This window comes from Drosophila takahashii, chromosome 3R (assembly GCF_030179915.1).
Source record: "Drosophila takahashii strain IR98-3 E-12201 chromosome 3R, DtakHiC1v2, whole genome shotgun sequence".
NCBI classification, from domain to species: domain Eukaryota; kingdom Metazoa; phylum Arthropoda; class Insecta; order Diptera; family Drosophilidae; genus Drosophila; species Drosophila takahashii.
Window position 1 is genome coordinate 8,001,889 of NC_091681.1, and position 120,980 is coordinate 8,122,868.

The 120,980-nt window shown below is 37.4% G+C and overlaps 12 protein-coding genes and 1 long non-coding RNA gene across 21 annotated transcripts; 1 reads left to right on the top strand and 12 right to left on the bottom strand.

The window, feature by feature from the left end:
- Positions 1 to 35,430: 35,430 nt before the first annotated feature.
- Osi17 (DUF1676 domain-containing protein Osi17) lies at positions 35,431 to 53,023 on the bottom strand. 6 transcript variants are annotated; one of them, XM_070216814.1, is made up of 11 exons: positions 53,005 to 53,023; positions 47,465 to 49,095; positions 45,635 to 45,871; positions 45,248 to 45,504; positions 43,242 to 43,298; positions 42,515 to 42,699; positions 42,011 to 42,370; positions 40,923 to 41,106; positions 38,817 to 38,927; positions 38,562 to 38,740; positions 35,431 to 36,050 (listed from the first exon to the last, which is right to left on the bottom strand). In XM_070216814.1, exons 2-11 carry the CDS (start codon positions 48,135 to 48,137, stop codon positions 35,909 to 35,911), a joined length of 2,385 nt encoding a protein of 794 aa, XP_070072915.1. In that variant the 5' UTR covers positions 48,138 to 49,095; positions 53,005 to 53,023; the 3' UTR covers positions 35,431 to 35,908. The 6 variants fall into 6 exon arrangements, with proteins under 6 accessions (XP_070072915.1, XP_070072916.1, XP_070072917.1 ...); XM_070216815.1 differs by having other exon boundaries at positions 45,635 to 45,868; positions 53,005 to 53,022; XM_070216816.1 differs by lacking the exon at positions 42,011 to 42,370.
- A 730-nt stretch (positions 53,024 to 53,753) lies between these two features.
- LOC108056516 (uncharacterized) lies at positions 53,754 to 55,278 on the bottom strand. The gene is made up of 3 exons (XM_044394776.2): positions 55,260 to 55,278; positions 54,618 to 55,207; positions 53,754 to 54,041 (listed from the first exon to the last, which is right to left on the bottom strand). The coding sequence occupies exons 1-3, from the start codon at positions 55,276 to 55,278 to the stop codon at positions 53,850 to 53,852; spliced, it is 801 nt and encodes a 266-aa protein (XP_044250711.1). The 3' UTR covers positions 53,754 to 53,849.
- Positions 55,279 to 57,922: 2,644 nt separating this feature from the next.
- LOC123003157 (homeobox protein 2-like) lies at positions 57,923 to 60,851 on the bottom strand. The gene is made up of 3 exons (XM_070216556.1): positions 60,833 to 60,851; positions 60,676 to 60,743; positions 57,923 to 59,710 (listed from the first exon to the last, which is right to left on the bottom strand). The coding sequence occupies exons 1-3, from the start codon at positions 60,849 to 60,851 to the stop codon at positions 57,923 to 57,925; spliced, it is 1,875 nt and encodes a 624-aa protein (XP_070072657.1).
- Positions 60,852 to 74,336: 13,485 nt separating this feature from the next.
- Positions 74,337 to 75,548, bottom strand: LOC108056502 (uncharacterized). The gene is given in 2 exon segments (XM_017140309.2): positions 74,337 to 75,472; positions 75,530 to 75,548. Coding segments are annotated over 2 exon segments (1,155 nt in total).
- A 1,279-nt stretch (positions 75,549 to 76,827) lies between these two features.
- On the bottom strand, positions 76,828 to 78,335 carry Osi16 (DUF1676 domain-containing protein Osi16). The gene is made up of 2 exons (XM_017140318.3): positions 77,972 to 78,335; positions 76,828 to 77,632 (listed from the first exon to the last, which is right to left on the bottom strand). The coding sequence occupies exons 1-2, from the start codon at positions 78,285 to 78,287 to the stop codon at positions 77,109 to 77,111; spliced, it is 840 nt and encodes a 279-aa protein (XP_016995807.2). The 5' UTR covers positions 78,288 to 78,335; the 3' UTR covers positions 76,828 to 77,108.
- A 2,840-nt stretch (positions 78,336 to 81,175) lies between these two features.
- LOC123003140 (uncharacterized) lies at positions 81,176 to 81,969 on the bottom strand. The gene has a single exon (XM_044394734.2). It carries the CDS (start codon positions 81,627 to 81,629, stop codon positions 81,303 to 81,305), a length of 327 nt encoding a protein of 108 aa, XP_044250669.1. The 5' UTR covers positions 81,630 to 81,969; the 3' UTR covers positions 81,176 to 81,302.
- Positions 81,970 to 82,062: 93 nt separating this feature from the next.
- Osi15 (DUF1676 domain-containing protein Osi15) lies at positions 82,063 to 83,861 on the bottom strand. The gene is made up of 3 exons (XM_017140341.3): positions 83,424 to 83,861; positions 82,784 to 82,936; positions 82,063 to 82,725 (listed from the first exon to the last, which is right to left on the bottom strand). Exons 1-3 carry the CDS (start codon positions 83,740 to 83,742, stop codon positions 82,553 to 82,555), a joined length of 645 nt encoding a protein of 214 aa, XP_016995830.1. The 5' UTR covers positions 83,743 to 83,861; the 3' UTR covers positions 82,063 to 82,552.
- Positions 83,862 to 84,872: 1,011 nt separating this feature from the next.
- Osi14 (DUF1676 domain-containing protein Osi14) lies at positions 84,873 to 86,685 on the bottom strand. The gene is made up of 3 exons (XM_017140317.3): positions 86,331 to 86,685; positions 85,499 to 85,704; positions 84,873 to 85,437 (listed from the first exon to the last, which is right to left on the bottom strand). The coding sequence occupies exons 1-3, from the start codon at positions 86,570 to 86,572 to the stop codon at positions 85,082 to 85,084; spliced, it is 804 nt and encodes a 267-aa protein (XP_016995806.1). The 5' UTR covers positions 86,573 to 86,685; the 3' UTR covers positions 84,873 to 85,081.
- An 8,830-nt stretch (positions 86,686 to 95,515) lies between these two features.
- Positions 95,516 to 97,325, bottom strand: Osi13 (Protein). Its single transcript, XM_017140322.3, has 2 exons — positions 96,996 to 97,325; positions 95,516 to 96,550 (listed from the first exon to the last, which is right to left on the bottom strand). The coding sequence occupies exons 1-2, from the start codon at positions 97,261 to 97,263 to the stop codon at positions 96,177 to 96,179; spliced, it is 642 nt and encodes a 213-aa protein (XP_016995811.1). The 5' UTR covers positions 97,264 to 97,325; the 3' UTR covers positions 95,516 to 96,176.
- Positions 97,326 to 98,956: 1,631 nt separating this feature from the next.
- Positions 98,957 to 99,717, bottom strand: LOC108056513 (uncharacterized). Its single transcript, XR_001769858.3, has 3 exons — positions 99,353 to 99,717; positions 99,096 to 99,278; positions 98,957 to 99,040 (listed from the first exon to the last, which is right to left on the bottom strand). It is a non-coding gene; the product is annotated as an uncharacterized lncRNA (long non-coding RNA).
- Positions 99,718 to 100,788: 1,071 nt separating this feature from the next.
- On the bottom strand, positions 100,789 to 103,603 carry LOC108056505 (uncharacterized). Of its 4 annotated transcripts, none has more exons than XM_017140311.3 (3): positions 103,311 to 103,603; positions 102,012 to 102,922; positions 100,789 to 101,254 (listed from the first exon to the last, which is right to left on the bottom strand). In XM_017140311.3, the coding sequence occupies exons 2-3, from the start codon at positions 102,658 to 102,660 to the stop codon at positions 100,893 to 100,895; spliced, it is 1,011 nt and encodes a 336-aa protein (XP_016995800.1). In that variant the 5' UTR covers positions 102,661 to 102,922; positions 103,311 to 103,603; the 3' UTR covers positions 100,789 to 100,892. The 4 variants fall into 4 exon arrangements, with proteins under 4 accessions (XP_016995800.1, XP_016995804.1, XP_016995802.1 ...); XM_017140315.3 differs by having other exon boundaries at positions 103,547 to 103,599; XM_017140313.3 differs by having other exon boundaries at positions 103,555 to 103,586.
- A 1,963-nt stretch (positions 103,604 to 105,566) lies between these two features.
- Positions 105,567 to 106,696, top strand: LOC108056510 (uncharacterized). The gene is made up of 2 exons (XM_017140320.3): positions 105,567 to 105,897; positions 105,973 to 106,696. Exons 1-2 carry the CDS (start codon positions 105,631 to 105,633, stop codon positions 106,471 to 106,473), a joined length of 768 nt encoding a protein of 255 aa, XP_016995809.3. The 5' UTR covers positions 105,567 to 105,630; the 3' UTR covers positions 106,474 to 106,696.
- A 1,273-nt stretch (positions 106,697 to 107,969) lies between these two features.
- Osi12 (DUF1676 domain-containing protein Osi12) lies at positions 107,970 to 112,295 on the bottom strand. The gene is made up of 2 exons (XM_017140316.2): positions 111,686 to 112,295; positions 107,970 to 109,059 (listed from the first exon to the last, which is right to left on the bottom strand). The coding sequence occupies exons 1-2, from the start codon at positions 112,152 to 112,154 to the stop codon at positions 108,641 to 108,643; spliced, it is 888 nt and encodes a 295-aa protein (XP_016995805.1). The 5' UTR covers positions 112,155 to 112,295; the 3' UTR covers positions 107,970 to 108,640.
- Between the last annotated feature and the right edge of the window lie 8,685 nt (positions 112,296 to 120,980).

Here is a 120,980-nt window from a genome sequence, read left to right on the forward strand (position 1 = left end):
GCTCTGGAGTCCATGATCCTCAACGATGAAAGCCAGGAGCAATATCAGTGTGGACAGGCATTTGAAATGGATGAACTTAGCCCGTCTGCAGAAGACAACATGTTTCCCAATGACGATCTAATCTTCGATGAAATTGTAGAGCCCCCACTACAACCCCGGGATCAATTTCTGAGTGAACAGAATATAGGATTGGACGAACATCTCCCCACGGTAGAAGAAGAGCTGTTTCCAGACGATGATCAAATCTTTGATGAAATTGTAGAGCCGCCACCACAATCAACAAACCAGTTTTTGAGTTTGTTGGATGACGGGGATGATAACGCCTTACTGGATGTTTTATTTAGTCTGGAGTCCTAAGTTTTAAATTGTAACCATATATATTTTAATTAATAAAATTATATAAAATAAAAACAATTTTGAAATGGAGTTTCTATAAACGCTTTTTATTTATTCGATAATTTTCTTCAGCTTTACGAATACTTTTTATCTCTTCGTTATGCATCAATAGAATGTGCATATTATAGTTGTTTCGCAACCAAATTTTTCGTACTTCAGGACAGAAATAACAACAGTAATAGGAAGATTTCGATTTTTGATAGTTGAAGTTGTGTATTTTTAAGGTATGCGCTTTCAGCCCGTTTCGAGTAGTAAAGGATTTTGGTTCTGAACATAACTCACAATGAAACTTTTCCATTTCGATGTTGGAAAAAATAAACTGCATTTTCTATAAAAAGAGTGTCTTATATAGCGTCATAGCTACCTTGTTTTTACATAATTGACCCTTATTTTATATTTCTCTATTGACATATTTATATAAATATGAAAAGAGATAGATGATACTGCTCTCTCTTTCTTATCGCAATCTCAAGAATTACATGGATTGAATGACATTTTGTCTATGTACTTATATATATCTATAATTTAGGTATGTTCTTATCTCTTTAGCTCTACATGTATTGTAAGTAATATTTATAAGTTTGGACCAGTATAAAAGACCATGTAATTTTGAGTAAACGAATTAGTATACGACAGTTAGGTACTAAGGCATAACGAATCCAATCTCAAGCTGTTTAACAATGGTATGTTTATATACATAAATATATATATATATATATATATATAATATATCAACTAATTCAAGTGAATTTTGTAGGACTTCTTAGAGACCCTAAATGAATTGAAGCCTGTGATTGGCTATACAAAAATTGAAAATCTATGTACTGGATTTGAGTATAAGATCACTGGATGTAAGCTGAAAAAGACGCCCTATGGATCTAAAATAGCCCTGTATTTAACAGATAAGGACGACAAAGATGTTTGGATATTTCTACCTAAAAGTTATGTAAACAAATTTTCTTCAAAGACACCTTTTAGGAAATTAATTGAAAATGGTATTTCCCATATGGTATATAAAGGAACAGGTCTGAATAGATATAGCGGTGCGCAAATTGAATTTTTATCAGTACATAACTAAAGTAAATGAAATTCCCCAATATAAATGACTGAGTTCTAAGATTCAACAACAGTCTTAAATCAGTCTAAAAAAGGAAACCACAAAAAAATGTATGCTCTACAAATAGAAGTATTTTTAATGCAATTCGAAGGAGTGCTTTTCGAACAACACCAACAAAGAATGGAATATCTACAAGCTACTCTGGAGGACTTAGAGGAAAAAGAGTTGATCCATTCAAAGTTTGGATTCCACTACAAACTTTGCCCCTGGAGCGACGATGATGCTTCATCTGGACCAGACACATGCCAGTGTCATATGCTGCCGGTACTACAAAAAGAAGCCCTTAATCTTATGATAAAATATTATAGGTTAAACAAACGAATTGCTCCAAAAACCATAAATAAAATAAATTGATTTGACTTAATAAAGAGTTTTTTATTATTTAAAATGGTTCTTAAACATTTTTATTATTAATTTATCATTGTATGAAAAGTCGTTTTTCTTGAAGTTTTTTAAGAAACAATTTAGTGTTTTCTTTTTACTTTTAAAAAGCCCATACAGCATACAATAATGACCGCAAGTACTGGAAAAATATCCCTGCAGTTGTTGCTTATTAAAAAAATATTTATGAGAGTTAGATTTTAAAAATTTTACAAATTCCTTTTTCTGGGGATATTGTCCATATGAATCGAAAAATTCAGCTGACTTGCGACTATCAAAATAAAATGCAATCCAATGAGTTCCATTCTGATCAGAAGTATCGGTGTTAGCAATTATTAAAGCTGGATATTTTAATATAGATTTGGGTAACCGGTCCGAAGGATAAACTCCTTTAAAAATAGATCGTGTTTTTGAATGCTTAGAAAGCAAATGTTGAATTTGTAAAGTATTCATTTTAAAAAAGCGTCCTAATATTTCTATGCTTATCAATTTCAAGCATGGAATCGTATTCACAGTATACCAAACAAGTAACTGCTTCAGAAAGTGGTTCTGAAAATCTTCCTTCGATTCTTATAGTACCTTGCGAGATTAAATTTGAACAAACAGTTGAATTTGATTGATCAGCAGTTAAGTCAAAGGCTAGTATAAAACTGTTAGTATCAAACATTTCCTTTGTAATTTGTAGTCCACGATCATAATGTCTTATTCCACATGATCTAAATAGCATATTATATCCTCTGGAGCTTTGCACCTTTTCAGGGTTAGAGTAATCAAATTCCAGAGCCTGGGAGGGAACTTGAACTCCATTAACCAATAGATTAAATCGTTGAATTTTAAAATGTTCAAAGTTAAATGGGTCTAAGGTCCGGTTTCCTGAGTATGATCGGTTTTTAACCATACAAAAAGCCATAAAATTTGGTAGCTGACCAATAACGGCGTTATCTATCGATAGTGTATTGTTTCCCGGATAAATTGTAAAAGATTTGACTTCAACTTTGCTGTATGGGTATAGAGCATTTTTTGTTTGTAAAACATGATGATGTGCCAATAAAATGCTTGGGTTAATTGTTATGTGATTCATGAAAAGTTGTGCTTCTAGTATTTTTAAATTTGATTCAGTGCCGGTTTCCAATAAATAAAATGATGTTTTTTCAATATTGAAATTAATTCTTAAATCAACATTATTGACAAGCAGTTTGGTTTGATTAAATATATCACCATGAATTTTTCCGAATAATTCAACCTTATTACTATTTTGGAATACATTTTTAAGAGTTTCATTAGTGTCCGGATAAACATATTTCCCTGCTGTTATTCTTCCAAAATTTGGGAAGTAACCTTGGGAGGCTAAGTGACTTTCAGAGGCATCAACCCCATAGTTTAAAATTGTTTGTAAATACGCTCTATAATGATAATTATTATCACTCTGCGATACCAGTATATTATTTAAGTAAACTGATGAACTTCTAAAAATTGAATGTAAAATATTGTTTACAACACCTACAGTATTTCCTTCAATGACGTTGTTATCATTTTTTCTAAGTTGCACTACAAGTCGTAAGTAAACACTTGATAAATCTCGGTACGTTTCACCATTTCCTAAGCAGACAAATTCGATTGAGGAGGCGCCGTCCAAGGAAGCAATTGGATTATATGAGACTTCTTCAGTTCTTAGAATAGAACTTTGCGTAGGGTGTGGAGCAAACAAATCTAATTCACTTTTCATACATTCGATGTGGTTACTCATTTTGCTTTAGAAAAAATATCTCTAATATTTAATTTTCTTGTTGACTTCTTTTTTTTATGATGCGTCTGGGTATGTTTACGTTGTCGTTTAGATGTTAAATGAAGTCGTTTTTTTCTAGTACTCCGCTTTTTATTTCTTTTTCCACTTCCATTTTGAAATCGTGTCATTTTATCAATTGCTTTGTTTGAGAGATTTTGTAAAGCAATTTTACTCTGTTCTTGAATTATATTTCTTAAAGGCTTTCTCCCAAATTCATTAATTACAGCCTTACCAGTCTCAGCGGCCTGATTTTTTATAGCCGTTATGCCCGAAAGAAAAAGTGGTTTAATGTAATTAAAAAGACCACTAAAAAAATTTCCTATTCCTCGTCCTTGTTGCACTATTCGGGGTGATACATAAAGACTTCCGATGTTGCTTAGCCCGCCACCACACTGATTTACATAATATTCCTGATAAGATTTCACCATGATGACTATTTGTGTTCTAAGTAAATATTTGTTGTGTATGTTTTATTTATAGAGTTTTTGGATATGCTTTATTTATTTTCTTCTAAAGTGAAGAGTAACGAAAATAGGAACAGTGGAAGTTTCAAATGGAATCTTGTATCCATTTGAATCCGTGATTAGTATTGAAATTTCATTTGGGGACCATATATCCAAAGGATAATATTCAATATTTTTAAATTGAATATTTTTCTCCTTTCCGTTATAATGCATTACACGAAGACATCTAGGTTTTTTACTACCTACGGACCTTGGTTTTATTATGTCCGTGTAAATAAATATCAGTCCATTTTCAGGTATGTTTGTCTCAACGGATGCATTTTTATATCTAAATGTTTCAGCATTTACTAGACTAACAAATTCGGTTTCTTCAACGACACTTTTATCTTGATTAGGTGTATATTTAATGTAATTATTCAAATATATATCTGTAATACCGACTTCCCAATCATCGTTCATTTCTTCAGGAATATTTACAATGTTTGTAAATGCACACTTTACGTTATCAGGAAATACATTCATAGAATCATTACTAAGCAATGTGATAAAAATCTCTTTTAAATAACCCATCGTTGATCTCTTAATTTTAGTTATTGATACGAAATCCAATTAATTTTGTTTTTACCAGTTTGTACTGGATTTTTTGTTCGAACCGAACGCGTTAACTTTTCACGTCCTGTTATATATTTAAGATCTTGATATGGTGAGGTTTTCTCTTTCAATTTTTCTAGTTTGGCTTTTAATTTACGTTGTCGTTCATTTAGCCTCACTTTTGATACTACTTTTTCCAAACCTATTTTTTTTAAATCTTTTTTACTATCCAAAAAAGAAGTATCTCGTAACTTTCGTTTTTCTGGTAAAACATTTTGTTTTTCATTTAAATTTAAATCCTCGTCATCAGTTTCTGGTGGTAACGGGATGAACTGTAATTTTTCTAAAGGTGAATGTTCACCTTTTGATTTTAATGTGTTGGGGTTCATATCAATCCAATCGTTGGTTTGAGATTCATTTGTTCTGGTTGAAATAAGTGGCGGTTTTTGTTCATTCTGGAAATTCCATGATTTATTACGTTTTTTATTTTGATAGTAATTCAATTCTTGACGAATTTTGACCCACTTATTGAAATCACTTATTTTGTTATTATTTAAAATTGGTAAAAATTTTATATCTATTAACTCATTTCCTCTATCATTGTGTAACAATTTCTGATAGGAGTTAGGTTGCATTAAAATAACTTTGGTTAAATTGTGTTTATTTTTAATCATTTTTTAAAAGTTTTCCAAAAATTCCAGAAAGCAATGAACTTATCAGAATAGGTAAAAATCCTCCTTTTTGAACAAGAACTTTTCTCTTAGAGTTTAATGTACGCTTTGGACTGGAAAGATATCGCAAAGCAGTTTTATACTTTTTAAGAGCATTTAGATGTGGCTTAGTAACTTTATGGTTTCCTTGTAATGTGTTCAATACAATCTCCACTATTGTTTTTACGAGCTCACTATCACTATTGCTTATAATAGCCTTACGTAGTCTATTATCGGCTTTTTTGAGCACATACAATAAATGTTTGTTCGCTTTCAAGCGACTTAGACTCTTTTTGTAAACCATTTTCATCTGAATAACACACTGTATATTCCGAATTAAAAATGTCTGATCTAAATCTTAAGAGATCGTTAATTCCCTGAGTGAGATCAATAAGTAAATATCCGTGGGGTTGCTCCGTTACTTCCTTATATATTCTAAATAACTCAGTAGGGTTTTCAGGAAAAATTTGTCTTGCTAAACATTGAAATTGAAGCTTATCACGAGGATTTTTAAAAGCAACAATATATTTCGTATTGAGTGAAATATCTCTAGTGTGCGAAGATTTATGAAATATGTTCTGAGTTACCACCACTACTGATAAATTCCTATGGTGGGAACCTTTAGTAAATAGTTCACACACATTTTTGTTAAACGCTCCCATCATCAGGTCGTCCAATATTAAAAGAATAGGTTCATTTGTTTCATTTTCAATTGTTTCAGGAACTCCTTTAAAGTATTCAACATTATTAAAATTAGGCTTGGCGCTCTCCTCTCCATAACACCAAATAATTCGATCTATTGAAATATTAAAAAGATCGCTCTTCTTAGTAATTAGATTTTCCAAAAAGGTTGTTTTTCCCGATCCTGATGGTCCACAAATTAGCATTGTGAAAGGATGTATAAATTGCGTAAACATTTTTTATATATTATTTAAAGCTTTTATTTTATTCAACATAAATTTTAAAAGATTTGATTTATTTTCTTATATAATGTTTTATAAATTACACTAGTCTTTTTTATGTTTCTCCTGATCGCGTTTCTTGGCACAGTTCTTATCGAAATGAGTATCAGATCCGCAATAATTACAATAAATAAGTTGCTTATATCCCTTTTTACTAGGATCATTTCCAAAAAATTTCTTAAAGGATTCCATACTGTAAAAGAACCGGATTGGTTCACTAAATATGTTTTACTGAATTTTAAACATATGTTTCACCGTTACTGTATATTTCATAATTTGTGTTTTCTAAGAATACAAATAGCTTAAACAAATTATTTAGTGAACACCGTAGTGGACGTTTTTTCTTATGTATTCTACAATTAGTGAAAAAATTGGGTAGTTGGGTTAAACTTTTTCCAATATCAATATCGATAATGTTTGTCGATAAATACTTAGTTAAAAAATGTTTTTTAATTTCACCGCGAACAATTACTGTATGATACTTATTAAGTGGTGTTAGTATTTCTTCAAGACATGTATAAGGAATATCTCCAGCTGACCAATCCAATCCGTTTATATTCTGCTGATTTAGGTGTTGCTGCTTAAGGGCTCCATCATCCAATTCTTTTATGTTAAATGGAGGTTGGAAATGAAAAAAATTTGGTATTACAGTTCCCGCAGCCATGAATGCCAGCTCCTTAACAAAAACTTGTTTATTGTTTCCAAGTACATATTGAAAATCTACTATAATGCTCGAATTACGATCAACAATGTTCATGATTGGTTGAGATTTTTTAATCAACTGAGGGTGTGCTTGTGAGGGCTTTCTCCTTTATATACCGGTAAGAGTTGGACATACTTGCAGTTTAAATAAAGTACTCTTACCTAATGGACATGTGTGTGACAAAACGAAATAAAACTTCTCGAAAGAAACAAGACCATGAAGTTATTTTTGGATTTGAATATTATGTAGTCCATAACTTAAAGTTGAAATGTGGTCTGTCAACTACTCGAAAATTTTCGCCTATGATCTGGATGCAGCAAAGTAAAAATAATTTTATTGGATTTGACAAAGACGAATGGATGCAACTGCTTACATATAAGGAATTTATTCAGTTAAAGCTGGACCAGTATGACTTCTTGATGCCTGATACAATTATTGATCATCCATACATGCATTCCATCAAATGTAATTTTAGATTTAGAAAATCAGATAAGCAGTACGTTTTTGTAATTAATCAGTATGGTAACAAAATTGAGTTTGATTCTGAGTCCTGGAGATCATTACTACGATTAGCTATATTTTTTACTACATTTTTATGTTGGAATTCTATATTACGACAGCAAGTAATATTCCTCTACAATAATCATATTATTCCTAAGTGTGCATCTTTACAAAGATTTGATATTCAATTATCTGATCTAGAGGGATCCTATGACAAAGATGTAGAAATAGATTTAACGCGATTATGTTTTGAAATTTCAAAAAAGATGCGTACAGAAATAAAAAGAGATGTACTTGTATATAAGCAAACACTATTAGCTAAGCAATCATCGTCATCTAATAAAAAATAAAACACTAAATCATCATCCTAAAATGAGCAAACAACAAGTTGTTGATGAAATTCACAAACCAGCGCGAAAAAACTTTATTCGCCGAAAGTTCGTTCAGAAAGGGTTAAATGACACATGGCAAATTGATTTAGTTGAAATGATTCCGTTTAGGCAAGAAAATAAGGGTTTCAGATATTTACTGACCGTTATTGACACGTTCTCAAAGTATGCCTACGCTGAAGCAGTTAAGACAAAGTCTGCTCAGGATGTAGCAGAGGCAATGAAAACTGTTTTTAAAAAGAGTAAAATTAAACCCAAGAATATTCAGTCAGATCAAGGAAAAGAATTTTTTAATTCCACTTTTAAGGAATTAATTACCAAATTTCACATTAATCATTATCATACCTATACGCATCTTAAGGCTTCTATATGTGAGCGCTTCAATCGAACATTAAAAAATCGTATGTGGAAAATGTTTAGTATGCAGGGGAAATATAGGTGGATTAATAATATCAATTGCCTCGTAGAACAATACAACAATTCATATCACCGAACAATTAAAATGAAACCTATAGAGGTCAACTCTAAAAATGAAGAGTTTATTTTAAAATCAGTGTATAGTATTCCAAAAACATTTCCAAAACATAAATTTTCCGTAGGTGATTTCGTAAGAATAAGTAAATACAAGGGAATATTCATGAAGGGGTATGAACCAAATTGGACCACAGAAGTTTTTAAAATTTTGAAAGTTAAGTGTACCAACCCTGTTACATATGAAATAGAAGATTATATGAGTACCCCTATTAAAGGGTCATTTTATCAAGAGGAACTTCAAAAAGTAAAAGATAAAAATGCTTTCCTAGTAGAGAAAATACTTAAGAGAAAAAATAACCAGGTGCTAGTAAAGTGGAGCGGTTTTGATTCCAGTCACAACTCATGGATTTCTGTAAATGACCTGTTAAAGTAATAAAACGCAACACAAGTAAATTAAATTTTGCTTTTTTTATTATTGTTATTTTTTCTTATTTTTTTATTTACATTTATTTATATATTTATGTAATGTTATTATACAAATATTTCTTATTACTATGTTGGGTTACTGTTAAGATTTTCAATATTATAATGACCATGAGCTAATGTGTTACAATTATCTGATAAAATATATCTCTTATCATCCTTATAATTTAGACTAATTTTATTCATAATTTCTGTATAGAGGATGTGGGATCTACTACGAATTACTCGCTGATCTCCATAAAATGTTTTTTTATATTTTATACATTCGATATAATCTTCATGATTTAGTTTCTTAATAACTGATTTCTTAACACCTTTAATTTTTTTTATACAATCGCTTTCATTTCCTTCCTTATCAACTAAACAGGAATACGCCTTAGCTTTCAGTCCTGCAAAGGAAGTCATTACCCTACCGGCATGTTCATCCTTCATTTTTCCTGGCTCTCTATTATTAGCCTGAACTATATTAAATTGGTTTTCTATCTTATAATTCGAGGTATCGAAGCGTTCTGGATTATTTTTAATAGTTTCATAAAAATCTTCTTCTGAAGATAAAATGAATGAATCTGTATCCATATATATAATTTTAGAAGAAGGACTTTTAAGCAATAGAAAATTGTAATAAAATTCATACATTAGCCATTTTGATAATTCTAAAACAGCAACTCCTATGTATATTGGTTTATCATACAAAATTTGTGTTGGAGTTGACTCAATCGCTGCTAGATCAGACCCGAATAGCTCAACGCTATGGAAGTCATGTCTAGCTATGCGTTGTCTAAAACCTGGAGAATTTTGTTTTGATTTATAGTGTTTTATTAAAACTATGCTCCTACGCTTAGCGACATTTTCCATTGTTTTCCCATATATCGCATTATTCATTAACTTAAAAAAGTTTTTTTCGAAATCATTTTTAGCTAGTTTTCTTTGATTAGTATTCAAGTCAATATATGGCTTTAGCCAACATGATTGATTAAAGGATAAAATCCTGTGTATATTTTTTACAACTAATCCATGATCAATACATAGCTGAAGCTGCTTTAAATGAATAATGTATTCGCTTTTATTTGTCAAATCCGCTATCAATTTTTCCTGCTTCCCTCCGGGAGGAATTTTCTTTTCTGGACAGAATGGCAAGTAGTTATGTGAATCATGCCGGTCAGTAGGATATTCTAAGTCCACTTCTAATATGTATCCCACATTTCCATCATTAGAAATATTTTTATAATCGAACGTGTCTATTTGTTCCCTGTTCAGAAATTTAAACCCTGAAAGTGGTAAGGGTTGACTCATTGCCCATCCATATAAATTATTTGCATCAATATAACTAAGAAAGTTATTTGGTTTACTGTTGTCGAAGTTATTTAAATATTTGTTATTAGCAATAGAAATTCTTTGGGTGCATTGAGTTAACCCTCCTCGTGTTGCTCTTTTCAAAAAATTGAACATGTCTCCATCGCTAATCAGTTCTAAATTTACATTGGTATACTTGAGCATAGCATCCCAAGATATTGACGGTGCGGTTACATAGTTAATAGGGTCTAATTTATAAATTCTTCTACAAATTTCCCTAAAGTTTTCAAACACATCGGTTAAAATTAAAACGTCACTTTCTAAATAAAGTTTTAAATAATCTCTTATAGATTTACAATTAAAAGTTCTCCAAACCTTTTGGGCAAAATTGTAATCATCAGTACTACAGTTTTCTTCATTTAGAGAATTATAAAAACTATCAATGTCAGGAAGTTGGGTCTCATCAAATTTTTCAAAACTATCTAAATAGTCGTATGGGAAGACACCCTTCCTACGCATTTGCTTAAATTTTTCACCCTGAAACTTAGTACTAAGAACTTTAAAGTGTTTATCCTCTAAATAACTAGATAGTTTTTCTAAGCTTGAACTTAAAAACCTGATTGAATCTATATATCTTATTTTATATCTACTTTTTGAATTTATTTTAATTGTCTGCGTTAGTGATATGTAAAGTTCTTTATTACAAGGTATGGGACTTAAGTCTCCTTCTAATTCAGTGATAAATAAATGTATATCATATTTAGATAAGTTATGAAAAACTACAGGAAAGAAGGGATCAATTAATTTATATTTAGGCTTACAATTTTTATGAATGGGACCAATGTACTTTCCAGTAAATTGATCGTAGTGATTATCCAGGTCCTCAGCATTTATTCCTTTTTCACAGGCGCAGCAACAACCTTCCTGTTCATCTTCATTGATTGAGTCGGTACTCGGATTTTTCGGGGTTGACCAATATTTGTAATACAAACTCTCAGTTTTTTCTTTGAGTGATTTACAAAATTTTTTAATGCAGTCAGGGCCTATAATATTTAGAAAAAAATTTTATTAGTATTAAATATTTATATCTTTTTTTATTTTTTATACATACCTTCATAGGTACATAATTCGTTAAGAGCCGGATAATATTTATGTGCGATGTAAAATGACACTGCACATGCAGTATGCTTCTGCACTTTTGTTGTCGACGAAGTAGTTGATGAGTTTAGGCATGTACTGTAATTTTCAAGCACAGCCTCAATGTCGGCATATATCACCACCGGAGGAGATAATTTTTTGTGAATGGTGTTAAAGGATGTTGTGGTATTCGGTTCTGGATAGAAAGAGGCCACTTTTCCGCACTCGAGCTTGTTATGCGTGGCATCATAACCACGATCATAATGTCTTATTCCACATGATCTAAATAGCATATTATATCCTCTGGAGCTTTGCACCTTTTCAGGGTTAGAGTAATCAAATTCCAGAGCCTGGGAGGGAACTTGAACTCCATTAACCAATAGATTAAATCGTTGAATTTTAAAATGTTCAAAGTTAAATGGGTCTAAGGTCCGGTTTCCTGAGTATGATCGGTTTTTAACCATACAAAAAGCCATAAAATTTGGTAGCTGACCAATAACGGCGTTATCTATCGATAGTGTATTGTTTCCCGGATAAATTGTAAAAGATTTGACTTCAACTTTGCTGTATGGGTATAGAGCATTTTTTGTTTGTAAAACATGATGATGTGCCAATAAAATGCTTGGGTTAATTGTTATGTGATTCATGAAAAGTTGTGCTTCTAGTATTTTTAAATTTGATTCAGTGCCGGTTTCCAATAAATAAAATGATGTTTTTTCAATATTGAAATTAATTCTTAAATCAACATTATTGACAAGCAGTTTGGTTTGATTAAATATATCACCATGAATTTTTCCGAATAATTCAACCTTATTACTATTTTGGAATACATTTTTAAGAGTTTCATTAGTGTCCGGATAAACATATTTCCCTGCTGTTATTCTTCCAAAATTTGGGAAGTAACCTTGGGAGGCTAAGTGACTTTCAGAGGCATCAACCCCATAGTTTAAAATTGTTTGTAAATACGCTCTATAATGATAATTATTATCACTCTGCGATACCAGTATATTATTTAAGTAAACTGATGAACTTCTAAAAATTGAATGTAAAATATTGTTTACAACACCTACAGTATTTCCTTCAATGACGTTGTTATCATTTTTTCTAAGTTGCACTACAAGTCGTAAGTAAACACTTGATAAATCTCGGTACGTTTCACCATTTCCTAAGCAGACAAATTCGATTGAGGAGGCGCCGTCCAAGGAAGCAATTGGATTATATGAGACTTCTTCAGTTCTTAGAATAGAACTTTGCGTAGGGTGTGGAGCAAACAAATCTAATTCACTTTTCATACATTCGATGTGGTTACTCATTTTGCTTTAGAAAAAATATCTCTAATATTTAATTTTCTTGTTGACTTCTTTTTTTTATGATGCGTCTGGGTATGTTTACGTTGTCGTTTAGATGTTAAATGAAGTCGTTTTTTTCTAGTACTCCGCTTTTTATTTCTTTTTCCACTTCCATTTTGAAATCGTGTCATTTTATCAATTGCTTTGTTTGAGAGATTTTGTAAAGCAATTTTACTCTGTTCTTGAATTATATTTCTTAAAGGCTTTCTCCCAAATTCATTAATTACAGCCTTACCAGTCTCAGCGGCCTGATTTTTTATAGCCGTTATGCCCGAAAGAAAAAGTGGTTTAATGTAATTAAAAAGACCACTAAAAAAATTTCCTATTCCTCGTCCTTGTTGCACTATTCGGGGTGATACATAAAGACTTCCGATGTTGCTTAGCCCGCCACCACACTGATTTACATAATATTCCTGATAAGATTTCACCATGATGACTATTTGTGTTCTAAGTAAATATTTGTTGTGTATGTTTTATTTATAGAGTTTTTGGATATGCTTTATTTATTTTCTTCTAAAGTGAAGAGTAACGAAAATAGGAACAGTGGAAGTTTCAAATGGAATCTTGTATCCATTTGAATCCGTGATTAGTATTGAAATTTCATTTGGGGACCATATATCCAAAGGATAATATTCAATATTTTTAAATTGAATATTTTTCTCCTTTCCGTTATAATGCATTACACGAAGACATCTAGGTTTTTTACTACCTACGGACCTTGGTTTTATTATGTCCGTGTAAATAAATATCAGTCCATTTTCAGGTATGTTTGTCTCAACGGATGCATTTTTATATCTAAATGTTTCAGCATTTACTAGACTAACAAATTCGGTTTCTTCAACGACACTTTTATCTTGATTAGGTGTATATTTAATGTAATTATTCAAATATATATCTGTAATACCGACTTCCCAATCATCGTTCATTTCTTCAGGAATATTTACAATGTTTGTAAATGCACACTTTACGTTATCAGGAAATACATTCATAGAATCATTACTAAGCAATGTGATAAAAATCTCTTTTAAATAACCCATCGTTGATCTCTTAATTTTAGTTATTGATACGAAATCCAATTAATTTTGTTTTTACCAGTTTGTACTGGATTTTTTGTTCGAACCGAACGCGTTAACTTTTCACGTCCTGTTATATATTTAAGATCTTGATATGGTGAGGTTTTCTCTTTCAATTTTTCTAGTTTGGCTTTTAATTTACGTTGTCGTTCATTTAGCCTCACTTTTGATACTACTTTTTCCAAACCTATTTTTTTTAAATCTTTTTTACTATCCAAAAAAGAAGTATCTCGTAACTTTCGTTTTTCTGGTAAAACATTTTGTTTTTCATTTAAATTTAAATCCTCGTCATCAGTTTCTGGTGGTAACGGGATGAACTGTAATTTTTCTAAAGGTGAATGTTCACCTTTTGATTTTAATGTGTTGGGGTTCATATCAATCCAATCGTTGGTTTGAGATTCATTTGTTCTGGTTGAAATAAGTGGCGGTTTTTGTTCATTCTGGAAATTCCATGATTTATTACGTTTTTTATTTTGATAGTAATTCAATTCTTGACGAATTTTGACCCACTTATTGAAATCACTTATTTTGTTATTATTTAAAATTGGTAAAAATTTTATATCTATTAACTCATTTCCTCTATCATTGTGTAACAATTTCTGATAGGAGTTAGGTTGCATTAAAATAACTTTGGTTAAATTGTGTTTATTTTTAATCATTTTTTAAAAGTTTTCCAAAAATTCCAGAAAGCAATGAACTTATCAGAATAGGTAAAAATCCTCCTTTTTGAACAAGAACTTTTCTCTTAGAGTTTAATGTACGCTTTGGACTGGAAAGATATCGCAAAGCAGTTTTATACTTTTTAAGAGCATTTAGATGTGGCTTAGTAACTTTATGGTTTCCTTGTAATGTGTTCAATACAATCTCCACTATTGTTTTTACGAGCTCACTATCACTATTGCTTATAATAGCCTTACGTAGTCTATTATCGGCTTTTTTGAGCACATACAATAAATGTTTGTTCGCTTTCAAGCGACTTAGACTCTTTTTGTAAACCATTTTCATCTGAATAACACACTGTATATTCCGAATTAAAAATGTCTGATCTAAATCTTAAGAGATCGTTAATTCCCTGAGTGAGATCAATAAGTAAATATCCGTGGGGTTGCTCCGTTACTTCCTTATATATTCTAAATAACTCAGTAGGGTTTTCAGGAAAAATTTGTCTTGCTAAACATTGAAATTGAAGCTTATCACGAGGATTTTTAAAAGCAACAATATATTTCGTATTGAGTGAAATATCTCTAGTGTGCGAAGATTTATGAAATATGTTCTGAGTTACCACCACTACTGATAAATTCCTATGGTGGGAACCTTTAGTAAATAGTTCACACACATTTTTGTTAAACGCTCCCATCATCAGGTCGTCCAATATTAAAAGAATAGGTTCATTTGTTTCATTTTCAATTGTTTCAGGAACTCCTTTAAAGTATTCAACATTATTAAAATTAGGCTTGGCGCTCTCCTCTCCATAACACCAAATAATTCGATCTATTGAAATATTAAAAAGATCGCTCTTCTTAGTAATTAGATTTTCCAAAAAGGTTGTTTTTCCCGATCCTGATGGTCCACAAATTAGCATTGTGAAAGGATGTATAAATTGCGTAAACATTTTTTATATATTATTTAAAGCTTTTATTTTATTCAACATAAATTTTAAAAGATTTGATTTATTTTCTTATATAATGTTTTATAAATTACACTAGTCTTTTTTATGTTTCTCCTGATCGCGTTTCTTGGCACAGTTCTTATCGAAATGAGTATCAGATCCGCAATAATTACAATAAATAAGTTGCTTATATCCCTTTTTACTAGGATCATTTCCAAAAAATTTCTTAAAGGATTCCATACTGTAAAAGAACCGGATTGGTTCACTAAATATGTTTTACTGAATTTTAAACATATGTTTCACCGTTACTGTATATTTCATAATTTGTGTTTTCTAAGAATACAAATAGCTTAAACAAATTATTTAGTGAACACCGTAGTGGACGTTTTTTCTTATGTATTCTACAATTAGTGAAAAAATTGGGTAGTTGGGTTAAACTTTTTCCAATATCAATATCGATAATGTTTGTCGATAAATACTTAGTTAAAAAATGTTTTTTAATTTCACCGCGAACAATTACTGTATGATACTTATTAAGTGGTGTTAGTATTTCTTCAAGACATGTATAAGGAATATCTCCAGCTGACCAATCCAATCCGTTTATATTCTGCTGATTTAGGTGTTGCTGCTTAAGGGCTCCATCATCCAATTCTTTTATGTTAAATGGAGGTTGGAAATGAAAAAAATTTGGTATTACAGTTCCCGCAGCCATGAATGCCAGCTCCTTAACAAAAACTTGTTTATTGTTTCCAAGTACATATTGAAAATCTACTATAATGCTCGAATTACGATCAACAATGTTCATGATTGGTTGAGATTTTTTAATCAACTGAGGGTGTGCTTGTGAGGGCTTTCTCCTTTATATACCGGTAAGAGTTGGACATACTTGCAGTTTAAATAAAGTACTCTTACCTAATGGACATGTGTGTGACAAAACGAAATAAAACTTCTCGAAAGAAACAAGACCATGAAGTTATTTTTGGATTTGAATATTATGTAGTCCATAACTTAAAGTTGAAATGTGGTCTGTCAACTACTCGAAAATTTTCGCCTATGATCTGGATGCAGCAAAGTAAAAATAATTTTATTGGATTTGACAAAGACGAATGGATGCAACTGCTTACATATAAGGAATTTATTCAGTTAAAGCTGGACCAGTATGACTTCTTGATGCCTGATACAATTATTGATCATCCATACATGCATTCCATCAAATGTAATTTTAGATTTAGAAAATCAGATAAGCAGTACGTTTTTGTAATTAATCAGTATGGTAACAAAATTGAGTTTGATTCTGAGTCCTGGAGATCATTACTACGATTAGCTATATTTTTTACTACATTTTTATGTTGGAATTCTATATTACGACAGCAAGTAATATTCCTCTACAATAATCATATTATTCCTAAGTGTGCATCTTTACAAAGATTTGATATTCAATTATCTGATCTAGAGGGATCCTATGACAAAGATGTAGAAATAGATTTAACGCGATTATGTTTTGAAATTTCAAAAAAGATGCGTACAGAAATAAAAAGAGATGTACTTGTATATAAGCAAACACTATTAGCTAAGCAATCATCGTCATCTAATAAAAAATAAAACACTAAATCATCATCCTAAAATGAGCAAACAACAAGTTGTTGATGAAATTCACAAACCAGCGCGAAAAAACTTTATTCGCCGAAAGTTCGTTCAGAAAGGGTTAAATGACACATGGCAAATTGATTTAGTTGAAATGATTCCGTTTAGGCAAGAAAATAAGGGTTTCAGATATTTACTGACCGTTATTGACACGTTCTCAAAGTATGCCTACGCTGAAGCAGTTAAGACAAAGTCTGCTCAGGATGTAGCAGAGGCAATGAAAACTGTTTTTAAAAAGAGTAAAATTAAACCCAAGAATATTCAGTCAGATCAAGGAAAAGAATTTTTTAATTCCACTTTTAAGGAATTAATTACCAAATTTCACATTAATCATTATCATACCTATACGCATCTTAAGGCTTCTATATGTGAGCGCTTCAATCGAACATTAAAAAATCGTATGTGGAAAATGTTTAGTATGCAGGGGAAATATAGGTGGATTAATAATATCAATTGCCTCGTAGAACAATACAACAATTCATATCACCGAACAATTAAAATGAAACCTATAGAGGTCAACTCTAAAAATGAAGAGTTTATTTTAAAATCAGTGTATAGTATTCCAAAAACATTTCCAAAACATAAATTTTCCGTAGGTGATTTCGTAAGAATAAGTAAATACAAGGGAATATTCATGAAGGGGTATGAACCAAATTGGACCACAGAAGTTTTTAAAATTTTGAAAGTTAAGTGTACCAACCCTGTTACATATGAAATAGAAGATTATATGAGTACCCCTATTAAAGGGTCATTTTATCAAGAGGAACTTCAAAAAGTAAAAGATAAAAATGCTTTCCTAGTAGAGAAAATACTTAAGAGAAAAAATAACCAGGTGCTAGTAAAGTGGAGCGGTTTTGATTCCAGTCACAACTCATGGATTTCTGTAAATGACCTGTTAAAGTAATAAAACGCAACACAAGTAAATTAAATTTTGCTTTTTTTATTATTGTTATTTTTTCTTATTTTTTTATTTACATTTATTTATATATTTATGTAATGTTATTATACAAATATTTCTTATTACTATGTTGGGTTACTGTTAAGATTTTCAATATTATAATGACCATGAGCTAATGTGTTACAATTATCTGATAAAATATATCTCTTATCATCCTTATAATTTAGACTAATTTTATTCATAATTTCTGTATAGAGGATGTGGGATCTACTACGAATTACTCGCTGATCTCCATAAAATGTTTTTTTATATTTTATACATTCGATATAATCTTCATGATTTAGTTTCTTAATAACTGATTTCTTAACACCTTTAATTTTTTTTATACAATCGCTTTCATTTCCTTCCTTATCAACTAAACAGGAATACGCCTTAGCTTTCAGTCCTGCAAAGGAAGTCATTACCCTACCGGCATGTTCATCCTTCATTTTTCCTGGCTCTCTATTATTAGCCTGAACTATATTAAATTGGTTTTCTATCTTATAATTCGAGGTATCGAAGCGTTCTGGATTATTTTTAATAGTTTCATAAAAATCTTCTTCTGAAGATAAAATGAATGAATCTGTATCCATATATATAATTTTAGAAGAAGGACTTTTAAGCAATAGAAAATTGTAATAAAATTCATACATTAGCCATTTTGATAATTCTAAAACAGCAACTCCTATGTATATTGGTTTATCATACAAAATTTGTGTTGGAGTTGACTCAATCGCTGCTAGATCAGACCCGAATAGCTCAACGCTATGGAAGTCATGTCTAGCTATGCGTTGTCTAAAACCTGGAGAATTTTGTTTTGATTTATAGTGTTTTATTAAAACTATGCTCCTACGCTTAGCGACATTTTCCATTGTTTTCCCATATATCGCATTATTCATTAACTTAAAAAAGTTTTTTTCGAAATCATTTTTAGCTAGTTTTCTTTGATTAGTATTCAAGTCAATATATGGCTTTAGCCAACATGATTGATTAAAGGATAAAATCCTGTGTATATTTTTTACAACTAATCCATGATCAATACATAGCTGAAGCTGCTTTAAATGAATAATGTATTCGCTTTTATTTGTCAAATCCGCTATCAATTTTTCCTGCTTCCCTCCGGGAGGAATTTTCTTTTCTGGACAGAATGGCAAGTAGTTATGTGAATCATGCCGGTCAGTAGGATATTCTAAGTCCACTTCTAATATGTATCCCACATTTCCATCATTAGAAATATTTTTATAATCGAACGTGTCTATTTGTTCCCTGTTCAGAAATTTAAACCCTGAAAGTGGTAAGGGTTGACTCATTGCCCATCCATATAAATTATTTGCATCAATATAACTAAGAAAGTTATTTGGTTTACTGTTGTCGAAGTTATTTAAATATTTGTTATTAGCAATAGAAATTCTTTGGGTGCATTGAGTTAACCCTCCTCGTGTTGCTCTTTTCAAAAAATTGAACATGTCTCCATCGCTAATCAGTTCTAAATTTACATTGGTATACTTGAGCATAGCATCCCAAGATATTGACGGTGCGGTTACATAGTTAATAGGGTCTAATTTATAAATTCTTCTACAAATTTCCCTAAAGTTTTCAAACACATCGGTTAAAATTAAAACGTCACTTTCTAAATAAAGTTTTAAATAATCTCTTATAGATTTACAATTAAAAGTTCTCCAAACCTTTTGGGCAAAATTGTAATCATCAGTACTACAGTTTTCTTCATTTAGAGAATTATAAAAACTATCAATGTCAGGAAGTTGGGTCTCATCAAATTTTTCAAAACTATCTAAATAGTCGTATGGGAAGACACCCTTCCTACGCATTTGCTTAAATTTTTCACCCTGAAACTTAGTACTAAGAACTTTAAAGTGTTTATCCTCTAAATAACTAGATAGTTTTTCTAAGCTTGAACTTAAAAACCTGATTGAATCTATATATCTTATTTTATATCTACTTTTTGAATTTATTTTAATTGTCTGCGTTAGTGATATGTAAAGTTCTTTATTACAAGGTATGGGACTTAAGTCTCCTTCTAATTCAGTGATAAATAAATGTATATCATATTTAGATAAGTTATGAAAAACTACAGGAAAGAAGGGATCAATTAATTTATATTTAGGCTTACAATTTTTATGAATGGGACCAATGTACTTTCCAGTAAATTGATCGTAGTGATTATCCAGGTCCTCAGCATTTATTCCTTTTTCACAGGCGCAGCAACAACCTTCCTGTTCATCTTCATTGATTGAGTCGGTACTCGGATTTTTCGGGGTTGACCAATATTTGTAATACAAACTCTCAGTTTTTTCTTTGAGTGATTTACAAAATTTTTTAATGCAGTCAGGGCCTATAATATTTAGAAAAAAATTTTATTAGTATTAAATATTTATATCTTTTTTTATTTTTTATACATACCTTCATAGGTACATAATTCGTTAAGAGCCGGATAATATTTATGTGCGATGTAAAATGACACTGCACATGCAGTATGCTTCTGCACTTTTGTTGTCGACGAAGTAGTTGATGAGTTTAGGCATGTACTGTAATTTTCAAGCACAGCCTCAATGTCGGCATATATCACCACCGGAGGAGATAATTTTTTGTGAATGGTGTTAAAGGATGTTGTGGTATTCGGTTCTGGATAGAAAGAGGCCACTTTTCCGCACTCGAGCTTGTTATGCGTGGTATTCCTTACAGTGAAAAATTGTAAGCAGTTGTCACAAAAGTATCCTCCCGCCTTCGATTTTGAATGTTGCGAGTAGCATAAAGTCTTCACACTTGTTATGTAGGCGTAATGCATATTTTCCTCACTTTTATTGTCGATTCCCAAAATATTGACATGTTTAGAACAAACAGATTTTGTTCTAAAGGTTGGTCCGATAACTTTTTCACCATTATCATCAATTTCGTAAATGTTAATGCTGAAGTCTGCATTATTTTTTTGAAACTGATTTATTCCTTTATTTGTGATTGGAAACTCGATTCCCGAAAAATCCAATCTAATTCCGTCATATACAATTATATCATCATTGATATTTATTTGATAATACTTGGGGTCGGTCAATTTTTTTCTCTCATACTTTCTTTGTTCTTTTGTTGCAAAGGTAGTACTCTTATGACGTGTATTAGCTACATATGCTAGTATACACCACTTAAAACAAAATACATCTGTATTTAGTACATTTATAAGTGCATTTCGGTGTCTTATCGAATCCGGAGCCATGATGTAGCCGCTAGCAGGGATGTCTTCTAGCTTTATTATCATGATTTCGAAAAATGTGAAATTTTTAATTGCCCAACCAGAGTCTTTTTCTTCGAACTCACTGCTCAATGTTAATAGACTATCTATTGCCGTGTTTAACTCAAGAATAATGTTTTCAATTTGGTATATCGATCTATATGCAGTTGCGAAATTTTTTGTTGTTTCCACTGTGCCTCCTTCTTCTGTTTGCTTTATATAGGTACCATAAACTTTTAGGTTGAATTTAATTGCTGTATATTCTAACATGCAATGCTTTATAATATAAATTAAATTTTTCTGACAATTTTGGTAAAATTCTTTTAAATCAATAGTATTTTCCGCAGAACTATTAATTTGATAAGATTTTACTGGAAACGTAGTTTCTGATCTAAGTCGAATAATATTTTTATTATTCTGGACCTCTCGGCGCGATGCATTTTTATGGTTTTCGGTTAATATATGCCGACGTTCTCGTGAGGCCAGATATTTTTCACCGCAAGTAGAACATAAAAGTTCATCTTCTAATTCATTTTCGATCACAGTTTTTTTAATTTTTTTGGGACTATCAAGTATTTCCTCACCCTCCTCCACTCTCATTCGTTTGCGAGCATTAGCGGATGTCGTAGGAAGATCATCTAAATTTGGGATACTTAGATTCAATGCATTTTTATGCACATCGCTTAATATATGTTGATCTTCTCTGGAGGACAAATATTGTTCACCGCAAGTAAAACATAAAAGTTCATCTTGCAAATCATTTTCGGTAATATTGTGGTGATGTTCACTTGTGACCAAATATTTTTCACCGCAAGTAAAACATAAAAGTTCATCTTGCAAATCATTTTCGGTAATTTTGTGGTGATGTTCTTTTGAAGCCAAATATTTTTCACCGCAAGTAAAACATAAAAGTTCATCTTGCAAATCATTTTCGGTTATTTTGTGATGATGTTCTCTTGAGGCAAGATATTTTTCTCCACAAGTATAACATAAAAGTTCATCTTCTAATTCATTTATGATTTCGGTAATTTCAACTTCTTTATGTTGATCAACTGTCTCCTTACCCTTTTCCACTCTCATTCGTTTGAGAGCATTAGCGGATGTTGTAGGACAATCGTCTAAATTTGATATACTTTGATTCAATTGGGACTGGTGCTGTGGTTCTTGAGGTTGTTGCTCCTGGTGTTTGTGTTGTTGTTGTTGTTCCTGTTGTTGTTGTTGTTCCTGTTGTTGTTGTTGTTCCTGTTGTTGTAGTTGTTCCTGTTGTTGTTTTGATTGTCGTTTTCCACCATTCATTAATATTTTAAACGCATTTTTACGCCCTTCACAGTTTTGATAGTGCTTATCAAAGACATAATTGTTGATCAGGGTAGAGCATAAGTCACATCTTATTTTAGATTTTGCCATTAAAACCTGGAAAGCATTCCTACGCTTTAAGCACTTGGCATGATGAGCTTCAAACTCACTTATCTCAATATTTTTACTGCACAAATCACAAACAATTGAGAACACCATTTTTGGTTTTAGTTTTAGTTTCAGTTTTATTTATTTAGTTGATATAGGTATATTTATATATATATATATATATATATATATATATATATTATGTGTAAATAAGTGTAAATTTTTAATAAATTTAACCGAAATCAACGTAAACGATTAAACACAACTTGAATTGTTACGCGCAATAACATATACCGAAACGGATTGAATATTCAATTAGAATTCAGTACTGAGGCATTTGAAGAACTGATCCTGAGCAATTTGAGTGGTGTCATTTTTATAGTCTAGAATGCTCACTTAACAGGTTGTTATCTACAGGGAGTGCATACAGGCATGTTGTACTCCTAGGACCAATCCGATTGGTTCTCGAATATACGAAGCAGACCAAGACCCCAGTCGAATGGTTATTAGAGGGAAAAGGAATACAAGTTTACAAGGTTACGATGGTTTAGGAAAGGTAATCTCTGTGTAAGCAAGATACGATACATTTGCACAAGACGTTGCAATGCAACCAATTTCTCAAGCCTTAAGCTAAAAGTAGCTAGAATAAGCGGGAGCGGCGATTTTTTTTTATTAGTTTTGTATAAAATCGTAAATTAGTTTACAGACGCAAACATATACAATTCCCATAATCAGTGTGTTTGATATCCGAAGGAATCCTATCGTTTTATTGCATTTCAAAATATTGTGACCCCTCGTTATCTTCTAAGAACAACCCGGAGAAACTGCGCGTGCACCCACGAACTCGAGTATCACCCCCTACCCTCAAGTCCTTGTGTGTGAGTGTGTGTCTGCTTGTGCGTGGCTGCTTGTGCGAAAGGTGTGAAATTAAAATTTTTAAATTTTATATCAAAATGTACAATTTTAATTTTAGAATCATGAAAATTATACCAATGAAAAGGTCTTGAAAAATGCTTTCCAATGACACCAAACTTTTTTTTTTTTTTTTTTAGTGGTGGTCCAAATATATTTGGGTGATCGGAGAATGTCGTCATTTTTGCCTGTTTCAGGGTAGTAGTGGAGATATGGGTAAGCGGGGAAAACCTCCGTACCGTTTTATTTTTTGCAGTTTGAAAACCAATACTTTGTATACCACACTAAATTTTTTTCGTATACATAAACATTACTGGAATTCTGAATTCTATAAACATTCATGAAAAGAGTTCTCAAGAAGTCTTATACAACATAAACCTTTTTTCTAGACACACTCCTGAAATCGTATAACGACTGCTATTCATCCCAGCCACGAGCATTAACGTATAAGATTTATCGTATAAGAAAACCGAGGTAGGGCAGCGGTGCTCACGCGATCGCCGAACACGGGAGCGGAGAACCGCAGCGGGATTCTCCGCTTACCCATATCTCCACTACTACCCTGAAACAGGCAAAAATGACGACATTCTCCGATCACCCAAATATATTTGGACCACCACTAAAAAAAAAAAAAAAAAAGTTTGGTGTCATTGGAAAGCATTTTTCAAGACCTTTTCATTGGTATAATTTTCATGATTCTAAAATTAAAATTGTACATTTTGATATAAAATTTAAAAATTTTAATTTCACACCTTTCGCACAAGCAGCCACGCACAAGCAGACACACACTCACACACAAGGACTTGAGGGTAGGGGGTGATACTCGAGTTCGTGGGTGCACGCGCAGTTTCTCCGGGTTGTTCTTAGAAGATAACGAGGGGTCACAATATTTTGAAATGCAATAAAACGATAGGATTCCTTCGGATATCAAACACACTGATTATGGGAATTGTATATGTTTGCGTCTGTAAACTAATTTACGATTTTATACAAAACTAATAAAAAAAAATCGCCGCTCCCGCTTATTCTAGCTACTCACCTCTTATAAGATTTTGCATAAAAATAGTACCAAGCATTATTCTACGGTTTTCAAGTGTAGGTAAATTAAGCAATAGTAATCTACTCTGGTAGGAAGGTAGCCTTACGTTTTGATCATAGTTCAAACTACGAAGGGCAAAAAGAAGAAATTTTTTTTGCACCGACTCAATACGGTCGATGTGCACTTGATATTGTGGACTCCAAACTGAAGAACAATATTCCAAAATAGGACGGACAAGGGAGGTAAATAATAATCTGGTTGTATAAGGGTCATCAAATTCCTTTGACCAACGCTTTATAAACCCAAAAACACTCATAGCTTTATTGACAGTGGCCATTATGTGGCAATCAAATTTAAGTTTTGGGTCGAGAAGAACACCTAAATCGTTAATTGAATATATACGGTCGAGTGGTGTATTTTGAAGAGAATAACTAACAAACGTAGGAGTGCCCCTATAAAAAGTCATAACGTTGCATTTAAGGCAGTTCAGATTTAAAAGGTTGTACTCACACCATCCCTGAAAACAATCAATATCTGACTGTAAGTTGAAACCGGACCCTACATCTTTATATGATAAACAAAGCTTAACATCGTCAGCGTACATTAGTACACGAGAATGAGCTACGATAGAGGGAAGATCGTTAATAAACAAAGTAAACAGCAAAGGGCCTAAATGACTACCTTGAGGAACTCCAGATGTCACGTTGATCATTTTAGAAACAGCGCTCTTAAATATAACCCTCTGAGTCCTACCATTCAAGTAACTTGAAATCCAAGTTAATAGATTACATGGGAACCCAAGCTGATCTAATTTGAATAAAAGGAGAGAGTGGTTAACAGAGTCAAAGGCCTTACTAAAATCTGTATATATAACGTCAGTCTGCATGTTATTCTTATATCCATTTATTACAATAGATGATAGTTCAAGAAGGTTGGTGGTGGTCGATCTTCGCTTAACAAAACCATGCTGACACGGTGATATTAGCGAGGAACATAAATGCTGCAAATGAGAAGTAATAATACATTCAAATGCTTTAGGAATTGCCGACAATTTAGAAATGCCTCTATAATTCTGGGCATCCGCCTTCGCACCCTTTTTGTGGAGTGGAATAATGAAAGAGTCCTTCCAGATAGTTGGAAAAACTGATGATGAAATAGACAAATGAAAAAGTTTAAGAATCGGTTTACAAATGGTTGAAGCACAAAACTTAAGCACACTCCCAGGGAGTCCATCAGGACCGGGAGAATACATTGGCGTTGTTGTTGCTAAATCCTTTAAAAGAGAACTTTCGGTAATTACAGGGGTAAAAATACAATTAGCCCTATTTAAGTGGTTAGGGTAGGTAGGGTTTGACCAAGCAGCCGAACTATAAGTAGTTTGGAAAAACTCGGCAAATAAATCCGCAATTTCAGAATCCGACGATGCCTCTTTTGAGTTTAAACGTACCGATGAAGGCAATGCCGAAGACTTACGCTTGGCATTAACGAAGTTATAAAACTGCTTCGGATCATTTGAAAACTCGAATTTACATCGATTTAAATACATGGAATAGCAATGACTGTTGAGAACATTAAAATCTGAACGAGCCACAACATATTTCGCAAAATCAGATGGCTTTCCCGTTTTTTTATACTTTTTATAAGTGTTGGATTTAAGATTTTTAAGTCTTTGAAGCTCATTGTTAAACCAAGGAGGCCTGTTTAACTTCGGAGGAAGACTGTCAGGTACGCATTCGTCAAAAAAAGTGTTTAAAACGCTATAGAAAAGTTCAATTGCACTGTCAATATCCATGCAATTGTACAAATCAGTCCAATTATATTGCGAAATCATGTAATTTAGTTTATTAAAGTCACATTTTCGAAAGCATCTCGTTTTAGTTTGAGGAACTAAAGGAGAAAGGGTATCAGTACAGGGGAGGCCAATTGTCAATACCAATGTTGGATGATATTGGTCTTCAGGTACAACAAGTGCGTCAATTCTAGATACCGTAACTTCATGCGGATCTAAAACAAATACTAGATCTAATTGTCTATTTAAAGAATTTCGTATAAAGCTTACTTGCTGTAACGATAATTCCAAAAGGCCATCCACAAAATCATGGGCAGATAAAGGTGCAGCTACAGGTGAGTCAGTGGGAAGAGACCAAGAGATATTAGGGAGATTAAAGTCACCCAAAACAATCAAAAGGTCTCTGTTGGAAAGAAAGGATAGAACAGATTTTATAGCAGACAGATGGTGCTCATAAATTATTAAATCAGAGCCAGGAGGAATATAAGAGCAGGTTACAAAAATAGATAAGGATTGAATGGAAACTTTGACACTAACAAATTCAATATCGTTAGGGATATGAATGTTAAGCCTCTCCGATGTTAAACTAGAGGTAACGGCAATCAGAACACCACCCCCCCTACGCGGGGAGCGATCGGTCCTGTAGGTGTTAAAGTTCATTGACAAAACTTCAGAGTCAGATATCTCTGGTTTCAGCCAAGTCTCCGTAAAAGCCAAAATATCTTCAGTAAATACAGAGGAGTCAGCATAAAGCTTTGGTAGCTTCATATTTAGTCCTCTAACATTTTGATAAGCCAAAAATAAACCTGTTAGTTTTTTGGCACAGTGGAAGGCCTATTATTAGGCACAGTGGAAAGCCGATTATTAGGCACAGTAGGAGGCCTGTTATTTGTTCTCGGTTTATTGGGAACAAATTCTTTTATTACCAAATCATCATTAAGCCAAAAGCTTTCAGAAAGTAGTACATTAAACACATCAGGCGGAGCAAATATTTTAAAAGAAGATATCCTACGGGCGTACGAAAATCGAAATTGTTCAACTTCAATGTCCTCGGATGGGAATTTTTCACGTATGAATTCCATAACATCCTCAGATTTGGTATCCGGGGTAAATCTAGAAACAAACAATTGCTTCCTATGTGGAACAACTGAAAGTTTCTTACGCCCCCCAGCAGCAGTCTGAACCTCCCTCGGCTGGGACCCAGAAGCGGTTCCTACTGTATCTACGGTCAGCACCGACTTCTGTGGCTCAGGTTGGCATCCAGAAACAGGGTCACCTCCGGAACTGGCTGTTACCATAGGCACAGGTGGCTCGCTTACCCCTGTGCCGACCGGAACTGCTGCAGCTACCGAGTTCAATGTTTTGTTTTGTTTCACGGTCTTATTAACCGCCCCTGAGCTGGCTTTTTTCCGTTTAGGCGACTCGGTTAATAATAATTTCTTATTATTAAATTGGTCGCAAACTGAGTTGAACCCGTCATTGAGCTGTGTGAAAACTCGTGAAAGGTTTAATAGTCCGTCTCGAGTCTGCCTCATAAAGCTGCTCATTTCGACTGTCATTTCCTTGCAGGACTCACATGCCCACATGAGACCGGTACGCATTTCAATGAAGTCTTTAACTCTGCCAGTAAATCCTGCACATTTGACGTGCATGACCGAATCGCAGAGCCAGCAGATAATAAAAGAATCTTTGGTTGACATCGGAAGAGCACAACTTTTCTTTATACAGATAAGGGCCATTTTATAGGAAAAAAAGATTATTCAAAGAAATAGAAAATAAAATGTGGAAAATATACCTCGAGTAAATTTGGCACTGGGATCAAATTCCAAAACCGCAAAAAACACAAAACACAAAAGTATAAGAGCGCGAGATCGCGAATTAAGTCGAGAGCAAGAGAGCGCGAGAGAAAAAGTGTTCAATCGACTGAGCGTGGCTTGTGGGGCACCAACAACAAAACGAACGAACAGTTACAATGTAAAGCGAGAGAGAGAGACTATGAGAAAAGCACCCAAGAGTCTACAAGAAATTTGGCAGGTTCCGAGAGAGCGAAATTACAGTTATAATAGAGCGGAATAGAGAGAGAGAAAAAGAGAGAGAATACAAGAGCAAATTTAGAGAGTGCAAAATAACACCAACAAAGCCAAGATATTAAACAAATCTAATGGAAATTGTTAAAATAACTAAAACCACATACCCGTTAAACAGGGAGATCTATTTAAAACACTAACGCGATTGTTAGGCAAACTTTGTTAGTAAGATAAACACAAAACACTTGCGAAAAAAATCACAAAAATAAATCAAAAACTCAGAGCACAGGTAAACACAACCGTTCACAAGCGACGCTAAATCGGTTTTTTATAGCTTAATTATCTTGGCCCTCTGTGCAAAACAAATGCATTGGTTGTGTCTGGCCGTCTTGAAGGACTAAAACAAAAAAATTATATATTTTTACGACTTATGGATTCCGAGATATTGCAGGTGACGAAATTGCCTCTGTGACGAAATTCCCCCACTCTCCCCTATTATAGTTTTCAAGGCTCTATCTTTAAAACTAGAGTTTATGCCAAAAAAACGGACTTTTTCCCCATAGTTTATTGGTCATAGTCGCAGTATTGGTCGCGCTCATGGTCGAATATGTAAGCGAGAGCTCGATGAGCCAGATTGCAGTCAAACTGAGCAAAATGTCCCAAGTAGCGGTTAGGGATGGCAAAACAAAAATTTGACAACGCGAAATTTTTAAGGAATTATGGAAATGAGAAATCAAGGAAGAAAAATAGTAAACTTACAAAAATATGGGCCTCCTTGTCAAAGAGCTTTAGCCGCATTTTTAATAGCAAAGAAAGTTTAAAAAAAAACAACAACAAATTTACTCCATTTAAGATCAAAGGGTGTGTCCAAAGAGTCCAATAAAATTTTATGAAAATTTTTTTTTTTGCCTATACCGTTACCAGCGAAAAAATTCGATATTTCAAAACAAAAAACGGCTTCACCTTTTAAACAAAAACCGATTGTAACTAACAATATGGCACAAAAAAATTTTTTTTTTAGTTTGCCAAAAAACGTCAATTTTGAAAAAGTACCCTCCCATTGAAAATCTGTATCTCCGTTTGTAAAGGGTGATTTTTTTTAGAGGTATAGAACTTTAAGTTGGCATCACTGTTCAAGATGGCGACCGATTTAATAGCTGTCAAATGATTTATTCTCAGTTTGGTTTGGCAATTCATCATGAATAGACTCACGCCTGAACAACGCTTGCAAATAGTGCAATTTTATTTCGATTTATTGGGAAAAATCATCGAAAATTGGACGTCCAGATTGGACTACACCCGAGCCAGCCGTGGCGGTCATATGCCAGAAATCATATATAAAATGTAATGCCAATCGAATAATCCATCGTTGTTTTATTGCAACTTAAAATTCAATACCTCTAAAAAAACACCCGTTAGTAACCCGATTGACTTCGTGTCTTTTGCATTAATTCCTCTAAATCTCTCACTCTTATCGAATCCTTGTGGAATTCATGTTTCCTCATCGTTTACTTGTCCTTTAACAATTTTTAATGATTAAAAGTTAACTTTTAAGTGTTTTGACAATTTCTGAATGACAAAAAGTAAAAAGTCATTTTTTAATCTATTAAAAACTTACAATTATTTATTTAACATAATAAACAATAATTTTAAAATTTATTTATGTATTATTTTTTTGTTTTATGTAACTTATTAAATTTTTTTAATTTATTTATTTTAATAAATTTATTTAATAAAAATAAAAATTTATAAAATTTAATATAGGGGAGAGTGGGGGAATTTCGTCACAGGGGCAATTTCGTCACCTGCAATATCTCGGAATCCATAAGTCGTAAAAATATATAATTTTTTTGTTTTAGTCCTTCAAGACGGCCAGACACAACCAATGCATTTGTTTTGCACAGAAGGCCAAGATAATTAAGCTATAATATTAAATGTGTTTTAACAGTTCAAAAGCTACATTTAGTTCTCGACGAAATTTTTTCTGTATGCCACAATTCAAAAGGAATAAGATACACGATTTTTTATATAATACACAGTGCTATAATGTGCATTTCTGCGTCAGTGATTTTTAACTTCGCGCCTAATTTCGCAAGAAAAATAATTATTTCTAAAAAAGTACGGTCTGGGGAAATTTACGCTAAGGGTAAATTCGCACCTATTTTAAAAACATATTTTTATATTTGACGAGCTGGCTAACGAACAGACTACCAGCAGCAGCAACAAATATAGGACGTCAACAAAAATGGTACGCTTGATCAGTGTAGCATATTTTCAGGCGTTAAACTCCCTACATTTTTCAGGTGACGAAATTTCACCAGTTGTGTGGTGATTTTACCCCCCTGTGTGGTGAGATTGCCCCAGTATATTGGTTTTACATTTTATTTTTTTATAAATCACCAAGCTAATTAAAAAAATAGGGGAATGTCACATTTTAAAGCTTGGTGCTAACCGCATTTAACAATAAAAATAGAAATATGATAACGTGTCTCAAGATGGACAAAAAATAGCTTTGAAAAAATGCTGACGAAATTCCCCCACTCTCCCCTATATATAATTATACCCGTTACTAGTAGAGTAAAAGGGAACATTGTATTCGTGCAAAAGTATGTAACAGCTAGAAGGACCCTATAAAGTATATATATTCTTGATCAGGGTGACTAGCCGAGTCGATCTAGCCATGTCCGTCTGTCCGTCTCTCCGTCTGTTCATCTGTATGAACGCTGAGATCTCGGAAACTATAAAAGCTAGAGGATTGGTATTTGGCATGAAGATTCTTGAAGTTCCTACGCAGCGCAAGTTTGTTTCAAGAAGGTGCCACGCCCCCTCTAACGCCCACAATCGCTTATATACGATTTTAAAAATTTAAATATTTCGGAAAAGTAAAAATGCAGTTTTATTGTGTTTATCAATACCTATCGAAATGTAGAAGAAAATTTTCAAATCGGATCAAAGTTTTCTATCTCCATCTCCCTCGCACTCCCTTTACCTGAGTAACGGGTGTCTGATAGTCGGGGCACCCGACTATAACGTTCTCTCTTGTTTTTTATTCGGAAAGCGCGTGTATTCCGGCAACAAAATTAATGTTTTTTAAAACTTAAATTAAAACTTTTAAAACAGCTAAACTTCGTTTTCAAAAAGGTTCCCTGACGCAAGGATTCTTAGCATAAGGACCTCAATGTTTGAAAAATGCGGAGGTATTACTGCAAACGGATTAATGGTTTGTTTAGTATGGAAAACATTTCATGCACTTTGCAATTGAATATGGTTTTAAAGGCGAAATGCTTAAATATTTTACTAAAGCAGACCGAATGAGAATATTTCATAAAGTATATTTATTTAGTTGAATGTGCAAGCATTTTTCGTCTCAAATTTTTATATCAGAGCTACGAGTAACGGGCATAATTAGGAAAACTGCAATGGATGGAAATAATAGCGAAACAGTTAATATTAAACATTAAAAAATTAAAAACAATTATGCTCTGATGCCAAAACCAAAAACTTCAGCAATGGGTAAACAACTCTTTGAAGGAATTAGCTATTGGTATAAGTTAACTGTAAAAAAAGGACTAATATTTATCGCCCTAAGGGGCCTAAAATAAAGCCTGGCGTCCACATCCTTGAAGATTTTGTAAAAGTATAAGTGTCATTGGTGTGATTAATAATACCTATTAGAATGTGGAAGACAACTTAAAAATGGGACCATTCAACAAAAAGTTATGAGGAAACTAGCAATACCCAAAGCGACGTTGTCCGGTACTATTAGCAAAGCATTTTTTGCTGATTTTTTCATATATTCAAAATTCATATATTTCATATATTCAAATTTAAATTAATACCAGAGTAAAATCCCGCCTAACCTTAGCTAAACAGTAAACTCACCTAGAACGCACTAATATTTTATCCATATCCTTCTAACATACCTTACCTTAACACCGCATTAACCCTAATATTACCTCACCTGAACCCCACCTATTTTATTCTAACCCTTGTGAGTAAATAATGGAATGTAAGCAGTGCAATCAGTCGATTTGCTGCTTGCATATATTCATCTTTTTCACACTTACTTTAGTAACGGGAATCTATAGCGTTCTGCCTTGTTTTATAATGAAAATATTTAATTTAAAAATTATCGTAAATATACAGATTTTAAAACTAAATTTTAATATAAAATTATTTTTTTATTAAACGTATACAATATGTTATATCTTGGTCTAAATATTTACAAATTAAATCAAGCAATTGCGTAGAACAAAATACTTGTACGCAGGCAATATAAATCATTACATATATCTTTACCAATAAAATAGTTTAAGTACAATTTCCAATTCAAATGTTTCTCTCAAATGGCAAAACTTAACAGAATATTTATTAACAATATATATATTAATAATTTAATTTAATATATATTAATAATTTAAGAAATCCTTAGTGGCTGAAAATAATTATTTATAATTAAATAAATAGAATAGAATAGATTAGAAATATAAATAATAAAATAAATAAATAGCCATGTCAATAAAGATCCGCCTCAATAAAGTTTCGCCTTCCTTGTATTGAAAGGAGGTCAGTGATAGCCGGAATATTATCAAATCGATACTCATATCGTTGGAATTAATTAGCAGCGTTGGGAGTGTACAAGTTGATTTCATTAAAAATTGTTCAAATAGCGGAAATATTTTGGTGGCCAAAATTGAGCCAAGCCCTCGAAAAATTATAAGGGCAGAGAAGGAGACATCGTGTCGAAGTACTTGGGCTGCTTTGGCATTTAATGAGCTGCCAATTTGGCAATCGGTGTTTTGATGTCAGTGCAGTTGGCTAGGCCCACGAATCTTAATGTCTTACTTACGCTTCCGCTCTTTGTTGTATTTTTTGGTTTTTATTTTCCTTTGTTTTTTGTTTGGGAAATAAGGAATTTTTGTGCCAGAGGAAAAGTGAAAGCTTTGCCATTTGCGTGTTAATTACGCCTGGAATTTACATAAATATAAATTTCAGATGAGTTTGTGCTCGTCATGGAGACATCAAAGTCGCCCCTAACGCCAATACACTGCCTAATAAATATATTTATGCAAATAGGTTCCTTTCCATTTCGACTGTTTGCCAGCGACAATTAGACGCCATTCCTGCTGGGCCAAAAACGCCTTGATTTATGCAAAGAAAATATGTTATTATTGAACCTGCTGGTCTGAGTGAGTGATTTCCCAGAATGTGGGTTCCAAATGAAAAATGTATGCAGATTGCCTTGGATTAATAGCATTGATTCCGAAATCAAAGAAGTGTACATATGTTTAGTAAATTAGACAAAGCCACCAGGTCAATTTGACTTCGCTTTTAAGGGTTCTTACGTGTGTAAATAGAAATTTGAAACAATTTTGAATTAAATTAATCTGTATTATAAATTTTAAATCGCATCTATACTTTGAATTTTCCTAATGTTTCCTTTAAGAAATTCAACACAATGTTTTAAAAACAATTCTTTTGCTTTTTATCAAATGTCTAATAGATTACTTTATATTCAGTTTCGAGTAAGTAAATACATACATTCGTATATGGGCCGGTTTTTTACAAGCCAAACGGATTTCGCCAAATTTTTTTTTTCAATTTTAATTTGTTTTTTTTTTATATACTTTTCGGTAAAAATGATTTAACACTTGTATCAGGATATCGCCGAACGAAAACAATAGTTTAGTGTATGTCAAAAAACGTCAAATTTTGAAAACTTGCAATTAGTAGTAGTTAGTAATTTGATGGACTTCGTACCTTTTGTGTTAAATCCTCTAAAACTCCTTCTTTCAAAATAATTTTTTTAAATCTCTAATTTTAAAATTTTTTGAAAATAAAAACACAACAATTATGATACAGATGTTTACTTATTTGGAGAACAGTACATATGGGCGGTTATTTTTCAAAGCCAACACTTTTTCTTGGGTCACATTTTTGATTTGCCTGAAACTTTTTTGACGTGTACTATTCGGAAAATAATAAATAAATAATTTTTTTTAGTTTGCCAAAAAACGTAATTTTTTAAAAAGTACCCTCTCATTGAAAATCTGTATTTTCGGTTATAGTAATCCAATCTTTTGCATTAATTTCTCTTTCTCTTTTTAAAAGTAAAAACCAAATTAAGATTTAAAAAAATTTCAGATTTTCAATGAGAGGGTACTTTTTTCAAAATTAATGTTTTTTGGCAAACTAAAAAAAATTAAAAAAAAAAATTTGTTTCGGCCATATTCTGATACACGTGTTTACTTATTTTCCGAATAGTACAAGTACAACAAGAGAGAACGCTATAGTCGGGTGCCCCGACTATCAGGTACCCGTTACTCAGCTAAAGGGAGTGCGAAGGAGATGGAGATAAAAACTTTGATCCGCCGTAACTTTTTAACGAATGGTCCGATTTAAAAAATGTCCTCTACATTTCGATAGGTATTGATAAACACAATAAAACTGCATTTTTACTTTTCCAAAATATTGAAATTTTTAAAATCGTATATAAGCGATTGTGGGCGTTAGAGGGGTGTGGCACCCTTTTGAAACAAACTTGCGCTGCGTAGGAACTCCTAGAATCTGCATGCAAAATGTCAATCTTCTAGCTTTTATAGTTTCCGAGATCTCAGCGTTCATACGGACAGACGGACAGACAGACAGACAGACAGACAGACAGACAGACGGACAGACGGACAGACGGACATGGCTAGATCGACTCGGCTAGTGATCCTGATCAAGAATATATATACTTTATGGGGTCGGAAACGCTTCCTTCTACCTGTTACATACTTTTGCACGAATCTAATATACCCTTTTACTCTACGAGTAACGGGTATAAAAAGTTTCAGGCAAATCAAAAAAGTGATCCAAGAAAACAATTTTTCCTCCCTGAATTTTCGCGCAATTCTTAAAATTGTAAAAGAATTTTGACCTCGAGTAGACCTCGAGTTGTCTTCAATTTTCTTTTTGCTGCAACCTGTGACCCCAATGTTAAAATTATACACATTTAACACAATTTCAATTTATTTTCCATTTTAAGTGCTGACGACAATAACTCCTCTAATAACAATTTGCATATTGACTAATTGAATTTTCAGCCGCATCCGTCTGACCGGCAATTAATAAATATTCTGATTTCATTATTTCGTATTTTTAGTAAATTATCAGTGAATTATTTGTGTGCCATTCACGTGTGTGTGTGGGAAATTTAAAAAGTGTACTGACCGCAGCCGATTTAGATGAATAATTTGAAGGCAAACTTGAACAAAATCAGAATGAGTATTAATGCAGCGGTTGAGTCACAGACATAGGCATTAAATTGCATTAGGTAGGCGAACCATTAGACTACAATAAATAAATAAATAAATACGAGTTTAACAAATAAATTACGCTTAATCTAGATCAATTATCCTATTTACAGTTCGGTTTTTAACAAGGAAAAGTTGACTTCAAAGTTGCTCGTACTCGTTTATCGTCTCACTCTCTCGAAGACTTGGGACCTGCGACTCACTTGGCCGGCATGTTGCACTGTGGGTACAGGATTTGGCAGTCCTTTTGATCCTGGCCATCTCGGGCAGCCTGAATAAGTCGGTAAAAGCGACGCACTGCCTCATTCGCATGCGTTACGGGCTCCAGTTCGCTGGTATCGCTGAAACAGACACAAAATGGGGAACTTTAGCAAAAGAAAAATTTTCGCGTATTTAATTAAATGGTATTTATTATATGATGCTATAGCAGATGCTCTACTTCTTTGTTAGTTTTATACACTCGAAAGCAACGTTTTTGTATGTGGTTTAAACTTTTAAAATTAAATTTAAAACTTTTTAAGCTCGCATTTCTTTTTTAAATTATCTTTTTTCCAAACATACATTCTAATTAACTTTGAATTTAAGTACTCTAGAGGTTTTTTCCTTGATATTGTATACATTAGTTACAAATTAATAGTATAAATTTTATTCCAACAAAAATCTTTGTGATTTTGTAACAGATTTTCAGAAAATAGGGCCGATGTTTCTTTTGAGTGTTCTTAGTTAGTTAGTCCTAGCTGCAGGCCAAAGCCTATGAATGCCTTTTTGTTGGGTGCCAGGAAGTCGGCTAATTAACTTTGCCACTTCGTCCCATCGCAGTAAAGTTTTCATGAAAGCAGGTCGAATCGCTTCTGCGTACTTTTGGGCTTACCAACACGCGCCTTTTGTGTGCCAGACGTCCATGTTTCTCCCAAAAACACCTACATCCCATGCTCCATCCTTGTGCCCAGCTATTCAAGCTTAAACTGAAGGCGTCTGGGGCAATTGATTCAGTGGGCGGGGTGTTGCTAATGGATTTCATGTGACTAGTCAGTCGTGCTGGGAGGTGGTGGCCGGAAAATCGCACCCACATAAGACAAGGCCAAACTGATTTCCTATGCTCTTTGCCCGCCAAGGGTGTATGGAGAGACGTGACCTTATGCAAGGATATGTTGTCTGACTTTTAATGTTCACCAGTATTTTTTATCTTCCCCTTTTTTTCACGTAATTAAATTGCTAAATACAATAAATCTTGAATTTACTACAGTCAAACTTCTTTTGCTTGTTCTGACCCAAGTCAAGATCCTTGGGTAGCAAATAAATAAAAACTTTATGATCCAAGGATAAACTTAATTTTCAAACGGTAGTGTGATTCCTTAAAAACCCATTCTGATTTGATTAAATATATTTTCATTAATTATCTCCAAAAATAGTAAATCTTTTAATTTATTTGTTAGGGCCAGAATTTTCGATAACATTTTAAGAAATAAGGCCAATTAAAATTTTACATCCAATGCCATGGGCTGACAATTCAAAGTTGTATTTACAATTTTGATCCCTTCCGATAGAAATGAAAATTCCTGAAACACTTCAGCATGCTTTTTCATTAATTATGATTGTTTTCATTACAGATGCGCATGACTGCAGACCGTTGGCGCTTTAAACAAACGTTGCCTTTCATTAGGCCAATTTATTTTAATTAATTTTCAACTACGATGGCCGAAAACCTGAGCTCCAACCATTGTCAATGGCGTCCCGATAAAACAATTAAGCACACTTTGGGCCACTCAATTAATGACTTGTCATGGGCACGCCAACTCATAAATCATACGACATAAGGGACTAGGTCTAGATGACTTCTCCTGGGACACGAGCCTGTCACTCACAATTTTGTCAAGGCAGTTATCTCTGGTCTAACAATTTTGCACTCATTGTTGTCAGCGTGAAAAAGTCCGTAGGCATGGCCCAAAAGATAATGAGCCATAAGAAATATGATGAATACAAAATGCGAGTTTATCTGGTCTGCGACATGCTCGAGTGCCTCCCGAGTGACCGATGTGGGTGGAACCACCTCCACCTCCCCCTCCTTCGATTATGATGATGATGATGGCACGCGGCTTATGGCAGGGAGTTCCACTTGGCTGCCCATGTGCAGTGTGCAGTTCAATTAGAAGATGCAGCGCGACAGCCACGAACTTGTGACGACAAACTGCACTCCGACAGCCCCAAGTTCCACTTTCTTTTCACGCTCTTGCCTATTAATTGAAAGGCAATGATGGGGGACCAAACTGGAGGTGGGCCATTAAAGCCTTACCCGCAGCGAACACGCATCGGACTGAGCTGGCTGCGAGCTGAATTTTAGTTTTGACTGCCTGACATCACAATTTGCAATGCCCTGGGGAGCAATTAGAGCACAGAATGACACATTTTATGGCAAATGACACGTCTGAGTTCACGGCGCACAACCAAAAAGCCAGCCTGTCCATGCATTTATGGCCAAATAGATAAAATAGTACGATTGGAAAACTGAAGATATACCATAACTAACTCGCACTAAAATAAATTTGCATAATTTAAGCTTCACGAAGAAAACTTTCTTGTCTGTGAATGTAAAATTATTTAATTATCTATCTAAAAAAGTATTGTTCGTGCTGTCGAAGTTTTCACCTTTTGTAAAATAATTATTATACATATACTTGAAACGTTAAAGAATCGTACAAAATCCTTATTTTATGTTTGTCAATTTGGATGGTATGAAATTGAATGCTTTATAAAGAGCATAAAAAAATATTGGAAACGCATAATTAATAATCAATTTGGTTCCACCGATTCCCACTGAACTCCCATAATGTTAATGCCAAGTTCTAACTTACCGACTTAGCTCCGCGGAAATGAAATTGCTGTGCGGACTGTAGGTGGCCGGATCCTTGTACATGCTGCATACGATGCGCTCCTTGCACAGGTCGTTCTTCACGCCCAGCTGCTCGACGATTTTGTCGATTTTCAGCAGAATGGGACTGTAGAACGGATCGTAGTTGAGCGGATACAGCGGCTGAAAACGCACAAAAAGCGCACAAGTTATTCATCATGAAAGCAGATTTGAGCGGCGGATGTCAGCAATTGCAGACCTGTCCGTCCTGTACAAATGGCTGGTGCTCCAGTATCTTCTGCTGCTGCTGGATGAGGCGCTGCTCGGCCTGAATGCGGATGGCCTCCTTCAGCTGGGCGGCTAATTCGGGCTGGGTGAAATAGAAAATGTGGAGAGGATTCTGTCAGACATGCACTCGGAAAATCGATCTTGCACAGAGAAAAAAAATACCAAAAATAATCATCCATCGGGTATTTTTTCATATCAATTTCAGCCCATCTGTTTTCATATCAAAATGATATTTCCGAACATATGATTTTGTACCATATTGATATGAAATCATACCATTTTGTTATGGAAAAATTGATATGAAACAATATCAGTTCCATTTTCTCTGTGGGTTTACGATGTTCATAGTTCTTCGCTAAAGCCAAAAATATAATTAAGAAAGGGATATTAAAGATACCTCGAAATATTCACTTTAACAAATGGAATTCAATAGAAGAAGATAAATAAATCGAACATTATTAACTATTTTAAAGGTTTATTTTAAATTAACTGAAATGGGAGGATTTTAGCGAACTCAAGGTCATAGTTGGGTAAAAATACCACAACAATTTTTAGCATTTCAACACACGTGCACTCACTGGTGAACCTCGGAATTTCCTGGGTTTGCAATTTGCAAATTAAGAAAGTTATAAATAACAAAGTAAAAATTAAAACTGTTTGATTAAATTCAATCCTTTACAGAATCTAAAAACTCTGTACTCTTATGATATATTGTATATTCTTAATTTGTATTTATTACTCACTGTCAGTAAAATCTATACTGCAACTTAAATTATTTTTTCTTTGGAAATGATGTTCAAATTGGAAAATGAAAATGACACACAGATACGTGTCCAAGTACATAACGTCATATAAACAATATGCAGGAAGCTACTGCAAATACCACTTTGTGTGAAAAGGGTAGAGTTTGCGTGAGCTACTAACCTTCTGCCGTGGACAGCTCATCCAAGTCCAACTAAACTCGCTGGCACACTTTCTCGACAGGCCAGGAGTTCCCATCATATTCGGGCTTTGGCTTTGGCAAGGTGTGCTCATTTAATTAAGGTGAACAGCGGGGTATTTTGCAAGCCTACAAACGTTGCTGTCGGACGGGCAGTGCAATGGCAAAGTGCATTTTAATTATGGCTTAGTTGACAAGCCAAGAGCTTAAAGGCCCACATGCGGCCGGCGGCTCTGCCCACTTGAAAGTGAAAACTGTCATTGAGTGTCAGTCAGTCAGTTGGTTGGCTGGTCTGGCCAAACTGTTTGCAGAGCCATTCACCTTGCAGGGCCTACAGTTTGCACCACTCGAATGGTGTCGCTGGGCAAAAAGAGAAAAGAATTCACCTGCCATGCGGACAAGACAATTTGCACTTTTGTGGAAAGTGTCAATAAATGCAGTCATGTGCCAGACGATTGTTTGCCAGTGAAACTGCGGCAGCCTGATTGATTGTGTTGTTGTCCAGCTGTGCAAATGTGCAATCTGCAAATAGAAGCTTCTAATGACGGAAGGAGACCAGGAGGTGGTGCAGGAACTGCTCGGAAAAGTGCTGGCTGAAAAAGCCACAGTGCCTTTTCGCCCAGACGGCAATGGATATTAAATTCTTCCTTGAAAGTTTCCTGAGGACAATGCTATAATAAAATGATAACAAAATATAAATAATTATTTAGCTATAATTTAAAATGTTATGGCTACCTTTCCCATTATACATATATTTAGTTGGATCTTTTAAAATCCATTTTTCCAAGAAATCATTGTAAACGCTGTTATTTCTATAACTAATGGTCTGAATTCTCTAGTCTTTTTAGTGAATACGAATAGTTCAAAAGTGAAAAAAAATTTAACATCCCATTTTTTGATTTTAACAAATTTTCCCAAGTGTGTTTTTCCCTTGAAATCATCGCGAAGTCTGCTTCACACGGAAAATGGCGCAACTCTTGCTACCCATAACCACACGTGGGCTAACTGATTTCACAGACTCCCTATTTTTTTTTTTATGTACATTGCTGCGATTACAATAAATGCACATTTGCGTTTTCCGTTTGGCTGGTGGAAATGTATACAGCCATACGTAATGGGCTGTAATGTGATACGCACCGAAAGTTGTGGCTCCTGCACAGCCTGATTTTGCTGCTGCTGCTGCTGATTATTGCGCGCCGGATCATACTGCGCGGCAATTTGTGCTGCTGCCGTGAGTCCGGGCCCACTCTGCGGCGGATGGTTTCCCTGTCCCTGTCCCGGAACGAACACCGGATGGTGCTGCGTGTGTGCCGGCCTTGAGCTGTAAAAATCAGGGAAAATTAGGTGCCGATGGCAGGTGTGAGTGGGTGGGTGGGTCAACTTGGGTTGGCACAATAGTTTTATTGGAGCGGTGAATCAAATTTCCTTTTCGCTGCTCTTTTTAATTGGCAACAATTACCGCCCAACAGTGAGTGTTGTTTGGCTTTCATTAAAGAATTTTAATTACATTTGGATAAGCAGGAAGCATATGGAGTGGTGGGAAAACAAACAGATAGCGATTCCATTCGATTCGAATGTGTCGTTAATAATAAGCACAAGCCACCAGAGTGTAGAGCCATAGATGTGGAACAATATATCCTTAATAGGCTTAATAATATTTTTAAAAATTGTCTTAAATTAATTTAAAACTCTAAATACGGTTTTAATGTTACTAAAAGGTAACAAATGAAATATCATTAAATAGGTTCGATAACCCTTCTTTCAGTGCAGAGTCTGCACTGCAGACATTGAATGAAAAAAGCATTTAACAAGAGGAAACGCTAAAGTGTAATAGAGATGGAGACACGCATGCAGTAAAGCTACTGCTTGCACTGCTTGAATTTCATTATTTGCTCATAACTATTTAATGAATGGTCCGATTTAAAAAGCTTGCTCTACATTTCGATAGGTATTAATAAGAACATCCACATTGTATTTATACTTTTTCAAAAACTTTAAAGATGTAGGCGCCAGACGCACGACAAATTCTTTTCGAGTAACGGGTATAAAAATAAAGTCACCAGAAGGTATGAGGAGTGGCTTCGGGGCTAGTAGGAGTTAGTAGCTTATATAACGACCTAATTTATGAACGTGCGGCTGTGTTTTTCAGTGGCGGTGCAAGTGGGTTTTCATGTGCGTGGGTGTACTTGTTTGTTGGTTTTCGGGCGCCCTTGAGTGGCATGTACCTTTGTTTGTCCTGACTTTGAAATGGGTTTAAACTGTGACTAGAGGCTTGTAATTTCTGAGCACTTAATTGCTGTTGCAGCTGAAGCTTGAGCTGATGCTGCTGCTGCTGCTGGTGCGACTGCGATTGTTGTTTGGTCTGGGTGGGTGGCCTCGCCTGCTGGGTGACAGGCCAACGTTGATGTTGCTGCTGGCCCAGATGCTGCTGTTGTGTCTGATGTGCCTGTGTCTGATGTTGCTGTTGTGCCTGTGTGGTGCCCAGGCCCCAAGCATGCAGGACCCCGGCGTCATTCGCCGGGTGGGGCTTAAAGTAATGCGCATTCTCCTCTATTTGTGCAACGCGATTTATATCGCCTATGTATCTATGGTAGGGTGATTCAAGTCGGTTGTTGTGTGTGAGTGTGGCGTGTGAGTGTGGTTTAGAGACAAGACAGAGACACAGACAGTTACAGATGCGGATACGAATACGGAAAGCGTGGGGTGTTGTCTAGAAAAGCGGAACTTACTCAGATCCCAAGCCCGGCCCGCTGTTTTCCCAAGCGCCCTCGAAGTGCTCGTACCCGGGGCCGTAGCTCTCGTGCACCGGGGCTCCGTGGAGATAGGCGGACGGATGACCTTTCGGCGGGTGGGTGTAGATGATCTCAGGACCCGGACCAGAGTGGTGCTCTCCGCTGTGCCATGGAGGAACCACCTGTGAATCAAGGAGGTGACAATTTAATTAAAACTACACAGAGAGAATTCTGACGTTCTCATCTGAGTTGAAAATGTTCTTAAAAATAGAAAGGCCTTTTTCAAGTTCAAAATGTTCTAAATGTGCTTGAATTAAGTTGAATTGGTTCCTAAAATCTAGTTGAGCTTAAAATGTTCTTGAAATAAGAACGAATCGTTATTATTTTAGCACATGTTTCTTAAATAAAATCGATTTTGTTCTCAAAAACCACAATATCTCAAAATGTTCTTAGTTTGAGAACGAAAGGGACTAAAGAAAGAACCAAAATTAAGTTGCATTTCAACTTGAAATGATTTAAAACTCTATTCTCTAATATTTTTTGGATTTCCTAGAACGCGTTAGGATGTTTTCGTTTGACACCTAGAACGCACTGGACCATTTTACTTTGCTCCAATACGACTTTACCATTAGATTTGCCCTTTTCGTCTTATATATAATTCCCAAAAGGTTCTAGCCCATGATGAACCAAGCCTTCATCTCGAAATGAGAACATTTGTGCTTACCCGGTTTTTAAGAACGAATGTTTTTGATTTGAGTGCAATGTTCTTGGTTTTTTTTCTCTGTGTAGTACAAATAAAATGATAAAAGATGTCAGAATATATAGTTTACTCAAGAATCAATCAATTACAATTTTTCAAATTTTCAAAGAACTAACAACCAGTTTTAATAGTAATTTTAAAATTGAAAGGATGCAGACTGCACTACTCTTTATTAAAAGGGTTGCCATGGCAGGCAGTGAGCGCAAATGAAAAATGGTAAGGAAGCGTCGAGGATGTAAGGCTTCGGCTTGACATTTAATAAACTCGGCAGCAAAACTTTATACACTGCTCTGGAGGGCTTCTTTTTCGAGTGCTCTCATCGCGACATCTTGACGGCTATTTATAGCCAATGTTTGAACCTACCGAATAATACGCATTACACTGCTCGACTTTGTTTGGTGGCTGGGCTTGCCAGTTCAATGACTGCCAGAAAGCCGTAAATAACGAGTAAGATGCGGAGATATGGGACTGTGTCATTGCCTGGCAGTTCGACTCGGAGTTCAAGCCCTGCCTATTATTTGTGCTTTTTATTGTGCGGCAAATTCGAATCATATTTCATGCTGTGCGGCCCAAAAACTTTTCCTAGCAAAGAGGTGGCAAACGCTCACGAACAGATGACATGGTAAGTGGGTGTTTCTTGGTCCTCATGGCTGGAAAGTCTTTCACTCTGTCATTTCATTTAATTTACACTGAGTGCGAAAGCAGCCAGGGATGGCGAGGATGCGTTAATAGACTGCAAGTTGTCTAGGAAATATGCACATATCATTGGCCACCCGGGTGTAAAGTCACACATGGAATTCACACAAACTACTCCCCTATCGATATTCCATTTTTTAGTGCCGCCAATGCTTTCCTCTTTCAGCAGTTAAATTATTCAACTATTCCGTTGAAGAAAAAAGCTAAACGCAAGTGTTCCCCACGGGTTCCCGCTTTCTCCAGTCGACTGGAGTTGTTAGAGTTGGCCTAAACCCCAATAAACGACATGTTTAAAGGATTATAATTGCTAAAGTGGCCGTTTTATTAAATCAATTCTAGGGGAAATCCTACTTGAGCGAAGATTGTCGTATGCAAACATGGAAACCCGGATTATCCCAATGGCTCAGGCCCTGGTCTCAGTTCAATAGCATTCCCTGCGAGCATAAACATCTCATAAATACGAGTATCTACGCGTGTGCACTCTTTCGTGGGAAAATGGGGTGGTAACAGCCATAGTCAGGTCTAATCCCCACCAACGGGCCCAATTGAAAGACGGGATTTCATTTGACGATATGTCAAGCTGGGTGCTGTCTGCGTCAGCGTGAGCTTGTTTCGAGGGCACGTGCTATGCCAACTTGAAGCCGGGAATCTTCAATGGAAATACTTTTCAACTGCCGGCGGAGAACGCCTCTAGACTTTTCTAATTGAATTTCGGCAGCGCGAGCTCGCCCATGAACAAAAGAGACTTCCGACCGGCAGACTTATAGACAAACTGAATCACATCCAGATTGCTAATGAAATTTCTCCAAAAATACGCCAAAAGCATGAAATGTATAATCGGCCTAACCCAAACCAGTTAGAGACGTTTGCTGGTATCGAAGAAATTTCTTTCAGCCGAATGTCATATCTCAGTGTCGTCAAAACCTTTTTTTTTTGTTCGCTTCTAAAAACTAAACAAAACCATTGAACATTAAAATATATCTGACTTAAATATGGTTCTCATTCATATCTCTATTCAATTAATTTACTCCTAACCCAATTGCATGGTTTACTCTGAAACATTTATTTTGTTCAAATAATAACCACTGTAAATGTAAATAAATTCAAAACGGCCATGACACGAATTTAGCCAATCCATATGAGTGCGAAAAAATTAAACTTTGTAAATTTATCTACGATAAAATCACCTATTCTCTTTGATTGCATCGATAAACTTTCTAGAAATCACTACGGATAAGATGCAATTTGTGCAATATCATCCCATACGCTCTTACCGTGTGATGATGATCGATGAGGTGATGGTGGTGGTGGTATTTGGCGGGTGCGTGATAGGATTGCTGGTAGTGCGAACAGAGCTTGAAGAGATGCGACAGCGCCGGGAACAGGAAGAGCAGGAACTTGAGAAGTAGTTTCTTGGCAGCCCCGACTCCGATGACGATTGGCAGCAGCCAGAACAACTTGATCTTGATGATCTTTATGATCAGCAGCAGCGCCAGGAATGACAGCACCAGTTTGCTGCGTAGAAATTTTTCTGGACAAACGAAAGTAGCAATCGAATCAGACTTTTGGATGCAGTTGCTGGCGCAGATTGGCCAGAGAGTGAAAGCGGTTTCTGCATCTGCATCTGCGTGATGGGGAAACAAATTGCGAGTATTACTTACGTATCTTCTTCTGGATTATCGCCCCAGCCAGTCGGGCCTTGACTACCTGTTTGGGAATCAGCTCCAGCTTGGCGATGATTCCGTTGCCTTCGATGGCCCGCGGCGAGATGCGAAATGTGGCTCCGTTGAACATAACCTCGGGCAGATCCACCTCCAGATCGTGGGTCATCGCGAACTTAATACTCTTGCCATATAGAGCGCTGGTCACTTCCTCTATCGGGGTTTCCGCACTGGCTGCTTGGGAATTGCAGAAGTCGAGAGAGAGAAACACCCATGAGTGACGCTTTTGGGTTAATGAAAGTTGTGCGGAAAGCGAGTTAAAGCACTCAGAATAGGATGCTGCGTGTTCTTGCGCAACTGCGTGTAAATATACACATCCTAAAGTTCGCTCTGAGTTTATAAATAATTTCCCATTTATAAGCGAGAGGGGAAGTTGTGCCCTTCCTGTTTCTTCGTTGGTTTAAAGGACTGAATACATTTTCACAGCCTTTAAGGCCAGAGCAAGGAAGACGTTTGTTTTGTAATGTTATTAAGCAATTTTAATTTCACACAACCTTCCACATGCATCATAGGGCTCTAGCATTTATTGTAAATATTATGAATTAAAAATTAAATATTAATAATAGTAATTATTTTGCCATTCCTAAATTGATAAACATATTTATTTATTTTTTATACTCTTATCCCATAAATATAATTAGAAATCCCAATTTTATTTTGTCACTTCAAAAAATGCATTGCAGTATAGTAATCAGCTGGCCGATTTTTCGTTTCGTTGTTAAAACTCAATGGGGTTTTTTACTGTCAATACTTTCTTTTAAGGTTTACCATGATTGTCTTGCATTGTGCGCTCGCTTGAAATGTTACTTAAGGGGAAAATATTTAAGCATAACTTTTTCTAGCAAACACATCTAGCTAATTTCGCAAATTCTCAGCGATTGCCAGACGCTTACATAATTCTTGACCGAGTCGATGGCTGTTAATGGGCGATTGTTAAAGTGTTGACCATGCTGTCAGCCAAAGAAAATAACTGATGTCTGGTAAAAACCGCATAATTGAGCGCAGTCAAAGCGCCGTGACTCACATAAACGAGAGATCGCTGCCGCAGCAGATATTTTACTGCTCTCTGGCGTAGCTAAAATACGTTAAAAATCAAATCAAAACTCGGCAAGTGAAAGTTACTGGAAGTGGCAGCGGCATTTTTTTGTGAACGTGCTCGGGTATAGGTAAACAAAACGAAGAAAAGAATCGATGTGAAAACTGATCGCGCACAAAACATCGAGCTCACATAAGGGCTCTTACATAAGGCGATGTTAGCTAAACGCTTAATTGCGGAAAAAACAAATTTTGAAGTCAAGAATTGGTTGTTTGCTAACTTCGCTACAATTATAGCTGCCAATAACAAAAAATTGCCTAAAATTTAATTATTAATTTAATTTTATTTAATGAATTAATTTTAGATATATTAAAAAAGAATACATTTCAATTGACTGGCGTATAAGTTAAATTTAAATCTAATTATGGCGGCTTTCTTATTATTTTGATATTATTTTTTTAATCGTTCCTATGGCAGCTATAAAGTATAGTCGTCCAATTTGTTTTAAATGCCTCTGCGGGAAGTAACAATGTTTAGAGATACTTGTCATTCCACTCCCACAAAAGATTAAGTGGAATCATTCTTCAATAATCCTATAATTTTTTAACAAACAAAGAAAATCGAAATGTCTATGTGATTTTTTTGTATCTACTGACCTAGCAACATTTTATTAATAATGTTCTTGAAACACATCAAAAAACTTCTACAGAGATTATAGAAAATTTCCAACTCACCGCCACGTGCCTCCGAGTGTTCCTCCTTCTCCTTCTCCACTTGGTAGTTCACTTGGTTCTTAAAGAACTTGAGCCTGTTAGTCACATTGACATCCTGCACATCCAGAGCGCCATCCAGGTAGCTAAAGACGTTCTTCTGGAAGCAGGAGACGTCCGGCTGCAAATAGCAGTCCCGTACGAGGCCGTCCCAAAGCTCGTTTCCACTGGTGAATCGCCTGGCTAAGCGAAGGAGCAGGGAATCACCGGGGGCCGCTCCATTCATCTGCTTCCTGACCGGAATATCGGTGGCATTCACCACGGGCTGCCACTCTTCTTCCGGCGGCAGTTCCGTCGTCGACAACTCCGCTGGGGATTCCGTCTGCGACTCGGTGCCCGCCCCCTGCTCTTCGACAGCCTCTGTTTCCATTTCCAGGTGGCTCATCGGAGTGGTGGAGAGGTGGCGTCCAAGACGACCATTCCGAGCCGTTCCATCCGCCTTGGCGGCCGAGTTTATTAGGCAGATCAAGAGGAGGAAAATCAGGTGGCCACTCTTTGGCCTGGCCATGCTCACTGGGTGGCAGTCGCTGCGATTTGGAGTGCGACTGCAGGTGCGATTTCTACTCGAGGATGTCCACTGCCGCTGGCTCTCACCTGAGCCCCAATTATGGGGCAAATGACTGTGTGTGTTGGGCATTTTCTGCGTTTTTGTTTTCAGTTTCGTTTTCGGCTTCGGTTTCTCTCAGCTAGTTAGCACTGCTGACGGCCGATTCACACCTTGAACCTGCAATTGCAATGGCAATTGCACCTTGGCCCTGCAATTTAACTGTAGCCCAGCTGTTTATTTAGCTGATCTCGCCGGGACTACGTGTTCAGAAACGGGAACTCTGGCTTTTGGCGGACACAATGGCCGGCTCTATTGGCGAAATCGTTAGCCAATTGACAATTCAATTTATGAGGCACTTGGCTTAGCACGCAAACACAATTTCATTGATTGTCGGTCGATTTTTTGTGGCAGCTCGGTTCTTTTTGTTGGTTTTAATGTACTTTCTTCGTGGTGTTTGTTTTGGGCTCGTTTGTTTGGAATTTCGCTGCCGCATTTAGCGCGTTTTCTATTTGCTTTAGTCGGTTATCTAGCTACCTGCAATTACTTCATCGCGTCACACCTACGGCCTAACGGTTTCGTATCTGAAGGCGAGTAACTTGTAACTTGTATCTCGCGGACATGCAAATCACCTGCTGTCGCGTTTCGCGTGCGCATGCGTGCGCGTCTGGTTAACAACTGAGCGTGTTATGGCCCAAACAGTTGGCCAAGATCATGGCCAGGCCTAAAGCAGACCGGTCGCTCTCTCGCGTTTCCAGCGTTTCGTTAAGTTGTCGTTGACTTTTTGTACTGCAATACTAGTTGTATCTTGTATCTGGTATCGGGTATCTCCTGCATTTACACGTACCTTAACTGTAGTTTTCTGCCGCGGCTGAAAGTTGTTTGGTCTACGCTCGTTTCTCTATGTTTGTTTATACATTTTCCAGTTAGTTGAGATTGTTCCAGTGCAGTTTGTCTGCTGGCTTGACGTTAATTTTCCTTGTAGTTTTTGCGCCGCTCTTCCTTAGTCGGCGCTTTTCACGGCCATTTGGTGTCCAATGAACGGGTTTTCCTACAACGACAAAGTACATATATAAAGCGATTTTTATTATGTTTTGATGGCGCCAATATTGTTACTCAGTGCTTGCTTTTTCCGGCAACTCAAATTCGAGATAAATCAGAAATTGGGTCAAGAGTAGGTGGCTCTCTTGTAATGCGACAAAAAGATACAAATTTCTTTTTAACATAAATTAATAATATTCTGTGGTTCTCATAAGCTTCAAATGGGATTAAAACATTTGGCTATTATTTATATGACCTACGATAAAGAGCTAATAAATTAAGAAAATCTATGAACACTTTTTGATTTGTGATCTATATTTTTCAATCTGACATACAAATATGGTATAAATTTGTATACTTTATATATAAACATTTGTCTAAAACATTTAGAAGTAAAACCAAACATGGTTTTTGTAAAAAATCAAGTCGCTCGATAAGTTTATCCAAAAATGAGCACCTTTTGTATAACAGTTTATTTTAAATTAAAAATTTTAATTTTATTTTTAGGGATAAATGGGTTACCAATTGACCTATAATAACGAATTTTCTAAAAAATAATTCTCGTCGCCGTTTATCTTTTATTCACAACGATTGGATTGAGAACAAAATTGAAAAGCCGTTCCTGGGCACAAAAGAAAGCAATCTAGCTGTCAAATAAAATCGCCATTAACTGAACCACTTCCGATGAGCAACAAAAGATGTGTGGTGGCATACATATGACGTATGCTATTCATCTTTTGTTGTTCGGCGGCCATTGAAAGTGCTTCAGGTAATATTCCATCTTTGATCAAGATATTAATCTCGGTGCTTGCACTTTGACCCTATTATTGCTCCTTTATTCTGACTCTGAACTTAATTGGCACAAGTCTGAGACCTCTGTGGCATTCTAATTAGCTGAAAATTGTCGCTGATTCGGGCCTAGACAAGAGGCATTCCATTCCACAAACTGTTTTAGCCGTTTATAATCATGTTTCCAATGCAATCAATTAGGCCGCATTACGCGCACAGCTGCATACTGGAGTGTTACTTACGAGTATTTTTTTTAACGAGCTGCGACTTAGTTGCTCTCTGCAAACGTACGTATGCGTAATGTGCATAAACGACATATGTTTCATGTAAGCGTCGCGTTGTTATGGCTTTTCATATTAAAGGCATTCTATTAAAGTGCCATGGCGGCTTATGTCATGCCGAAAGAAATAGCCATAAAGCTGCGAGTACACAATTGCTATAAAAATAATGACCAGCTAAATCAAGTTTAGGGAGTCGCCAGCAGCAGAACTCGCTCCCCACCCAAAAAAGCAAATGATGTAAGTTCTTCGCGGGTTCAAGTCGAGTCGAAGACCCAGCTCCAACCGTTAGGTGGCTTTAAGGGTTAGTAGCTAAGAAACATGGAACTTAGACTTTAAACAGAGAACCGAATAAACGATGTTAAAAAAAACACTTTCAAAGTTTGATATTTTTTGCGGCTTTGGAACACTTCATTTAGAAAATTAACTGCTAGAGTTTAAAAAACAAATGAATTATTTAGTTTGAAGTTATATTTTGGCTGTTTTCCATTTCCCAAATTCTAGAAGTGTTTTGGAAATGTTTTTATGGTAATGCCTACACAGAAAAAAAATGGACTAAAGATCAGAATGATTTGTGCAGGTTAATTTAATATTTTTTAAATATCAAGTTAATCTTATCATTTTGAAATGAATAAAGATTATGTTTATCTTATTTAACAATATTTGTTCAAAAAATTCTATATTTGGTATTTTTATACCCTTGCAGAGGGTATTATAATTTCACTCAGATGTTTGCAACGCAGTGAAGGAGACGTTTCCGACCACATAAAGTATATATATTCTTGATCAGCACCAATAGCCGAGTCTATCTAGCCATGTCCGTCTGTCCGTTTCTATGCGAACTCGTCTCTCAGTTTTAAAGCTATCGCGAGGACACTTTACCGAAAGTCTTCTTTCTATTGCAGGTAGTACATATGTCGGAGCGAGCCGGATCGGACCACTATATCTTAAGGCTCCCATAGGAATATTCAAACAAATATAAGAAAATTCATTGTAACTTTGTAGAAAGTAGTCGTTTTGATTTTTGATAACTTAAAAACAAAATTTAAATGGGCACGCTGAATCTGGAATCCCTGGAACTGCACCGAGTGAGCATTAAACTATAGGTATTTACTTTATCTGCAAGGGTATATAAGCTTCGGCTGGCCGAAGCTAGCTTCCTTTCTTGTTAAAAAGTATTTTTATGACTTTTCTGACATGATAAAATATTAATTTTATATTTTTGAATCATAAATTTGACATTATTCATATGGCTTTTTATTAATATAAAATAAGGTAAAAATTACCCTATTTCTATAGGTTTTTTTACGCAAATTTGAAAACGCAAACTAAAAATATTTGTATAGTAGCTTACAGTGTCTCGTTAAATTAAAATAAGAATATAATTGGGCTGTGTTTCATACTTATAATAAGGTTATATTGAAACGCCTTTTAGAGACAATCTTCTTATAAAAGAATAACCAAATTTTGTTACTATCAGAAGTGAAATAACTTTGTTGTTTACTCTTGAGCTGTTGAAAGTTATTTTCAGACTTATGCAAGACTTGAGGTTCATTTGTTTTCGACAACTGTTCTGTTGTTGGCTTTCACTCGAGTGCTTTCTGCTCTTTTAATAATGATTCAATTACATCTATCTTAATGGCACTTGAAAATGGCCAGCTCTCGACTGGCAGGCAGATTACGTTTTCGGAAGGTAACAAGCTTTCCCTGCATGTTGTTTTTGCCGCTGTCAGTCGCAGCATTTCCGTGAGATTTTATTGCATTTTTATGTGACAATTTCTCGGGCAAGCACACGCATCCGAACATCGCAAATGCTTGACTCGACAAGCGGTTATGTAAAGCTTTAAGTATTTGCATTTCATTAAATTGTATCAATGCTCGGCCAGACTTTCGGTTTCAGTCGAACGCATAGTGAACGTATCTAATAGATTACTAATTTCACTTTATGCGTGCTTGTAACTTAGTTCGCCAAGTGTGGTGTGATTTGTGTTAGCGTGCAAATATTTTAAAGAGTTTTTTAACTCTTTCTATATTTCTTTGGTTGCGTTTTAGTGAAATCTATAGCCGAACGAAAAGCAAACTCACTTTCGTTGCGGTTAACCAACTTGACTCACTAATGGCTTATTAAGTCCAAATAGTTCGGATTCAACGTACTTTTTATGATCCATCTGCCGGGGAGCGCAGCAAATTGACTGTGATTATTGGCAGGGGGACAATAAAAAATCAAATAAAAATAACTCGAGCTCGGAATAAATTCATTCTGCCACCGCATTTCTCCGCTTATATTGCTGCGGTTTATCGCCTGCAAATTATGCTGAAAGGTTTCAGTTTCAATTAAATGTGATTATTTGGAGTGAACCACAATTCGAGCTCGGCCCAATACATTTGTTTACTTTCTTCTGGCATGCTCTTAATGTGTGTATCACTGTAAATACTCCATTATTTTTGGTTTATTTTCGTTTCGAGAATCTACAAGCGGTGAACACGCAATCCGAAAGCACTAATTGGGGTTCTAATGTGTACTAGAGCGCGTTAAGATTCCCATCTCGCATGCGCTAATAACTCAAGGTAGGCGGGGAAGGTCTTTAAGAACTTTTCGAAGGCAGCTGGCAAAGCCATAAAACCGCAGGAAATTTCACTTTTACCCACTGGGTTAAATGCACATGGACATGCATCGCATTTCCCCGGCAAACAGGTTTCCATTTTTTCGGTTGATAAGTGCAACCGGCTTGCCAGCTGTTGGCTTTTGTTTTGCTGGTCACTCAGGCTACTTAAACTGGGTCAAATATTTGCATTCCAGTTCCAGTTCGATCGGAGTGGGTATATTTGGCTTCCTGCTGTTACCTACTCACTTGGAAAAAGATGATCTACCAGCAATTAACACGCGAAATCACGTCGACCATTGACTCACAATTCTTGGGCACAATTTGTTGTTGCTTGCCTTGGCGTGACGCCTAATTAGCAAGATATTTTTTATTTGTCCGCTGGTCACTTTCGCTCTCGGTTTTCACAAGAAGAAATTTGTTAGATTTGATTTCCAGAATCCGCCGTGTCTTTCACTTTTTACAGTTTTTACAGTTGCCAACAAAAACAAGCAGAGAGGCGCGATAAGCGTGGAAGGCCGGCGACCGTGGAAGACAAACTGAACGGAGGTGCCGCCACACAAAAGATGCGGCCAACTTTGGGTGTTGGTAGGTGAGTTTAGTCGTACAGATACGGATACATAGAAGATATATACGGATACTGACAGCAACACACACGAACAGTAAGAGAGATGGAGAGAAAATAAGCATTTCTGACTGCCTGAAAGTATGCGACAACTTTGACGGCTGATTGCAAAATGCCTTGCTTGAGACTCACAGTAAAATCTGCCTAGTCCACAAGAAACCTTGCCTCATTTCGAATAAATTACATACCAATTTATATTAATTTGGCAATCATTAAATGTAAGTTGTAGTTGTAATTTCTCTTTAATTGTCGAATAATTCTTTCACCTTTTACTAACAATTTAAATATTATTTCAAATAAAATACCTATATAAAATATATTAGGAACATATAAATTAATTTGTATTTTCCGTAATTTGTTGCTCTTTTTCTCCTATAATTTTACTGAATTTGTAATTTATCTCTGAAAGTGGTATACCTGTAGTTATGGGTCTGAGTCTTTATTTTCCTCTGTTCCTTTAATTATTCAATTAGCTTGCTGCTTCTGTTGTCTCATTGTCGACAATGGTTTCGATGGATTTTACTTCACTGCCACTGTGGCTACTGCTGCTCAATAGTAATCTTGTTGGCTCAGTAGGATTTGTTACTGAAGCTTTAGTTGTCGAGGTAGTTGTATTTGTCGTTGTTTTACGCCATTTTCCCCACCACTTTTTATACCCGTTACTCGTAGAGTAAAAGGGTATATTAGATTCGTGCAAAAGTATGTAACAGGTAGAAGGAAGCGTTTCCGACCCTATAAACTATATATTCTTGATCGGGATCACTAGCCGAGTCGATCTAGCCATGTCCGTCTGTCCGTCTGTCCGTCTGTCTGTCCGTCTGTCTGTCTGTCTGTCTGTCTGTCTGTCTGTCTGTCTGTCTGTCTGTCTGTCTGTCTGTATGAACGCTGAGATCTCGGAAACTATAAAAGCTAGAAGATTGACATTTTGCATGCAGATTCTAGGAGTTCCTACGCAGCGCAAGTTTGTTTCAAAAGGGTGCCACGCCCCCTCTAACGCCCACAATCGCTTATATACGATTTTAAAAATTTCAATATTTTGGAAAAGTAAAAATGCAGTTTTATTGTGTTTATCAATACCTATCGAAATGTAGAAGAAATTTTTTAAATCGGACCATTCGTTAAAAAGTTACGGCGGATCAAAGTTTTTCTCCATCTCTTTCGCACTCCCTTTAGGTGAGTAACGGGTATCTGATAGTCGGGGCACCCGACTATAGCGTTCTCTCTTGTTTTGGCTATTTTGGTTGGCTGGCCTCAACCGATTCTTGATAGGGCTCTGCCATTCAGATTCGTTGTCTTGTTGGAAAGAGCTTCTAAGTAGATTTTCAGACATCATCTCATTAAAGCCCACTGCAATTTGGTCCTCCACTTTGTCCTTGGATGGTCCTCTCATCGGAAGCATCTGTGGGTTGAGCATGAAAGGAATGGGATATGGGATATAGACCGGAAGGGGATAGAAAACAGGTTGAGTAGCCATTGTATCCATTGGTCCATGGGCACTTATTGGGGAACTCTCCCACATTCCCGGCATCAGCAATAAGTCTTGCAATGGAAGCTTCTGTTTTTGTCCATGGCTAAAAGTTGATTTCTTCTTCTGAGGAGGTTGTGTTTTTTTAGTTAGCTTCTTACTGGTAGCTGTTGTATCAGGCATAAGTGTGGTCTCAATTTCATGTTCCGATTCAATTGACTCTCCAAATGTTGGCTTAGCTATGGGATTTGTAAGCACAATCAGTGGAGTTTTCGGATCATCTCCGCTGGCTTTCAGCACTGCTAAGGGCTGCTCACTTAGTCCAAAAGTTTGATTTGTTAGGCTTAACAGAAGGGCGACTACTGCTAAATATTATAAAATTATATACACTTTGTAAGACATTTTTTTACGTACCACTATAAAGTATCTTCATGGCGATGTTAAGTAAACTAAACATCTTTCGACAGTTTTCGCTTTTTATATGTCTGGCTTGAGTTGGAAAGTGGGTCTTTGCTAATCAATTTTTAATAAATTTGCTAATTGACAAAATGTGCTTTTTAGAATATTTATTTTTTATGATCAATGCTTTCTACAGATGTTTTAAAAACTGGTGTGTGACGAGTGTAGAAAAATTGTAATATGTTATGTTATATATTTTTACCTTTACACCACTCCTAGGGCCTTCCGGACGCAGCAATAGTAATAACAAATTAACTAGTCTTAAGGAACACAAAAGACCCAATCGAAATGTTAATATAATGACTGATAAGATTGAGCTGTAGCAGTACGCTAGTCAAACAATAAAATCTAAAAAAAACATTTGGAACGACAAAAAATTCTCTTCCTTTGCGAGTTAAGTTTTAAAGCGGACGTCTACATCAATTAACTCCCATAGGAAACTCTCTCGGGGTTTTTTATGAAATTTACGCACTGTAAATGGTATCGGCACAAACCTTTACGAATCTTAGTTTAAACGAACGCCTCACTTTATTCACTACATCCTATAACTCTCAGGAAAAAACTCACTGTTTCTTTTTATTTGTCCCATTTTAATTTGAATACTTTGTAAGTCAAGCATTCGTTCATTTGTTGTTCTAACTTACTGGTATACATACATAGTTAAACAAGTTAAACAAATTTCTTAAATAAGTTCAGATAGGAAAAAAGAAAAAATAATGTTCAATTAACAACTCGGTGTTTTTTCTAAAAGCTGCATTAGCTAAAGCTATATTCTCATCGATTTGGTCACAAACATTTACGTTTAATCAACTACTTAAATGCTTAGCGGCCAAGCGAAATGAAAAAAAATGTAAACTAAAGAGCTGGGGAAAAAATGGCGAAGATGGTTTCGTACTAACTGAACTCTCCCACATTCCCGGTAATGACAGAAATTGAGATGGTAAATAACTTTGAGGTCCATAATTAAAGTAAAGGTCATGTATATTAGGTGGCTGAGTGGGATCGGTTTGCATACACCCAGAAAAAAAAAGACCTAAAATGTCAAAAAATGGCCTAGAATTTAGGTAAAATTGGCCTAAAACTGGAGCTAAGTCCTTGAATGGCCTAAAATGTAGGATTGTATGACCTAAAATGTTAGGCCATTAATGGCCTAAAATGGGGTAATTTTTGGCCTAGATTTTAGGTAATTGGCTGCCTTAAAATATGAGAAAACCCCTATCCAAAATTTTAGGCTTTCTTTGGCCTAAAAATATGTACTGAAAAATGTTTCATATTATAAAGTAAATACAGAGAAATTTATAGCTAACTCGAGGTCAATGTCAGCTTAGCCTTCAAGAAGTCGTCATTATGCCAACACACAAAAACGAGCGAAGAGGCTTTACTGTTTAGCAGTGAAATCGCTGTCTTATTCAACGATCGAAGTGGGTTACCATGCAAGCCGCGCTATAACTGGTTGGGAAATATAGCGTCGCTAGAACGTTATCAGAGTTCCGTGCAAATTTATTTAGGTAAAATGCATTAATTTTAAGGCCCACGATGACCTAAAATATTAGGCTATACGGGACCTAAATAGTAGGGCAAATATACCAAAAATTTAAATTATTAGGCAGTACATGACTTAAAAAGGAACTTTTAGTCCATTTAAAATGTTTTAGGCTATGCATGACCTAAAATGTTGTCCATCATTTTTCTGGGTGTAGCTGTTTCATCCCCTTCACATGGCAGTGTTTTTTCGGTCGTTAGAAAGGTTTCTAAATCCTTAGCCTCCATATATGGATTGGATTATGGATTATGATACGATTGCCAAAAATAAATCTTAGACTGCGTACAAAATATAGCCCACATGACCCACATTTTAGGTAATGCATGGCCTTGGCGCCTTTTTCTGGCCATGTTTCCTAAAATTTTAGGTAATTAGGCCCCTTTTTAGTCCATTTTGTTTTCTGGGTGTAACCGGCTTAATTAAGATGTGTTTTGGCCAGATTAAATGTGTGGTTCGTACATCCTTTCTAGTATTCATAGCTGCTTGGACAAACGCCATTTTAAAAAGTCACATTAAGCCTGACATAATTGCTGTTTGGAATGATTAATGCTTACAATCAAACGATAAACCACAGCCCTCCCCAAAACTTACCATAATTCCAGAACTTCATGATAACGTGAAATCTATTACTCGTAGAGCCATAGGCTTAGCTTTTTATATTTATAAGTAAGATAGATTTAGAAAGTGGGTTGGCTTTAAAAGCAATTCTTAATTAATGCGCTAATTAATAACAGCGAAAGTTTATGATGTAGATTAGATATTTTTTTAATGATGTGTGTCGTTTAGCGCCGAAAATAAGAAATGTTAATTTAGGCTAAGAACCGGGGGTCATACAAACAGGATGCTTTTATAAAATCAAGCAAAATCTCTTTTTTTACCTTACCGCCATACAAAAGCAATCGGCTTTTCACTCTTCCTGATAAAAAATATAAATACTTTGGGAAACCCAACTTTCTATCTTATACAAACTTTAAAGCTAATACAATATATTATTTTACTCAAGGAGTTCACCATCAAAGTCGTTCGGAAAAAATCTATCATACTTAGACCACCAAAGTTAAATCCAACAAAAATGCTATTTGCATTGTGTCACCCGCACCCCTAAGAAACGCAAGCAAATATATTTTTCATTCCTAATTATTATGATGGTGGAATTGCAGTGGAAGTGGTTGTAGCTTCTGTTGTCGTGGTAGTTGTAGGAGGAATTGCAGTAGAAGTAGTTGAAGCTTCTGTAGTCGTGGTAGTTGTAGGCTGAATTGCAGCAGAAGTGGTTGTAGCGTCTGTTGTTGTGGTAGTTGTAGGCGGAAGTGCAGTAGAAGTAGTTGAAGCTTTTGTTGTCGTGGTTGTTGTAGGCGAAATTGCAGTAGAAGTGGTTGTAGCTTCCGTTGTGGTGGTAGTTGAAGGCGGAATTGCAGTAGAAGTGGTTGTAGCTTCGGTTGTGGTGGTAGTTGTAGGCGGAATTGCAGTAGAAGTAGTTGAAGCTTCTGTAGTCGTGGTAGTTGTAGGCGGAATTGCAGTAGAAGTGGTTGTAGCTTCTGTAGTCGTGGTAGTTGTAGGCGGAATTGCAGTAGAGGTGGTTGTAGCTTCTGTTGTGGTGGTAGTTGTAGGCGGAATTGCAGTAGAAGTGGTTGTAGCTTCTGTTGTGGTGGTAGTTGTAGGCGGAATTGCAGTAGAAGTGGTTGTAGCTTCTGTAGTCGTGGTAGTTGTAGGCGAAATTGCAGTAGAAGTGGTTGTAGCTTCCGTTGTGGTGGTAGTTGTAGGCGGAATTGCAGTAGAAGTGGTTGTAGCTTCCGTTGTGGTGGTAGTTGTAGGCGGAATTGCAGTAGAGGTCGTTGTAGCTTCTGTAGTCGTGGTAGTTGTAGGCGGAATTGCAGTAGAAGTGGTTGTAGCTTCTGTAGTCGTGGTAGTTGTAGGCGGAATTGCAGTAGAAGTGGTTGTAGCTTCTGTAGTCGTGGTAGTTGTAGGCGGAATTGCAGTAGAAGTGGTTGTAGCTTCTGTAGTCGTGGTAGTTGTAGGCGGAATTGCAGTAGAAGTGGTTGTAGCTTCTGTTGTCGTGGTAGTTGTAGGCGGAATTGCAGTAGAAGTGGTTGTAGCTTCTGTTGTCGTGGTAGTTGTAGGCGAAATTGCAGTAGAAGTGGTTGTAGCTTCTGTTGTCGTGGTAGTTGTAGGCGGAATTGCAGTAGAAGTGGTTGTAGCTTCTGTAGTCGTGGTAGTTGTAGGCGGAATTGCAGTAGAAGTGGTTGTAGCTTCTGTAGTCGTGGTAGTTGTAGGCGGAATTGCAGTAGAAGTGGTTGTAGCTTCTGTAGTCGTGGTAGTTGTAGGCGGAATTGCAGTAGAAGTAGGTGTAGCTTCCGTTGCGGAGGTAGTTGTAGGCGGAATTGCAGTAGAAGTAGTTGAAGCTTCTGTTGTCGTGGTAGTTGTAGGCGGAATTGCCGTAGAAGTGGTTGTAGCTTCTGTTGTCGTGGTAGTTGTAGGCGAAATTGCAGTAGAAGTGGTTGTAGCTTCTGTAGTCGTGGTAGTTGTAGGCGGAATTGCAGTAGAAGTGGTTGTAGCTTCTGTAGTCGTGGTAGTTGTAGGCGGAATTGCAGTAGAAGTAGGTGTAGCTTCCGTTGCGGAGGTAGTTGTAGGCGGAATTGCAGTAGAAGTAGTTGAAGCTTCTGTTGTCGTGGTAGTTGTAGGCGGAATTGCAGTAGAAGTGGTTGTAGCTTCTGTTGTCGTGGTAGTTGTAGGCGGAATTGCAGTAGAAGTGGTTGTAGCTTCCGTTGTGGTGGTAGTTGTAGGCGGAATTGCAGTAGAAGTGGTTGTAGCTTCTGTAGTCGTGGTAGTTGTAGGCGGAATTGCAGTAGAAGTGGTTGTAGCTTCTCTAGTCGTGGTAGTTGTAGGCGGAATTGCAGTAGAAGTGGTTGTAGCTTCTGTAGTCGTGGTAGTTGTAGGCGGAATTGCAGTAGAAGTGGTTGTAGCTTCTGTAGTCGTGGTAGTTGTAGGCGGAATTGCAGTAGAAGTAGGTGTAGCTTCCGTTGCGGAGGTAGTTGTAGGCGGTTTTGCAGTAGAAGTAGTTGAAGCTTCTGTTGTCGTGGTAGTTGTAGGCGAAATTGCAGTAGAAGTGGTTGTAGCTTCTGTTGTCGTGGTAGTTGTAGGCGGAATTGCAGTAGAAGTGGTTGTAGCTTCTGTAGTCGTGGTAGTTGTAGGCGAAATTGCAGTAGAAGTGGTTGTAGCTTCTGTAGTCGTGGTAGTTGTAGGTGGAATTGCAGTAGAAGTGGTTATTGCTTCTGCTGTCGTGGTAGATGTAGGAGGAATCGCAGTAGATGTTGTTGTAGGCGGAATCGCAGTAGAAGTTGTTGTAGCTTCCGTAGTCGAGGTAGTTTTTGGCGGAATCGCAGTGGATGTTGTTGTATTTTCTGTTGATGATACCACGGCAGTTGAGGTAGATGTGTCCGGCGTTGTTGTGGTTAATGTAGGCGAAATTGCAGTAGATGTTGTTGGCGTTCCTGTTATCGCTGGAAGTGCTGTTGAGGTTCGGGGGTCTGTGGCAGATGTGTTAGGATCTATGATTGATGTGTTGGGGTCTGGAGTTGTCATTATTGAGTCTGGTGCTTTAGTCGATGTCCGCCTCCGCCGCCATTTACCAAAAAAATGATGAAGGACATTTCGCGTGCGAAATTCAGACTCATCCGCAATTAAAGAATGTTTAGGTATGTCTTTGTTTTTTTTCTCTTTAATAATTATTGCTTTTTGATTTTCGACTTCTTTAATCGGTGGGCCTTTTTCTGACTTCCTTTCAAATGACAACAAGATGGGAATCGGAATTTTCGACTCCACTGCTTGTACAATTGTTGGATGCAGCACATTTAGTGACGATTGTTGTTGAACAGCATCCGCCTGTTTTAAATATATGCCTGTTAAGCATAGTAAGATAGTAACAAGGGCTGAAAAAAATATTATTAAGGCACGGAAACTTTTAAACAAAACGGTCTGCGCCACTTACCAGTATAAAACGTCTTCATGCTGATCTTGAATTGACTAAGATATATTCGATTTATTTCTCTTTTATATCATTGATTTAGCCTCAATTGGAAAGTAGGTTAAACCAACCGCTAATTAGGGGAAGATAAACTTGAGTTACTTTTTTATGAATGTCTGGCGATTCAAGTGATTCTCTTATACTTTTCTTAAACTAAGAATTAGAAGGTTCTACCAGTGTTAAATATTGTGGAATACTGTCCAATCGCAAAAGCTTGCTAATTGTAAAATTAACCGAGCTTGAGGACTAATGCCTTGTCATCATGACGGCTAAAAATTGTGTCACTGTTAATGATTATACATAAATGATTGATATCCAATGTGTTAAAAAACACAGGAACACAAAATTAAACTTTGTGAAATTTCCACGAACCATTTCAAGTTTTCCATGATATGTGGGTGCTTCTGAGTAAAAGTCCCATACAAAATTATTTTCCATCACCTACAGGTTCCGCGGTACAGCTAAGAATACAAAAAACCGATGTTTACCGACATTTTGAATTACGTGGCTTATATAATTGGACTAACCTTTATTATTTTCGGTAGGACATACTCTCAATACATCACGGCATTCCTAAAAAATAGTCCCCATTGTGAACCATTGCCCATGTCTTTGGAATTCGACGCCAAAGGTGAAAATCCCAAAATTGTAGAGATTTTTCTGATGGAAAAACAATTCTGAGAGTTAAATCTTGAATGGAACTAATTTTAACTATTCATTGTATCTATTGTTCATTGTATGCTTTAATTTCGGTTTAAAGCGTTTTCATAAGGACATTTTATTGGATTTCTTATACTAATAAAACCGATTTTTTGATTTCATTATCTACTCCTAAATGTTGTCAAATTTTGAATAAGTCATGGCAACCTCTAGAACTAAGAAACTAAATACGTTCACTGAACATACATAGAGAAATGTATATGTTTACTTTCATTCTGTAGGATGCCTTGACTTTTTTAAAATTTGACAACATTTAGGAGTAGATAAAGAAATAGAAAAAACGGTTTTATTAGTATAAGAAATCCAATAAAATGTCCTCATGAAAACGCTTTAAACCGAAATTAAAGCATACAATGAACAATAGATACAATGAATAGTTAAAATTAGTTCCATTCAAGATTTAATTCTCAGAATTGTTTTTCCATCAGAAAAATCTCTACAATTTTGGGATTTTCACCTTTGGCGTCGAATTCCAAAGACATGGGCAATGGTTCACAATGGGGACTATTTTTTAGGAATGCCGCACAGTGGGGCGAAAAAGCCAAAAGTCTGCCTTAAATCAGCGGAGCCCTATAGCGAATATCTTTTGATGGGGCATTCTTAAAGGCAATTAAATATGTAAAAAAACAAAATAAGGTGAATTTTTTTAGTGAAATTTTTTTTGTTGTAGAAAATTTTTAAGAAAAAAATAATCGTTTTTTTAAGAAAAAAAAATATTAATAAATTAGTTATTGGGTTCTAAGTTTCCCAATATTTTTTTTTTAATTTAATTTGATTTTTGAAAAAAAAAATGATTCAAATCGGTCAACTATAACTTATAGCTGCCATATAAACGCTTATTACAAAGGGGAATGTCTCGGTTCTATTTCAATATTGGTTCATATAAATTGGGATTAAGGCATAATTTATCATTTTAGCTCTATGCTTACCTTTTTTTTTTAATTGGTCTATGATATCTTATAGATGTCATAGAATCAATCAAGGAAATATAGCATATTTAAAAAAAAAAACTGGTAGAAACCGGTATTTATTTCATATCTGTATTTTTAGTAAAATAACATAATTTAAAATTTTAAACCCAAATTTGTTTATTAATTTATCATTATCTTGATCAATACCTTCACATAAGTAAAATATCTTCATGATGTTAGGGCGCGCGGATAACCAGGGCTGACGATATTTCAAATTATGAACATTTCTTGCTAACTTAAACTGCGGTTTTCTCAGAAGAGGCACAAAAGGGCAGGCTAATTTTTTCAGAAAATGTAGTTAAATATCTAAACTTTTTTTAAAAAAAAGAATTAAACGGGGATCTAGGGTGTAACACTACTTTACGTCCAAAAATATCCAAAAAATCCCAATTTTTTTGGACCCCTTTTAAAAAATTAAAAATGAATAGTAATTATGTATCTAAAATTTTTATGGTTTTTTTAATATTTTAAGAATTGGTTGCTCTTAAAATTTCAATCGTTACATATACAACTTAGGCCCTTGGGCGCTTTCAGAAAAATTTCAAAGATGTGTAAAAATACCTTTTTTTCTTATTGGCTAAAATTATGTTTCGATAAATCCACTTTATAAATCTGTAGTGGGAGAACCATTCATCACCAATCACTCTTTCCTTTGGATTTGTATAGAGAATTGAATTGTTTTTAAAGTAGCATTGCAACATTTTGGATAATCTTTAAAAAAAAAAAACCATTTTGGCAGGCTTTTCTAGGCGCCCCACAGTGGGACCGTAATAGTTATAAGTTAAAAGATAAAAGTCATCGATTATTCATAATAATAATAATAATAACAATAATAACTGTTATTATACCCTTGCAGAGGGTATTATGATTTCAGTCAGAAGTTTGCAACGCAGTGAAGGAGACGTTTCCGACCCCATAAAGTATATACAGCTGTGAAAAAAATAATAGCACCACTAACCCAAAAAAACTTTAACTAGTCACCTTACTCACATTTTTTAAATTTTTTTAACTTTTCAAAACGGGTTTGAAATAGTAAGACTAAACATAATTTGAATATGAAAAAAAATGTTAGCTTTATGAAAGGTTTCTGGACTTATTTAAGAAAATCTATGCAAAACTGGAAAATGGCACGAAAAAAATAATAGCACCACTTCTCTAAAAATAGAATAAAAGGTAGAAAAATGACAAATTGGTAACTTAATCTTTAGTTGGCGGTAGCTAACAAGTAAATCTAAGTTTAAAGTGTAAATATCTTTTGCGATTTTTGGATATAATGACTACTATCGATTAAACAAGTCAGGACCCTACCTATAAAGGAATTGGGGCCCAAAAGTCATAATATATTTTCAAATTTTGTTCGAAAATGATTTAAGACGTTTTAGATTAACTGTATAAACTGTCTTTAAAAAAAAACCCGAAGATTTTTGGTTGTGTTATGGTCAAGCGAGTACACAAGTCAATGTATATTGCTTACTGAGTACTTTCGAACTCTTTCTTTGCTATCCTGACCGTGATCCGGATTTTATTGGTCAAAGATTCATTTAAGAAGTATATTGTATTCAGTTTAAGCTACGAATTACTACCGTATTACTATTTACATCATAGGATGATTCATGAACGATGTATTCATCCGTATTGATCTTACTTTAAGAAGGAAAAACAAGCCTATGTTAATACTAGGTCCATGCTCAATAAATGGATTTTTTGGTACCATGTTTTTGGTCAATTTAGGTGTTTAGAAGACACATGACTTATAAAAAGGATTTCTTCTTACCCAATTTAACTTTGCCTTCACACATTCTCATAAGTTTGCGGGCATTCATTTGTAACTTTTTTTGACGAGCCCTATGCCCTTGTAAATGTGTTTCGCATTTCGGATAGGATTTTTTTATTAAGTGCATGTTTTATAAATTTGTTTATTAAAACATTATCCAATTATTAAAATATTCGCTATAATTTTAAGCTCGTGTTTTAGTTTAGTTTTGGCCCTAATAAGATTCTTTGTGCTTTGTGATATAACATTTTGGAAGGAAAAATGGGCCACGACTCGGTTTTTCTGTGATATCCTTCAAAGTTTATGCCATTCTTAATGAAGATGATCCAAAACCTAACCAATCGAACCGGTTTTCATGACCGTTTTCCATCCAATATGTTTCTTTTTTGAATATTTTTCTTTTCCGACTTTGAAAATTTTCCACATGTTGTTGTATTGCCAAATGGTAATCAATTTGATGTCTGGATATCAGGAGAAGTTAGTTTTAGTCAAATCTCATAAAATATATCCTTTATACACAAGAATATTAGCGCATCGTAACGTTTTATTTAAAGAAAACGGAAGTGGTGCTATTATTTTTTTCGGCCTTTTCTTTGACTTTTTTTCTTAAAATCTGAAAAAATTATATGTAGACAATATTTTCGATATCCGTATCAATTTTTTTAAATAGGTGGAATACTAATCAAGATAATAAAAAACACTTCTTATGTAAAAATCCCCGTTTTCCACATATTTCTTTAATATTAAGAACCTGTGACGAAGTGGTGCTATTATTTTTTTCGCAACTGTATATTCTTGATCAGCATCACAAGACGAGTCGATCTAGCCATGTCCGTCTGTCCGTCTGTCCGTCTGTCCGTCTGTCCGTCCGTCTGTCCGTCTGTCCGTCTGTCTGTTTCTACGCAAACTAGTCTCTCAGTTTTTGAGCTATCGGGACAAAACTTTCGCAAAAGTCTTCTTTCTATTGCAGGTAGTATATATGTCGGAGCCGACCGGATCGGACAACTATATCTTATAGCTCCCATAGGAACAATCGGAAAAAAAAACTTTAAAAAATTCTAGCTTCGGTGTTTTTTGAAATATTACCTTCTACTTTTGGGGATGTTATTTTTTAAATATTTCTGAATTTCGAATAAATTTTTTAAAAAATCGGACTATTATATCATATAGCTGCCATAGGAACGATCGGAAAATTAATGGAAAAGTAATAGGAAATAAATTCTAGCTTCTTTGGTTTTTATTGTATTATCTTCTACTCTAGGATATGACTCTTTTTAAATATTTCCGAATTTCAATTTTAATTTGATCAAAATCGGACGACTATATCATATAGCTGCCATAGGAACGATCGGAAAATTAATGAGAAATATTAGAAAATTGAACATTTTTGCGATTTGTTAATTAATAGGAATGATCTGCAAGGGTATATAAGCTTCGGCTGGCCGAAGCTAGCTTCCTTTCTTGTTTTTAAGTTGTAATTGTCTCCCAACGATTTGAATTTTATCACCCTTTATCATCCCTTTTTAAATTGCTCGGGAAAGTAATTAAGATACTTCTTAAAATACTGTCAAAGTATAAAATCAAGTCTACGGCATCTAGATGAATCTGAAAAATGCGTAATAAACTTTAAGGCCGTTGCGCGCCGACTAAAACTAATTATTTTTTACTTTCTTTTATGGATTAAGGACACAAAAAAGCCAGGGTGAACTTCCGTTTAGCTCCAACCCCCGATTTCGTTCAAACTTTCAAAATCCACGTTATTTGGGGTCCTGATTATTGGAAAAATAGTCAAAGTTGGCGCAAATAACGGGATCATGGAAAATAACGGTAAAAACTGTTTTTCTTAAATATCTCCGAATATAATAACTTAATCAAAAAGCTGTAAAACTAATAGTTTTCGTTAAAAACGCTAAATAAGAATATTTTTTCACAATGTTTGAAAATAAAAAACCGTTGGAGCACACTTGCGTCATTTTGCCCGATATATCGCACGAAAGCTTCATGTTGTATCGGTGTGTCAAAATTTATATCGATGTCTCTCGATGTATTAGCGATGATACTACCTAAGCACGAGAATGACATTACATTTTTTAGGAAGAGCATTTCAGTTCTCGTAGTTAAATATAACATTTAGAAAACAACATAAAATACAAATTATACAGCGGAAATAAAATGTATTAACAAAAAATACATATAAATCATTTATAAAGTCGCAGGCAAAAATTTTTTTAAACAAAAATCGCCGCGATTTTAGTTTTTAATACACAAAAGATCCGTTTTATAAATATCTTCTGTTTTTGTCTAAAACATTTTTTTATTTTTCTTTTATTTTCCGAAAAAACTGAAAAAAACCGAAAATTTTACGGATTTTTACCGTTATTTTTCAAGATCCTGTTATTTGCGCCAACTTTGGCTATTTTTCCCGTAATCAGGACCCAAAAACACGTCAATATGGAAAGTTTGAAAAAAATTGGGGGTAGGAGCTAAACGGAAGTTTATCCCTAAAAAGCGCTGAATGAAACTGCAGGGTAGCTGTAACTTTTATTGCGTTGTTGCTTTGGAAATGCAGTCTCTCGAGAGAGAGTTGCTTGCGTTGCTCTGTGTCTTGAACCCTTGTGCTCAGTTTTGGATGAGTATTCAAAGTAATAAGTTTGTGTTGAGCCTATTTAAGAAAGTTAAAGTGCGATCCCTCTAAGAGGCAATTAATAGGTAAGCAATTTAAATAAATTTAAATATAAATTTGGTAAGTGTGTGAAAATTTATGGTAAGCAAAGGGCATATTTTAATAGATTTGGCTATTAATTATATTACAGGCCGCATATACCATCCTTCTTTAATATTAATTATACCAGTTACTCGTAGAGTAAAAGCTTTTTACTAAAAGGGTACATTGTATTCGTGCAAAAGTATGTAACAGCTAGAAGGACGCGTTTCCGACCCCATAAAGTATATATATTCTTGATCAGGGTCAGTAGCAAAAGCTAGAAGGTTGAGATTTTCCACACATATTCTTGGGCCTCCTACGCAGCGCAAGTTTATTTCAGCCGAGCGCCACGCCCGCTCTAACGCCCACAATCGCCCACTAACGATTTTAAAATGTGTCCTGCGCCCACATCTTTAAAGATTTCCGAGAAGTATAAATGCAATTTTGTTGTGTAAATATACCTATCGAAATGTAGAAGACATTTTTCAAATCGGACCATTCATTAAGCAGTTATACGCAATCAAAATATCTACATATATCTATCTCCCTCGCACTCCCTTTAGCTGAGCTACGATTATAATCAGGACACGAACCCGAGTACAGCGTTCGCACTCCCTTTAGCTGAGTGACGGGTATTAGATAGTCGGGACACCAACCCGACTATAGCGTTCTATAGCGGTATTGTTGATAATTTGGCAGTAGGTAAGTAAATTGTAATAATAATATATTAAATACTTAACATAAATATTAATAATTATATATTTATCTTATTTGTTTTGTTTTCCCTTTTTTGTATAGGAAATATTTCAATGTTTTTTTTATCTTTATACCCTTCCAGTCAGAAGTTTGCAACGCAGTGAAGGAGACGTTTCCGACCTCATAAAGTACATATATTCTTCATCACCACCACTAGACGAGTCGATCTAGCCATGTCCGTCTGTCCGTCGGTCCGTCTGTCCGTCTGTTTCTACGCAAACTAGTCTCTCAGTTTTTGAGCTATCGGAATGAAACATTCCCAAAAGTCTTCTTTCTATTGCAGGTAGTATATATGAATCGGACAACTATATCGTATAGCTCCCATAGGAAGGATCGGAAAAAAAACGTTGAAAAAATTCTAGCTTCGGTGTTTTCTCAAATATTACCTTTTACTCTTGGAAATATTATTTTTTAAATATTTCTGAATTTCGAATTAAATATTTAAAAAATCGGATCACTATATCACTACCACTATATGATATAGATGCCATAGGAACGGTCGAAGAATAAAATGGAAATTAGTAGAAAGAAATGATATCTTTGTTGATTTTTATTACATTCTCTTCTACTCTGGGATATGACTATTTTTAAATATTTCCGAATTTCGATTTTAATTTTAAAAAGATCAAACTACTTTGTCATAAAGCTGCCATAGAAACGATTGAAAAATTAATGTGAAATAATAGGAATGATCTGCAAGGGTATATAAGCTTCGGCTGGCCGAAGCTAGCTTCCTTTGTTGTTTTTTTTTTGAGGGTGGGAGCCGGTTCCGACATATTTAAACAATATGTTTTGGACAAAGTACTAATGTTGTGAAGAAAATTAGTGTATGGATTTGTGTCGAAAAATGAATTTGTTTGTTTCTGTTCCGTGCAGCTGATAACTTACGCAAGCAATAAGAATTTTAGGAATGTCCTTGCGGAAGTTAAGGAAAAAAGTTATGATAAAATTTTTTCTCGGCTTATAGGCTAAAAACAAGGAATTTTAAATTTAAAATAAGGGTAATAGTCTAGAAGAGGGGCCTGTGCCCCAAAAACCGCGAAAAAATTAACCTCGATGGACCGCGATTTCTTAGGAATTTACGTGCAGAAGATTATCGTCGGAAATGCATGGTTCTCTTGTATACACGATTTTTCGTATATTTAGGGCTAGCCAGTAGTATAATACGAAAATTTTTCGTATTTTTAGGGCGACCTCGGTTTTAGGCCGACTTTTCTAGTATTTAGGTAAAAATTTCTATGAGTGTAATTGCATTTCAATGTTGCGTGTTTTGCTATAAAAACAAAGTAGCATTTTCTAGGATTTTTATGCAAAGCATGCAAATAACTGTTAACCGTTTTTTTCCTTACGCTCTACTCCCGAGAACAACCGAAAAATAGCATGCCCCTCGTTCTCTCTCTGCGCAGCACACTTCGTTTCCTTTCGTTTTGGTTTTCGGTTGAGCCTTTTACGTTGAGCTGTTCGTGAGACGCTCTGTTACGAACCTCGTTCAATGAGAGTTACGAATGTCGCTCGCACAGGGAGACTTATTAAAAGACCGATTGACTGAAAAAGTCATCGCAAAAAGTCTTTTCACTAATACAACTATACAATGTATTCCCTTTGAGAGTACTTGCGAGTGAAAGGGAGAGCAATATCGCCCAAGCACGTTAACGTTAACACATGCGCAAAAGACTTTTTGAAACGTCGTTCAGGAGCAATCAGTCTGTAAGCGAGCCGAGCAAAAGAAAGCCGAAAAAACTGCTCGTCGCCTGAGTGCGAGCAAAATTTCTGTACGAACAATTCAAACGGTTGCTCTCTGATTGTTTGCTCAAAGTCTCAGAGAAAAACAGTTATTTGGGGACCGCACGAATCGGTCAACAGTTATTTGCGAGCTATGATTTTTATGTGTTTTGTGGCATTTTGCTATAAAAAACATATGGGCTTTCCGTTTGTTGTCATAGAAACAATCGTAGAAATAACAAGAAAGGAAGCTAGCTTCGGCCAGCCGAAGCTTATATACCCTTGCAGATAATTCCTATTAATTTACAAATCGCAAAAATGTTAGTTTTCCTATTATTTCTAATTAATTTTGCGTTCGTTTCAATGGCAGCTATATGATATAGTAGTTCGATTTTGATAAAATTAAAATCGAAATTTGAAAATATTTGAAAAGAGTTATATCCTAGAGTAGAAGAGAATACAATAAAAACCAACGAAGCAATAATTTATTTCCTATTATATTCCTATTAATTTTCCGATCGTTCCTATGGCAACTATATGATATAGTCATCCGATTTTGAAAAAATGTTATTCGAAATTCAGAATTAGATAAAAAATGACACTTCCAAAGTAGGATGTTATAGGTTCAAAAACACCCAAGATACATTTTTTTTACATTTCTTTTCCCGATTGTTCCTATGAGAGCTATATGATATAGTTGTCCGATCCGGCTCGTTCCGACTTACAGTTGCGGTCAAAATAATAGTAGTGCCGTTCGCGCACAGAGTTTTTTCTAAATATTTTCTCTATTTCTTCACGTATCCAACTCATTCTTTCTCAAAAGTAACTGTAATTATCCTCTCTTTAAAAATGTGCAGTTATGTTAGGATCTCGTCTCTCTTTGTATTCCCTTTCGCCTTTTATTGCAAAGATGCACGTGTTGGGGTCAGTCAAAATAATAGTAGTGCCAGAGAAATTAGCAAGAATAATTAAATTTACTTCTTTTTAAACAAGGTTTGTGTTATTAAACAATACGTTTGGATGTTATTTATTAGTCCCTAGCATTTTTAGATCCCTGCTCAACACTTAGTCCTGGCTACATGGGGCGTGGCAAACACTGTACTGCCGAGAGGCGAGATCTAATTAAAAAATTGATTTCTGATGGAAAGACTTATGTAGAAGTGCAAAATATTATAGGCTGCTCCTCTACAATGGTTAGAAATGCTATTAAACATGAGCCAGCAAATGAAACGCGTGGGCGCCCAAAGATATTGGACAAAAGATCAGTGGATCGCTTGGCCAGACAGTCAAGGATCGAGCCATTCGCGTCCGCTGCATCACTAAAAAAACGTTGTGACTTAAATGTTAGTTTGGAAACAATAAGAAGGAGGCTTAGAGATAATAACCTCATTTCAAGAAGTCCAAGAAAAGTACCGTTACTCACAAAAAAACATGCCGCCAAACGCTTGAAGTTTGCAAGAGAACACTTGACTTGGCCCTTGGAGAAGTGGAGGAATATTTTGTGGTCGGATGAGTCAAAAATAGTTAAGTTTGGAGGCCGTGGCTCTCGGCAGTTTGTTAGACGACCACCCTTATGCGCTTTTACTCCAAAGTATACCTTAAAAACGGTAAAGCACGGTGGATCATCAATTATGATTTGGGCGAGTTTTTCATACTATGGAGTAGGCCCTATATATTGGGTCAAAACCATAATGGACCGTTATCTATACGTCAGTATTTTGAACGACGTGATGCTCCCATATGCCTCTGAGGACATGCCTCTTGTTTGGACGTTCCAACAGGACAACGATCCGAAGCACACCAGCAAACTTGCTAAAGAGTGGTTCGCAACCAATGAAGTCGATGTCATGGAGTGGCCCGCACAGTCACCCGATCTCAATCCAATTGAGAATTTGTGGTGTGACGTGAAAAGAGCAGTCTCGGAATTAAAACCAAGCAATAACTTTCAACTTTGGGAAGCTGTACAAAGATCTTGGAGCTCTATTCCTCTAGAGAGATGCCAAAATTTAGTTAATTCCATGCATAAGCGCTGTGCGTCTGTTATTGCAAACAAAGGATATGCCACCAAATACTAAAATAAACCTTAAATATAGGTCTAATATATACATTTAAATATTCAATCTTAAAACGTTTTTTTTGGCTGTGAAATTTTTTGGAACTTTTCACTACTATTATTTTGACCGAACAAAATTTTGTAAAATTACACATTTTTATTTTTTTCTGAAAATTTGTATGAGTTATCCTAAGTTGTTGTTTATTATTATTACCTTTAAACAGTTGAGTTTCAATGGAAATTAAAAAAAAAATTGTTAAAACGTTTTTAAAGTTACTTTTTGGGGTTTCAAGAAATCGTCTGTGGGCACTACTATTATTTTGACCGCAGCTGTATATACTACCTGCAATAGAAAGAAGATTTTTGGGAAAGTTTTATCCCGATAGCTTGAAAACTGAAAGACTAGTTTGCGTAGAAACGGACGGACGAACAGACGGACAGACGGACGGACAGAAGGACAGACGGACATGGCTAGATCGACTCGTCTAGTGATGCTGATCAAGAATGTATAAAAATAGGAAAATCAAAAAACAAAGCTATCGTTGTAATTGTGGATCATATTGCCTTCTACCCTGGGATGTATTTAATATTTCAGAACTACGAATTAAATTTTATGAACATCCTTGTTTGTTTTTAATAACCCTCTTCCCGATTGTTCCTATGAGAGCTATATGATATAGTTGTCCGATCCGGCTCGTTCCGACTTATATACTACCTGCAATAGAAAGAAGACTTTTGGGAAAGTTTTATCCCGATAGCTTGAAAACTGAAAGACTAGTTTGCGTAGAAACGGACGGACGAACAGACGGACAGACGGACGGACAGACGGACGGACAGACGGACGGACAGAAGGACAGACGGACATGGCTAGATCCACTCGTCTAGTGATGCTGATCAAGAATATATATCCTTTATGGGGTCGGAAACGTCTCCTTCACTGCGTTGCAAACTTCTGACTGAAATCATAATACCCTCTGCAAGGGTATAAAAATAGGAAAATCAAAAAACAAAGCTATCGTTGTAATTGTGGATCATATTGCCTTCTACCCTGGGATGTATTTAATATTTCAGAACTACGAATTAAATTTTATGAACATCCTTGTCTGTTTTTAATAACCCTCAACTGTACACCCAGAAAAAAAAGAACGAAAAAAATCAAGAACATTTTTCTTGATTTGCGAACAATCCGTTCTCCTTTTTATACCCGTTACTCGTAGAGTAAAAGGGTATATTGTATTCGTGCAAAAGCATGTAACAGCTAGAAGGAAGCATTTCCGACCCTATAAAATATAAATATTCTTGATCAGGGTCACTAGCCGAGTCGATATAGCCATGTCCGTCTGTCCGTCTGTCCTTCTGTCTGTCTGTCTGTCTGTCTGTCTGTCTGTCTGTCTGTCTGTCTGTCTGTCTGTCTGTCTGTCTGTATGAACGCTGACATCTCGGGAACTATAAAAGCTAGAAGATTGACATTTTGCATGCAGATTCTAGAAGTTCCTACGCAGCGCAAGTTTGTTTCAAAAAGGTGCCACGCCCCCCTTAACGCCCACAATCGCTTATATACGATTTTAAAAATTTCAATAATTTGGTAAAAGTAAAAATGCAGTTTTATTGTGTTTATAAATACCTATCGAAATGTAGAAGAAATTTGTTAAATCGTTAAAAAGTCGGCGGAGCAAAGCTTTTATCTCCATCTCCTGTGCACTCCCTTTAGCTGAGTAACGGGTATCTAATAGTCGTTCCCTATAGCGTCCCGACTATAGCGTTCTCTCTTGTTTTGTTCTCACATTTTGAACGTTTGTTCTCAAATCTTCCTAATTCAACACCAAAAGTGACCCCAATCGTTCAAAGCATGCCAATATTTCCGTCAAATTTTATGAACAAGCGTTCATGAACTGACAACAAACGGGCTTACTCACTTTTTGTCCCCGTTTGGGCTTGATTTTTGAACGTTTCGAACGGATTTTTTTCTGGGTGTAGGTACAATAAATAAACTTAAACATTTAACCAGGGACCGAAAATAATGATTATTTTTTTTGAGTAAAAAATAAAAATCTCCATTTAATGATTATTTTGTAAGCAAAAAATATATCGCTCAGAAATAATGATTATTTTGTGAGCGATATATTTCGCTCAAAAATATCACTCAAAGTGGTATTGCATCCGTCCTACGTGAAATTTTACAAAGATTTAAATGTGCTCTTGTAGGTAGAACCACGGAGCACATATTCCGTTAAGAAAAAAAAAAATTTTCTTTGTATAAACCGCTTAAAAAAACAAAAAAAAATCTTTTTGTATAAAAACACTTTCTGTGGGAATCGAACACGTGCTTACAGCTCGGTGGACCAACACACTAACACCCAGCCCACATGTCGGGTTGGATCTAAGTGGAATAGTTCATAACATCTTGTTAAGTCGTTTTACTAATAAATAAATGACATAAAGTTCTAAGGTTGATACAACTTGTTGTATTTAAGCATACCTCATGTCAACTAAAAACCGCGTTTTAAAAAGTTTATACAAAGAAATCACCTTCTTTTATTAACTAGATGTGTGCTCCGTGGTTCTACCTACAAGCAGAAATTTAAAAGTTTGTAAAATTCCGTACAGAACGGCTGTATTCGCACTTTGAGTGATATTTTTAAGCGAAATAATATCGCTCACATAATAATCATTATTTCTGAGCGATATTTTTTTCGCTTACAAAATAATCATTAAATGGAGATTTTTATTTTTTCACTTATAATGATTACGGTCCCTGCATTTAACTATTATATGGTTGAAGGCGGAATCGCAGTGGAGGTTGTTGGAGATTAAGCTGTCGTGGTTGTCGAGGGCGGAATTGCAGTGGAGGTTGTTGGGTCTTCCGTTGTCGTGGTTGTTGAAGGCGGAATTGCGGTGGAGGTGGTTAAGGCTTCTGTTGTCGTGGTTGTTGAAGGCGGAATTGCGATAGAAGTTGTTGGGGCTACTGTGGTCGTGGTTGTTGTAGGCGGGATTGCTGTGGAAGTGGTTGGAGCTCCTGTTGTCGTGGTTGTTGAAGGCGTAATCGCAGTGGAGGTGGTTAGGGCTTCTGTTGTCGTGGTTGTTGTATGCGGGATTGCTGTGGAAGTTGTTGGGGCTACTGATGTCGTGGTGGTGGTTGGGGCCTCTGTTGTCGTGGTTGTTGAAGGCGGAATTGCGGTAGAAGTTGTTGGGGCTACTGTGGTCGTGGTTGTTGAAGGTGGAATTGCGGTAGAAGTTGTTGGGGGTACTGTGGTCGTGGTTGTTGTAGGCGGGATTGCTGTGGAAGTGGTTGGAGCTTCTGTTGTCGTGGTTGTTGAAGGCGGAATCGCAGTGGAGGTGGTTAGGGCTTCTGTTGTCGTTGTTGTTGTTGTAGGCGGAATTGCAGTGGATGTTGTTGGGTCATCTGTTGTCGTCGTTGTTGTAGGCGGAATTGCAGTGGAAGTGGTTGGAATTCCTGTTGATGATGCCACTGCAGTCGATGTAGAAGGGTCAATATTTGTTGTTGAAGGCGGAATTGCAGTGGAGGTGGTTGGAGTTCTGTTGACTGTTGTTCTGGTCGTTGTTGGTGGTCTGACGGAGGTTCTCCTTCGTTGCCATTTTCCCCAGAACTTTTTTAGAGCAATGTGGCTGGGCTGCTCATCATAATCTTGGTACACGGAGTCCTTAAGCAGGTTCTTTGCTCTTATTTCATTGATTTGTGCAGCTATTTTTTTTTCTAAGACTCCTGATGGGTGTCTTACCATATTATTAATGTTTTGATTGCGGTAGCCTATTTTTATGGGAATAGGTACTTCTGAATCAAATATTTCTTCTGCTGATAATGAAGTAGCATCACCACTATCTGCATGATCAACTTCCGCCTGGCAAAAACTTATGCTTAATATGCATAATAAAAAGATGATAGCTACGGAAACAATAACTATTAGTTTCCATCATCGTTGCAATATATTTCTGTACCTACCATAAGCAATCGACGCCATGGTGATGCCAAATGAACTATAGTTCTCTTGACAAATTTCGCATTTTATATGGACTAACAGGTTTGAATTGGAAAGTGTGTCATTGGTGAAACTCGATTTCTTATAAATCTGCTAATTAAAATGTTGCTAAAATTTCTTTCATAAAAGTAAATCGTTGTGAATCTGTGTGTAGGTGTATAATTATACTTTTTTGGTTCTTGTCGCTTGCTAATTTAGAAATGAAGCCAGTTTTTTTTTAAAGGTTTTTTAATGGGTTTGCCATTTGTGACATTATACCAGCACTATTTTATAAATTATCAGAACAAATTTTTTGTTGCATACTTTTTGAATAACAAAATTCCTTTCATTTTTCAACCGAGTGGGGGTGATATATCACCCGCGCATGGCTAGAAGGAAGCGTTTCCGACCCCATAAAGTCTATATATTCTTGATCAGGATCACTAGCCGAGTCGATGTAGTCGTCTGTCCGTCTGTCGTCCATATGAACGCTGAGATCTCGGAAACTACAAAAGCTAGAAGGTCAAGATTTTCCACACATATTCTTGGGCCTCCTACGCAGCGCAAATTTATTTCAGCCAAGCGCCACGCCCGCTCTAACGCCCACAATCACCCACTAACGATTTTAAAATGTGTCCTGCGCCCACATCTTTAAAGATTTCCGAGAAGTATAAATGCAATTTTGTTGTGTATATTTATACCTAACGATTTATTTATTTTTCAAATCCGACCATTCATTAAAAAGTTATACGCAATCAAAACTGTTTATATATCTATCTCCCTCGCACTCCCTTCAGCTGAGTTACGATTATAAGATAGTCGGGACACCAATCCGAGTACACCGTTTTTACTCCCTTTAGCTGAGTATAAAATAGTCGGGAAACCAACCCGACTATAGCGTTCTCTCTTGTTTTTATATTTTTTCCAACAAAATTGTTTTATGATGATATGATTTATGATATAGTGTATACAATACAAATATATTTGTATACACGTTACTCGTAGATTAAAATTGTATATTGTATTATGTAACAGGTATGTAACAGGTATATTAAACTAAATATATACATATATATATTCTTCATATAGCCATGTCACTTTGTCTGTTTGTCCGTCTGAGTGCTGAGATCTCGGAAAGCTAGAAAGTTGAAATTAACCATGTCCATTCTTGCGCCTACAATCACCCTACACGACCTTAGAATGTGTCTGACGCCCACATCTTTAAAGATTTTGTAAAATAATGGATGCCTTTTCGAATAGTAATACCTACCAAAATGTAGAATAATTTTGTGCACTTATTAAAAAGTTTAAAGCAGTTTCCGCTAGATGGCGCCACTTGAAGCTTTGCTGCTTGCATATTTCCATCTCTCTCACACTCATTTAGCTGAGTACTGGGTACACACGACTATAGTAATCTCTCTTGTTTATAACTAGTTTATTGTGAAAATGAACCCCAAAATGAATTTTAACTGCTGAATTGTAAATGCATGTAATGCTTTCTTAAAGTACAATAAATAAATAAATTAAGAGATGATGGTACAAAGTGTCTTGTCTCGCTTAGAATTATTGGATTTGGTTGGCTGACTGATCCACTTTTAGGGACCTAGCGTAGCCTCCATATCCAAAACCACTGGCAGTACCTCCGCCACCGCCTCCAGCGGCAAAGTGAGGAGTATGTCCATGACCTCCATCCTCGTGGGTTACCGAGTGAGAGTGGCTGGATGTGTAAATTGGCTTAGCCACTATCTCGTAGGTGGTGGACTTTCCGCCGCCACCGGCCAAGCTCTTGAGCCCCAAGACCCCAGACAGTGTCAAGGCCATCAGAGCTGTCATCAGCGCCTTTCCGGCCATCAGAGCGATGGCCCCGAAGCCCATGGCCATAAGCATTCCCTTCATCATCACTCCGGCTGCCACCAGGGCCTCCAAACCTCCTTTCTTTCCGAACTTGTGCTTGCGACCTTCTACGAGGGACTTGTCGTCCAGCAGCCGGAATCTTAGGATGCGCGTTTTCAGAAGATTCTCTAGTTTGGCCACTATATAGCCATTCAAGCGAGTGCTGGGATCACTGGGATAGCTGCGAGCCACTTCTGCAAAAACAGATGATGTAAGTTATGTTCAGCGGAATATTATATATATTAAATATTTATACAATTGTCAATATAAAAGTTTGATTTAATTTTTGAGTCGTTTAGCCTACGATTAGTAAAAGTAGCGCTTTAACTACAACTGCTTAGACTTCGCAAACTTAACTTTCTTTGAGTTATACACATTTTTTTTAAACTAATTATACTGATATTGTTTTACATTCAACTATTTTCATCTTCAATAAAAATATAATAAAGACTTAAAGAATAAAAAGTCTGAAGAAATGTCTTTTTTTTTAAATCTTTGTCAAAAATGCGATTTACATATATTTTTGTACCTACCTGCCATTAGCTCTGATGTCTTGAGTTCCGTGGCATTTTCATCTTTAACCACACTGACGCCAGGCAAAACGTTTAGCTCCTCCTGCTCGGCGAGTTTTTCCATGATCTTGACAAACTCGATCTTAAGGCACATCCAACTGAACGAAGATGTTTCGCAGCCATTGAGAAGGCTCTCAGCTTTTTGGGGTTTCCGAAGGGTTTCCGCGACAGTTTCAGGTGCTTCCGTGGACTGGACGCTCGCTGCCGTGGCGTATTTGCACATGAAGGCGAATAGGGCCAAATAAAAAAGATATTCCAGGGTCTTGGTCAGCAACATCTTAGCTATCTACTGCTTTTGGGGTTGTTTGAGAGACTGCATCATCTCAATTTTATGGCTTTAGCTTTTATACGCGCTGCTACTACTTCCATTCCCATTTCCCTTTCACCAAAACCATAGTCCGCACCAGGGCCCTTGTGCTTTTCTAATTACCCAAACGATTTGTGGTCGAAATTCTTCCCAGCGCCAGTCAGCTGCGTCCAACTGGGCGGCACTTTCGCTTTCCTCAGCGGCAGTGGCCAGATCACTCTTGCAAAACGGCCGGCTAATTCTGTCACCAAAAAGTTCCAGCCAATGAATTCCCCAAGAGGCCAAGAAGAAAACTCTCCCAGACTCGGGACTCCCAGTCCAGGTAATTACAAGTGCCAGATAAAAGTCGCGTGCCTCGGACCTCCATAAATTAAGACCCAACATTTTGACTGCCTAACTGGGACTAACTAACAATTCATTGTTAATTATTACTACATTTTCATTTGTGTCTGCCGTAGCCTCGTTTAGCTACTTTCTTTGCTCGTATTGCCCATGAGGTAATATATCTTTCCACGCCCAGTCTTGGCTGTTTAATATTCAGATTACATGCAGTGCTAATGACCAATTTGTTGGTCGCCCTTTGATTTTCGCCAATTTCCAGCCAGATGGTTTATGTGTCAGTTGTAAAGTAATAGCCCTGGATGTATAGATTGTGAACAAAATTAATATAAAACAAGAGAGAACGCTATAGTCGAGTGCCTCGACTATTACACACAAAAAAATTTGCTTGGTAAAATTGACCAACAAAGATAGTTACGTAACTATTAAAATAGTTACGTGTATTTTGTTTTTGCTTTGGGTTTGTGTCTTTGCTAATTGTGTGTATTTTGTTGTTGTGAAATGACAATTTACTTAGTAGAATGCAAAATGCGAATCTTCTAGCCGAGTCTATCTAGCCATGTCCGTCTGACCGTTTCTATGTTAACTATCGCGATGAAACTTTCCCTAAAGTCTTCTTTCTATTGCAGGTAGTACATATGTCGGAGCGAGCCGGATCGGATCTTAGGGCTCCCATAGGAACATTCAAACAAATATAAGAAAATTCATTGTAACTTTGTAGGAAGTAGGCGTTTTAATTCTTGACTACTTAAAAACCAAATCACTATGGACGGCAGTCCATGTAGTGACAAAGCGCACCAGGAGAGTGTGCGAAGGCGTCTACTATTATATAGCCACAAAATTGAAAATCTGCTGTGATAGTCCGATCGTAATGAGTAATACACCAATCGTAAGGTATTGCAAAAACTTAAAGGATTGCATACCAAGACTTTAAGAAAATCAATTGGCTTGGGATAGAGAGCGGTGAAAGTGAAAAAGTGCAAGTTTCGAAATTTGGAGCTGTTGGGGCCGGTGGGGATAAATGCCCCCTCGCAAGTTGTATTCCTATTGAAAATACCCGTCGAATGAGGGGTTATATGATAAAATCCGACGCTCCGTTCAAAAGTTATAGCCAAAATAAGATTTTCTACGTCTTCCCAAAATGAAAATTAAATTCTGTTTGTCAGTTTGTCAGTTTGTCCAAAACATGTTTTTTAAGTTCTGAAAATTTGATATGACGTTCATCACATCGATATAAAAAACTTTTCTTCTACCACTTTTGGAAAAACCCGCTAGCTTAGCGGGAAAATGCTATGAACGCCTTCTATATGCAATTTGTGTAAATGTAATAGTTAAAAAGATATGAACAAAAGAAAATTTGTTTAAACTTTTTTTTTAGCTTTTTTTAATTTTCTCAAAAACGGCTCTAATGATTTTCCTTACAACTTTAAACTGTATAGCCCTTGAGATTCCTTAAATTTTGGTATATATCATGTTTATGTAAAAAATCGCGTTTAAAAGTTATTCAGAAACGAAAATAGCCACTTTTGCCAGCTCAGAACAACTAACGCTTCCTGAGTGTTTAATTTTGTGCGTGGGTATCCAAACTGTATTTTAGGCTCATAGAATCATTTCAATTGTTTTAAGGAGTTCCAAATAGGAAACTTTTGTTTTACGACTTTTGGAAAAACCCGCTGCTTTAGCGGAAAAAAAGCTAGAAATAGCTAAATTTCGTTAGTTTGTAAGTTCTACACTACTGAAGCTAAAGACATATGCTATACCTCGTTTAAAAGGTATTTTGAAATACTTAAACGCCTTTTTAACTTAATTTGTTTAAATACAATGGCTTACAAATTATGATTGACCAATTTAAATTTTCAATGTATATACTAGCTCCTATGAGAGCAAATATAAACAAACAAAAACTTCTGATATCAAATAGAAACTGAATTAAATAGAAACGCTGAATCTGGAATCCCTGGAACTGCACCGAGTGAGCATTACTTTATCTGCAAGGGTATATAAGCTTCGGTTGGCCGAAGGTAGCTTCCTTTCTTGTTTTTATTTACTTCTATTTTAAAACTAATAGATTTTTAAATATCTCTTATATCAAGTAATTGTATTTGTTAGTCGGAAAATTTGTATGGAATATTTCCAGTTTGGGGCTTGAAATTTCAGGGACCGTAAATAATCATTATTTGAGATTTTTATTTTAAAAGGCCTACTGAGGTTTTTACAAGTTTTATTCAACAATTTAACTGGTTTTTATGCACTTTATAGACATGAACAAATAACAGTTAATTTGCTTTCCAGATTTTTTAAAAGGCATATACTTTGTGGACAAGAGTAAAAAGAACGTTATTTTTGACGTTTAAAACAAAATATCACAGTAGTCTTTTTAAAATAAAAATCTCAAATAATGATTATCTACGGTCCCTGTGAAATTTATCTATCTATCTATTTGCCTGAAAGCTTAGCTGAATTGAATTCTTGGAAATATACAATTTTTTAAAACGGCTTCTTATTATGATAGTATTAAATGCTTTTATTTAAAAATAACATAAATTAATTTGAACATCATAAATTGTTAAAGTGCACATTAAATAAAATTTTTATGAAGTAGGCGACAAACTATTAAGTATTAATTGTTTGAGCAGTTGGTCCTTCTTATTTTCCAGCCGGAGCTTTAGTTGTTGTGGTGGTGGTTGTAGTGGTAGTTGTAGTCCTCTTATTTCTGAACTTTTCACCGAACCTTTCAAAAAATCCGGTTCCATTGTTATTGAACGGTGGGAATCGCAGCTGTCCAAGGTTTTCGGCTTCCTCCACCACCGGCGCAGCTTCAATGGGCGACTCGTTGTTCACGGCGTCTTCCTTGGCTGCTAGGGACGTCTTTTCATCTTCGACAGGAAGTGCCCAGGCCAAGGATACCAAAAGGCCAACAATGAGGGCGAATTTAATCTGACACCCGAAGAGTTTGTTGCTCAAGCCGTTCATCTTGGATCTGTTGACTTTCGGCCACCTCGATTGGCAGTTTTATACCAACGACAAATGGGACATTTCATTTAAAATCAATTAGGAAGCTCACGCTAAAAAAGCCCGTAAGCCCAAACCCAGCCAATTAAGTTTGCTAATATAATTAAGCAGAAATATTAGTTTACCGAATTGGTTTTTGCTAGAGATCCAATGAAAGTGTTTAAATAGAAAATAGTAATAGACTTTTTCAATTTCAGTTTATTTATGTGTTTTAGGCCTTACACTTTTTCTAGTGTTTTTATCTGTGTCAACATAAATCAATTTGTTAGCCGGCCAGTAATCACTGTCCTTCGTCAAATATTTTTCACAATGTGGGGCTGGAAAAAGTCAGAAAATATGTTGACAGCAGCGCCTGAATATTGATATTTAAAGCCACTAGCAAGTTTAAACAATGTTTGGTTTTGCATTTGATGAATCATTTTTATTCAATTGCTTTAAGTTATCTGAATAAATACTTATTAAGTAAGCTCTTAGGCAGGCATAACATTCGTTGTTTTCGATGAACCTGAGTGACATTTACAACCGCCAAGAGACATGTGGATTGTGGGAATGTGCAATAAATATGGCGCAATCATGATCGACTTTAGTATCCGTAAGCATTGTCCTTGAGCTAGCCAAAAGTCGAGGGACTGTTTCAGTTGTTCTCTTTTTTTGTGATTTTCTTTTTTGGTATGACGCAGCTAACTAACTAAATGTAACTAAATAATTATTGACTACGAATTAGGCCATTCTTCAGGGAAGTCTAAGAGGGATAGGTTGAAGAAATGAGGGTGCAGTGAAGGGGAATTGAAGAAAGGTGAAGCTTTGGTAGGGTAAGATATAGCAGGTGAAAGATTCAGGCTAGTTGTAGCGTGGTATGGATGGGTCGGTCGGTGGTTTCTGGCTTAGAAGGGCTGGGCCAGGCCATAGTGGTTGTAGGCCAGATCGGCGGCTCCAGCCTGACCATTGCGGCTCCAGTCGGAGTGCACGATGTCGGCGTTCAGGGGGCTGCCGGTGATGTAGGCGGTGGTGATGTGTTCCTTCTTCTTGGCCAGCAGATCCTTGAAGAAGGTGGCACCTGCGGACAGAACCAGTGTTAGGGCTGCCTTTCAAAAGACCTTTTTGGAAAAACTCACCAGCCAGAATGAGGGCCAGGAAGGAGATGGCCAGAGCCTTCAGCGAGATGAACTTGATGATGGTGAACATAATCTTGACAACGACGGCCTTCTTCAGCTTCAGGGCCAAGAGAAGGGGCAGCAGCATCTTCTTCATGCGCTTGCTGCGGGACTCTGTTTTTTGTGGGAGAAAGCAAAGGGAGAAAGTGGGGAATTCAGCAGTGCTCCTAAAAGTATTCAACGCTTGGCAGTCGAGTGAAAGCTTTCACTTCGCTTCTCGGCAGAGCAACTAAGTATGCCAGTAGTTTTGCTTTTGGCAGTTGGCTTTGTGCACAGTCGAGTGGACCTTAGTACTTTTAGCCTTTTGAAATTGAACTTTAAGTTTATAGGGCGAGAAAATAGAATTTCTTTGAGTGCCAGTACGGTTTTTCAAAATTAATCACTCATCCGTAATGTGGCCGCTGCTCCAATATTAATTTATGAGCACTTCATCTTGACTTTTCTTGAGTTTACTTTAGATTTGGTTTTCCGTTCTCAATTTGGAATTTAAAATGAAAAAATAATAAGTACTGTTTGAAATTTAGTAAAACTCGAATTAAAAAACTGGCTTTGAGAGAGGCCCACACTTCTAGACTCCTTGAGGAAAGCCACCATCACTCACCTTCCATGGCGCGTCCGGTGTACTCGTTCTCGGCATTCTCCTCCTGCTCATCGCCGGAGAAGGAGAGGTTCAGCTCGTGGGTCTCCAGGTAGCGCTCGGCGCGGTCCTCGAAGGACTCGACGGCCTTGGCGGCCCCGAAGCTGCGACCCGTCTCCGCTCGGTCGATCCGCAGGCCGCCGAAGAGCGCGACGGACTCCTCGCCGTCCAAGCGGTTCAGCATGTTGACCAGGTCCCGCTCGCCGTTGTCCTGCGAGGGAAGGGCCATGGAGCCGCACACAAGGCTGGCCAGCAGCACAACACATACGAATTTCGCGGACATTTTGGTTAGCACTGGGGATCTCGACTTTTGAGCTTTTGAGGGTTATAATCCTTGGGACGGCTGCCTGGAGCGGATGAGTGCTGCCTTTGTGAACGGGAATCGCTTTGTGATTAATTGAATGCACTGCCCCCGCGTTTTATACCATTTCGATTCAACGACGATTGTCCAATTTTGTGGCTAGAAATCGCGCGGCAGGCCAAAACGCACCGCACCGCGCTGCAATAACAATAACAATACCGAAAACCAATACCAAATCCAAAAACCAAAAACAATTTATGCAAAGCATATGCGTATGCTACCTGGCCGGCAATTTCTTGACCATATTTCCACGCACGTCGCGATGTCAACGAAAGGGAAGTGGCCAGTGATAGTCGGCAGTCGGCAGTCGGCCGCCTGAATATGATTTTTGTATATACATATATTTTATATAAGCAAGTGGCCCGATTTAGGGTGCTCCGCCGTTATCCGAGTCCTAATTGGCATTCAATGGAGACGACGGGGCGACGTGTTCGGATTGCCTGTGCCAGATTCTTGGCCGCCTGTTCCTCCCATTGGGCCATTAGGGCCCGGAGATTATATGTGAGGTGGGGGATCTGCGAGACGAGACCCATCCCTATTTGGTATGCCCCGCCGGTGGTGACTTAATGCACCATTTGGCCCAGTTAGTTGCTCTGGCCTGGCGCTTTCAACGCTTTCGATTTCATTCTCCCCTTGTCAAGTGGCGTTTGCGGCTCGTTTTCTATTTCAATTGCTTCTAAATCTGCCTCCGAAAGAAAGCTAAATTGTAGCACATCGCCGCATATATCTCTTTTCAATCGCAAAGTGACACTTTTATGAGCATAAGTAGAAAGTTTCTGGCAAACAATTAACATGCCGAGCGGCCGTCACATGGCCACTAGAAACTCCAATTATGAGCAGGGCCACAAACTTGCCAAAAACTAAATCCCCAGCTTATCAGTTCTTTTTTCTGTCGTATTTTTCCGTGCAGCAACAGAACCTGCCACAAGTTTTAATTGCCAGCCGCAAACTTGTTGCCGCCCAGCGAGCAAAGTTCCAGATATTTGTTTTGGGGTCTGTCAGCATTTCAATTAAGCCCTGGGAAAGTCTCTGCCCACAGGTAAACACGTGCGTGGATTTACGGATTTAATTTTTTCGGGTGCAATACTCTTGGTTTTATTGAACATTTCGACTTGACTATGCTGTTGCTGTTGCTCTTGCGGTGTGCGTTGTGTGGAAATAAATTAGTTAATTACATTTCGAATAAATTACTACAGGCTAAAGGTTTCAAAACGAAGGCACATCGGTGGCGTTCGGAGCGCGTCCTGTCTCCTGGCCATTTCTACTGCTGCTGCTGGCCGGCGTAGGCCAACTGCTGGGCATCGGACTCGTCGCCGATGCTGCGGGCATAGGGATAGGAGGAGGACGCTCCCGAGCTCCAGCCGGCACTGGCGGGTGCGGACCAGGCGTTCGAGCTGTAGCCTCCGCCGATCGTGTTTCCTCCGAACTTGTTGCCGAATCCGCCCAGCAGGCGGGAGCCTCCGACCAGGATGGCCAGGAAGAAGGCCAGCTTGGCTACGATCACGGCCTTGAAGGTCAGCAGGGCGAGGAAGCCGAGCACCAGGGGAATGACTGCGAACAGCTTGGCTCCAATGGCCAGAGCCAGGGGTCCCAGCATCTTCTTGATCTTGCCGCGGCCTAGAATTGGATGTTATGCGATTATTACGGCTCATGGAGAGGTTTCCCGGCTAAAACGCACCTTCATCGAGGGCACGAGCCACCTGCTGGGTGGTCTCGGCGGGCAGTTTGAACTCCAGGTTGTGGCTGCTCAGGAAATCGGAGGCACTGGAGATGGCCAGATCCACCAGACGACCAGTACGCTCATCGGCATTCTGGGGCAGCTCGGCGTACACATCCTGCTCGCTCAGGGACTTTCCGGTGCGGGAAACGGGGCTGGCGGGATCTCTGAAAATAATAGTAAGGTAAATATAAATATAAATATAAATAATAATATAAATATATATTTAGCATTACAAATCTAAATTAAATCTAACGTGTTGCCTATTTCTTACTACTTGCTAATTTATCTAATGTCTATAACTTTTCGGAGTGATATTAAACATGTTACGTTGAGATAGGCATTATTTTAGCATTAATTATCAGATCTATTTTAATGCCTTAACCTTTTCTCAGCAATTCAAATCTATATTTAGCTGTTACTGCATAATTTTTCTTGACTTCTTCCCTAAATTGTAAACTTTATGAATAGTTTATTATCTGCCTAGTTGATTTGCACTTAAGGCCCTGACATATTACATAATGTTCTGAATTCATTTTAAATGTTCTCTCCGATCTGCTTCAGTTTTTCTAGATTACTTTATGTCAGCCGTTTAAACAGCTTTCCTTTTGAACTTGATATCATAGTTTCTTCTGAACTAGCTTTCTTATATGACTTTCGACAAGGTCTGTGATGCAACCACTTAAACTAGCACGGATGGAAGATTTCATCAGGCACGTTCTGCGTTGAGTTTCGGTTTCGATTTCGTTTTTGTTTCAAGAATCAGGCACTTTCACTACAAGCAAACACACACCTCTGGAAGGTGACTCCGCTGGCGAGCTCGATGTTGTTGCTCCTGGCGGCGCGGTTCAGGGCGGTGATGCCCTTGACGGCCAGGCAGGTGGCCATGTCGTCGCTCTCCAGGCAGGCGCCCAGATATCTGGCGGCCCTGCCCAGGGTATTATCGCCCTCAACGCGGTTATCTTGGACACTGGGCGCGGCAAAGGCGCAGCTGGCCGCCAAGAGGGTCACACAAGCGATGGCAAACACTTTCATTTTGATTTGAACTGGCTAAGTCGCGGTTAATCCTGGCTGTTATAGCTGATCCGGCTGATTCTGAAGATCGGGCTGCTGCTTCTCTTCGGGAGCGCTGAGATGAGTTTGATGTATGCGTCTCCGGACATCTAGCCTTATATATCGGGCCGTGGCGACGTCTGCAGCCGCTCAGCCGGCGTCGCTGTCGGTGCGCATTACAAAACAATTTAAAAGTAAATTAAATAAAACCCACTGAGAGGCGGCGGAAGCTACGGCCAAGACGCGAAAAGAGCGCACTCCGAATTGGAGACCGGCCCCGTAAAAGAGTCACAGACGCAGCCGCAGCCACATAAATCTGGAGAACGGCGGGGAAATAAAGTCAACTTGTTTGTTAAGTGAACATGTTCATTTCGGGCTGCCTTTTTTTCGGCAGCGCCGCTCCAGCGACGTCGTCATCCGTCAACGTTGACGTCGCGGAGAGAGAAACTTGTACTTGGACTTGGCCATTGGGCGAAAAGGGGCGCCCTCGAGTAAACAATCGGCATCATTGGCTAAGGTCTGCACGGCGAAAAAATCCCTTGGGTTACATAACTTTAAACTGCCTATGAACGAATAATTTTCGGTTTCTCAAGGAACTTTAAAGTCCGCTAAAATAAAAGAATTGGTTCTAGTAAAAGAACACATTAATTCTAGATCGAAATCATTACAGAAATGGTTTTGAGACAACCTAGAAAATCGTGGACATTGAATTAATTAATATTTTTGTTGATAAATATTAAACTTAAAAGGGAATTCCAACTTAAGGGGGTTGAAATCTTAAAGGCCTCCCAATCGCTGTAATATAGTGTCAGAAAAATAATATTTCTTTTATATGCTATAAATTTTTCTCGGTGGTCTAAACTTGGGCATGGTCTTTGGGCCCGATACAACGCCCTCAATGAGGCTGGGGCCCAGGCCCGGTGTTTACCAGTGGTCTGAGTCGCGTTTGCAATCGCCTTCGCGTTTACGCTCAGCTTTCATTCGCCTCTCGCAATACCCAAGTCACATATTTGCTAATTTATTGACGCTTCTTAACCGATCCGGTTGTCGTATATTTCACGGAGCCCATTTATGAACGCAAAAATGTGTTTTTTCTTTCTCCAGCATAAATGGGTCACTTTTATTTGCCGTAGTTTTGTTGATACTGTTAGGTTATGGTGAAATAGTGTTTAGCACCTCGATGATTGAACTGGACTGTGTGGCGAATGTGTCTATGTGGTAATAATTGAAAGTTAAGTGGGTAAAGTAGGTGGAGGTGAATGAGAAGATTTGACCGGCATTTATATAACAAGCTGAAAGGAATTTGCAGAGCACAATTTGAGAGGCTCAGAGAAACATGACAAATATTTTGTACTGCCTCTGGCAGTGTGTAGAAAAGCATCTTATCTCTTATTTTATCGATTTGTCATGGAGTAGTTTACTTTAAAGCTTGTCAGGAATACTCAAAACAAATATTAAATCAGGTAAAAACCTCAAGTAACAAAATATAATAAAATTCACTTGTAGTTTTCTTATTTCGTTGCTTTTAATAAAGTTATTGCATTACTTATTATCTAAAATTTAAATTATGATTTACTCTGGCAACAAAAGATTGCATTATTAATTAAAAAATGTTGTAACTAATAATGTTCATATTTATTTTGCTTATAAATTTTAAATTTTTTATTTATTCCTTTTATTTGATTTGTCCTTAGTTAACTAGGTACGTTCCTTATTGACAAATATATGAGTCATTTTCAGGCAACAGTTAATTATACCCGTTACTCGTAGAATAAAAGGGTATATTATATTCGTGAAAAAGTATGTAACAGGGAGTAGGAAGGATTTCCGACCCTATAAAGTATATACATATATTCTTGATCAAGATCACTAGCCGAGTCGATCTAGCCATGTCCGTCTGTCTGTCTGTCCGTATGAACGCTGAGATCTCGGAAACTATAAAAGCTAGAGGATTGACATTTTGCATGGAGATTCTGGGAGTTCCTACGCAGCGCAAGGGTGCCACGCCCCCTCTAACGCCCACAATCGCTTATATACGATTTTAAAAATTTCAATATTTCGGAAAAGGTAAAATGCAGTTTTATTGTGTTTATCAATACCTATCGAAATGTAGAAGACATTTTTTTAATCGGATCATTCGTTAAAAAGTTACGGCGGATCAACATTTTTATCCCCATCTCCTTCGCACTCCCTTTAGATGAGTAACGGGTATCTGATAGTCGGGGCACCCGACTATAGCGTTCTCTCTTGTTTTAGTTTAGCTTTGAACAGAAAATCCTAGTTCGTACATAGCCAAAGTACTGGAATTTGTAGGCAGAACTTACACACATGGTTTTTTTGGAATTCTGCAAACAAATCACACGTGTGCCCTATCATTAGACTGGATCTGCACTCAATTCCTGAAAACAAAATAGTTTCTCTCGCGACCTGAGACATTTTTACAAGTCTATCAAGTGGCGGTGTGAACTTAATGATTCATCCATTCAAACATCCAGCCATCGATGATTTTCCCAGTCACGTTCTGGTATCACGGCCTGCATTGTGGCAGTTTATGTTGCTAGCCGAGTTTCTCTGCCTGGCATTGCATCGTAAAATCTCGCGTTTCTGACAAAAGATCTCTATAAAATCGAAATAACTTCAATTTTTGGCAGCAACAAAATTTGTATTTTATTGTGCCGCAGCAGCTTATTAAAGGCAGTCCATTCAACGGCAGGGAAAAAAACAGCCTCACTCACTTTCATTTATATTACAACGAAATGCGACACTAAATGTTGCCTGCCCTCAATGTTGTTGTTCGTGCTCGTGTTTTTGTTGCTAGTGTTGTTTTGTTGTCTTGCTTATTGTTATTGTTATTGCCGGCTGATTGTTGCTGGGCAAACCAGCCGCGGGCGTCGGCTTGTCACACGCTGCGTATGAGTGACGCGCCTTTATTTTCGGTTATTGTTTTAGCCGCGTAAAACGGCCAAAAAGCGGCCCGAAAAAAAGAAAGTGTGCTAGGCATGCCTTATTGAGCATATTTCGCCCAGTGGTTCACTTGCCGCGCCAATTTGCATAGTTCCCCGGAGTCCAGATTGCATTGCGGCATTTCATTCATGATGATGAGGATGATAAACCGCATGCCATTGGCTTGGCTCATACGCGATCCAGTTTTTCGCCTTCATTCATTCATACGATTCGCGTCATCGTTTTCGTGAGTGAAAGTTATGTAATTTCGTGAGTTTTGCAATCTGCAGTGCGCACTGCTAAACCGGATGGTTCGACGGATAAATGTCCAGGGACCTCCAACGCGCAGTCAATATCGTGTCGGGTTTTATTACCCGCCTAACTGTCAAATCAAACAAAATTTCTAAATGCCAATCAATAAACAATTTCTCTTTTCTTCGTTGCGGTTTTTTGTTATTTTTGTTGCCTCCGAGAACTGTCAATGTTGCACTTTAAAAAATAAGTAAAATAAGTTTTACGATAAAGTACAAATTTAACAGTAATGCATTGAATAAATCAATAAAGTAGGGATAACTTAAAATAAAGAACTGTTCAAAAATAGAGTAAACAAGAGAGAACGCTATAGTCGGGTGCCCCGACTATCAGATACCCGTTACTCAGCTAAAGGGAGTGCGAAGGAGATGGAGATAAAAACTTTGATCCGCCGTAACTTTTTAACGAATGGTCCGATTTAAAAAATGTCTTCTACATTTCGATAGGTATTGATAAACACAATAAAACTGCATTTTTACTTTTCCGAAATATTGAAATTTTTAAAATCGTATATAAGCGATTGTGGGCGTTAGAGGGGGCGTGGCACCCTCTTGAAACAAACTTGCGCTGCGTAGAAACTCCTAGAATCTGCATGCAAAATGTCAATCTTCTAGCTTTTATAGTTTCCGAGATCTCAGCGTTCATACAGACAGACGGACAGAAGGACAGACGGACAGACAGACGGACAGACGGACAGACGGACAGACGGACATGGCTAGATCGACTCGGCTAGTGCTCCTGATTAAGAATATATATACTTTATAGGGTCGGAAACGCTACCTTCTACCTGTTACATACTTTTGCACGAATCTAATATACTCTTTTACTCTACGAGTAACGGGTATAAAAAGGTTTTTAGAATGGACAAAATTTGCATTAGATATTTAATAACACAGTGCAACATGAAAAATGTAACCGCAATTCTGATTTCATGGGCGGAAAGAACTCATCGAAATAAGCTAAAACCCATTTGGGTTTCTCTGGCTTAGCTCGCGTTTACCTTTTATAACGAGTTAAAGTTTTACATACAAAATTTATTTGTAACGGCCATATCTTGTGAACCGATTATAATTTCACTATCAAGTCTTCAGTGATTATGTAGCTATGAACCCAAGGAACTAAATTGACAAATGACTCTTGCGCACTTAGCACCTAGTGCACCTAGCGCGTTAAAAAACAAATTTGCAAAATTTTTCGATTTTTAACGCGCTAGGTGTACGTCTTCGCAAGAGCCATTTGTCAATTTAGTTCCTTGGGTTCATAGCTACATAATCACTGAAGACTTGATAGTGAAATTTTAATCGGTTCAAAAGATATGGCCGTTACAAATAAATTTTGTATGTAAAACTTTAACTCGCTATAAAAGGTAAACGCGAGCTAAGCCAGAGAAACCCAAATGGGTTTTAGCTTATTTCGATGAGTTCTTTCCGCCCATGAAATCAGAATTGCCGTTACATTTTATAACCCTAAAAATGTTGCACAGTGTAATTGATAATAAATACAAGCAAATTAAGCATTTGAAATAAAGTATGTATTATTTTTACAGTATACAGAACAATATTTTCAAAATTTTCAAGTCCCGTGAATTGTGTTGAGATGCTAAAGAAAACGTGTTATAGAAATATTTTAACCATCCATGACCTAGAATTTTATGTATCACATAGAGGTCACTGAAAGAAATAGAAAACATTTTTGCCCAATTGGAAAGCTTTTGGCGTAAATTGTTGTCGGTGTAATTTCTTATTTTTGCGATAACCTTTCTCAAGGTTTTTTCCCCAAGCCTGCCCCCATTTAATGCGTTCCCGATAGTAGCCTGGTGGGCATTTATTATTTACACAAAGTCAATTAGCTCCGTTTCATTTGTGCGCTTTTCGATTTGCGATTTGTTGCTGGCCGTCGCTCAATTAGCCGGCAACAAGTTGCCATAAATCGATACCTAACTTTCCTCCTACTCTGGTCATGTGGGTGTGGCTGGTTGGCCGGATGGTCGAGCTCTCTTTTGGCCCATGTGCGTTTGCTTTTCAAATTAGCCTGCTCGATTCGCAGTCGAGTTTCGAGGCTTTGCCGGCTCGTTTTTATATTTTTGGTCAGCGTACGTTCTACTGACCCATTTGCGTGTGTTTTCATCGAATATCAGCCCTCGGAATTCCAGTGGCATTATTGGAATTCCAGCGCAGTGGGGAGACATAAATCTACGGGGCGGGGAAAAATTTCACAGAGTTTGTATTGGGTAAGAGACAGAAATTTATTTCGTTTGAGGCAAATACCAAAAAGGGCCAAATAGTTGGAATTGGCAGCCGTAAGACTTTTAAACTTGAATATGACCTTAAGTCTTGAAGAAATCACAAAAAATTCTTTGAATGATTTTGTGGAATGTTGTCTTGAATTAAATGAAAATAGGTATCACGTTCTGTTGCGTATATCACGTTGAAGGGTGAAAAAGTTATTTCCCAGTCGGAATACAACTATTATTTTGTAAAAATATCTTATTTTATTTAGTTTATTATTTATTGTTACATTATATAACTTTATTTGTTAAAATTGGGTTTTTTCAGTTAATTTTTAAGGTAAAGGCTTTTAAGAACTCCATGAAAGTATTTATAAATATAAGATTTCTTTCATCTGTTGACCGTATTAAGCTAACCGAATTCCACCATCTGCCGCACACATGTAATTCATCCCCAGCAATAGTGTATCTTTGTGAGCTTGTTGGGTTGAACGGAAAAATAGCAGCAGGTGAAATTGATTTTCTTTTCATTTGTGCAAATATGAAATGTCAATATTGTGCGTAGTCGTTGCTGTCATTGTCGCTCGGCTGAGAAAGTGCAGTGCCAACTCAAATTGTTTTTCATGCATCGAGCGGATATACATACTTAAATACGTATGTATGTATGTATGAACATGATTTTTTTGGCTCAAAGGTTTTCTTGGGTCGTTGCTAGTTATGGTATTTGCATTTAAAAAATTCATAGCCATTACCTTGCGGGCACACTCCGGTTCAAAGCCAAAACAAATTCAATTCACTTTGCCACGAGAGCTAGGGCAATTGCCATTTTGGGCTGGGACATTTATATATATTATGTATACTCTTGCAAAGGATGGACAAATATTTAATATCTGCGGTCTACAAATATTTCATGAAGCGACAAAATTAAAAATTATTTAGTACAAACTGTATTGATAAAGATTTTGGAATAAACTAACTAAGTTTTAACTTTTTCGTTTATTTTAATAACACCGTACAATCAAGTCGTCATAAAATAATTCAAGAAATTTATTTTTATAATTTTCGCCCGCAAGGGTATTTAACTTTTCGATTTCCTAGGCTAGCCTTTACTTCCTGCTTTTGTTATTTTTCCAGGTGGGAAAATATGATTAAGTGCGTCTGTGGGATCACTTTTAGCCTCGGCCCAGGCCTAAGTATCATCGCTTTGTTTAACCCATCTGGCTGGGCCCGAAAGAAAGTGAAATTGATGACACAAATGCTCAGACAACAAATACGAAGCGGTGTCTATGCTAAATGGCCTGGTTAAGTAATCTCGTGAGAGCCGCAAACATTGCGCAGTCAGCGGAGCTGAGAATGTTGTTAATAGCCAAAGGCAGAGATGCGATGACAAAGGCCGCCCCGGTGGGTTTCCTCTCGCCTCGCCCTTTCCCCAGTTTAATTGCCCAGCTCTGGGGTCTCAACTTCACTTTCAAAGTCTCACTTAGAAAGAAAGATAGGGCCCGTTGTTTATCGATCTGTTAGATACGCGACAGGCATGCGCATACCTGGGTCTTGTACCTCGTATTTCTCGGCTGCAGATGTATCTGTGGCTGTTGCCCCGCCCCTGCCACACTTGCAATTGTCTTTCCGCTTTTGGCGCCCTACAACTTTCACTTGGGGTGCGATTTGCGTAGGCTGCTAACATAAATTCAACCGCACATGCACATTATACTCGTCTATTGATTTCGACAAGGAATTTATGGACGATATTTTATTAAAAACAAAAATATAATCACTATGGACGGCAGTCCATGTAGTGACGAAGCGCACCATGAGAGTATGCGAAGGCGACTACTATATATACACGAAGAAATGAAAATCTACTGTGATGGTCCGATCATAATGAATAATACACCTATCGAAAGGTATTGCGAAAACTAACAGGATTGCATACCAAGACTTTAAGAAAATCTATTGGCTTGGGAGAGAGAGCGGTGAAAGTGAAAAAGTGAAAATTTCGAAATTTGTCAAAATCCGACTCTCCGTTCAAAAGTTATAGCCAAAATAAGATTTTCTTCTTCTTCCCAAAATGAAAATTTAATTCTGTTTGTCAGTTTGTCCACTTGTCCACTTGTCCAAAATATGTTTTTTAAGTTCTGAAAATTTGATATGACGTTCATCACATCGATATAAAAAACTTTTGTTCTACCACTTTTGGAAAAACCCGCTAGTTTAGCGGGAAAACAGCTATAAATAGCTAAAATTCGGAAAGCCGTAACTTCTATACTACTAAAGCTACAGACTTGTGCTGCATCTCGTTTGAAAGGTATTTTTAAATGCTATAAACGTCCTCTATCTGCAATTTGTGTAAATGTAATAGTTAAAAAGATATGAACTAAAGAATTTTTTTTTAAACTTTCTTTTTAGCTTTTTTTAAATTTCCTCAAAAACGGCTCTAACGATTTCCCTTACAACTTTAAACTGTATAGCCCTTGAGATTCCTTAAATTTTGGTATATATCATGTTACAGTAAAAAATCACATTTAAAAGTTATTAAGAAACGACAATGGCCACTTTTGCCAGCTCAGAACAACTAACGCTTCCTGAGTGTTGAATTTTGTGCGTGGGTATCAAAACTGTATATTAGGGTCATGAAATCAGTTAATTTGCATTTAACAGTTCCACATAGGAATCTTTTGTTCTACGACTTTTGGAAAAACCCTCTACTTTAGCGGGAAAAAAGCTAAAAATAGCTAAATTTCGTTAGTTTTTAAGTTCTACACTACTAAAGGTACAGACATGTGCTATACCTCGTTTAAAAGGTATTTTGAAATACTTAAACGCCTTTTTAACTTAATTTGTTTAAATACAATGGCTTACAAATTATGATTGACCAATTTAAATTTAAATGTATATATTAGCTCCTATGAGAGCAAATGTAAACAAACAAAAACTTCTGATATCAAATAAAAACACCTCTTAACGAGGTAAAAAACTAGTGACGATCGCACCTTCAACATACAAAAGTTCTGATATCAACATTTGTGACGAAAAATTATTACACTCGTCATTAAATAGACTTTCTAATATTTTCTCATTCGGCACGCTGCAATAGAAAATGCCTGTGAAGGGAAAAAGGCTGGAATAGTTTGCTAGGGCGGGCCGAATGAGAAAATATTAGAAAGTCTATTTAATGACGAGTATAATTTTTCGTCACAAATGTTGATATCAGAACTTTTGTATGTTGAAGGTGCGATCGTCACTAGTTTTTTACCTCGTTAAGAGGTGTTTTTATTTGATTAAATATATTTATAATTATTAAATTAGTTAAAGATTTAGTTAAGCCATACAATTTTGTGTGCAAAAATTTGTGTACCTAAAATTGTTTTAGAAATTTTAAAAGTAAAATTCAAAATAACTAACAACTTTGTATAATTGTCCTTATGTAATTTTGTTGAATGTCATAAAATAATTCCTTTTATTTTAATTTATTGGGAAACTAATTTTCTTTTCGTAGGTTAAAATGTATTTAGTTTGGTCAATGTTGCTAAAGTGCAAATGGATATTGCCACCCAAGGTGTGGTTCGTAGCTCTTTGTTATATCGGCTGCAGCATGTTGATTGATTTGTGTCAACCTGTTTGTTGACTTTGGCTCTTGGTCGTGCTCTTTACATAAGTCAGTCCGTCGCTTGTCGGCGTCTATTGCAACAGGCACTTGCGGAAGTGCCGCTTCCAATGCGACGACTTTGATGGCTTGGGATTTTTGATGGGGACGGTACGCGTGCGCAATAAACCGTTTTATGCATAACGGAACCGCAGTGCTGTTAATTTTTGCGCTGCGTGCATACAGCTAAATTCGTCAACGGTGCGGCTACGTAATGTCGTTAAAGTCGGGCGAGTCATGTGCTAATTAATCGTTGATGAAGCTGGGAGTTACGTGGCCTATGTCGGAAAAGAGATGTTTGTATTGTTGGTCAAGATGATTTGATTCCACATTAACACTAGATTTATATACACATATATTCTTTTCATCAACCAAAAATTTGTTTAACATTTTATAATAGTTAAAGACTTTTTATGAATTTTCCTCATTCCTAAACACTTCTACTTTCGTTTCTTAATAGCTTATAAGAATGGTTTGTACAGATTGTCAAAGTTATGGTCTTTGGATAGACCTAAGGGTATAAATGGTTGTCGAATGGGCATCCAACTGCTTCCACTAGAGGAAAGATCCGTGCCGTGTAATCCTTTTACGAGCGGTGCATGAGAATGAACAATCTCCAGGCGATCATGTGCATGTCCTCCGGACAATATCCATTTAAGGGCCAGCAGCCCGGACGTGGCCAATGCAATTTTGCCCATTACAAACGATGAGGTCGAAAGTGCTGTCAGCCATTTTAAGACCAAGGGCAGCAAGACTACTTTGGCAACAGCTGCGGCAGCCAGAAGAGGATAAATCATTTTCATAAGTTTTTTTTGCTTCTTGTGCTTTCCGCGACCTGTTCGATAAAAATCACCAAAAAGAGTAAGGATTAACACAAGTTGCATATTTGTTCTACATAAAACTTCATATCTTTATAATTTGGATGATTATGCTGATTAAAAGGTCGGTTAGAATCAAATGTCTGTTAACCAATTTACTGTTTCAGCTGTTAAACCACACTGAAAAAAATATTTTCACGAAAAAACTTAAAAATGTAACTCTAATCCATCAAGTTTTTGGATTTCACTAGTACTTAACGGTGCTTAACTGGACGCTTGGCATAATTTGTATTTTAATACCAATTTTAATATTTCTTATATATTTAAAATTCAAATCGCTGTTACATTTTCCATCTTGAACTGTGACATTTTCGCCATACTTGACTAAAAAATTCTCAAAATTAAATGAATCAAGAATCTCTTCAAATAGTCACCTTGCAAAGGATATAGATTAAGACCCACCTTCGTTTGACCAGATCTCTAGCATGTTGTTTACCTCCTCTGGACTGAGATCTTCGTTGATGAGGCTGTGAAACTGGGCTTCGGCCATTGTTAGCCACTCGCGTTCCATTTGCTGTTGCTCGCTGGCAGCTTCCTGTTCGGCGTCTTGTTCTACGGCAGCGACAATAGCACCACCCATCTGCACCACCGGCGGAAGGCTGTAAGCTCCACCGAAGGACACCATCCAAAGCAGCTGCAGAGTCAAAACGGAGATCGATGTCTTGAGCATGTTTACACCGTTGCACCGTTCTTAGACGACTGAGCAAAAGTGGGCGACCACTGCAGACTGCTGGTAATGGGGTACTCTCTTCGTTGCACTCCGATGCATTTCGATTCAATTGGGGATCTGTATATTCTTGGCCAATTGGTGGCCACTCTATACCGCAACCGTTTTTTTTCTTCTTTACACAAAGAGAAAGTTCTAAGACCAAAAGCTTGATTTAACTTGTATTTTGCCTTAAACGTGTTCAAGTTTTTAAAACTATAAATAATTGAAATCCATTTGTTTCCTTAAATAGGTATTTTATTATTATTATTATTATCCTAGCACAGCAAGTTTACACTTGCGTTTGCAGCACTAGTAACATTGAATTCAAAAAGCAAGCTTATTTGAACAAAAAGAAAGTATAACTTCAGAAGTCTATCTTTTTCCAGCAACCCAATCGATTTCATTTATATTTCATTTATTATTTATTTAAATCTGAACGATTCACTCGTGATTTATGATTCTACTTTTTCGCAAGTGTTCTACCTTGTTTTCGCTGATTTTGTTTTGCTCCGTCGATTCAGTTTTACTTGAGCGTGAACGGACACATTAAATTTTCCCTGCTTTAATGAACGGCTCACTGCAGACGTTTCACTGTACCCTTTTGTTGTTGTTATTGGGTTGTGTGCACCACTCTTGTCGGGGGTCAATTGCTCCGACCATCAACAAGTAAAAACTCTTCATTATCGTTTGAGGGAATTTTACTCGGTCCGTTTCGGTTCACTTGCCCTTTTTCTTGGGCGGCTAGCATTTTCCATTTCTTAGTTGTGCAAGGAAAAGTTTTTCAGAGAAATGCTCTCCATCACTCGCAAAGGCACGTACCCCTTTGCCATTTTTTATCAAAAACAAGACACAACCACAACCCAAATAATAAATAAGTTATACAGGATACAGAATACAGTTTTTTAATAGGTACCAAAAAAATTTATTTAAATAGCTCTAATACTTTTTATACCCGTTACTCGTAGAGTAAAAGGGTATATTAGATTCGTGCAAAAGTATGTAACAGGTAGAAGGAAGCGTTTCCGACCCTATAAACTATATATATTCTTGATCAGGATCACCAGCCGAGTCGATCTAGCCATGTCCGTCTGTCCGTCTGTCCGTCTGTCCGTCTGTCTGTCCGTCTGTCTGTCTGTATGAACGCTGAGATCTCAGAAACTACAAAAGCTAGAAGGTTGAGATTTCCCACACATATTCTTTGGCTTCCTACGCAGCGCAAGTTTATTTTAGCCGAGTGCCACGCCCCCTCTAACGCCCACAATAGCCCACTAACGATTTTAAAATGTGTCTGGCGCCCACACCTTTTAAGATTTCCGAAAAGTATAAATGCAATTTTGTTGTGCATATTTATACCTATCGAAATGTAGAAGACATTTTTCAAATCGGACCATTCATTAAAAAGTTATACGCAATCAAAATTTCTATATCTATCTCCCTCGCACTCCCTTTAGCTGAGTTACGATTATTAGTCGTTACACCAACCCGAGCACAGCGTTCGCACTCCCATTAGCTGAGTGACGGGTATTAGATAGTCGGGACACGAACCCGACTATAGCGTTCTCTCTTGTTTAGCTTTATAAAATCCTAAGAAACTAAAATAAATTAATATGAAAAATATAATTAAGAGTAAATAAACCATCAATTTATTTTTTAAAGATTAAATATCAAAAATGCTTGCCTACATTTACTTGTAATTAGCCTGACTTATCAAAACTTCCAGGAAAACCTGTAATTAAGGCTACAACGTTTGCTTTATTAATTGGACATCAATTTCCAATTTAAAATAAACCTACAGCTGCCACAAAATTTAATCAAATTTGTGTGTCCAGAGCAGACCCAATGAAAATGATATTAAAAATTCATTAATAACTTTGCCATTAACATGAATGGCCCTGAAAATATTTTAGATTCCATTTAAAGGCTTTCCGTGAACTCGTGTTTATGTAAATGTTCAATAATGCCCCGTGGATGATGGCCTGCAACGCAGAAATAGGACTAATTAAATTTTACCAATATTAAGGTGGCAAACGAAGTTCGCCTCTACAATTACTGGAGTTGCCTAGATGGACTATATGTATTTTCGCCGGGAAATTAAATAAAGTCCAAACTGAATTAGGTGAGGCCCAGACGAGACAGATGGACTTATCTTGTCGGGCCGCACATATGTATGTAACTCTGGCCTTATGTGCATGCTATATATACACAGGGCGTTCAAACACATTCAAATGCACAGGCGTGCCTCGGAACTAATCGCAGTCAGCAGACAACATTCGTTAAAGCTTTTGCTGTCGTCATTTTTCATGCCCAAAACCCTGACTTTACAAACTGCAAAGTGTCTGCGGAATTTATCGTTGGTTGGGTGTCAGCGTTACTTTTATTTGGCATCCGGTAGGTGCTGAAACGATACACTCCCTTTTCAAGGTATTTTTGGGGAATTCGGCTGTATTTATGATAATTGAAAAATTCTTTCCTAAAGGTCTTTACAATTAACAAAACTAGATTTTGAAAGGATCAATTTCTTTTAATTCTTTATTAACTTAAATATTATTGTATTTATTTTCTTCGGTATTTTAAGTATAAGAACCGCTACTTAGTGAACAACATGGTAATGTAGTATAGTTTTTAATTTTGGTAAATTGCACACTATCGTCAGAAATTTAAAAATCATAATTTAAAGTTATCTACTTGCCCAACATTGTCTTAAAGCAACTTCACTGACTTAAAATTTAATTAAATACTTGAAACCAATGAGCCCTTACTACAAACAAATTTTAAATTATATGTATCAGAAAAGAACATAATTACCCTTGCAGATATGCCTACTTAAAATGTTGTTTTTACATTGTCAAAAATCAAAGCGCCTACTTTCTACAAAGTTACAATGGTTTTTCTATTAATTTTTTGATAATTCCTATGGGAGCCATAAGATGTAGTGGTCCGATCCGGCTCGTTCCGACATATGTACTACCTGCAATAGAAAGAAGATTTTTGGGAAAGTTTCATCGCGATAGCTTTAAAACTGAGGGACTAGTTCGCATAGAAACGGACAGACGGACAGACGGACATGGCTAGATAGACTCGGCTATTGGTGCTGATCAAGAATATATATACTTTATGTGGTCGGAAACGTCTCCTTCACTGCGTTGCAAACATCTGACTGAAATTATAATACCCTCTGCAAGGGTATACAAACAATTTAGTGTACTTTGTAATAAATTACAAGAACCTTTATAAATTCATATTAGGCACACTTTTGCTTCCAGATACTTCGAAAAGCGTTATAAAGAACATTTTAATATATGTTTAATAAAAAGATCATTTTGTGGAAAAGTCTGCAGAAAAAAACCCCTCTTAGCCACCAGGGTATTACAAATTCGTCTAGTCTAAATTTACAATAATCTAATTGTAAATTCGCTTATCGTTCTTGGGAGACTATGCTGTTATATACAAATACTTCATTACATTTAAGGGCGCGCCGTCACTATCGCTGAAAATCGGCGTCGCTTGTAGCCACCAGACGAATCAATGCTGGCTGACTGAACAGGTGGCCAACTTTAGTCTAATCTGAATGTGCTTAAAATCGGAACTCATCAGAGTTTCTTCAAGACGAGCGACTTGCTAGCATGGCCACCTCCGGAGCTCTTTAGGCTCATTACGGCTGTAAAGAGAGCGAAGAAGAAGCCGGCCAGACCCGTGGTGCCCACGAGCAGCGTGAGCCCGCCGATTAAAACCGGAATGAGGGTGAGGAACTTCAGTTTATAGGCAATCAGCAGGGGGAACAGCAGCTTCTGGATCTTCTTCTTCAGCTTCTTGAGCTTGCGGCCCTCCGATTGCGAGGCCAGGCGTTGGGCGCGACCTTGAACCAGGAGGTCCTTTGATGTTGCACCTGGCAGTGTTGTGGTGGCTGCTGCTTCGCTTGTGGTGGCATCCAATTTATTTGAACCGGCCTCATCTGCGAGAGGAGGAGCGAAAGCATTAGTTAGCCACGTAATTAAATGGTCAGTCACAGGCGCCCTGAGGTCATGGTCGCTCGTCAGTTGCATAAGCTCAAGTATCAAGTATATATTAGATTTATAAATCTGGGAAAGATTGTCTTACGGCTCAGTAAGCCGTTTAAAATCAAGTTTAATCTTAATCCGTTTTCCGTAAAAAAGGACAGAAAATAATCAAGCAAACAAAATAAAGGCATCTCAGGTCTAAGTATCTTCAAAAAACCGCCTGATTGGAATTTAATTTAAAACAATAGAAAACGCTTAAGTCGAGTGCCTCGACTATCAAACACCCGTAACTTAGCTAAATCATGCAATCATCAAAGCGACTGCTTGAAATCTAGCGCAAATTCATTATTTGAAAAGTGGCTATGACCATATACCTACCTATTATTTGTATTATTTTGAAATATTAAAAATAAAACTTTGCTGTTAGTATATCACATGAAATATATCCTGTTTTTTTTTTGTTTTCCGCTTGGTGTGAAAGATATCTGATTTGTATTTTTATTTTAATTTTTTAAATAAAAATCATGAAATACCAGTATTAACTTAAGAATTGAAATTTTTATTTTACAAATATGGTACTGTCGCTGTCCCTGTTTAAATTTAAATTATTTATTATTTAGTTTTAGAAGTAAGACTTCACTATAAATCTAATGTAGTTGGTAAAGTTCTTGACACCTAGCTTTTTAACGAATTTTCTGCAAAATTACCCACCTGCCTCGTCGCTAATCACACTCTTCAGGGCGTCGCAGAAGTTGCGTACTTTAACCAGAACTCGTTCGAAGGGCTCCAAGTAGGATTCGATTCCCCGGAGGGACGCCTGTTCTCCTGCTCCCGCTGTCGTAGGAAGGATTTCGTTTACAGCATCATCATAATCATCACCATCACCGTTAGCCGGGTGGGTTAAAGTCGCAGCCACCTCGTGAACTTCCGGCTCGGCTTCCTCCGCTTCTGGCAGCTGGCGTAGGAGTTGGCCCCGTCGCATCTGCTGGCTGATGGCCAAAACGTAGCCGGCTGGATCGCTGGGAGGAATCGGTTTGTAATTTCCGCCTGGCGACGGGGAGCTCTCGTTATAGCGATGGTTGTAGGCGTAGAAATTGACAGGAAGTCGTTCCGGCTCCTTTCGCCTTTCCCGGATCTCTTCTCGCTGCGGCTGCATGGAGCTGGGCGCTGTTGCCTGGAGGATGAGCCAATTGTTGTGCTGCGTGAAAGGCTGCCATGCATTCATCTCCAGCTTGAGTTGCGGGCCATGGCTGCCGGCGGAAGTGGAAGTGGCGCTATTTAACCGACTGGCGGCGCTCCTTGCCACCTTCATTGTTATGAGCCCGAAAATGCCGAGCACCAACACCTGTCGCAGCCACATTTTGGATTCGATTTTCCTTGTGGGTCCTTCGGCTGGGCTTTCCACTTCACACACGCACTCCGCACGCCGTCAAGAATCGAACTGTGAGGAGGTGAATGTTTCGAGATCTTTGTAGACCAAATTCTACTGGCCATTCGACAGTTTATGGTGCTCTCTGGTTGAGCGATTTAACGGCCTTTCGCCGAAAAGTGCTGCGGCTTTTTTCTTGCGGTCAACCGCCGAGTTGATCCCCCTGATAGCTTTTTACATCCAAGACTTTTACCTAGCACACACGAAAAGAAATAGGGTATTATATAAAAACATTCTATTAATTGATTTATTATTTGAAATGTTTTGATGAGTTAAGGTGAGGATGGTGAAGCTTAGCACAGACGATTTCCAGTAAACAAAGCCAGCGGATTTCCAAAAAAATAAAATTTGGTTTAAAACAAATCAAAATTTCTGAAATGATTAACTATATTAATACCAGCATTTGCGCCTTCATTTGCGCCTCTAAAAAAAATCGATGCTGAATATTTCTGTTAAAAACAGTCCTAAGGGGAAACCGAGATATAATTAATTCTATAAACTCTAGCTCTCTGTTCAAATTTAAATGTTTACTTTGTTTTATTTTTTACATTATAATAAACAGTTTTTCACTGTGTACACACGCAAAAGGGTAAGCCGTCAGGCGTAACCGGATTGGGTGGAGGAGACCGACCACAGGCCACTTCCCAGTTCCCACTTATGTAAATTTTCACAGATGACGAGTGGGGTGTCATTGGCAGATCGAAGATTAACGCTCCAGGGAGCACAACACGTGCTGCTAAGCCCATTGAGGCATTGCCACTTTAATTAGAAAACAATGCTTTGGAGCCCCGTTTTGTGAGTTTTCACTTTTCGCCACCTTCCTACTTTATTGCCCTGTTGCACGTTCGAAACCACAAGTCCAACTGATGGCCTTGCACTTGTTGCCACTATTCTATATAGGTTTTGGGCCCTGGGAAAGTGTGCCCAATGGTTAACTTCGCGTAATTGTAGGTCCGTGCGTGCTAATGGCTCTCTCTCCACCTGTTGCCTGCGGCAAATAAGTTTGGTCTTTGCCTCAATTTGAATGCAGCATCGCATCTTAGCTTGCCATGCGTTTAATCTTCCCAAATGGACGATGGGCCACAAGAGGTGAATCGGTGAGTGCCTCTGGGTTTTGTGATGCAGTTTCTCTGGCAATGCACTCACCTTATTGCTTTCCATTCCCCTGTCACATACTGTTGGGTGCCATCTGTTCGCTCGTCCCAAAGCTGGTAAAAAAACTTGGCCGGCTTTTGAACAGGTTTCCCAGCTTCAACCTTTTAGTGAAGCTTACTTTTAGGCTTGTGGCTAAAAGGAAACCCCGAAAAAATGGCTAGTTTTGGTGAAGTAAACAGATGCACAGTGGTCGGGCTTGTATGGAGCCGCGGCCATAAGTACTTCTAGATGTGTCATCGCTATGAAACTTTGAACAAAAATCTAGATAAATCTACATATAAAAAACAAAACGAACAATAATACGATTTAATATCATTTTTATATTTTTTGATCGAGCATCGAAATAGTTGACTTTAAAAGAGTTGACTTTTGGTTATAACTAAGTTTTTTTGTCCATTAATAAATTTATCAGAACTTAAAAGCAATCTACTTAATAAATCTGTATTTGCAGTCGAATTATTATATATCCTTAATTTTTGATTCAGCAGCTCCTTTACAAGGAGCAGCTCCCATCCGGATGGAAAAAAGGTAACATCTTTATTCTGATTTGATTGAGCATCCAAATAGAGATTAAAGCGTATTTTAAAAAAGATTTTAAAATGTTGGAACGAAACCGAACATCATTTTAATACAGATGATTTGTGAAAGTATCAAATTAAAATAATCGTCACTTTCTTATAAGGTAAATATTTGTGTGTCAAACCATGTTTGTGACGAATAATTTAACTTATTTCATGCCATTTCAGAAATGTTTGGCGTTCATTTCCATGTAGTCCTGGCCAGAATGCAGTTCTCAGCTAGATTCAACTCCATTTCTGCCTTGTTTTTCTATTATCCGCATTCAGAATGATGTATGGGATAGGCTTATGGCACGGAATAAGTGAAATAGCCTGAGTGATAATGGTGGCTTGTGAATAGCAATCGAAATGGCTTTCAGAGCATGGCCATTAACGGCTAGCTATGATTGATAGCGACCAAAGGAACTCATTCGGGGAGCTTAGGATCATAATGGAGAGTGACTGTAGCTTATTTCCTCCATGTCTTCAGTAGTGCGAAACCCGTATTTTATCTGGCATTGTTTTGCTGTCTCATGTATGTATGTATGATAATGCCGGCCACAGATGATCAGACATGAATCAAGCCAGCTTGAGACATTTAAAGCATTTATTTTTTATTACCGAAAATTTGCATGTGGCTGGTTTTCGGCTAGTGATTATGATGAGCTAACAACTGGGACAAGCCGTCTTGCATTTGTTCGCACTGCTCGTGGCGCGACTTTGAGAATAGTGCACAGAGATAATATTTCTCGTTATTTGTTTCTAGCTTGTTTTTTTAAATTAATTATTATATTAGAGATTGTTAAATAAGCAAAGATAAGCTAATATGAAATATAATATATACCTTTTTGACATTTTTTTAAATTAATTTACATCTTTAAATGATAATTATGTAGTAAATAAAACAAAATTATAAATAGAATAAATAAAACAAGGATTTATTTTAAATCAAAACATTTTTTTAAATTCAATTACACCTTAATTCAAAATCAACACTTTTCACTTTAAGAATTTTATAGTCTTAAACGATATAATTTTAAAAAAATTTGTTCCGGTTTATTTGTGACTTTGTTTTTGACGCTTATATTTTGTATCGCAGCTTGCACTCTATTGGACTGCCTTGTTTGCAACCCGGCTAATTTAGCCGTAAAACTAGTTCAACGCAGAAGTCTTCCTACGCCCTGTTTTAATGGAAATCATAAATTTATTTTCGGGAATCGTCCAGGCCACTCCGGCTTTAATCGAAGCGCTGCACGAGATTTGGTTTAATGGCAAAGTCACTCTGATGAGTCAAAAGACCTTGTTTTTGGAGAGAAGTGAAGCGTGTGCGACATATGGCCGCTCACTAAGCCACCTTTGCTGGGGTTTGGTCAGCCAGCTATTAAATCGAAAGCGATTTTGGCTTTTGGCATTAGTTCTACTTGTGCTTCTCAAGCGTTCGCAATCCGCAATGAAAGTGAGTGGTTCCTAGGAACGAAGCGGACTCGTGAAAGGATTAAATTCGAACTGATATCCTTTTCCCCTTGCTTAGGTTTTTGTATGTCTTCTGGCGCTGGCCGCCACTCTGGCAACAGCCAATGCAGGCCTTCTGGAACTTTTGAAGGGGGGCAAAGGCGGTGGTGGCGGTGGCTACGGCGGCGGATACGGTGGTGGCTACGGAGGAGGATACGGAGGTGGTGGCGGCGGTGGAGTCCAGGTAGTCAAGGTGATCAACACCTATGAGGGAGGACATGGAGGAGGCGGTGGCTATGGAGGTGGATACGGAGGTGGCTACGGAGGAGGTGGTGGCTGGAACTCTGGAAGCTACGGAGGTGGTTACGGAGGTGGCTACGGAGGTGGCTACGGAGGTGGCTACGGAGGTGGCTACGGAGGTGGTTACGGTGGTGGTCATGGAGGTGCCAGCCGCGTGGATTTCTACAAAGTGATCACTACCACTCATGGCGGTAGCTACGGAGGTGGCTACGGCGGTAGCTACGGAGGTAGCTACGGTGGTGGTTACGGGGGTCAATCCGGCTGGTGGAAAACGAAGTAAGCAAGAGACACTGCCTCCAGCGGCCCCTATCACTCCCTTCGCCAAATGGCTGTACTCCGGATATAAACCCGTTTATGTACCTGAAAAAAATCTTCCATAGCCAAGCAACCCGAACCTCATTTATGGCAGTTATTCCCGAATCAGTAAAACTAGTTTGAGATAATCGGCAGACTGCTTGACGAACACACAAATAAAAGTAAAAGTGAATCGTATTTAAATTAAATCAAGAGCGTTTCTTTTCATCTTGTAATTTTATCAATTCCAATTAGCATTTTTGGGGGATCTATATTTGAAGGTCAACCATTCCCTTATTAGCATTATACTTGTAAACACATAACGCTGCAGACTTTTTGTATCTAAATAGAACCGAAACTGAATTTGAAACAACACTCTTTTTATTTCACAGTATTAATTAAAACGTAAAGCTACTTTTAGTATAAATAAAAGCCATTATATTGCACACGCCGAGTCTTAAAGGCAGATTATAATAAAACAACTTTGCTTTTCAACACAATATTAATTGCAGATTCCAGATTTTATATCTCGAATTTGTTTAATTATATGTATAACAAAATCCATTAATTTATTTATAAGTAATATTAATAAAGCATCATTTTGTTTGTTACTATTCGATATGTTTTTAAGAGGTTTTAAATTTACGTAATTAATGTCGACCGCATTAAATTCGATAAATTTTGGTCTAACCATTCTCGTTTTACTGGCAGATAAAATTAAATTGCAAAATGCAATTCTTCGTTACAAGGCCAAAGACAATTTTGCATCATCCTTCTTGTTGTGATATAATTGCCACTTGATGTGTTTATTACATAACTTTTATATGTAAAAGACTGAGTTTTGAAGTCTTCAGGAAATTTAAGTAAAGGACTTTAATGAGCTGGAAGCGAGGGGCTTTTAAGTGATGAAATCCAATGACAAGCATAATCCTTAACTAAAGTCGAATGGGCCAACAGCTTTAACTTACTTAACGCAGGCCCACAGATATTCATGGGCCAGCAGAATACATTACTCCGAACACAACTAATTGGATGATGATTCATTTTACGTAATTCATTATTGTTCCCCCCCTGGAATCTCGGGTATGTTTTGTTATGAACAAAGTCAGGGGGCAATACTCGTACTTGCACAGCCCACTAACTTTTCTCCTTGTGTCCGTGGCCTGGAAAATGTTTACACAGCTGAACTATGGACCAACTTGCTTCTCGTCTCAAATCTCTTGTGAGCTCGTGTGTTTTGGCCAAAGCAATAAACGTGGGCCATAAGGTTGCCGAATATGGGACAAACACCCTGGGACACTACAACCAGAATTAATGGAAGCCGGAGATGGGGCCAAGTTTTATTGGGACCTCGCCAAGGCAAGCGGAAGTAGTCTCCGGCAAATGGTTACAGGAAGCGTAAATATTTGGCCCAGTATCTTTAACTTGACCTTCCCTCTTCTTTTTTTTCCGCCTTCCCGCCTTCATGCCAAAAAGCTGGCCTTCAATTGGTATCAGTGATTTTATTTGTATGTTTTTTTTTGTTTTTCTGTTTTTTGAAAACTTTGCTGCTTACATGCGATTTACACTTACGGCTAGTAAATAAATAAATAAGTTAAATAAATTATTACACTTAGTGCCTACGTACAGTTAGACAGGCTAGAGTTAGTGTGAGTGCGCTGGTGGAGTGAGATGGAAACGGAGCTGCCGAAGCGGAAGTACGAGAGGTAATTGAAAAAGCAAGTGCAGTTAGCCATAAGAATCAAAGCACAGCGAGATGCAGATACAGAGTCGATATAGGAAAGATGCAGAGGCCGAGTTCAGTAACAGTAAACTCGGATGGAAGAACAGAGCAGGGCAGAGCGATACGTAAGACAAAACATAATCGATTAAAGCAAATACTAATCATTATAAAAAATCCGCATTGCCAGTGGGAACGCACGTTCTGGATACATTTCGTCCGATGTACCCATGGGTGCCACTGTGCGTCGAGTGAACCGTTGGAAGTGCATCAGGTCTTCTTGTCTGCCCCGCAGTGCAAGTGCAAAAAGAGAGTTTATGTATATCTAATTACAATCCGACCGCCGTCCGCCGTCCGTGATTTATCCACAAGATAAATGCAGCTATCTAACACTTGGTGTCACTCCTCCTCCTCCTCCTTCTCCCTTCACCGTCTACGAGTTGGTCACCTGCGGCGCCGCTGCCTTCGGATGCAGATGCTGCAGCTGGGGATGGCTCTGCGCGTGCGCTGCCTGCTCCTGCTTGTGGGCCCGATAGGCCAGCTCCTGGGCCTCGGTCAGGGATCGCCGGTCCCAGCCACCTCCGCCTCCTCCTCCGCCGCCCCCGGACGACCAGCCACCGCCTCCTCCGCCGCCGCCGCCGGAGGACCAGCCGGAACTGCCGCCCGACGATTTGCCGGACATCAGCTTCTTCAGGCCGATTATGCCCGCCAGGAGCAGGGCGATCTTCGAGATGATCAGCGCCTTGCCCGCCAGTATGTAGAGTGCTCCCATGGCAATCGGAACCATGCTCATCATCTTCATGGCCATTCCCATCATCATCATGCCCATCATCTTCTTCATTTTGCCACGGCCTGCAAAGGGAATATTGGGTTAATTTAGGCTTTCATTGCATGGTAGCATTAACAAGAAGCTAATTGTAATTTATTTAGGTGATTTTAAAGCCCTAATAATTGCTCCGAGAAGGTAACTTACTTAGTTACTACTTATCTTATTTTAATCTAACGTACTTATTTTTGTTTAATTATGTTATTAGGTTATGTTATTAAGGTAAAAAAAAGTAGTATAAAATATGCAGTTCGGTAATTAAATAAGTTAAAAGAACACATTAATTACCTTTAAAGTTAAAGAAAGTAAATTAATAAAAATGTAACCAAAATTTAAAATAGAAAAGAAAGACGATAAAGTTGTCGCTCTTTTACAAGAAATTAATATTAACTTATGCTCACTAAGTAGACAGCAAAACCACGAACAATAGCCCTTAGAAAATGAATGCGAAAACAATACTCGGTATAATTAGAGCTCTGAAGATCTTCCAAGCTCTCTAGAGATTCCTAGCCCTGTAAATATTGAAAAGACGGTGAAAGTGCCAGCTCAATTAAGCAAAGGCTGTGTGAGAATGCTCTCCCAGGCACTGGAGTGCCTGGTGAATGAGGCTCTGGCATTCCGTTTTGGCAGCACCGTGTGTGGCTTTCATTTCGCTGCCTTCATTAGGGACACTGCAGGCGATTTCACTTGCCAGGCTGGTGAAAATTGCATTTCGACATGGGCACGTCCATGGATATGGACTCGGACATGAAAATGGAAATGAAAAACAAAAAAAAATGAAAATGGAAATGGACACTAATGCTGCCCAAAAGACCGATGATCGCACAGTCATAACCAGCTTTAAGCAGGCATCCCAATCGATCGCCGCAATCTCTAGCAACGAGTATTAGCCAAAAATGGCTGTGCCATTGGGAAAGTGTTGGCCAACTTGCACTCCAGCTCCTCGTATCGATTAAAAATCTTGATCAATGATTTGAAAGTAAAAGAAATTTTCATGTGGCGTGAAAGTAAGTTCACTTTTCATTGCATTGCATTGCGATCTTGATGTGGATGTTGCAGTAAGTGCTTGTGTCAAATTTGTAATTGACGACAGCTCGCATTCAAAATGGGAATGCCAATGCCAGTGGCCTAGTCAAGGAGTTGTTTTTCGTGGCCCCGGCAGAGAAACGTGGTCGCCACTTTCATTGCATTTGACATGGTCATGACATCTAGACATGGCTTAGTTTTTGCTTTTAACTCGTGGTACCCTGCCCTTCAAGGGGGCTATGTACTTAGGCTTAAAGTTTGATAGACTGGGATCCGTTGTTGATGTAGGCACAAGAGCAAAATAGCTGTCCAATTTTATGTTATTTAGTTATTATCATTATTTTATTTTTAGAATTATATGCTTTTTCTGTAGTGAAATAATGTAATAATACATATTTTTAAATATATGTCAGTTAACATGTTAATATTAATATTTTAAAAGATACATTTATCAGAGGCTATTTCGTGTTAAAATGAAATTCCTTAAAAAAATTATTTTTAAATATTTCTAAATGCTGTCAATTTTTATTCAAACAGAGTGGTTAGACTTCGTGCTAACAAAGTTACTCGGCTGTTTTCGGGTAACACGAAATTCTGGCATGACATTTTTTATTCGACGTTGTCGCTACCGTCTGTCTGATGTCGTTGTTAAGGTTTCTGGGTCATTCCTGAGTTGCTGGACGAGTTTTCTCGTTTGTGCGTTATAAAGGGGGGAACAAAAAATAAAAACAATTGCGCATTTTCCCAGAGCCAGCACGATGTGCCCCTCCGCATGGTTCCCGCCCCCTGCCAACCCACTCACCCTGTTTACATACAATGCAGAATGATAAGCCAGGAAATGGGCCAGTCAGCGGTTGCTGATGATGCAGTTGCGAATGTCATTGCCAGCCAAGATACACTTCGGAGCATTATCTTGGCTCTAATAACTGCCTGCAAATTACCGGCGACATGGCCAGAGTCACAGCCGGAGTCAAATTATGTCACTGTTACGCGCAATGGATACTGGGGTATTAGCGGTAACCGCAATTAGACCGCCCAAAGTGATGATTGAGATTGAGCGCTGTGCGGTGGATCGATTTGTTTACTGATGAAATCTTTGCTTTCGTGGAAGAGACCTGGGACCAAATGTAATAACTGTCCATCAGAAGTCAAAGGATTGAAAATATCTTTTTGATTAACTAATGAGGAAATATACAGAAGCTATAGGCTTTTGAAATTTTCTTCCTTCCTTGAAAACCAGTAAAATCTAATTTCACTATTTAAGGCAATTTAGTGTTAAATAACGGTCTTATTATTCTTAAAAGTCATTTTGATGTTAATGCAAGTTCATGGACATTATTTTATATACACTAACACTTTTGTTTAAAATTTCATGATGTGTAGCGAAAAATATTTTGTACCAAGAAAATTATACCCCGCAATAAACTTGATTTAGGAAAGTCTATTTGATCTGGTAATTTTAAGCATAGATGTAGGTTTTTTTTAATAAGTATTAAGTTTCTAGTACTTGACAAATCTTAAAATTCTTTAATTCGATATTAGCTGAAGGTAATTAGTTCTTGTTGACATAATATCTTGTACAAACTCTAGAGACCCCAGCCCCTAGACCCCCTCCAGAAATCTTACCTTCCTCTAAGCCGCGTCCAATCTCGTCGGATGTGAGCTTGGGGAAGCTGACCTGGAGCGAGTGTCCGTTGAAGAAGTAGCTGAGCCGCTCGATGAGCATGTTGGTGAGCTTGGCGTCGCGATCGCTCCCGGATCGTGGAAGCGAGGACTCCAGCTCGTTTTCGCTGGTGGCCGGAGGACGCGGTGCGGCTTCCAGGCGCACCAGCTTGATGCCCTCGGCCACGTTAATGGCGTCAATGGGGGCCAGGCGGTCGATGAAGGAGATGGCCTTCTTCTTCAGACATGGCACGAACCCGGCCTCGGCGCGGGTGCACTCGTCGTAGACCCGCAGAAGGGTCCGGGCCCCGGCGTTCTGGGACGGACTGGGCGGACTGCCCAGCTGCTCGGTGGCCGCCCCACAACTACTGGCGAGGAACAACACGGAGAGCAGGCTGATAAGGGCCTGCCAGGGCCACTGCTTGAATGTCATTCTAAGGCACTTTTCACACTTTTCACGACAACACTCGCGGCACACCGCGCGACAGGTGCTACACAGGTGGTGGTGGGGCTAGTCCTTTGGCCAAAAATAACTGTCTGGAGTCACTGGGGGCAGCTATTGCTCTGGCTGCTGGCTCGAATCAAACTGATGCCCAGCCTTGGCGCGCTTTGTTCTTTTATAGACCTTTCTTTCTGCGCTCGCTCGACGGCCTCTTGATCGCAATTTGATTTTCCTCGGCTTCGTCGGCGTCTTCGGGCCATCAGCTCGTGCTGGCTCTTTTTCTCGCTCGGTTTTCCACGGCGGTGGGAATGTATGTGCGGCAGTGCTGGTATTGGGGTTTTCCCAAGGCAGAAGTAGCTGGAATCTGACAAATTGATATATCATTTCAAGTTTTTTTTTTTTGTGAATTTAAAAATATTAATTTTAACGGATTCATAGATTATGTTGCAGAGATTGGAAGCGATATTATTCATAATAACTAATTAATGTTCATAAAATTTTATTATATGGGATGCTTTAACTTGCACCACTTTTTTATTAAATAATAAAAAAGTAATTTTTGTAATTAAATTATATGTTTTAAAAATGGGGTCAATTACTTATTATTTTGATTAATTGAATCTAATGACACTGTAAATACAAGAAAACGAACTCGGAAAATTATATTATTTGCTGTTTTGGGCACGCTGAATTCGGGCAAAATTAATTGGGATCTAGTTAAGAATTCTGAATACAACTTAAAGATTTGGGTTTCACGCCCGATTGGTATATTTTTTGTGTGGCTTTACGTACTGAAATTAAAAGCTACAAAAAAAAAAAAACATTTTCAACGTAAAATAGAAATAGCCATGTAAATTATAGGTCATGCCCATAGCGTTTTTACATGAAATACTCTTTTTGACCGTTTAAATTTATCTGGCCGCATATCAAATTAAAATTGTTCTTATATAATGTAAAATCGATTACGTTTTATTTATACTGTGTCAGTTATGTATTGAGATATACATTAAATAGTACCATTTTTATGATGTTCTACTGGTTTGTAAAGATCCCCTAAAAACTCTTGTGTCGTTTTGGCTGGAAACAAGCCAAGCACACATCGCCATTGCCTTCACCATCATTGGCAATAGTACTCCTCAATGAACCAAAGCGCCCAGCAGCGAGGCGCAGGCGAGGCCCCAACATTTCCAACGGGTTCCGACTTGTTTTTCCAGCCACAGCTTTCGTTGTTTATGGCCAAACATATTAGTTGCATTAGTGGTTTTTGGTAGGAGTTCGCTTTTTTTGGCATCTGACCATTTCTGCAACTGGCTGCCGTTGCCGTTGCCGTTGACACTTTAATTTCAATTTGGCTTTTAGCAATTTTCGCCATTGGAGTACGAGTTTTGGCCGTAAAGAAAGTCATTGCCGGCCACTAAACAGTGGCTGATGGCCATGTTTTTTTGTTATGCAAATGCCAGTGGGTGTGTGAACGGGAGACCCCGGCCTCCTCGGGTGGGCAGCATCCCACGATGATCGGCAACAAATGATTCCAGGGCATTGACTGGCCCTGCAAAACGGAATTGTACACATCTCTGCCATATACACCTCGATACTAATGCATCTGTATCTGATAGAACGTGCTTCCACACTTGCGATTGGCATAGGGAAAGGAAAGCTGTGCTGCATAATTGTGGCGTTTTTTGCGGCTTGACTGCTGCTATAAAAACAAAGCGTTCCAACCAAAAAATGGAGAAAAAGGCGGGGAGAAAATGCATTTTCTGGATTCTTGTTTTTCGGGGCTTTCGCTTGGCGATCGGTTTATGTGGCAGGCGGACATTAAGGCATGTGAGCCGGACCCAGAGGGTCGAGCTACGGTTTTTGCCTAATAAACTGCCAAATTAATGCCCCGCCGGGCACAAAAATTTCCGACTAATAGCCTAGGCGGCTACTTACTGCCAACTTGCCCACAGGGCCAGCATCACACTTTAAGTATCGGCACCTTGGACTGGTAAGGTATCTTTTACCCAGCTACCCGCCTTTTTTCTGGGCCACTCACTTAGTTTTTGATTTCGTCGGCCGCCGCCTCTTTTTCACGCCACTTTCACTGCCCAACTCCGTGGAAACGTGCCCGGGGGCTTTCCAGGGGCAATTCATCGATCTGCATAAAGCACTTTTGGGTGCGCATAAGTATTTATTTGCACACAGCTTTGTTTCCGTTTAGGTATCGCTTGATGGACAATGAAGAACCAAAGCGCTTTTGGGTTCACTGGCCGCCAGGGAGTCGTCATAAGTGTTTCAAACCAAGTGGAAATTTATTGGATTTTCCCGAGAGGCATCCAACCTGAAAAGCGGCTGCCCTTCGAGTCCTGGAAAGAGCTTATATTGTTTTTGTAAGAAAGGTCATTTATATTTTGAACTTTAAAAAGTCGGCAGTGTTTTATTGTGATCCATGAGGGGAGCGTGTCATAACACCCGGTGTCATAACGCCTTTGAGAAGAGAAGTGCCGAGAAGAGAAGTACCGCTTATTATGCTTCAAAGTTCTGAAACTGCGTTAAAAAACTCTCTATTGCTCTGCCCATACTGCAGTCAGATAGTTAGTTGAAAATCATTTACAAGTGTTTTAATAAATTGTCAAAAACAAGAGAGAACGCTCGGGTTGGTGTCCCGACTTTGTAATACCAGTCACTCAGCTAAAGGGAGTGCGAGGGAGATGGATATATAACATTTTTTTGATTGCGCATAACTTTTTAATGAATGGTCCGATTTGAAAAATGTCTTCTACATCTCCATAGGTATAAGTATACACAACAAAATAGCATTTAAACTTCTCGTTAGAGGGGGTGCGGCGCTTGGCTGAAATAAACTTGCGCTGCGTAGGAAGAATATGGGTGGGAAATCTCAACCTTCTAGCTTTTGTAGTTTCCGAGATCTCAGCGTTCATCCAGACAGACAGATAGACAGACAGAGGGACATGGCTAGATCGACTCGGCTAGGGACCCTTATCAAGAATATATATACTTTGTAGGGTCGGAAACGCTTCCTTCTCCCTGTTACATACATTTGCACAAATACAATATACCCTTTTACTTTACGAGTATCGGGTGTAATTAACAACGCCCGCGGGCGTTATGACACCGGGCGTTATGACATGTACACACCTATAAGAGATTGCAATTAATTAATTTAATCCTTTTGTTAACTAATGTAAAAAAATATTTTTTATATCCTTTTTGTTCTGAGTATTTTGAAATTCATTAGTAGCCTAGTTATCTAAATTACTTTAGAGGTAAAAATAATTAAAAAAATAAATAAATAAATAAAAAAAACCTGTTATTACCACTATTATTATTATAATTTTTGGTTTATTATTTCTACTCAATGCCAAGAAATGTCCCCACGGCACAACATAAATCGCTTTAACTTCCGTAACATAAATAAATGGAAAACTGTTCGACAAGTTTACATGACGCGAATATGATCCCCTCGGTTGTTTTCATTGGACACTTTCATATCAAATTCCTCTCCTAGCCTTTCCAAATGCCACTCGCCGAGAAATGCGACTAATGTGCATCATTGTTTGTATTTCATGCTAAGTCGACCTGTCAAAATGTCCATCAAGCATTATTCGTACCCCGAAGTTCCCCAACATATGATTTTCCATCTTATTATGCGGGTGCTGCAGCTGCAGCCGAAAACATCCGCATCCGCGTCCACGAGCAACTGCAGCTTGTGCGAGTACAATGTGCCATGGCAGACACGTATCCATATCAAACGCCCATATCTCCAGAGCTGCGCATGCGCATGTGAAACAATTCCAATTGTCTTCCTTCCTCTGCGTGCCAATGGCTTTCCGTGGGCAAGGCCAGCCGCAGTGCACTGGGAAAAAATGGGCACCTCTGCACTGAAAAGTATTTGCAAATCGAAATGTGAAGATTGATTAAAATGATTGATTAAATTAGGCAATCCCTGAATTAAAAAAATCAATTTATTTTGAAAGACCAAGGCAAGAATTGAATATTTACTTTTCCGTTTTTACCAGGATTTTATTTGAATTTGTCAATTAAAGTCACAGAGAAACTCTGAATATGATATATTTTCTGCTAGTTTAAGTACTAAGCTTTGGAGAAGTTTAGAAGTTAGCGAGCGATCAATCGATTTTCCTTAGAATGTAATTTCCTAGTTTTATACAGGTTCTATTCGCATTGCTCGTTGTTCTGAGTGCAGCAGCAGTAATTGCAGCAGCAAAATCGGTGTCGGCCACAACATTGTCTGCTTCCTTCGGCCCGCGGCGACTTTTTGAGTTGGCATCGTCGTCGCCACGCCCTGTACTTTCCTCCGTGGCCAAAAGGTTTTTCACAGTTTTTCTGTGCCGCTTTGCGGTCGAGTCGAGTCCAAACAAAATAAAAGCAAAAAGACAGCCGCAACAGCTAAAATTAAAAGAAGAATTGTATTTTAATAAACAACAACCGCAGCAATTGCAGCAGGCACAGCTGCATTCAGTTCATGGAAGTCGTTGCAGCTTAAGTGTGTGTCAAATTTTCCGGAGAAAGTATAGAAAAAATAAAAAAACCAACAACAATAAAAGCAACAAAAGTGTGTTCTAAATTCTTGAAGTGCGAAAACCTCTGACTGGTTTAAGTTGGGAGGCCAATTAACTTTCGGTTTTATTTGTTTTTTGCTTCGCTTAGAACCCGATTTGCACTTGGCCGCTGCGGACTTTCTATTTCATGCCGTGGGGGTTGTTCGTACTCCCAGCTTTTGTGCAATAAAAATTGCAATTTTCACAACAAAAGAAAGCGAAAAGAAAATGTTTATTGCGCCTATGTGTGCGTGCGTTTTTTTATATTTGCTTGTTAGCGGCTATGTTTTTGTTGGGTTTTTTATCGCATGTTTTGACGCCGCATTGACGTCAATCAAAGTTAACCGCCAAACGTTCGCACAAATCTCACGCTAATTAACTTTTATATGGGATGAGCGTCGACGGGTGCGATAAGCCGGCGGCTTTCGGCAGCATCAGTTGTCCGGTTGGCCGGCCATTTGGACATCCGCTCCGGCACGACAGTCACGAGCCAATATTTTCTGCCGCTGATTTTCATTTAATTTGCGAACATTTTACTTAAGCGTTTTGCCCGCTCTGGGAGTTTACAAGAAAAAATCGACAGCATTTTTCACAGCCATCGGTACGTCAGTACGTCCGCCAAGTGTCGCGTGGCAAAAAGCTAATGTGAAAAGAGCTGGGCTCACGTATTCCGATTTCAGAAGTGTGTTTTTAAAGTCGTGAGTTGCGAAAGCAAGCTTGTGGGACAAGTGAATGTTGGCAAAAATAATTATTTTAGTATGTAATAATTACAAATAAGTTACCATTAATGTTATTGCTGTAAAAACGTTAAATTTATAATTTCCCAGCTGAGCATCCGCAGCATAATTAGGAAAATGTAGGTGCAAGGGTTTCCCCCACAGTAACAAGTGAACAAATATGATAAATTTTTAAATGAATTCTCCATCCGTTTTCGTTGCTCTACATTACATTGCCAACAAAATATTAAATACAACTATCACATACCTGTTGCTCAGATAAAGGAAGTGCGATAATAAGGGGAGATGCACATACGAACTCCACCAAGCGTCTATTTCATTTATTGCTCATTACTTTTTTATAAATGGTCCAATTGGAACTATTTTTTGAGTTTGATAGGTATTTTTTATAAATACAGCATTAACACTTAAAATAACCTCATAAAATCCTGAAATATGTGCATGCCAGACCGATTTTAGCAATAAGGGGTTCGAGTTAAAAAATTTCTGACTTCTAGCACTCTATATTTCATTAATTATAGTTTAATAAATAACACTGTGCAGCATTTTTAGTGATTTTTAAATTTACCTCGATGGATGCTATATTTTTGGATTCGTTACGAATTCCCATGATAAATTGCGTTTTAAAAAAAGTTCCCCGACGCAAGGATTCTTAGCAAAAGGACCTCAAAGTTCGAAAAATGCAGAAATTGGCTAACTTTCCGGAGCTCTCAGAGGCAAACGGATTCATGGTTGGATTCGATGCTAAAGTTTTTTAAAAGATACGCTCTTTATCTTTTAAGCCCCATACTTAGAATTTTTTTTAAGGCAGAAATAGATTCCAGAAAACATAGTCAAAAAACTTAAAAACATACAGCTGCGGTCAAAATAGTAGTAGTGTTGCCGCCCTGTGTTTTTAAAAGTTTGTTGTTGTAATTCATCTTCTTCTGGTAATATTGTATTGCTTATAATTGTACTATTAGAAAAGTGACAACAAAAAACTTTTAAAAACACATGACGGCAACACTACTACAATTTTGACCGCAGCTGTATGCTTTTATGTTTTTTGACTATGTTTTCTTAAACTTGTTTCTCCCTTAATAAAAATCCTAAAATTATTCTAAGTATGGGGTTTGAAAGATAAAGAGTGTATCTTTTAAAAAACTTTAGCATCTAACCAAACCATGAATCCGTTTGCCTCTGAGAGCTTTGGAAAGTTGGCCAATTTCTGAATTTTTCGAACTTTGAGGTCCTTTTGCTAAGAATCCTTGCGTCGGGAAACATTTTTCGAAAACGCAGTTTAACTTTGGAATTCGTAACAAATCCAAAAATATAGTATCCATCCAGGTAAATTTTTGATGCTGCATAGTGTAATTATTTAAGGTAAGTTTATAATATAAACTTTATATACTTACTATTTTATTCCTGAATATGTGTAGAGACCTTTCTAGCGGCATTACCGTTTGCAAGTCTTATTTGCCATGCAACTCAAAGTACACTCATAAAAACAGCTTCAGATGAGGATTTACTGCAGTAAGTCCATGGAGTGTGTGGAGTTCAGTGGATCGTGGATAAGCATTTTCTCATTACTACTACCGTTAGTATTTATTATGCGTTGCTTTTCGCTTTCTTTGGCGCCTCTCACTCCAGTCAATCGGCGAAGCGGCAGATGTCCGGGGGTTCGCCGTACAGTGGGACCTCGGCCACCACCGGCCATCCGCAGCTGCTGACCGCTGACCGATGACCACTGAATCTCACCACCGAACACTCACATATACGAGTGCGATGGCAATTAAATTCTCAGGTGTCGCCAATTACGATGCGAAAGTGCGTAATGGTCGAGCTCTCGACCCCAATGAGCTGTCTTTAATTGATGCCATCAAATCGCAGTGAGTGACAATTAAAGAGTCAAGTTCGAATGGCGCCCTAAGCCAGTGAACCGAGAAAGTTTCGTCTAGCTCTAGCCGAAAAAGGTAAGATGAAATAAAAGCGCGGACACAGCCTGCGCAGGCTGGGAATTGCAGATGCAAGCGGCAGGCATATATCTCGATCTCACCCGACATGTTTACATGCACCAAACTGTGCAGTGAACTTTGGAGTAAAGGTTGTTGGAAAAGCAAAGCCATCCGCCGCCGCCTGAACCTGAACCATCCATTCCTTGGGCAGCAGTTTCACCTTCCCAGCTTCCGAGGCTTTCACTTTTTCGGCCGTTGTCACGTTCGCCTGCCGCTCAATTTATCATCATCCATGTTCCATGGCCATCCGGCCGTTGAACCGCAGTTGAACAAATTTTTCTGTGGCAAAAAGGTACGAAATACCGAAGGTCCAAGTACCCAGGCAAGGGGTTAAGCCTGGTCATTTGTTGGGCGACCGCAAAAGAGAGGCAAACAAAAAGTAAAAACGCATTCGGCCATCCCTTTGGGACCCACCCCAAAACAATATTCAAATTGTGATTTATTTGCGCAAATTCCTCAAGTGAGATTTGCACCAAGGATTAGGTATCCGCCCCGGGCGCCGTTTGTCTGAGACCAGAAATTATAATAATGCGCACAATGAAATGAAATTTTGTTTTGGCCAACCACCGACTGACATGGCTCAAAGTCTTTGCCTATGGCCCGGCTTGTCGGTTTGCCGGTTCGTCGACGGCACTGAAAATGACACTGCCGGGGCATTAAATTCACCTAAAATGTGGCCGAGCCAAACGAAAATGCGCCAGTGCTTAATGTGATGCGGCTGCTTTTGGGGATGTCTGGAAAATCACTTGGCTCGCACAGGCACAGCACTTTCTTCACCGACCACGTCAGAGTGGTTATTGTGGCCTGGTACCTGTTGCCTGTTGCCAGGTTGATTGATGAGCAGATGCCGACTTCTCCAGCGGCAAAATCGACGTTTGCCTCGATGCCCGGCCATCTTGATTGGCATTTAACATCGCTGTGAACTTTGCTTTGCCATTCATATGGGACTCCTTGGCCAGCCTCGAATTTCACCGCAAATATGCAGTGCCAAATTCCCGAAACGCTCCTCAGTGTTCTCGAGGTGCCGCCATAATTGATAGTGTTGCGCCGCAGATTAAATTACGCGAAGATGTATTTATAAACTGACGTTTTTAGTACCACACGGAAAGAAATATGAACCAGAATATGAATAATTGGATGGCATTAGCTATTTTTAAACTAGCCATTTGGAGACAGCACTGGACAAATGGCAAACAAATTCGTTTGATATTAAAATGTATTATGCGGCGTTATGAGACAGATTGCAATGAGCAAGGCGAATGTATCTAAAAGCTGGCAGGTTCACAAAAGAAATGAGGACGAGGATGTAATTGATGGGCGAGAGCTATTTATAAACTTTGACGTTACACTGAAAAATAAAGGATATCAACGTTTCATTTTGTAATATAGAAAATTTAATTAGAATCTGAAAAATATTGAACTTTCTTTGAAGAGTGTTGAAAATATATTAACTCTTAATTAGCTAAGGTCTGAGTCTAATTATGATTTTATGCAAATTGATTGGTTTGTGGATACATTTTTTTC

What these genes read in the sequence shown, in the direction of transcription:
- Osi17 (XM_070216814.1), bottom strand. Translation starts at nt 48,137, where the DNA reads ATGCCCAACACACACAGTCATTTGCCCCATAATTGGGGCTCAGGTGAG. An exon ending in ACACTCGGAGGCACGTGGCG is followed by an intron (nt 45,872 to 47,464) that starts GTGAGTTGGAAA and finishes GCAATTCCCAAG; the next exon opens with CAGCCAGTGCGGAAACCCCG. An exon ending in CATTCGTTCTTAAAAACCGG is followed by an intron (nt 42,700 to 43,241) that starts GTAAGCACAAAT and finishes CTTGATTCACAG; the next exon opens with GTGGTTCCTCCATGGCACAG.
- LOC108056516 (XM_044394776.2), bottom strand. An exon ending in GGTTGAGGCCAGCCAACCAA is followed by an intron (nt 54,042 to 54,617) that starts AATAGCCAAAAC and finishes TACTCTACGAGT; the next exon opens with AACGGGTATAAAAAGTGGTG.
- LOC123003157 (XM_070216556.1), bottom strand. An exon ending in ATGTGCTGCATCCAACAATT is followed by an intron (nt 59,711 to 60,675) that starts GTACAAGCAGTG and finishes TACCACGACTAG; the next exon opens with AGAAGCTACAACCACTTCTA.
- Osi16 (XM_017140318.3), bottom strand. Translation starts at nt 78,287, where the DNA reads ATGTTGCTGACCAAGACCCTGGAATATCTTTTTTATTTGGCCCTATTC. An exon ending in GACATCAGAGCTAATGGCAG is followed by an intron (nt 77,633 to 77,971) that starts GTAGGTACAAAA and finishes CTGTTTTTGCAG; the next exon opens with AAGTGGCTCGCAGCTATCCC.
- LOC123003140 (XM_044394734.2), bottom strand. Translation starts at nt 81,629, where the DNA reads ATGAACGGCTTGAGCAACAAACTCTTCGGGTGTCAGATTAAATTCGCC.
- Osi15 (XM_017140341.3), bottom strand. Translation starts at nt 83,742, where the DNA reads ATGTCCGCGAAATTCGTATGTGTTGTGCTGCTGGCCAGCCTTGTGTGC. An exon ending in CACCGGACGCGCCATGGAAG is followed by an intron (nt 82,937 to 83,423) that starts GTGAGTGATGGT and finishes CACAAAAAACAG; the next exon opens with AGTCCCGCAGCAAGCGCATG. An exon ending in CCTGGCCCTCATTCTGGCTG is followed by an intron (nt 82,726 to 82,783) that starts GTGAGTTTTTCC and finishes TTCTGTCCGCAG; the next exon opens with GTGCCACCTTCTTCAAGGAT.
- Osi14 (XM_017140317.3), bottom strand. Translation starts at nt 86,572, where the DNA reads ATGAAAGTGTTTGCCATCGCTTGTGTGACCCTCTTGGCGGCCAGCTGC. An exon ending in AGCGGAGTCACCTTCCAGAG is followed by an intron (nt 85,705 to 86,330) that starts GTGTGTGTTTGC and finishes TATTATTTTCAG; the next exon opens with AGATCCCGCCAGCCCCGTTT. An exon ending in GGCTCGTGCCCTCGATGAAG is followed by an intron (nt 85,438 to 85,498) that starts GTGCGTTTTAGC and finishes ATCCAATTCTAG; the next exon opens with GCCGCGGCAAGATCAAGAAG.
- Osi13 (XM_017140322.3), bottom strand. Translation starts at nt 97,263, where the DNA reads ATGCTCAAGACATCGATCTCCGTTTTGACTCTGCAGCTGCTTTGGATG. An exon ending in AGAGATCTGGTCAAACGAAG is followed by an intron (nt 96,551 to 96,995) that starts GTGGGTCTTAAT and finishes TTTATCGAACAG; the next exon opens with GTCGCGGAAAGCACAAGAAG.
- LOC108056505 (XM_017140311.3), bottom strand. Translation starts at nt 102,660, where the DNA reads ATGTGGCTGCGACAGGTGTTGGTGCTCGGCATTTTCGGGCTCATAACA. An exon ending in TGTGATTAGCGACGAGGCAG is followed by an intron (nt 101,255 to 102,011) that starts GTGGGTAATTTT and finishes CTCCTCTCGCAG; the next exon opens with ATGAGGCCGGTTCAAATAAA.
- LOC108056510 (XM_017140320.3), top strand. Translation starts at nt 105,631, where the DNA reads ATGGAAATCATAAATTTATTTTCGGGAATCGTCCAGGCCACTCCGGCT. An exon ending in GTTCGCAATCCGCAATGAAA is followed by an intron (nt 105,898 to 105,972) that starts GTGAGTGGTTCC and finishes CCCCTTGCTTAG; the next exon opens with GTTTTTGTATGTCTTCTGGC.
- Osi12 (XM_017140316.2), bottom strand. Translation starts at nt 112,154, where the DNA reads ATGACATTCAAGCAGTGGCCCTGGCAGGCCCTTATCAGCCTGCTCTCC. An exon ending in TGGACGCGGCTTAGAGGAAG is followed by an intron (nt 109,060 to 111,685) that starts GTAAGATTTCTG and finishes TTCCCTTTGCAG; the next exon opens with GCCGTGGCAAAATGAAGAAG.